This window comes from Notolepis coatsorum (assembly GCF_963971535.1).
Source record: "Notolepis coatsorum genome assembly, chromosome: 13".
Lineage (NCBI taxonomy): Eukaryota > Metazoa > Chordata > Actinopteri > Aulopiformes > Paralepididae > Notolepis > Notolepis coatsorum.
Genome location: NC_140177.1, coordinates 62,311,754 through 62,455,932, shown reverse-complemented (window position 1 = coordinate 62,455,932; position 144,179 = coordinate 62,311,754). Strand labels below are relative to the sequence as shown.

The following is a 144,179-nucleotide window of genomic DNA, read 5'->3' as shown; positions in this document are numbered from 1 at the left end:
TTTGGTTGTTTTCAGCGTTTTATGTGCATAATCTGTTATTTAGTTTGAAATGTTCGTTGAAATAAGTAGATTTTTCGTTTTTGTTTATTTATTAAGTTAATATAAAACCATATAGTCACATTTTAGAATACAATATAATAGAATTTTAGAATACAACTAGAAACACTGTCCTGGCCTGCTTCTAAGTTCAGTGGCATGACAAAAAAAATTAAAATTAAAAAATTAAAAAATAAAAAATAAAAAAATAAAAAATAAAAAAAATATTTGAAATAAACATGAAATAAACACAAAAAAGTGCAACAAAAGTGCAACTATTGCTAAAAACCCAATGAAATAAAAGAATAATAAATAATATATGCTTCTTAGCAGATTTCTTAGCTTAAAATAACAGACCTAAATTTGGGGGAATTAATGGGATAACTGAGGTTGCAACAAAAGTGCAACTAGGGCTAAAACCCAATGAAATAAAATAATAATAAATAATATGCTTCTTAGCAGATTTCTTAGCTTAACATAACAGACCTAAGTTTGGGGGAACTAATGGGATAACTGGGATTGCAAGAAAAGTGCAACTAGGGCTAAAAACCCAATGAAATAAAATAATAATAAATAATATGCTTCTTAGCAGATTTCTTAGCTTAACATAACAGACCTACGTTTGGGGGAACTAATGGGATAACTGGGGTTGCAACAAAAGTGCAACTAAGGGCTAAAAACACAATGAAATAAAATAATAATAAATAATATATCCTTCTTAGCAGACTTCTTAGCTTAACATGCAGGGAACTAATGGGATAACTGGGGATGATGTTTGCTCCTGACAAGAGTCTCAAAGTCTGGGGTGATGGTAGACAAAGCAACTCTGAGGTCATGCTCAATGTCCAATCTGTTCCTCCGCTTTGTCTTCAGCTGGACCAGAGCTGAGAAGCCACTTTCACAAAGATAGGTAGTGAGAAAAAAAAAGTAAAAAAAAAAAAAAAAATCCTTTTTTTTTTTTTTTTTTTTTTACACACACTTCCGCGACCCACTCAAAATGGCCCCGCGACCCACTTTTGGGTCGCGACCCACCAGTTGAGAAACACTGCTCTAGACGGTATTTTCGTATGAATGTGTGAATGAAAAAGTAAAATGTTCCTACATCTTGAACGATAGATAATCGATGTTGAATGGGCCATAGTAATGTCAATTTAGCAATACAATTAAAAAAGTTATAGCCCTGCAAAGAAGGTGAACATCTCCATAGACTTACAGTGCTGGCAGAGATCAAACAGCGATGGATATAAGCGTGGCAGAGAATGGGTTAACGTTGCAATTTTGGGGACTGCTTCTAAATATTACATTTAAATTCTGAAGTATAAACAAACTACTGATGTGCAGATTTCAATAAAACAGACCATTTGATGTGTCTTTAGAATTATTATCTTACCCATGGTTACCTACTGCCAACCCCCCCCCCCCCCCCCCACCCCACCAACCACCTCCAATGTACAGTTCCCCCCACCCACCCCACCTACCCAACCTCCTCCAATGTACACAGTTTCTTCGTCAAATGTATATACTCTCTTTTTTAGACTATTTTTGTATCACAAACAGTACTGTATTTGTAAATATGGTATGTCATAAATGTATAGATGTAGCAGTATACTGTCTATCTGTATGTCATGTATGTCATATATATGTTATGATGAATTGAAAACGAACAATAAACACTATGCAACAACCATCAAATGCACACAGCACACACACCCACACGCACACACTCACTTTAAACAAACAACACACGGCAGCACCCACTCTCCACACTTTAGATCACCTAAACACACTTTATATTTATTGGTAAAGGATTTGCACTACAACTCGTACACCTTACTGTAAATTGTACCTAAATTGTACCTCATCCCATTTCTGCTTTGCACTATATAGTATTGTATATTAGTACATTGCATAGTATATTGTATATTGTATGGTAACTCAGTTACTTCTATTCTGCATCGAACATTGTACATATGTCTATACTGAACACTGTGACCTCTATTTTTACTTCTATTTTACATGCTATACTATTTTATTTCATACTTATCTTGTCTAGCACAGTCTCTGGAGCGTAACAGTAAGAAGCATTTTGTATAAAAGTATTCTGTACTTCTGTATGACAACTATTAAAGAAACTTGAACTTGAAACTTGAAATGGGGGACCCTGATGCAAACAAGACGGAAGTCTCTCTGGTCTGCATCCCCTTAACTCTTTCAGTGCCACGCCTGGTTTTCCATTTTACCGCTTGAATGCCACCATCCGCGCCAATGTTAACGTTAATATCGCCTAATCTATGTTTTAAATTATGGCTATGTGTCTAATCTGCCCATCGCATTATCAAAGACTATTTTCCAGACAGTGCTGTGAAGGCAGATTGTTTTTTTATCGCGTCGTTGCCGTTTCAGAGCAGTTAGAAAAGCCCCCGTTTTGATATAAAAAACAGCTCATTCTGGAGCATTCTATGAAAATCGTCTTTTAGTGGAATATTCCACAACGTTGATATTCGTCTGCCTTTTTATGAATCGTTTTCAAATAAACGCTAGATGATCAATATTATACGTGCACGCACGCACATTACGGCCGCGCGCGGATAATCGCCTCGTTGATTTCCTCTCGGAGTTTTACATTGAAACCAAAAGAAGACATTTCACAAAACAGCTTATAACTTCATCAAACTTACTCTGATTATCCTACCACTGATAACATAGAGTCCTTACCTGACATCAGATGGTATCCAACTGGTATATTCCAATTCCTGATCACCATTCGAAAAAATCGATACGTGTATGGATCCAACGCGACACAGTGGATCTCCATGATCCGCGGGGATCTGAGGCTCCAGAATGAACTCTAGTAACCCCTGCTGGATCAGTGAACTGGAAAATGTGGAGTACCGGATTTTTTTCCCCATTCATTTTCATTGAGTCCATTCCAAAATCACTTATGTCATCTGGGAGACGACAGGGGGCGCTTTTTTCCACAGTGATCACCGGCGCAGCTCGGCAATACTCGGGTAGGCTCGGGTGATGCAATAATTTTTCAGATCGCAAAAAAAAAAAAAAATTAAAAATTCCGAGAAATCTCGTGAGTGGCTAGCAACCACCTATAAAAAAACACGAGAAATCTTGTGAGTGGCACTGAAAGAGTTAACAATTGTGTGCATTGAGCTGTACTGTATTGTACCCATTCTGCAATCTGTTCATAAAAATGTCAATCAATCAATCAATCAATCAATCAATCAATCAAACTGGAAGAAATATTCTAAACATTCTGTGAAAAGTTGACAGTCGAGTTGGACAAACTACACCTCAAGTAAGAAATAGTTAATTTACTGATCATTTGAAAATGGCAACATTAGCAAAAAAAACGTGCCTTTGATAGAATAATATTAAAGTTCAAGTTTTGTTTTATTTATCACATATTAAGGTACATCATGTACATGTATATTACAGTGACATGCTTGGTTCTGTATGAGCCCCCTGAGATTGTGCGTCATACCGTAAAAACCTAACACTATACAAAATATACAATATACAAAATGTACAAAATGCAAACAATGCAAAAAAGTATATTACTGTATAATTTGTTTAGAAGTAGACTTGGTCCTCCACATTAATGGACATTAATGGGGAGCCTGGTCTGGGAGAGAAGGTGGTGTTTACAGCAGAAGACAGGGGTAGTAGTGGTCATTAGCTTACTTGTAGATGCAAGCTATAAGGACTGTTTGTGTGTGTGTGTGTGTGTGTGTGTGTGTGTGTGTGTGTGTGTGTGTGTGTGTGTGTGTGTGTGTGTGTGTGTGTGTGTGTGTGTGTGTGTGTGTGTGTGTGCCCGTCAAGAAGGTCACAAGGCTAAATGTATTTAATTTTCATTTAATTTCAAACCTTTATTTATACTCCAAAGGCAACTGAGGATTCCCTCATTTACGTTGATTTTACATACAGAGATAAGCAATTATTAATACAGCATATAAAATCACAACAATAAGACAACAAGACAAGGGTAGACAAAAGCAGGGATAACAAATCAATTAAAACACGTACTGTACAACTTGATTGACAATGATTCCAATGTACAGTTTCTTCCTCCAATGTACAGCAGTTTCTTCCTCTTCTGATGTATATATTTTTCTTATGATATTTTTTTCTTACACAGTACTGTATGTTTGTATGTCATAAATGTCCTGAGGAATTGAAAATGGAGGACCCTGATGTAAACAAGACGAAAGTCTTTTTCTGGTCTGCATCCTCGTAGCAGTTGTTTGTATTGAGCTGTAGTGTATTGTACCCATTCTGCAATCTGTTAATAAAGTTTTCAATCAATCAATCAAGGTCTTAAATTAAAATATAGTCTGGATTGCACCAACACACTATTAGTTGGGCTGCATAATAGTCATCTTTAAGGCAGGGGAGAGCCATTCCACCTTTATCTTTTGATAGTTTCAGTGTTTTGACTCTAATTCTAGTTATTTTCCCCTGCCATACAAATCTTGAAATAATTTTGTATTGTTTCTCTGTAACCTCTAAAAGGCAGTGTCTGGACGGGTAAAGTAACCTTGGTAATACATTTATTTTTATTGAGTCTATTCTATAGCTCAAGCCTAGGAAGGGCATCAGGTTCCATCTTGCTATGTCTGCTTTGATCCTTAGTATCAGAGGTTCATAGTTAATTTCGGATCCTTTTTTCAAATATTTTGGTATATCTACTTGTAGCTATAGTTGTAGCTAAATGTGAGAACCTGGGCTTTTTTAACATTCAATTTGTACCCTGATAATGAACCGTATATTCAGGCTCTAAATCGCGAAGGGGAGTGGACTTACCTGACAACCCTATCGCCAGCCCCTTTCTAATATGAATGATTTTGGTAGGTCTCCATTCATCTTTACCCTTGCTGATGGTTTGTCATATAACATTTGAATGGTCCTAATTATAATATTGTCAAATCCAAATCTTTGCAACACCTTGTATAGAAATGTCCATCTAACCGAGTCAAATGCTTTTTCGGCATCTATCCTTACCAGTATTGATAAAAATTTTCCCAGCTGTATCTTATAATATGCAATGTCCAGCTAACCCAATCCTACATCTGTCTTTGCGTTATGAACCCAGTCTGGTTCATGTTGATAATTCCTGGTACGATCTTTTCTATTCTCTTGGCTATAATAGATAAACAATAGGCTAATCCTGATTTAAAACACTGATTGGCCTGAAATTGGTACAGTCTAATTTATCTTTGCAGTCTTTCGGTATTATTAAAATTGTAGCCTCCCTCCATGATGCTGGAACCACACCCTTTTGTAACACTCAGTTTAAAGTGTCCAACAAAATCCGGATCCAATGATTCTCTATGATTTGTACCATTCTGAGGAGAACCCGTTAATGCGGGTTCATTGAAGGAATTCAAGAAATGTTTCCATCTGTGTGTAATTATATTTAATTTAATCTATATTTGGTTGTGAATAAAGGTTCTTATAGTATATCTCAAAACAGCTTTGGATATCCACCAATTTTCCCTGATTTAATTTAGGCTAGTCCTGGGATTTAAAATATTGGTTAGTGTTCTGCTTGTTGTTCTTTTAGTCTATAAAAGTTGGCTGACTTTCCACCCACTTCATAGTATCCCATAGTACCCACAAATCATGTTCAACCCAGATTCGGCTCAAACAAGGGACTAAACACGTTTTGCAATTATGCCACAACAATGTGGAATGCCCTACCCACAGCCGTAAAATAATGTGAATCCCTACCCACCTTCAGAACCGCTCTCAAAGAGCACCTATTCGAAACTGGCCCCTGTAAATGTCCAACCCCCCCCCCCCCCCCCCCTCCAATGTACAGTTTCTTCCCTCTCAAATGTATATATTCCCTTTTAGAATCTCTGTCTCTTAAACAGTACTGTATATTTGTATGTCGTGTATGTCATAAATGTCATGAATTTAAAATGGGGGACCCTGATGTAAACAAGACGAAAGTCTTTCTCTGGTCTGCATCCCTTAACAATTGTTTGTATTGAGCCGTACTGTATTGTACCCATTCTGCAATCTGTTAATAAAGTTTTCAATCAAGAAGTCACGTGACGCGGTGAAGAAGATGGCCGCTTGAGAGAGAGCTGCTCGCAGTGGCATCTTGATTTATATCCTAAAACAGTATCCTTAGTCGGCAAAAAGACACAACAAAGTCATCATAGAGGAGCGATCATCTTGGGAGTCTGAAAATGGCGAGCAAACAGAAAAACCCACCTCAGAGTACCACTAAAAAGGAAGGTTTACGCTCGGGGGGTCCCAACGTGGACCAAGATGGCGATGATGAATCTCCTACTACAGAAGAAAGTGCAAATTCGACGGGGGAGGACATAGCGAATATTTTTATAATCCTGAAGAAAATATCTAAAGAGATGCAAAGCTTGGGTGAAATTCGCAAAGCCACCATGTCGATGGAAGGGAAACTGACATCACTCGTGTCAAGGATCAGTGACGTGGAGGGGAGACTGGGCTTTCTGGAGGACGCCGACAAACAGCTACAGTCTGAACCACCCGCTACCAGAGCTGAGATGGAGGCTATTCGTGATAAAATGGACGACATGGAGGACAGAAGCAGACGCAATAACCTACGCTTCGTCGGGATACCGGAGGGCAGCGAGACAGGGGACGCAAATACCTTCCTCGAGAATCTCATACCAGAGCTGCTGGGCATCACTACCCCCGCTAAGGGGTGGTACATCGAGCGTGCTCACAGACTGACTCCCCGCTCCGCCCCAGAGGACCGAAGCAGAAGCCGCACGTTGATCGCAAGATTCTTTCGCTCGGGAGATAGAGACAAGATCCTAAGCGCCTCGCAGGAGAAGGGAGAGCTGAGATGGAATGGAAAACGAGTCATGATTTTCCCTGACTATTCCAGGGGCACACAGGCTAAGAGGGATGCCTTCAAAGACTGCAAGAAAGCCCTACATGAACGGCAGGTTAAATTTGCACTGCAGCGCCCGGCCACACTCAGAATTGACACCGGCGAGGGATCCAGGCGCTTTGACAACCCGAAGAAAGCCATGGATTTCATCCGAAGCACGCTGAGCAAGCTGGCTGGCTAGCTCGCTAGCTTATCTGAGGGCTGCTAACCTGTTCAAGGTCCAGCTGAGTGCAGCGGTATGAAAGGGAATCATCCTAGCCGGTAAGGTGTAGTATATTGACTGTGAGCCAACTGGGGACTAGCCTACAAGACTATTGAACAATGCAGTGACTTGGTTACTTGCTACTTATCCCCCACGTATGACATTTGCGGTATGACTTGTTCTATATTCGCTCGTTATGGATGAGCGGGGTTGATATTTTTATTTTTTATTTTGATTTCTTCTCATTTCCTTTTACTAGCCTACCGGCTGTCCTTCAATATCCCGTTAGCGTTCCTTTAGCGTTAAACGAGCTGGACTCTCGCTAATTCATTGAGAATGAATGATGTCACTTTATGACAAACGTGCGCAAACTTTTGCCAAAACAATGCCGCGGGTGGGCGGCGCTCAGAGCGAACCACTCTACCGACGGATCATGGACCAGAATCGTATCTGTCTGTGTTTTTGTTTTAGTTTTTTTTTTGTGTTTTTTTCATCACGCTATGTTTTGTTTACAGCGTGTCATGTTTTTTTTTATTGTTTTTTGTCAAGAGCCCTGCGTTTGTCGACATGGTTAAAAATACTTCACTTAGTTGTCAGTATATCATCGGTCATTATTACTATTCTACACGCCCATGTCTGCTCAGAATAATAATAAACTGTGCCTCGCCACATGGAATGTAAATGGTGGGTCACGTGTTCTGCAGTGCCGGTACCAGTCAAAGTAGGGGAGTCATTATACTAGTGAACAAACAGCTGCAATTTAAATGTCTGAGAGAACTCAAAGATGAAGAAGGGAGGATTGTCATTATTTTAGCTGAGATTCAGGGGAAAGTATTTATCCTAGCCAATACATATGCTCCTAATGGGGATGTCCCAATGTTTTTTACTGACCTGGAATGTAAATTAAATGACATGGGTGACTATCCAATCATATGGGCAGGGGACTTGAATATTACTATGGATGCTGTTCTGGATAGAAGTACACCAACCACTGCTAGACCCCCCAGATCAACCTCCACAGTGGGAGGAATGTGTTCTGCCCTGGGGCTGGTAGATGCTTGGCGTACTCTAAATCCTAAGGGGAGGGACTATACTTTTTTTTCTTCGGTTCACGGTGTATTCTCAAGGCTTGATTATTTTTTTATCTCTAAAGATCTGCTCCCATCTACATTGGCCTGTTCAATTGGCAACATTATAGTGTCAGATCATGCAAGGGTGACCCTTGAGCTGCTCCCCATTGACCGTGCAAAGAGGTCCTCTAGATGGAGATTTAACTCATCTCTACTGCAGGATATAGACTTTAAAGCCATGCTGAAAAATCAGATTGATATGTATATAGAGACAAATGTTCCTTCCGCGCCATCAGCAGGGGTTGCTTGGGAAGCTCTGAAGGCTTTTGTGAGGGGTCACGTAATTCAATATGCATCATATAAGAAAAAGCAGAACGCCAAAAAAATGGGCGATTTAGAAAAAATGCTGCTGGTTGCGGAGGGTCAGCTCAAACAAAAAATATCACCAAATAACTTAAGGCTTGTAACTCAATTAAAATATGAGTATAACTGTATCCTTTCACAGAAGGTCGAGTTTGGATTGTTTAGGGCCAGGCAGAATTACTTTGAATCGGGGGACAAAGCCGGGAAGTTGCTGGCCAGGTATATTAAACACAAGGAGTCATCATCCACTATTTCGGCTATTCAGGTACAGGGGGGAGCCGTTGTGACTAAGGCTAGCGATATTAACAATACTTTCAAAGAATACTACATGGGTCTTTACACTTCCTCTTCCAAGGCGACACAGCAGGAAATTCCTTTATTTTTTAGCGGGCTGGATCTCCCTACATTAGACACGGCTCAACGTGAGTATTTAGACGCCCCAATAACAGAAGATGAAATAGCAGAGGTTATTAGGAAATTGCCGTCCGGTAAAGCGCCGGGGCCTGATGGTCTTACAGCTGAGTTCTTTAAATGCTTCTCAACAGAGTTGACACCTCTACTGCAGAGTATGTATATTGAAGCTTTGGATAGAGGCTATTTACCCCCCACCCTATCACAGGCCTTGATATCTTTAATATTGAAAAAAGATAAGGAACCCTCCGAGTGCAAGAATTATCGTCCAATTTCCCTGATTTCCCAGGATGTAAAAGTGCTTTCCAAAATATTGGCAAACCGTTTGGATGGAGTAATATCCTCCCTGGTGCATCCTGACCAAGTTGGGTTTATTCGCAAAAGAAATTCGTCTGATAACGTCAGACGCCTTATCAATGTAATGTGGGCAGTCAGTAGCGATAATGAACCAACGGCCGCCATCTCACTGGACGCGGAAAAGGCGTTTGACAGCGTAGAATGGGAGTACTTATTTTCAACCCTGGAGGCGTTTGGTCTCGGTCAGACCTTTATAAAATGGGTGAAGTTGTTGTATAACCAACCGGAGGCAGCGGTGCAAACAAATGGGATAATCTCCTCATATTTCAAACTAGGCCGCGGGACACGCCAAGGGTCACCCCTTTCTCCTTTGCTCTTCTGTTTAGCGCTTGAGCCCCTGGCAGCAGCTATACGTAAGGACCCAAGTTTCCCTGGAGTTACAGTGGGGGGCACGGCCCAAAAACGTATGCTTTATGCAGATGACATTTTGCTTTTTGTTACAGACCCAGGCAATGCTGTACCCGCACTACTCAAGACAATAGATACGTTCTCAAGATTTTCAGGGTATAAGGTTAATTGGTCGAAGTCGGAGGCTCTTCCCCTAACGTCCTACTGCCCCAAATCACTATTTAAAGATGGCTCCTTTCAGTGGCCTGAAAAGGGTATTCGGTATCTAGGGATTCTTTTCCCCAAGCAAGTAAACAACATTGTTAGTGACAACTTTGACCCACTACTAGGCAAAATCTCAGTGGATGTGGAGAGATGGGCTCCCCTTTTCTTGTCACTATGGGGCAAGGTTAATGTTCTTAAGATGAACTGCATTCCCAGAGTAAACTACCTCCTCCAGTCACTGCCGATAGCAATACCTAGCAAGTATTTTAAACAATTTGATAGAATATGCAACACATTCCTGTGGAACGGTAAAAGACCCAGGATGCGTATTGGTAAACTACAACAGCCTGTGGACAGAGGTGGCCTGGGTCTCCCCAAATTATTACTATATCATTATGCTTACAGTTTCAGACATATGACACAGTGGGCCCTGCCCCCTGAGAGAGCGCCTCCATGGTACATAATGGAGCAGTCGGTATACACACGGCTGCCCCCACTGTCGTATATTACAGCTAAATTACCACCAACTGCCCGAACTCACCCTATTATCTCTCACATACAGGCCGTATGGAAGAAGGTGTCTCGCATCTTTCATATCAACCCCCATTTAAGCCTGTCAGCAGGCTTATGGGCCAACCCAAAATTGTGTATATGCAGATCCCCCTTTATGTGGAAGGAATGGATAGACAAAGGCATCCTCACCCTGGGGGACCTCTATGAAGACGATGCATTAAAATCTCTTGAAAAACTGATTCAACAATATCAGCTGGCCAACAATCAATTTTGGAGATATTTACAATTGAGGCATCTTCTCATAGGCACATTTGGCTCGCCACAGACCCTCCCCCAGGGTACAGACCTGCTGAAAAAGATTTTGGCTATTTCTGGGTTGGGACATGAGGCCTCGGTCTACTATTCCATGTTTATCGACAGGGAGGGCAGTGGGATATCCTCTGCTCTCAAAATAGTCTGGGAAAAGGATCTAGGGGTCACATTTGAGCAAGAGGTCTGGGATATAATCTCGGGGATCCCCAAACAGGTGTCCAGGGATATTAGAACAAGGCTAATACAATTCAAGATCTTCCACCGCATTTATTGGACCCCCTCTAAAATGTATAGACTGGGCCTGAAAGAGAACCCAGATTGCTGGAAATGTCACACAGGGGAGGGGGACCTAGTCCATGCACTCTGGTCATGTCCGAAAATCAGAGACTTCTGGAGTAACATACATGACTACATCACAGAGGTCACAGGGACGGAGTATGATTTCTGTTCTGGTTTATATATCCTGGGGGATCCCTGCAGTCTTAGCCATATCGCAAAGCCCCTAGCTGATTGGATACAGACTAGTATAATGATAGGCAAACAGATCATAATGAGGCTGGAAGGCACCAGAAGGCCCGTCATTCCGAGAGTGGAGTGGAGAACTGGGTAGGGTAGCTGCCTATGAGAAAATATCTTTTAGTTTAGGAGAGAAAGGAGACAAATATATTAGCAAATGGGGGAAATATTTGCAATTTCACTTACTATAAAAGGAGGAGGGGCACACTTGTCCAAGACAGCGACGATGCACATGAGTATAGAATACCTGACAAATGCACCATGTTTATGTAGACAAGAATGGCTCTATGTTTTAATGTAGATTTATTTTTTCGTTTGGTGTTTCCTTTCTGTTTTGGTACTACTTCCCATTATATTCTCGGCTTAGTCTAATTTATCTTTCTATTTTTTTATTTTTTATTTATTTTTTGTTATGGTAGAATTTTTCGTTTGTTTAGGTTTACTTATTCTAATGTCTTTATTTTTTATTTTTATTTTTTTTCTGTCTTCCCCCCCATATGGGGGGTATCAGTGTAACCTAGACGTTAGGGGTCCAGGTGTCTATGTTGTCCTTCAGGACTGACCCATGCTGATACAAAATATGTCATTCATTGTATTGTCCTGAAGTACTGTGTGCAAAAAGAAAAAATATGCAATAAAGTATAAGTCATAAAAAAAATATATATATATTTCAATCAATCACTCAATCAATCTTTGATTAAGGAATACAAATTTTCCTTTTATGTTTTGACTTTAGTCGTTTATATTCTCTTTCCAGATTATTGAGTCCCTCCTGTTTTGCCTTCTTGATAAATGCTGATTTAGCTATAATTGTTCCTTTCATTACTGCCTTCCATTACAATGTACAATTTTGTTTGTTTGTACAGTGTCTCCCCCCCCCTCAATGTACAGTTTTACTTGTTTATACAGTGTGCCCCCCCCCCAACCACCTCCAATGTAAATTACCCAGTATGGTTGTCAATATCCCAATGTACCCAACCCCCCCCACCCAAGTACCCAACCTCCTCCAATGTACAGTTTCTACGTCAAATGTATATACTCCCTTTTCTTGACTCCTTCTGTATCACAAACAGTACTGTATTTGCAAATCTGGTATGTCATAAATGTATAGATGTAGCAGTACTGACTATCTGTATGTCATGTATGTCATATATGTCCTGATGAATTGAAAATGGGGGACCCTGATGTAAACAAGACGAAAGTCTTTCTCTGGTCTGCATCCCCTTAACAATTGTGTGTATTGAGCTGTACTGTATTGTACCCATTCTGCAATCTGTTAATAAAGTTTTCAATCAATCAATCAATCAATCAATCAAAACTCCCATAGCACAGTAATTTTTTTTATTATTATTATCTTTTTCCTCCTTTTTTTTGGTTTTTCTCCCCTCCCAATGTTAGGCTGCGGTTACACCTTAGTTTCGTTTTCAGATGAGTTTCGCTTTTCCAGGTCGCAACGTAGCGGTAGCCGAGTGAGACATACGTTTTGCAACCTGAGTACAGTGATGTAGTACACTGCCAAAGCAGTAGGTGGCAGTAGGTGGCGAACATGAAGGCAATTTTCAACCAATCAGAACTTGAATGTGCCAATACACTTCCTGCAAAGAAAATGTCAACAAGGCATCGCCATCTTTAAATGCCTATTTACCCAATGCAGCACTTATTTTTCAACAAAGTGTAATAAAAGTGCAATAAACAAAACGGATACATTCACTGTGTGTTCTGCCTCTCATTTGTTGATGAAACAAAACTAACATCAACACAAGTGACCACCAAGAGCGGATAGTTTAGTCTCAAAAAGGATCGGCAATGTTGTTAGCTACATTGTTAGCTACATGCTAACGCGAATGGAATATGCCAGTATAACAGTATAGCATTGTGGCTAGAAGCGAACGCTAGCTCACGTTAACCAGCCAGCACCAAACTGATGATATCGGGAGCTATCAGTAGCTAGATAACATTAGAGACAACGCTGTGTGTATTAAACAAAGGTGAATAGATGACTGGGCCATTTTGTTTAATGCTTGTTAAGATTGAAAGAGGACTTGACCAATGTCTCCATTCCTCCAGTGCATTCCTCCAGCATTCCTTGATTGCCAACAACTCCCGATTACCCACGTCGTAGTTGCGCTCGGCCGAAGACAGCCGGCGCGGGGAAAAAAGCGCAAGGATGCACTTTCCCGTCCTTTAAGCATCTCTGAGAGATCACCCCCCCCCCCCCCCCCCCCCACCGCGATATCAGAGGCATCCACTTCCACTATAAACGGAGCTTCCGAATCATGGCGGATCAGTACAGGTAAACCGACGTTTGAGGTCGCAAAAGGCTGACTCTGCCCGAGGCGACCATTCAAAGCCAGGGAGAGAGGCCTTAGTGAGAGCTGTCAGAGGATTGGCTAAGGCGCTAAAATTGCGAGTAAAACGGCTGTAGAAATTTGCAAAGCCCAAAAAACACTGTAACTCCTTGAGCGACGAAGGGCGTGGCCAGTCCAAGACTGCACTCACCTTGGCTGGATCCATGCGAAGATCACCCTTCGTCAACACAAAGACCAGGAAGGAAACGGTGTCGGTGTGAATCACACACTTCTCTGCCTTAACAAATAGCTGATGCTTGAGGAGATGCTGTAACACCTGACGAACATGCTGTTGGTGTTGCACCATATCGTGGGGGAAAATTAGGATATCGTCTAAGTTCACAAAGACTGACACCCCAATTAAATCCCGCACCACGTATTTAACAAGGGCTTGGAAAACTGCCGGAGCATTAGCTAAACCAAAGGGCATAACTAAGTACTCATAATGCCCGTTGGGCGTGTTAAATGCAGTCTTCCACTCGTCTCCCTCTCTAATCCTGACCAGGTTGTATGCATTACGTAAGTCAAGTTTAGAGAAGACCTGCGCCCCTGTAAGCACTCAAAGGTGTGACGTACTCCAGAATGGCGGTAGGGTTTCCAGTCCTGGGAGAGGACAGAAACCCAGAACGTTACACACACACACACACACACACACACACACACACACACACACACACACACACACACACACACACACACACACACACACACACACCTACACACACCTACACACACCTACACACACACACACACACACACACACACACACACACACACACACACACACACTGCTCCGGTCATGCATCCACTCAATTCATGGAAAATACAGCATCAGGCTATTGTTCTAAAAGTATCTCTACTAATAAAATGGAGTATTGAACCGTTTTTAACAGCTGGGTATTGATTGATTGATTGATTGAAAACTTTATTAACAGATTGCAGAATGGGTACAATACAGTACAGCTCAATACACACAATTGTTAAGGGGATGCAGACCAGAGAAAGACTTTTGTCTTGTTTACATCAGGGTCCCCCATTTTCAATTCATCAGGACATATATGACATACATGACATACAGATAGACAGTACTGCTACATCTATACATTTATGACATACCAGATTTGCAAATACAGTACTGTTTGTGATACAAAAAGAGTCCAGAAAAGATAGTATACATTTGACGTAGAAACTGTACATTGGAGGAGGTTGGGTAGGTGGAGTGGGGTTGGGTGGGTGGGTGGGGGGGGGGCTGTACATTGGAGGTGGTTGGGTGGGTGGGGTGGGTTGGGTAAGAGGGGTGGGTGGGGAACACTGTACAACTGTACAAGCAAAACTGTACATTGGAATATTGACAAAACCATACTTGGTCATTTACTGTACATTGGAGGGGGTTGGGTTAGGACATTTACAGGGGCCAGTTTCGAATTGCAGTCCCCCGTAGGTGTTCTTTGAGAGTGGTTTTGAAAGTGGGTAGTGATTCACATTCCTTTACAGCTTTGGGTAGGGCGTTCCACATTGATGTGGCATAATTGCGAAACGTGTTTAGTCCCTTGTTTGAGCCGAATCTGGGTTTAACATGATTTGTGGAGCTCCCTCTGGTGTTGTGATCGTGGTATTCACTGACCTTTGGGAAGTATTTTGTGGGCAGGGGTGAGGTGGGTTCTAGGAGTAAGGTCAAGCAGTAGTCTGACCAGTTTGTTTTGAGATGTTTGTAATTTTGTTTTTAGCGCCTTTGAGGTGCTTTGGTACCATGAGGTGCAAGCATAGTCATAGTACCCTTGAATGAGTGCTCCTGCCATAGTCTTCAGGGTATTCTTGTTTACCAGAGAGGAGATCCGGTAAAAGAATCGAGTTTGTTGGTTGACTTTTTTTTATTACATTGGATGCCATTTTGTCACAGGAAAGATTAGCCTCTAGGATGGAACCCAGGTAGGTAATTTCATCTTTCCTTGTGACAATATTGTCACCCACTGTAACTGAGAAGCCGTCGGTCTTGCTGAGTCTGTTATTTGAACCGAAGAGAATGGACTCTGTTTTGCCCATGTGTAATGATAGTTTGTTATCAGCGAGCCATATGCAGATTCTGCCTAGTTCCGAGCTGAGGGTTTTTTCAACCTGTAACTTGTTCATGTCAGAGACCAGCAGGGCTGAGTCGTCCGCGAACAAGAACAAGTTGCAGTCACAAGCTGACGACATGTCATTTGCATAAATTAGGAACAGTAGCGGTCCTAGTATGCTTCCTTGTGGAACACCGCAGCTCACTGTGGGATAGATAGAGTACCGTTTACCTCCACCATCTGTTCTCTTCCCTCCAGGTAGGATTGCATCCAGCTCACTGATAAACTATCAAAACCAATTGCAATTGGTATTGGGTGGGACATTCTGATTTAAGAACTTTCTAAATAAAATAGAAAGTCCCAAAATAGTTCATTTATCTGACTGCTTGTATTAATTGATAAAAAAGTAGCAATGTGCAGTAATATAGTTATATACAAGAATAATAAAGCAATGTCGATTATGTTCTTAATAAAAAAAAGAAAATCTTGCAAAATAATCAAAAAGAACCGATAATCGATAAAGTACTGAATCGATAAGAGTAGTGTATCGATAAAATCCTAACGATCCTAACCCATCCCTAATGAACACTGTTAATACACTGTTATACAATGAAAGAAGAAATGTTTGGAGGTGTGGTAATACTTCAGTTGGTTCATTATAAAAGATACTGTGAAGTGTCACAGCCAACTAGTGACACTGGTTATTATGACATCCTGTTCTTATGTTTATTATATATGATTATGAGGAATGTCTGTATATTCTTCCTCCCACTTGTGTAAAACTGTGAGAACTATGGACTGTGGACTCTGGAACAGTAACTTGTGTACACTACAATATCTTGCGTGATCCTGGAGAATGGAATAGGCCTATGATATGACGGATGTCTTTTTGTATTCTTATATAACCTGTATATTCTTTATACACTTTAAAACTATGTTACAGTTAATATGCAGTCAGAATGGAAACAGAAATCTTTTTGATAATGCAGTCTCTGTTCTGGGTAGGAATGTGCTCCCTCTATATGTGGCCTTCTGACCAGCTCAAGCTAAGAGCAGGGTGGCACAGAGATGAGATGAGAACAGAGGAGAGAATCACTGTCTTAGTTAAACTACAAAATACATATATGATGTGTGATCAATCAGTGTTATTGTGTATGGGTATTGAATAGTACAGGTATATATATATGTATGAATATATCTGTATATATATATATATATATATATATATATATATATACTATATTAGGCTATTCATGCTAGAAGGACCATGTACTGTATATTACAGCAGTCTTCCTCGTCTTCTTATCTTACTATTAGTGGAGCTAGGAATGTGGCCTGGGAGACTGCTCTGAGCAGAGGAGTGAATCTCTGCCTACAAGAGTTAACCCTTTATACATTATAATACAAAAATATACATACATATTATACTTTAAACTACAAAATACATATATGATGTGTGATCAATCAGTGTTATTGTATATGAGTGTTGAGTTGTATATATAAGCGTGTTAGACTATTCATGCAAGAAGGGCAATTGCTATTCATGCAACACAGGGCAATTGCTTCCATACTGCTTGGCCCCTTAAGAATGTGAGACGACCTTGGGGCCTCTGGTAGCCTGCTAGTAACAGATAGGGATTTTCCAACACAAGGTAATCTGTTGCTCCTCCAGTTACTGTGACGAATACAGGGGGAGGAGAATTCATCTGTATGTGTTATACGTTGATTGGCTAGTGGAATGACATAGCTATGACATCACTGTATTTGGACCAATAAGCGAAGAGATCTGGGGCCCTTTATAAAGGCCAACTTGCCGGGGAGCTCCAGTAGCTCACCGCGTACCTCGGACGCTATTTCGGCGTCGGGGACAACCGTGCGCGTCACGGATCTGGGGTACACAAGTTCGACTCCCGGACTCGCCGTATTTTCTCAGAGTGTCTTTCCCCCGATCTATACCCCATTCAACCTGTTTCTGTCGGTCATGCTTGACCAGAAAAAGCGATAAACGCTAAAAGAACCAGCTGACTGGTCAAAGTTTAAAAAAAAAGGCCAACTTGCCAGATCACAGTTAGATTTTCAGATTTTGCTTGCAGACACTTTCTTCTAGCGGCCGATACCGTAAGGAACGGAATCGGTCTATTTTTCAAAGTGGAGTTGTTATGGTTTGTAACCGACCCCAATCGCACAACACAAGACAGGTATGATGGTTTGCCAAGAAACAGATATTTATTGAGAGACAGGGAAAAAAGGGCACTGTCCCTTTAAGGGAGAACACAAATACAGGAATATAACAAGAGGGGAAAAACTAGGTGCCTTTAAGAGGCGGGCAGGAAAAGGGAACACTAAGGGAAGGTTAATGAACGCTAGGGGAAACATTAAAGGAAACGCTAGGGGAAGGTTAAAGGAACAGAGGAACTAGAGACTAGGAGATGTCGGGACAAGGAGAGCTAGGGAACAGGAGAACTGGGGACTAGGAGAACTAGGGACAAGGAACTAGGTGGAACTAGAAGGGGAGAACTTGGGACCAGGAACTAGGTGGAACTAGAAAGGGGAGAACTAGGGACAGAGGGGACTGAGGCCCGCGGAGGCGGGCTGGGGACAGGGAGGAACTGGGGACTGGTGGGAAAACATCTGGGCCGCTCTGCAGAACAGAGGAGAGGGTTAATATTCAAAAGGGAACAAACAGAGCAGATGCAGAACAGTCCAAATAAACAAAGTAACAAAGTAATAATATCTTCGTGTGACAAACACACAGGGGGAGATGTAATGTCCAAAAATACTATCTAAGTGAGAACAAAAACAGAGTGGGAGATGAAATGTCCAAACTACTAACTAAGTGAGAACAAAAAAGGAGGCATTACGCTGGGTGAGTGACTTAACAATCAAAACTCACCCAAGCGTATGCGTAATGGTACAGGAACAGCAGCGGGACGAGGGCAAGAGGCATTACGCTGGGTGAGTGACATCACAATCAAAACTCACCCAGGCGTATGCGTAATGGTACAGGAAACGCAGCGGGACGAGGGCAAGAGGCATTACGCTGGGTGAGTGACATCACAATCAAAACTCACCCAGGCGTATGCGTAATGGTACAGGAAACGCAGCGGGACGGGGGCAAGAGGCATTACGCTGGGTGAGTGACATCACAATCAAAACTCACCCAGGCGTATGCGTAATGGTACAGGAAACGCAGCGGGACGGGGGCAAGAGGCATTACGCTGGGTGAGTGACATCACAATCAAAACTCACCCAGGCGTATGCGTAATGGTACAGGAAACGCAGCGGGACGGGGGCAAGAGGCATTACGCTGGGTGAGTGACATCACAATCAAAACTCACCCAGGCGTATGCGTAATGGTGCAGGAACAGCAGCGGCGGCGAGGGTGTCGCCACCGGGTAGCTGGCTGTCCGAGCCGAGGAACAGAGTGCTGGAACAGCGGCGGTGGCGAGGGTGTCGTCAACCGGGTAGCCGCTGTCGGAGCCGAGGAACAGAGTGCTGGAACAGCGGCGGTGGCGAGGGTGTCGTCCACCGGGTAGCCGCTGTCGGAGCCGAGGAACAGGGTGCTGGAACAGCGGCGGTGGCGAGGGTGTCGTCCACCGGGTAGCCGCTGTCGGAGCCGAGAAACAGAGTGGCGCGCCACACCTTGGTGTGCACGTCGGAACCGAGAGACGCCTCGGGGTGCGTCTGCGAGGAGGAGTGTGCCAAGCACGAGGATCCTTGGAAGATGCGCGTTGCGCGCTGGAGACTGGAGAGCGTGCCAAGCCCTTGAAGATGCGCGTTGCGCGCTGGTGACTGGAGAGCGTGTCAAGCCCTTGCAGATGCGCGTTGCGCGCTGGTGACTGGAGAGCGTGCCAAGCACGAGGATCCTTGGAAGATGCGCGTTGCGCGCTGGAGACTGGAGAGCATGCCAAGCCCTTGAAGATGCGCGTTGCGCGCTGGTGACTGGAGAGCGTGCCAAGCCCTTGCAGATGCGCGTTGCGCGCTGGTGACTGGAGAGCGTGCCAAGCACGAGGATCCTTGGAAGATGCGCATTGCGCGCTGGAGACTGGAGAGCGTGCCAAGCACGAGGATCCTTGGAAGATGCGCGTTGCGCGCTGGAGACTGGAGAGCGTGCCAAGCCCTTGAAGATGCGCGCTGGTGACTGGAGAGCGTGCCAAGCCCTTGCAGATGCGCGTTGCGCGCTGGTGACTGGAGAGCGTGCCAAGCCCGAGGATCCTTGGAAGATGCGCGTTGCGCGCTGGAGACTGGAGAGCGTGCCAAGCCCTTGAAGATGCGCGTTGCGCGCTGGTGACTGGAGAGCGTGCCAAGCCCTTGCAGATGCGCGTTGCGCGCTGGTGACTGGAGAGCGTGCCAAGCCCGAGGGTCCGGGAGATGCGCGTTGGTCTAGATGTGCGTCAGGACGAACAGCTGCTGGGGTCTGCAGTGGAGCGCTGGGGTGCCTCCCGTGGAAGTACAGGGAGCGCAGAACAGTCTCCTCCACAGGCTACGGCGACAGCAGACGAAGGCTGGAGCAAAACATCTCAAGGCTGGAGAAATCCATATACAGCATTGGTAGACCAGAGGATCTCCCGAAAGAGTCTAGATGTTAGAGAATATGACTCAGCATGAATACAACACGACCCCACGCTGAAACGAGGGGAAGAGCCCTGGTATTTAAAGCCCACAGGGGAACTAATTAGCCTGCCACCACAGGTGCGAGAGGTAATTGATAATAGTCCAGGTGTGGCCACTGAGAGTAAACGAGAGTAAAGAACGAGAGGGTGGGGGCTAGAGAGAGTGAGTGAGAAGGGAATTTCTAACAGTAGGCTTAAAGAAAACAGAGAAAGTTGGTGAGCAGCGGACAAAACCTCACAGTACCCCCCCCTCAACGGGAGCCACCCGGCGACCCAAAACAAATACAGACAGAGTGGCAGGGGGCAAAACAAGACAAAAACAAAAGGTACTGGCCAAGCCAGCAGGGGAAGCCACCACAAGAGTGGGGCTAGCAAAAGAGACAGGGTCGCCGAGGGGTAACCAGGGTAGCAGAGGGGCAACAGGAGGAGCTGAGGGGTAACCAGAGGAGCTGAGGGGTAACCAGAGGAGAAGAGGGGCAAGCAGGGTAGCTAAGGGGCAACCAGAGGAGCCGAGGGGCAACTAGAGGAGCTGAGGGGTAACCAAGAGGAGCACCGGGAAAAGGGCTAGCAGAGGGAAGGTTAGCTGCCAGGGCACTGATAGCTACAGGGCCTATGCTAGCTGTACTGCTACATCAACATAGAGGCTGCGCAAGCTGCCGGAGCCAGGCTAGCAGAGGGAAAGGGTAGCTGCCAGGGCACTGATAGCTACAGGGCCTATGCTAGCTGTACTGTTACACTAACATAGAGGCTGCGCTAGCTGCCGGAGCTAGGCTGGCAGACAGGGCTGGACCAGCATGAGAGAACAAGCTAGCTGGAAGGACAGTCCTAGCTGTGTGAGAGAAACTGAACATGCTAGCTGAAGGGGCAGTCCTAGCAGTGGGAATACTGACCTTGCTAGCTGAAGGGCAGTCCTAGCAGCGTGAGATAAACTGACCTTGCTAGCTGAAAAGGCAGTCCTAGCAGTGGGAGATAAGCTGACCTTGCTAGCTGAAAGGGCAGTCCTAGCAGTGGGGAGAGAAACTGACCTTGCTAGCTGAAAGGGCAGTCCTAGCAGTGGGGATGGTACACAAAAAAGTGGAGGCCATGCAGAGGGACCGGGTTAGCTGCTTGGGCCTGGCTAGCTACAGGGCCTATGTCAGCTGCAAGGCTGCATTAACATAGAGGCTGTGCTAACAGCCGGGGCCAAGCTAGCAGACTGGGACCATGCAGAGGGAAACTGGGTTAGCTGCCAGGGCATGGCTAGCTACAGGGCCCATGCCAGCAGCAAGGGCTGCATAAACATAGAGGCTGTGCTAGCAGCCGGGGCAAAGCTAGCAGACAGGGGCTCTGCTGAGGGACTGGGTTAGCCGCCAGGGCATGGCTAGCTACAGGGCCTATGCCAGCAGCAAGGGCTGCATCAACATAGAGGCTCGGGGCTAAGCTAGCAGACAGGGGCTCTGCTGAGGGACTGGGTTAGCTGCCAGGGCATGGCTAGCTACAGGGGGGTCAAACAGGGCTAAACGGGAAGCAAACAGGGGAGCTAACCGGGGAGACTAACAAGCTAAACAAGGGAGCTAAACAGGACTAACAAGGAAGCTAGGGGGAACAAGAAAAAAAAAAGGCAAACTCAACATACACCGTCTGTGCTGGCTGGGGTCGTCGATTTGGTGGGGTCGTACTGTTATGGTTTGTAACCGACCCCAATCGCACAACACAAGACAGGTATGATGGTTTGCCAAGAAACAGATATTTATTGAGAGACAGGGAAAAAAGGGCACTGTCCCTTTAAGGGAGAACACAAATACAGGAATATAACAAGAGGGGAAAAACTAGGTGCCTTTAAGAGGCGGGCAGGAAAAGGGAACACTAAGGGAAGGTTAATGAACGCTAGGGGAAACATTAAAGGAAACGCTAGGGGAAGGTTAAAGGAACAGAGGAACTAGAGACTAGGAGATGTCGGGACAAGGAGAGCTAGGGAACAGGAGAACTGGGGACTAGGAGAACTAGGGACAAGGAACTAGGTGGAACTAGAAGGGGAGAACTTGGGACCAGGAACTAGGTGGAACTAGAAAGGGGAGAACTAGGGACAGAGGGGACTGAGGCCCGCGGAGGCGGGCTGGGGACAGGGAGGAACTGGGGACTGGTGGGAAAACATCTGGGCCGCTCTGCAGAACAGAGGAGAGGGTTAATATTCAAAAGGGAACAAACAGAGCAGATGCAGAACAGTCCAAATAAACAAAGTAACAAAGTAATAATATCTTCGTGTGACAAACACACAGGGGGAGATGTAATGTCCAAAAATACTATCTAAGTGAGAACAAAAACAGAGTGGGAGATGAAATGTCCAAACTACTAACTAAGTGAGAACAAAAAAGGAGGCATTACGCTGGGTGAGTGACTTAACAATCAAAACTCACCCAAGCGTATGCGTAATGGTACAGGAACAGCAGCGGGACGAGGGCAAGAGGCATTACGCTGGGTGAGTGACATCACAATCAAAACTCACCCAGGCGTATGCGTAATGGTACAGGAAACGCAGCGGGACGAGGGCAAGAGGCATTACGCTGGGTGAGTGACATCACAATCAAAACTCACCCAGGCGTATGCGTAATGGTACAGGAAACGCAGCGGGACGGGGGCAAGAGGCATTACGCTGGGTGAGTGACATCACAATCAAAACTCACCCAGGCGTATGCGTAATGGTACAGGAAACGCAGCGGGACGGGGGCAAGAGGCATTACGCTGGGTGAGTGACATCACAATCAAAACTCACCCAGGCGTATGCGTAATGGTACAGGAAACGCAGCGGGACGGGGGCAAGAGGCATTACGCTGGGTGAGTGACATCACAATCAAAACTCACCCAGGCGTATGCGTAATGGTGCAGGAACAGCAGCGGCGGCGAGGGTGTCGCCACCGGGTAGCTGGCTGTCCGAGCCGAGGAACAGAGTGCTGGAACAGCGGCGGTGGCGAGGGTGTCGTCAACCGGGTAGCCGCTGTCGGAGCCGAGGAACAGAGTGCTGGAACAGCGGCGGTGGCGAGGGTGTCGTCCACCGGGTAGCCGCTGTCGGAGCCGAGGAACAGGGTGCTGGAACAGCGGCGGTGGCGAGGGTGTCGTCCACCGGGTAGCCGCTGTCGGAGCCGAGGAACAGAGTGGCGCGCCACACCTTGGTGTGCACGTCGGAACCGAGAGACGCCTCGGGGTGCGTCTGCGAGGAGGAGTGTGCCAAGCACGAGGATCCTTGGAAGATGCGCGTTGCGCGCTGGAGACTGGAGAGCGTGCCAAGCCCTTGAAGATGCGCGTTGCGCGCTGGTGACTGGAGAGCGTGTCAAGCCCTTGCAGATGCGCGTTGCGCGCTGGTGACTGGAGAGCGTGCCAAGCACGAGGATCCTTGGAAGATGCGCGTTGCGCGCTGGAGACTGGAGAGCATGCCAAGCCCTTGAAGATGCGCGTTGCGCGCTGGTGACTGGAGAGCGTGCCAAGCCCTTGCAGATGCGCGTTGCGCGCTGGTGACTGGAGAGCGTGCCAAGCACGAGGATCCTTGGAAGATGCGCATTGCGCGCTGGAGACTGGAGAGCGTGCCAAGCACGAGGATCCTTGGAAGATGCGCGTTGCGCGCTGGAGACTGGAGAGCGTGCCAAGCCCTTGAAGATGCGCGCTGGTGACTGGAGAGCGTGCCAAGCCCTTGCAGATGCGCGTTGCGCGCTGGTGACTGGAGAGCGTGCCAAGCCCGAGGATCCTTGGAAGATGCGCGTTGCGCGCTGGAGACTGGAGAGCGTGCCAAGCCCTTGAAGATGCGCGTTGCGCGCTGGTGACTGGAGAGCGTGCCAAGCCCTTGCAGATGCGCGTTGCGCGCTGGTGACTGGAGAGCGTGCCAAGCCCGAGGGTCCGGGAGATGCGCGTTGGTCTAGATGTGCGTCAGGACGAACAGCTGCTGGGGTCTGCAGTGGAGCGCTGGGGTGCCTCCCGTGGAAGTACAGGGAGCGCAGAACAGTCTCCTCCACAGGCTACGGCGACAGCAGACGAAGGCTGGAGCAAAACATCTCAAGGCTGGAGAAATCCATATACAGCATTGGTAGACCAGAGGATCTCCCGAAAGAGTCTAGATGTTAGAGAATATGACTCAGCATGAATACAACACGACCCCACGCCGAAACGAGGGGAAGAGCCCTGGTATTTAAAGCCCACAGGGGAACTAATTAGCCTGCCACCACAGGTGCGAGAGGTAATTGATAATAGTCCAGGTGTGGCCACTGAGAGTAAACGAGAGTAAAGAACGAGAGGGTGGGGGCTAGAGAGAGTGAGTGAGAAGGGAATTTCTAACAGTAGGCTTAAAGAAAACAGAGAAAGTTGGTGAGCAGCGGACAAAACCTCACAGGAGTCCCCCGGACAAAGCTTTGTTATTTAGCTCATTTGCTCTTTTGCTCAAAATGACAAAGAGAGTTTTTTGCTATGAGACAGATTTTGATTTAGATTTAGATTTTACAGAGTTTTTGAAATGCAGGATTTTGCTTGCAGACACCAGCCGTGTCAGGCTTTTGCGATCTTAGAGATGAGATGTTTTGTATTATATAATCTTTTAAACTGTAAGGGACATATCCAATACAGTCCTTTTTTGTAACTTCATTGAAATAAAGATTACTTTTTTCTAATTATCCATTGAATTCTTGGACTGATTTCTGCCAGCAATGTGCCACGATGCCGGCCGCCGCCCTGATTTCCTATTGAAGGTGACTATAATGTACTGGCAGCATGTAATACAGATTGAATCAATTGACTGGTTAATGCTTTTCAGCTAAAAGTTATATATTATATATATATATATATGCTATGTACTGTATAAATACTATACATGGCAATGTTAATAATAATATTATTGTTATTATAGGCAATGAGAGTTCTCCTAGACATACATTCGGTTTATTACAAACAAGAAGAGGTTAACAATATATAACTAGACCAGTGACTATGAAGTAAACTTGACAGAAATAGTAATTGACTCGAGAACTTGGCGAGTTTAGCACCTCGCTGGGGGATATCGAGCGGCCACAGGCTTCTATCTCGAGTAGGTGATTGAGATAGATAGAGACTGCCTGTAGCTCTTAACAGATACAAACCTGAAAACAAAAGCACTTAAATGTTAAATAAAAGGACCACAGTAATGAGGCAGGAGGAACATATTTTTTTGCACTATAATGGTCAAATTGTTATTTAAAAAAGTGCCCCTAAAAAAAGATTCTGTGCCCCTAAATTTTTCATTTAGGGGCACCTGTGCCCCTACTGAAAAAGCTTAGCGTACAGCCCTGGCATGCACACCGGCTCTTGTCTTCCTGAAGTCCACAATGAGCTCCTTAGTTTTCTTGGTGTTGAGGGCCAGGTTGTTGCCAGGTGCTGGACTTTCTTCCTATAGGCAGACTCATCGTTGTTTTTTATGAGGCCCACCACCGTTGTGTCATCTGCAAACTTTATAATGGTGTTGGTGCCATGTATAGGAATGCAGTCGTGGGTGAAGAGGGAGTAGAGAAGGGGGCTCAGTACACAGCCTTGCGCGATGCCGGTGTTCAGGGTGAGGGTGGAGGAGGTGAGATTGTATATCCTACCAAACTGGGGTCTGTCTGGGGAAGTCGAAAGTCGAGTATCCAGTTGCAGACAGAGGGGTTAATGTCGGTCCTTGGTTTCTATGAGGTCACCAAGTTTGGAGTTGAGTTTGGAGGGGATGATGGTGTTGAATACTGAGCTGAAGTCGGTACTGCAGCTCAGTCACCCTGTCTAATTTTCCTCTAATCAAACTGTTGTGAAGGATCAGATTAAACCGAATATATATGTTTATTTATATATATATATTTAAATGGTATTTGTATATCGTTTGATATCCCCTGTATATTCCTTGTACAATATGCACTGAATATCCCTTTAGTCTACTAAACAGCCCATAATAGTTTCATTCTACCATTGGACGAGAACCTGGCGCCACCAGCCATACCCCTAGGTTCAAGTTCAATCGTGCCGCCCAACATGTCGTGGCAAGCCCCGGTTCCGCGTAGGAATACGTCTGGCGAAATACGAATGGTACTATTTGTTCATAGCGCATATATATATGGCGCAAGTAAAGTAGAACTTTCTTTTAGTCCAGTTCTTTACCCTCCAACAGAGTAACAGACGCGAAGCCTCACCCACGACGCACGTGTGGTGTAGTAAGGCCTACTTGGCCTCAGAATAGGCATTGAGATATCGTGTGGATTAATAGTTGAATAGTCATAGTTTGGCACTATACCGTCGAGTTGGACGTATTCTATTAAGCTAATAATAGTCTATTTATGTATGGTGCATCGTTCGGTTAGAGTTATAAAGTTATCAGTACCCCCATCGTTCCTGACGTTATCTGGACGCTTAACGAGGCTGGGCAGACCACTAGTGGTGCTTGCATCCGAGGAGCTCCGGGCCAGGGCGACTGGACCTGTATATTGGATTACTCTACCCGGACGACGGCGAGCCTTCCACGGCTTGGATTATGCTTTGGGTGCTTTGATTATTCCATGGATAACGGCCAACACTGCGGAGTGTTGGAACTACCCCCCGGAGAGGACTCCAGGTGAGACGGCGCTCTACCCCAGTGAGGTCGCCTCACGTCTCTCCGTTGTGGACCGGCAGCTACCGTCCACCAGAGGGTCCAGCTGTATTCGTCTGCGGACCGAGGTTCTGTGGGCACCGTGTTCAAGACTTTGAATTCTCCCAAGAAATCGTCGGCCAGATGGGATACCGCCAGCGGCTTCTCTAACCCCCCCCTCCTACTGTCTTACAACCAGCGGGACCCCCCCCCCCCTTAGTGTATCCAGCTATAATCATTTAAGTACCATCGCTATAGTTTCCTAAAGAAACAGGTTGTATACTTACTCCCTGCGTAACCAGAGATTGGACATTCAATGTTGATTTACCTACGAATACTCATTTGCCATACAAGTGCATTTCAAATCATAAGTGTAAACAAGTGAACGTTGTATATACCTTTTGCTATATTAAATATTCGATTTGTACATTTGTGTGGACTTCGTTTCATCAGGTGGGAAAGTGTTCATCATATTTATATCATGTACTGGATGGCCAGAAGTTAAAGTACAAGAGGTAGTGGTATTAAATACCATATCTAACAATACAGTCAGGGAATTGTACCCCTCAGTTACAATTGGTCCTTCGAGCCGGAGGGTAACTAGTGTAATATTAATATAGTGTTATTAATATTGAAATGGCCTATGATGAACACTCCACGAAACGGTCCTCCTAACCTAGAACGCCCGCGGCGCAGACGACAGCCACCTCAGTACTTAGAGGATTACACTGTCAGTCAACTACCTAGCCTTCGACAAACGGTAAACGCGGTAAAAGTAGAAAGTAAAATTATGTCTGACCTTAACGACCAGGTTTCCCCGACCACAGAGGCCCTAGTAGGTCCTAATGTAACTGACCAAGCTCACGGTGGGGACCAGGAGGGAGCTGACATGCCTTTACCCCCCGCCACTACCGAAGAAGTAGTCCCCGACCAGCCCCGGGAGGAAGACAACCCTACAGAGAGAGAACTCTGCACGGAAGAAGAGGAGGAGAGCGCCGAGGAAATAGAGCTCCAGGACTCCCCAACGAGTACCCCCAGGAGCGGCTCACGCAGGAGCGGCTCACCTCCACAACCGCCTTCCCCCAGCGAAGCGGAGAGGATGCTACAACAGGCGTTCCTCGTCAGCCTGACAGCCTCTACCGAACGCGATCGACTTCAGGGTGAACGCGATCGTCTCCAAGCACAGGCGCTTAGCGAGCGCGAACAACTCCAAGCACAGGCGCTTAGCGAGCGCGAACAACTCCAAGCGCAACAACGGAGCGAAGAAGAGCGCACACGCCTGGAGATGAGACGCCTTCAGACAAAAGAGAATATGGCAAGAGACCGGGCCGACGCCCAGCGCGCCGCTGCCGGTGCCCAAAGAGAAGCAGATCTCACCAAGCGCGAAGTCGAGCGCGACAAGTTACAAGCGCAGCTAATGGAGCAGCTGATCCGCAAGGCAACACCCTCTCCCTCCGCCAGGGGTTCAAGGAACTCGTCGAGACAACAGTCAAGGGCAGCGTCTCCTCAACGAGCAAGCGACCCTGAACTTGACCAACAGACCGAGCCTATACCCCCCGCAGACCCCCTTCCCAGACCGGTCCAAGCGAGACCCAGCTACAAGGAAGGAGCGGCATACACTGCGGAGAAGCTAAATAAACGATTACAGGATCTGGAAGATCTGATAGAGGAAGAAGAGGGAGAGGAGGAGAACCAAGCCCGACGACAGCACAGTACTCCACCGGACCAGGAGGTCCAGTACAGTCCAGGCTATACCCCCGCGGCGCTGCGCTACAGACCCCCGACTCTATTCACGGGTGAGCACGACGCACGACCAGCCCCGAGGAATAGCACCTGGACCAGCGGGCCATGGTACCCTGTCAGTACCAGCCCACAGCGAGGCGCAAGAGGGGACTCGCCCAGGAGGTCTCTCCCCCAACGCTCGCCGATGTATCAGCCATCCACGGCGTCATACATTGCCACGCCGTCATTTCCAGACTTCGCCTATGAGAGTCGAGCACAGTACACGGAGCTCCGGATGTGCTTAGAGACAATGATGGTGGATGTCGCTGATGAACGCCACAAGTATGCAATATTACTGAAGCACCTGAAAGTACTGCGAGCGCACAATATAGCGCTAGCCTATGCCACCTCTTCGACACCATACACAGCGGCCCTAGCGGCGCTGGACCAGAGATATGGACGTATATGGGATTACGTAATCCAAGAGATAAGGCATATTGATCGCCTACCCCCAGCCACAGACAATCGCTCACTAGACGACCTGTCAATCAAAGTGCAGTCCCTGGTAGGGATGCTGGGAGCGCAACGGGAAAAGGGCATGCATGAGCTATACGCCAACTCTAACGTCGAGAGGATTTTGGAGAAGCTGCCACCCGCAAGACAAGAGCGTTTTAGGCGGCAGAGAGACTACCGGGATCCCAACGGCCCCGAACCATCCCTCCTTGATCTAGCCGACTTCCTGGCGAGAGAAGTCAGCAGCTTACGACTGGATACATTCGGGCGGAGCACGCCAAGCTCCAGAGAGGGACCCAGGAGAATAAATGATGGAAGAAGATCGGTGACTGTCATGCACCAATCAGAGTCAGTACCGAGCAGTAGGAGTCACAGCACCCCCTCGAGAAAAGAGAAGTGGAAGATAGCGTGTCCCTACTGTGAGAAAGAACACTGGCTGTCACAATGTGACCTATTCACAAAGATGAATGCAGAAGAAGTGAGTCAATGGATAAAGTCCAACAGGCGCTGTTACCGATGTGCGCGGCCACACATGGCAGCCGAATGCCGCCTAAAGAAAAGGTGCAGTCGGTGCGACGGAGCCCATCTAGATATACTACACGAAAGTAACAGAAGACGGCCTCCACCTGCACCATCGAGCGGCACCAAGGCAAGTGTCATGTACATCGACCCCGCCAGCAGCAGCGGCGCCCAAGTGCTCTTAAAGGTAGTCCGTGTGACATTGAGCTACCAAGATAAAGTCATGGACACTTACGCCGTCCTTGATGACGGGTCAGAGAAGACCCTTCTGCTCGCGTCCGCTGCGGCCCAGCTGGGACTGCGGGGGAGCAAGAACGAAATGACGATTCGGACAATAAGAAGAGATTTAAAGACGATAAAGGGCGAGAATGTCTCCTTCACTATCGCAGCAAACGGGCAGCCAGAGCGACGGTATAAGATTACAAATGCTTTCACCAGCCAAGAAATAGGACTATCGCAGTACACCTACCCCATTGCCAAATTGATGGATAAATATGTGCACCTGCGTCAATTACCTATCCCGCTCATAGACGGCGCTACCCCGACCCTGCTGATAGGCTCCGACCATGCAGAACTCATAGTCCCGATTGACCGGGTCCATACAGGACCCCGAGGCTGTCCTGCAGCAGTCGAGACCCGCCTAGGGTGGACCCTACAAGGCCCCCTCGCTAAATCTCTCAACCGAACAGCAGCCACTAGCTGCCTCCACTCCAGAACGACAGAAGAAGACACCACTCTCCTGCAGCATGTCGAGAGGCTATGGACACTAGAGACAATGCCCTTTAAGAACGAGAAGAAAGATATTCGTTCTAAAGAAGACATTTACGCCATCAACCTACTCGAGCAGGGGACAAAGAGAGTCACAGTCGGCGGAGTGATGAGATACGCAACTCCACTCCTGAGGCGAGAGGGAATGCCCACCTTTCACGCAAAGAAAGACGCCACGGAGCGCTATCTATTGAACACGGAGCGGCGCCTAGCCAAAGACCCCGCTCAAGAGAGTGTGTACCGCGCTGAGATTGAGAAGCTAATCACAGCGGGACACGTAACAAAGATTGACATTAAAGAGGCCGATCAGACGACCGAATCATGGTACGTGCCGCATCACAAGGTCCATCACAACGGCAAGGATCGCATTGTGTTTAACTGCAGCTACCAGATCGGATCCCAAAATCTGAATAAAGAGCTCTTGCCCGGCCCCACACTCGGCCCCTCCCTACTAGGCGTGCTACTGCGCTTCCGCCAGGACAAGGTGGCTATCAGCGGGGATATCAAAGGGATGTTCTTGCAGGTGAGACTAGTAGAGGAGGACAAGCCCCTGCTGCGGTTCCTATGGAGAGAGAGGATCGGAGATGAGAACCCAGCCATCTACCAGTGGGAAGTACTCCCCTTCGGAACCACATGCAGCCCGTGCTGTGCTACATTTGCACTACAGAAACACGTCGCAGAGGACCCAGCAGCAGATGAAGAGGTCCAACACAGTGTGAAGAACAGTTTCTACGTGGACAACTGTTTACAAAGCGTTTCGACTCAAGAAGAAGCCGAGGCTCTCCTAATCAAGTTACGCGCCTCCCTGATCAAAGGCGGCTTTGATCTCAGGCAGTGGGCCAGCAGTGACCCGCACGTATTGCGCAGCCTCTCCCCCGCGGACAAGGCTGCCAGCAGCGAGACCTGGATGGCGACCATCCCAGGAGAAGCCCAAGAAATGACACTAGGACTAGTCTGGCGCTTCAAAACAGACTCGCTCCACTATAGACACAAACCCCTGACAGACCAGGGAAGGTCGACGGCTACACCGACCACCAGACGGAGTGTGTACAGAACACTCGCCAGACAATATGACCCGTTGGGATGTATTCTACCTTACACCACCAGGGCAAAGATGATTGTACGAGCACTATGGGACAAGGACCAGGGCTGGGACGACCCAATACCCGCACACCTTGCCTCAACATGGAGAGAGTGGGAGACGGAACTCCGCTCACTCCCAGGTGTCAATATACGCCGCAGCTACTTCCCATCCACAGTGAGGCCAGAGACATGCGAGATTGATCTACACGTCTTCAGCGACGCCTCCGAAGTAGCCTATGGATCGGTGGCCTACTTGCGTGCCCAAGAGAAGGGAGGAAAGATACACACTGCTTTCATCCTGGCCCGCTCAAGAATAGCCCCACGTAAGCAACAATCTATCCCACGTCTAGAGCTCTGCGCAGCCCTAGCAGGAGCGCATCTAGCCACGTTAATCCAACGTGAACTCACCATTCCGGTGCACAGAACAATCTTGTGGTCAGATTCCACGACAGTACTCACATGGATCAAGTCTGATTCATGCAGATACAAAGTCTTCGTGGGAGTCAGAGTCACCGAGATTCAAGAGTTAACAGAAGCAGCGAGCTGGCGGTATGTGGACACCAAACACAACCCAGCTGACGTCATCACCCGGGGAATGTCTCTGGATGACCTTACCCGTCGCAACATCTACAGTGACGGACCAGAATTCCTCAAGCTCCCGGAAGGAGAGTGGCCTACGCCCACCCCACGGGAAGCAAGTAACGAGGAGGCCGAGAACAAGAAACCTATGTTCTGTGGACTGAGCACAGTCGCCTCCACAGACCCCAACATAGATGACTGCATTACCCTAGAGAGTGCGCAGCAGAGGACATTCCTGTGGCACCACCCAGAGATTCAGTCCACCACTGACATGTCAGCAGCTGACTACGAAGAAGCAGAACTTCTTCTACTACAACGAGCCCAGAGAGACTCGTTCCCCGATGAGCTAGACTGTCTACAGGGAGGAAACCCCGTCCCATCAGACAGCAGACTGCTCCACCTGGCACCCGAGAGTGACGCCCATAATCTCATCAGAGTGGGTGGTCGCCTGCGGAGAGCCCCCGATCTACCGGATGACATTAAGTACCCGATAGTCTTGAACAGCCGACACAAGGTCACAGAGCTGATCATAAAGAAATACGACAAGGATGTACACCACGCAGGAGCAGAGAGAGTCTTCGCGGAGATCAGACGTCGTTATTGGATACTGCAAGGGAGAGAAGCAGTGCGGCACTTCCAGCGAACCTGTCTAGACTGCCGTAAGTGGCGCGCGCAGCCCAGCATACCACGGATGGCTGACATACCTCCCTGTCGCCTCCGACTTGGCGACAAGCCATTCCACTCCACAGGCATGGACTGCTTTGGCCCGTTGTATATAAAGAGAGGAAGAGGAACCGAGAAGCGGTGGGGTATTGTATTCAAATGCATGACCACCAGAGCGATACATATCGAGCTCCTTCCGACCATGAGCACAGACTCATTCCTTATGGCCTTCCGAAGATTCACATCACGGAAAGGAAAACCGTCTACATTGTTGTCTGATCACGGGACAAACTTCAAAGGCGGAGAAAGAGAGCTGAGAGAGAGCTTCCAAGCTATGGGCCCAGAACTTAAGACCCACCTCGCTCCATCCCAGATTGACTTCCAGTTTAATCCCCCGAACGCACCCCACTTCGGTGGAACCTGGGAACGAGAAGTACGTTCTATAAAGACAGCCCTGTATGCCGTGCTTGGGGCCCAGACTGTGGCGGAGGAAGTCCTAATGACAGTCCTCACGGAGATCGAGGGAGTATTGAACTCAAAGCCCCTCGGTTACGTCTCCAGTGATGTAGCAGATGTCGACCCAGTCACCCCCAACACACTCTTAATGGGGCGGCTGGACCCCGCGCTACCCCAGACAATGTACAGGCCTGAAGAAGCGAACGGCCGAAGAATGTGGAGGTACAGTCAAGTACTAGCTGACAAGTTTTGGAGCAGCTTCCTACTCCACTACCTACCGTCTCTACAGACCCGCCAGAAGTGGGTAAAAGAGAGAGACAATTTGACAGAAGGAACAGTCGTCATGATTATCGACCAGTCACTACCCAGAGCTATGTGGCCGGCTGGCCGCGTAAGCAAAGTGATCACCGGTGCCGATGGCAAGGTCCGAGCAGCTGAAGTACTCGTCCAAGGGCGCACTTACACACGACCTGTGGCGAGGCTAATAGAACTGCCCCGACTCCCAGACACTATCGATGATGACCATGACCCCATGACTTTGTGAGTTGACTGACCCTTACAGCGGACCTTGAGTGGTAGACAGTGCGGTTAATCTGTCTCTGCTTAGCTAATTAGGTGGGACTAATTAGGGGGCGGCTGTTGTGAAGGATCAGATTAAACCGAATATATATGTTTATTTATATATATATATTTAAATGGTATTTGTATATCGTTTGATATCCCCTGTATATTCCTTGTACAATATGCACTGAATATCCCTTTAGTCTACTAAACAGCCCATAATAGTTTCATTCTACCATTGGACGAGAACCTGGCGCCACCAGCCATACCCCTAGGTTCAAGTTCAATCGTGCCGCCCAACATGTCGTGGCAAGCCCCGGTTCCGCGTAGGAATACGTCTGGCGAAATACGAATGGTACTATTTGTTCATAGCGCATATATATATGGCGCAAGTAAAGTAGAACTTTCTTTTAGTCCAGTTCTTTACCCTCCAACAGAGTAACAGACGCGAAGCCTCACCCACGACGCACGTGTGGTGTAGTAAGGCCTACTTGGCCTCAGAATAGGCATTGAGATATCGTGTGGATTAATAGTTGAATAGTCATAGTTTGGCACTATACCGTCGAGTTGGACGTATTCTATTAAGCTAATAATAGTCTATTTATGTATGGTGCATCGTTCGGTTAGAGTTATAAAGTTATCAGTACCCCCATCGTTCCTGACGTTATCTGGACGCTTAACCAGGCTGGGCAGACCACTAGTGGTGCTTGCATCCGAGGAGCTCCGGGCCAGGGCGACTGGACCTGTATATTGGATTACTCTACCCGGACGACGGCGAGCCTTCCACGGCTTGGATTATGCTTTGGGTGCTTTGATTATTCCATGGATAACGGCCAACACTGCGGAGTGTTGGAACTACCCCCCGGAGAGGACTCCAGGTGAGACGGCGCTCTACCCCAGTGAGGTCGCCTCACGTCTCTCCGTTGTGGACCGGCAGCTACCGTCCACCAGAGGGTCCAGCTGTATTCGTCTGCGGACCGAGGTTCTGTGGGCACCGTGTTCAAGACTTTGAATTCTCCCAAGAAATCGTCGGCCAGATGGGATACCGCCAGCGGCTTCTCTAACCCCCCCCTCCTACTGTCTTACAACCAGCGGGACCCCCCCCCCCCCCCCCCCCCTTAGTGTATCCAGCTATAATCATTTAAGTACCATCGCTATAGTTTCCTAAAGAAACAGGTTGTATACTTACTCCCTGCGTAACCAGAGATTGGACATTCAATGTTGATTTACCTACGAATACTCATTTGCCATACAAGTGCATTTCAAATCATAAGTGTAAACAAGTGAACGTTGTATATACCTTTTGCTATATTAAATATTCGATTTGTACATTTGTGTGGACTTCGTTTCATCAGGTGGGAAAGTGTTCATCATATTTATATCATGTACTGGATGGCCAGAAGTTAAAGTACAAGAGGTAGTGGTATTAAATACCATATCTAACAATACAGTCAGGGAATTGTACCCCTCAGTTACACAAACTGTAACCTTCCTTTTTTATCCATAATTTCTGCTGTGTTCATAATTGACCCTGCCTGAGATTAATGTCACCACCCCCCTCCTATGTCATGTCTTATGGGAAGACGAAAATACGTGTCTATGTCCCATTTTTTTCACTTACTATGTTCCAATTATGTGAGATGTGTCTTTTGTAACAGTCCTATATCTACCATATCTTGTTTATGTAACAGAGGTACCGCGAGTATATCCACAGTCACGATGTACTTCAAGTGTTGTGAAGTGACTGTGGCACGTAGTGGTACTGCAAGTAAAACTCACTCCCCCTTAAAAGGCATACAGAAACAGAAAGTGAATTCACCTCTTGGTATAGCGGTCTGTAATCGCGCCCGCGGTGTGGCCGACCGGGGTTCAACTCCCACTCAGGGCATGTCAAATAAGACCGGTGACATTTACAACAAGGTATGCACAAGGTACACATTGGAAATTAATTGAATGCAGCATTGTTGCTTGACTTGGCTGTTTTGAGTGAGAACGGCTTAGTTGAAAAAGTTTCAACTTTAGCCACGGAGTGCACCAATGTCACCTTCAATGGATCAATCAAATAAACCGAGGGAATGGATTACAAATCTGAGGTATCTGAAGAGAAATCAACAGCAAAACAAACCAAACGATAATGGAGGAGAAACTCATTTTGGCAGTTTCCGACAAATCTTGTTTGTATGACCTGTCTAACCACGTATGACCTGTCTAACAGGTCTTACCACGACTGAGATATAAACAGCAATGCCTGGAGGGCTGTGAGCAGCATGGTGCAGATTCCCGGTGAGTAACATACTGTTAATAATATGCGCCCGTGCGCTTTTGATTTTCTATGTACACCGCTGCACCTTGCGTTTGAGCGCAAGAAAAAGGCTGATCTGATCACAGCTGTAATCACCCCATTTACATTAACCTCCATCTGCTCCAAATTAAAGAAAATAGTGGCGTTAAAGGAATTGTGCTTTAACTTTGACAGCCTTTTTATGATCTCTTTTTCTTAAACAGTTCTGTATATTTGTATGTCATAAATGTCTTGATGAATTGAAAATGGAGGACCCTTATTTTTAAGTAAAGTATTGATGATGTTTGTGTAACGGAGGTCCGTGAGTATATCCACAGTCACAGAAACAGGTGTGTTGAGAAGTCACTGTGGCAGTAAGCGGGCTGCGAGTTTAACTCACTTCCTCATAACAGGGTTAATAGACGCATAGGTACGGTACCCAGAGGTGAATTCACTTCTTAGTGCAGCAGTCTATGTCGTCGCCCGCAGAGCGGGAGACCCCAGTTCGACTCTCCCTCGGGACATCAGCATTTAATACACAACGCAGAGGAGTCCGATACGATCTGTCACATTTGCATGTAACTGCATGGACGCCAGCGACAGGAGAAGTACCACAGGGTATTGTGTGAGTATGGTTAAAGACAGCTCACTGGAAAACAAAGAAACAGCCCACAGTGGCACTATCAACTTGTGAAGCCGAATATATGGCTCTAGCTTTGACAATTCAGGAATGTATTTATCTGGAGCAACTGCTCGAAGGTATAGATAGATACTCATATATATATAAGAAAACTGTTGTTTATGAAGACAACCAGGGGACTATTGCACTTGCCAGGAACCCTGTGTGCAGACAGAGGTGTAAATATGTGGATATAAAATACCACTTCATTAGATCTATCATACAAGAACAAGAACAAGTTGCAGGTTGAAAAAACCCTCAGCTCGGAACTAGGCAAAATCTGCATATGGCTCGCTGATAACAAACTATCATTACACATGGGCAAAACAGAGTCCATTCTCTTCGGTTCAAATAACAAACTCAGCTAGACCGACGGCTTCTCAGTTACAGTGGGTGACAATATTGTCACAAGGAAAGACGAAATTACCTACCTGGGTTCCATCCTAGAGGCAAATCTTTCCTGTGACTAAATGGCATCCAATGTAATAAAAAAAGTCAACCAACGAACTAGATTCTTGTACCGGATCTCCTCTCTGGTAAACAAGAATACCCTGAAGACTCTGGCAGGAGCACTCATTCAAGGGTACTACGACTATGCGTGCACCTCATGGTACCAAAGCACCTCAAAGGCGCTTAAAACAAGATTACAAACATCACAAAACAAACTGGTCAGACTACTACTTGACCTTACCCCCAGAACCCACCTCACCCCTGCCCACTTTGACAACCTAGGATGGCTTAGAGTAGACAACAGAGTACAGCAACTTGCAATGGGCCTGGTCTACAAGATACACTATACGACTAAGGTACCCATGTACATGTCAAAATACTTCCCAAAGGTCAGTGAATACCACAACCACTACACCAGAGGAAGCTCAACAAATCATGTTAAACCCAGATTCGGCTCAAACAAGGGACTAAACACATTTAGCAATTATGCCACATCAATGTGGAACGCCCTACCCAAAGCTGTAAAGGAATGTGAATCCCTACCCACATTCAAAACCGCACCTACGGGAGGCTGCAATTCGAAACTGGCCACCGTAAATGCCCAAAACCCCCACCACCTCCTAATAGACAGTCTCCTCCCCACCGCATGTATATATTCCCTCCCCGCCGTATGTATATTTCTTTCCTATATGTCCCTATGCCATAAATGTCATGTATGTTGTGTATGTCATAAATGTCTATATGAATTGAAAATGGGGGACCCTGATGTAAACAAGACAAACGTCTTTCTCAGGTCTGCATCCCCTTAACAATTGTGTGTATTGAGCCGTACTGTATTGTACCCATTCTGCAATCTGTTAAATAAAGTTTTCATTCATTCATTCATTCATTCAGAGAAGAGAAGAGAAAATGACACTCGTTTACTGTCCTACAGATGACATGGTTGCAGATACTATGACCAAGCCTGTCTCCAAACTGAAATTAAAGAAATTTGCAGGGGTCATGTTTGGTGTGTAAAAATATTGACTGCTATGTAATATATTGACTGCCATGTTCTTTTGTTGTTTAAAAGGATTTTGGAAAAGTTGTACATACACGTCATTCATAAGTGTGAGTGTTAAGTAAAGTATTGATGTATGTTTGCATGTATGTTTGTTTGCACGATACTTATCCACAGCGAGAGGGTGCTGCCGCGCTGAGACGCGGTCTAATGACTGACATAATGTCCTTGATCAAATGGAATGTTCCCCCCCCTTCTATCGCTCTGCACTCTAGCTCTCTCTCTCTCTCTCTCTCTGTGGTACAATGTGAAATAAACCATGCCATTTAGGCTAAAGATGAATACCTCGTCATGACAACGTTTTTTTTTATCCACTTTTTCTCCCATTTTCTATATTTTCTCCCATCCCAATTTCGTATCATCCAATTCAACCCTCCCCTGTCACGAACGCTGTTTCTTGCCTCCCACAAGCCGGCTGCAATGTGGACTAAGTCATACATAGCACAAGTCCCCTCCGGTACTTGAGGTAACAGCAGTCGCATCTTTTCACCTGCGCAGCTCGATCTCTCAGTGGCGAGGAGTAACGCGTGGGAGGCTCACGCTGCCCCCGACACTTCCTGATTCTACTGCGCAGGCGCACCAACCGACCTGTAGGAGTCGCTGTCCACAACGCCCGATCCCCACCCATCAGTTTCCCACCCCCTAATACGGCCAATGTGTATTAGTATGAACGACCAGCTAAACTGAAAGCAATGTGGAGCGCTGGCCCAGCGTCTCCGCATTCGTGGCGAGCGCCTTGCCCACTACGCCACGTAGCCGCCCACCTCGTCATGACAAAGTTATTGCTGCTTAATGTGACTCTGACAACACTTTTTCTATTTTTCTCCCATCCCAATTCTGCTGTGCCAATTCTCCCCTCCCCTGTCTTGAACGTTGCTCGCATATGCCCCCCACTGGCCGGTTGTAGGGAGGATAGAGGCCTTGCATCACGTGTCCCCTCCTATACACGAGGAGGCAGCCTGTCACATCTTTTCACCTGCCAGCGCGGACTCTCATTGGCGAGGTGTAACGTGTGGGAGGCTCACACTACCCCCGCCATTTCCTGTCTCTGCTGTGCAGGCGTTGTATAGGAGCCCTTTAAAGCACTCATGAGTTATACCTTATTTCTATTGGCTTAGTTGCCTACACTGTTAAAGTCTACATTTCAGAATACAATGGGGCTTAGCTGTATATTTAGGTTATTGTATTATATGAATGTTTATTTTTATAACCTTACATTGAAACGGCATTAGGAATATTTGATTGGATTTAGATAAAGTCATTGAACCGTCTTATTTGTCATAATAGAACATTCTAGAACATTTGTGATGTCACAGTATGATGTCATACTCACACATTCTCGATCATTTGGGATGTCACAGTATGATGTCATAATCAAACATTCTAGAACATTTGTGTATAATATAATATTATTCAACAATTCTCTCAGAAGAGCTCATTGTGCATCTTGAAACAGTGCTGAGCAGTACTGAACAGATAGACTAAACAACATAGATTGAAGCCTGCATTTCTAGACCAGGGTGCCTTGCCTACCGTTTTGCTGTGGAAAGAGCCGGCAAGTTGAGTTTTACGGCTTTCAGGTGTGGAGGAATTTTTTCATTTGTCGAGTCGGCGGTGATTTTGGAGACTGGGAAAATACAGTTTTCTTACCTTGTAGTAGTGACGTGAATATTTCGTGGCAGTAAACAGCCAAACAAGTTTTAGTTTAGGAAAATAGCTTTAGGATCACTTCTGTAAAGAAAGACTTCGCTGTGGAAGAGAAATAAACCATTTGGATATCTTTGTTTTACACCGGAGCAGCTGTGGACATTATTTTTCCTTATCAATGAACGTACTACTCACGAGTAAGCAACTTTAACCAGTAGAGTGGACCGTCGGCCCTCATAGGCGTCCCCAACCGACCTGTAGGAGTCGCTGTCCACAACGTCCAGATTACCACCCATCGACTTCCACCCGCTAACTCTTCCAATTTAGTTAGTATGACGACTGGCCCAAACAGGCACCTGTTGGCTCTGACAACACTTATGTGGGCTGTCCCCGACTAAGGATTTGGATGGTCGACTATGATAGGCCAAAATTTGCCGTTAGTCGACTATTGGTTGACTAAAAAAATAAAATAAAATAATATATATATATATTTTTTTATCATTCCATTTGGGCTGTGGGGGGTGCTTAATGTCTGAAGGAGTCGACTGAAGGCTTCTTGTCCTCTGCAAAAGCATGCAATTGGTCCACTGATGGATACATCTTGATATTTGTCTAGTCTGTGTGTTCATTAGATGGGTGAAATCCTCTCAGTGCCTCTGTGCCTGTTTTCGTAGGCAGTTAGCCTCTGGTATGCGTGACATTAGCGTTAGCCACGCTTCTAGGCCTCTTTTCTTTTGGAAAGAATGATATAAAAAAATAAAAATTATTAAAATTTATTTTTTATTTATTTATTTTATTCAACTAAGAGGTTGGCAGTCGACTACGGCTCCTTTCGACCGATTAGTCGACTAATCGACTAATATGGGTCAGCCCTAAACACGACTACATCTTTTTCTGGTCTGCATCCTCTTAGCAGTTGTTTGTATTGAGCCGTACTGTATTTTTTTTATCTACTTTTTTCTCCCATTTTCTATTTTTCTCCCATCCCAATTTCGTATCGTCCAATTCTACCCTCCCCTGTCTCGAACGCTGTTAGGCCATGCCTCCCACAAGCCAGCTGCAATGTGGACGAAGCCTTACATCACGTGTCCCCTCCGGTACTCGAGGAAGCAGCCGTCGCATCTTTTCACCTGCACAGCGCGATCTCACAGCATCGGGGGTCTGCGTGGGACCGTGGGAGGGACACGCCGCCCCGGCGCTTCCTGATTCTGCTGCGCAGGCGCACCAACCGACCTATAGGAGTCGCTGTCCACAACGTCCGATCCCCACCCATCAGCTTCCCACCCCCTAACACTGCCAATTGTGTTAGTATGAACGACCAGCTAAACTGAAAGCAATGTGGAGCGCTGGCCCAACGTCTCCGCATTCGTGGCGAGCGCCTTGCCCACTACGCCACGTAGCCGCCCACCTCGTCATGACAAAGTTATTGCTGCTTAATGTGACTCTGACAACACTTTTTCTATTTTTCTCCCATCCCAATTCTGCTGTGCCAATTCTCCCCTCCCCTGTCTTGAACGTTGCTCGCATATGCCCCCCACTGGCCGGTTGTAGGGAGGATAGAGGCCTTGCATCACGTGTCCCCTCCTATACACGAGGAGGCAGCCTGTCACATCTTTTCACCTGCCAGCGCGGACTCTCATTGGCGAGGTGTAACGTGTGGGAGGCTCACACTACCCCCGCCATTTCCTGATAGCAATGCGGAGAGCTGGGCTCGACCTTGCCCACTACACCACCTAGCCGCCCCTGAGCCGTACTGTATTGTACGGTACCTATTCTGCAATCTTTTAATAAAGTTTTCAATCAATCAAGCCAATTTGCGGTCTAATCTTGGAGGCAAGGTTGTCCACATGGAATTTAAATGTACATTTCTCATTGAGCCACACACCAAGATATTTATATTCAGTGACACTCTCAATGCTAGAACTACTTACTATAATGTGTACACTGTCATAATCAATATTTCTGGCTCTAGAAAACAACATCAATTTAGTTTGACTATAACCAATTATTTAAGTTTAATTTTAATTTAAGAGACCTCCTGGAGGGCAATAAAGGAAAGTTACAAGTTCTCAATGGCCAACTGTACAGAGTCACACAACTGTATCATCCGCATACAGACGGGCTTGACAGCCATTCAATGAAGACTATCATGTGCCTATCTATTATCCTGTCCAAATGCATGGCTTTGAAATGTAAAAAAAACTAACAGAACAACCGCTCGTATGTTACATCTGAATCTGTGTGAAGGTGCAGGCATATCTTGTGATATAAAATGTAAGAATAATGTGAGACTAAAGACAGTTATAACAACAAGTTTAATATTGTTAAATGAAAATGTACTGGTCAGCAAATCTTCCCTTGGCAATTGGCATACGGGGGTTTATCTCGTGTCACGTGACTCGCACTCAGCCATCTTGTGGAAAACGGAGAGAGGGAGTCGCACAACTCGAATACAAACCCTGTGCTGTCAGTAAAAAGCAGAGGTAAGACAGTGAAAGTTTCGTACACTGCTTATCTTTGAAGTTACGTTTAACTGTCGAATAAAGCAAAGTAGTATGCCATAGAGTCCCGTTCTAGCGAATCGGGAGTGTTTAGGGCTGTTGTTATAACCACCATGTTTACTTGGCCTTGCAGCTCCGACCTCAAGTATGCCTGGCTCCGCGTCGGACCGGTGTGAAGTGGGGAATGTTGGCGACGAGGAAATCTGTTGCTCGGACGGGCTCGCAGAAAGCCGCATGCAGCTAGCCTGTTAGCAAGTTACTTTAGCCTGCTAGCTACAAGTGTTGCTTATGTATTTACTCGTGTCAGCGCGGTGTAACATATGTGTCCCAATTTTATGACACGAGTTGTTCCCTTACGGAAATGCATTGATTGTTAAATGACATGTTATTATTATTATCGTTAAAGATGCACATACCGATGTATACCGATATGCGTTAGCGAGCCAGCTATGTTAGCTGGCTAGTTTGGTCAACTGATTCTTTAGCTAACACGTTAGCATTATGTTAGCATTGCCAGTGTTGGACACTTTAATGCTGGCTGGCGACAGTGCTATACTGTACCGCCCAGTCGACCAACAGCTGGTGGCTAGTTCACGTTAGCTTGCTAGCTGGGTTGGAACGGTCCAAGCTTTCCGTTTAAAAACGACGAGCTAACGTTAACTAACCTAAGTTGGTGTTATCCGCTTGATATCTGGCCACCGATAACCGTCCACGTTTAACGTTAGAGGATCGTGAATGTCAATCGGTGATGACATTATCAAAGTTAACTTGGCGATAGCTCATAGACTTTACATAATTAATTGCAGGCCGTATGAGTTTGGCGAACGTGTCGGCGAGCTGTGTAGGACTGTTAGCTAACGTGGACGTTACTCACTAACTTGGCTGGAGTTGTGATCAACGTTAGCGGTCGATTAACGTTATATTGAGTTAGTTAGTGAGGGTTAGCGTTACCAAATTGTCTTGCCTGAAGTCATGTCTCTTGCTATTTTGCCTTATCAAAAACCGAAGTTCAAACAGATCAAAGTTGCGTTGGTTGTGACTTCTTGGCACAGTTAGTGATGATGACACGTCAGTCCATGTCCCCTGTGTGTATAGTTGACTCTAGTGGTCTTATGTAATAGTTTGGCCTCTGCAATTGTTTTATTGTAGCACTGTTTTTTCGGTTTACCTTTAGGAGATTGTCCCACTATTTCATCTGCTTAATTTATTGCTTGGCTACACGTGGCCTTATACTAACTAACTTCGCGGTGGACCGGACAGTGCATGCATGCCTTTCATACGTTTTCCAGGAATATGCTCCTCCTGTCGTTTTTCTTTTGTGTCTGACATTGGAGGGAGGCCTGTGGAAATCTAATCTTTGCTTTCGCGTCTGTGTGGGGGAAACATTGTATTAAAAAGGACACCCCTGTAACCAAACAACGAATCTGTCTGCTACAACCCCAATCCAGTTTCTTTACTGAAGTTGTAGAGAACCCTGTTGTCAATTTCAGGTGTCTGAAAGAACCCTCCTCCCAAACTGGGAGACTTCCTAAAATAGCTTAAGCAGATTGTAACTTTATCTGGTTGTGTGAGTGGGATGGGCTGTGATGCCAACAGCCACATCTGTGAAGTTGCTAAATCAAATTGCATAACATATACACAATTATACATAATACCTATATTTTTACTCTTGTATTAATACCAAACAGTCTGTATTCATTCCAAAACTAGGCAGTACCACAGAAATAATTTAAATTAGACAAGAATCATGAAGGAACCCCTTGAGTTATTTTAATTGCAGTAATTAAATCAAACGGAGCCTTTTTTTCCTTTTCCCCAGAAGACATTCAAAGTACTTTAAAAAGAGAAATTACTGTGATATGGCCTAGAATGTCATGTTGCCTAGTCATCATAGCCCACCAACATCTTAAAACCCATGTCAAGAAATCAAAGTCTGGAAAAAGTGTGCAGTTCTGAAGAGGGGAAAATGTGAAATGTGTCATGTAAAACTACAACATGTGGTGCAGTAGTATGTATTTAGCTGACACTCAGCTGCTACATGACAGAACAGAGAACACATAGACTATCTAGCCTAGTTACAAATAAATGTGAAAATAAGGATACATACATTTTCTTTGTGACATTTTTCCTCATAGAAGCACCACATTACTATACCAATAAAGGCATACTATGTAGTATGTGACATTCATTATTACGTAATAACCTTTTTCCTTTTGATCCCTGTAGATTTTCAAGGAAGAATGGCCGAAACCCAGACGCTCAACTTTGGACCAGAATGGTTGGTGACAATTCTTATGAGTATACATTGTCGGTTTAAAATGATTCCATCTGTATGAATTGGATAACTCTTATATATGGGTTGTTGAGCTGGTTTTCTAATGGATCCTAATACAGCTTTTCTGCACATGTTGAAACATGCAAATTGCCATCTCAGCTATACAATCCCCCTCCTTCTCTCTACCTTTCTCCCTCTTCTGTCCCTTCCCCCTTCTCTACCTTTTCTTTCTCTCCAGGCTCCGGGCCCTGTCTGGGGGTGGAGGTGGTGGCAGTGGTGGTGGCGGCGGAGGAGGCGGTGGTGGTGGCGCCAGCGGTGGGAGCAACAATATTGTTGCCTCCCAATCCCCACCCCTCTCACCTGTATTGCCAACGTATAAACTTGCAGACTTCCGTTACGGGAGAGAAGAAATGCTAGCACTTTATGTAAAGGACAACAAGGTGAGTGTAACATGGAACATTGTGAAACATGTTGCAGCTTTACAAACTACATGAATTGCACACTAATAAAGTTATTGCCAAATTTAGATCTATATTATTTATATTGGGTTTAAAGAGATGTATTCTTTCAAGGTTTTTTGCATTTTCTTGTTAAGGGTGTGATTGTTTTTCTTCTCCCTAGATCCCTACAGACCTACATGATAAGGAGTTTTTGCCCATCTTACAAGAGGAGCCTTTGCTACCACTGGCACTAGTGTCTTTTACAGAGGAAGAACAGGTAGGATTGCTTTTATAAAATACTTTATTAGGAAGGCATTTATGAATCCTTGGCCACTAGGGGTGTAACGGTACGCGTATTCGTCCCACGAATTTACGGTACGTGCGTCACGGTGCGCTACGCGCAGCCATATGAAGAATACGTCTCATAACACTAGGTGAAACTAGGGTTGCACATTTTACAAATCTATGCTCAATATCTTTACTTTACACTGGCTTACATTGATCTTTAACGTTGAATATTAAGCTTGTATTGCCAAATGTAGATGATTAATAAAACGTTGAAGCTTAGGCACGATGACAATGCATGCTGACACTCGGCTCTCCCCGCCTCCCCTCCCGTTTACTACAGCCTTTAATGTCCCTAAAACAAAACCATGAATGAATTATATGTTTGTAATTGTAACACAGCAGGGTCATTACAATTTTACAGTTTTCTTTAGTTTTCTTGTTCGCCCAATAATGGTAACCAATGGAAAGACACACACGAGAACACACACACTAACTTTCTCCTGCAGACTTTCTCACAGCTTATCGGAGAAGGGAAAAAAAGCACTACATACTTTTCGGACTGATCATCTGAGCTCCTCTCCAGTTGAGCTGCTATGGTGTTTAATCCAAAATATTGATAAATCCCCTGCCATTGTTGTGTAACATGTCATCTGTTCTCTAGTCTTCTTCAGTCTGCTTCACCTGAAGTTAAATCCTCTACAAGTGAAACTGAAACTAAGTTGTTGCATAAATTGTTAAGGGGACAGTAGGCAATTAATTTACTCAGTGGATGCCTGAACACAGAATGACACCAGTATCACTGACTACCACGGCAAGCCTATAGAATATTATTCTATTTAATAATAATTATTATAATAATTATTATAAATATATAATAATAATAAAAAATATTTTTTGCCTGTTGTACCGAACTCGTACTGAACCGTGACCCCAATACCGAGGTACGTACCGAACCGTGGCTTCTGTGTATTGTTACACCCCTATTGGCCACTGGTTTTCCCTTTCACAATATGCCTAAACACATGTATTCTCTCTGGGAACACACTACTTTTTGTTTATTACCCCCAATACAGCGAATGGATACAAACTAAAATATGTGGTTGTTTGGTTCCCCTGTTCCCCCTGCCCTCCTGTTTATTTGCAGAGAAATTTTTCCATGTCTGTAAACAGTGCAGCTGTGCTTCGGCTGATGGGAAGAGGAGGTGGCCCAGTGGTAGGGGCACCGAGAGGCCGAAGTACCTCAAGGGGTCGAGGTAAGAGCCTTATTAGAAAAATCCATCTAACTAGGCCTACTCTTTGCCCTTTCCAATCTCATTTCTAAGATAAACAGCTGCCAGTGGAATTTCCATTATGGTGGATTTATAGTTTAATCTGCAGATGTATGCAGATGACATCTATGTACACGCTAAGTCCAAACATGAAGCTGCATCCTTACTTACGGTAGCAATGGAAAAAATATTGTACTTTCTTGCCTGACGTTGATGTATCCACTGGTAGTATGTTTTTCTCTCAGACGTAAAACTGACTCCTTGTCACAACTTGGTCTCAGGCAAGTAATACAGCAATGCAACCAATCCATGATCTATATAAACAAACACTAAAGGTAACTGATAAAACACAAGATACCAGATCTTCCACTGCCTTGTCCCACCGCCACTCAAACAGTTTGTAACAACTTGCAATACTGGCACAAGGTCAACAAGAGCCTCCACTAGAGTGGACTGTTTGGCTGAACTTTGTGTACCGACTGCCTTTTCAATTAGGGCAGCTGTGCTATGGAACACCTTGCAGTACGTTAACACTTTCAGTGCCGGCCATAACGTTGATTAATGTCCTTGAGTGCCATCATCCACTTCAATGATAGCGTTAAAAACGCATAATCTATGTTTTAAATTATGGCTATGTGTCTAATCTGCCCATCGCTTATCAATGACTTGTTTGCAGTCAACATTGTCGAAATGGATTGTTTTTTAATCGGTTCATATCCTTTTTATAGCATTTCGAAAAGCTATCGTTTTCTCAAATTTCCGGAAAATAGAAAGATTCCCTCATAAACGGCATTTATTGGAATATTCTCGAATACACTAGACATGTTGTCATTTCGGCCTATTTATGAATAGTTTTCAAATAAACGCTAGATTATTGATAGTATATGTGTACTTATGCACGCTATAGAAGCGAGCTGAGAAATCGATTACCTCATTTCCTCAACATCACACACACACACACACACATACACATACGGGACACGCTGTTATCTCAGTGAATACAGCTCTGATTATCCTAAAACTGGTAACATAGACTCCTTACCTTAGATCAGATGTTCTCCAAAAAGATTATTCCAATTCCTGATGCCATTCCAAATATCGATCGCGTTTATTGATTGATTATTGGCTGCTGTAAATATATATTCCAGGCTGCTTTCTAACTCGCGATCACTTCCATGTTCATCAGATCCCTCGCCAGCTTAATGGAGCCAGTTGGCTCCCCCCACAGATCCACCAGTCTAATCGAATGGCCTGCAGTTACACAGGGATAGACGATAGGGGGCGGTATTTTCCCATCTGAGCTCCTAGAGGGGCTGCTGTACCAACGGGAGACTCGGTTGATGAAATATTAATTCAGATCGCTAATAAAAAAATCAAACGACAATTCGCGTCGTCGGCACTCAACGGGGGGCATGAAAAGACGACAACACGTCGCTGGCACTCAAAGTGTTAATGTTTACAAAAAGTTAATGTCAAGCCCTGAGTGTTCCATTCTAAATTAACTATTGTGGCGTTGCAGAGAAGCCCTGGCCTACAAACCATTTCCCAGAGTTAACATTTTTGTTTGCTACTGGCTCTCACAAAAATCATTTTAATACTTTTTTCAATGAAAAGGAAATTTAGGAAACACAAAATATAATTTATAATATCATAATCTATCATAATTGCAATATGACCCTCTCCCCAAAAATATTTCAGCCCTAATATGACATACTATCACCTATGAAGTTCTTCTGTCAATACAGTTAATGGAAGAGAGAGAGCTGCTGCTACTATAGACAGCTGAGATGCCTATAGAATCTGAACCATCTCCTGGCAGCTGAAGGGAAGGGGTGTAACATTAGCACTGTGTTGTGTCAGTATAGTGTTAAGTTGGCAGATGCTTCCTCAAACCATGTGTCCAGGCCATGCTACCCCAAATTATTTTAACTTCAGATGCTGTATGTATACAGTATATATATTTATATATTCCACTGCCATTGGCTGTGGAAGTGGGTAGATTCCAAGGTACACCTGAGGAGGAGCGGTTGTGTGTTCTCTGTGATCTGGGAGTGGTGGAGGATGTTTTGTTTTTCACTGCCCCTTGTACACCGACTTGAGGAGGGTTTTATTTGAGAAAGTTACATTTGTAAATCCGGATTTGTTTTGGCAGTCTGCGAGTTGTATGTTGAGTTGGTTTTTTGTGGAGGAGATTTTCAGTTTTGCAGGATTTTTGGAGAAAGCATGGCACTTGAGACAAATCACATTATATCCTATATAATTGTATATGAATTCCTCTTGTTTCTTTGAAGTACATTGTTTACAGCTTGTTATGTTTTCTTTTGTTCTTTTTTTGTGGCCATCTTGGTCTATATACTTATTGTTAAGTATACTATACTTATTGTTTGTGTCTTGTAAGCCCATATGGGCTGGGCATACATCTGTATGTAAGACACAAAAATAAAAAATATTTATATATATATATATATATATATATATATATATATATATAATTTTTTCTTTCTTATAGCTTTGTATGTGTTGAACTGTTTTTCAGGTCGGGGTAGAGGAGACGGAGGGTTTTACCAAAGAAGTTTTGATGAGGTGGAAGGAGGCTTTGGCCGTGGAGGGAGGGAAATGCACCGTTCTCAGAGCTGGGAGGAGAGGTACTAAAATACCTGTTAATGTTGCATCAATGACCTTGTCTTTGAAATCACAAATAGGAAAATGACTTTGCCCAAAAAAATTTATGAAATTGAGCTACCTCAAACCTCACCCCTTCTTTATTCTCCAATCACAACTGTTGCAGAGGAAAACAACAGTTGTGATTGGAGGATCAAAAAAAGAGGGCGTGGTTTGAGGTAGGTAAATTAGAACAAATTGTTCTAGATGACATCTAATATTAGTCTCCTTGCGTGGCTTTATTGTTGTGCTTTTGGCATGTTCTTAACGATATGTATGTTTTGTTTTTTAGTCATTTAATGGAATTTCTGCCCTCCAGGGGGGATAGAAGGTTTGAAAAGCCTGGTCGAAAAGACCCAGGTTGGTGCTGAAATTGGCTGCTCAAATAATCAATACATAATGTACTCATTGGCAAATAGACTGTCTTACATGCTTTCTCTCTCGTCTCTTTTTAGTTCTGTCGGATGTTGCTGCAGCCCATTTCCAGTTGAATCACAGTAAGTCTGCCCTTCATTTATTTTGTTACTTGCCTAGAGGGAGTAAGGTATAAATTTGTTTTTTTGATAGACTTTTGAGCCAGTAGAGGCAATGCTGCTTGTACTGGGAGCATCTCGCCTGTCTTAATAATAATGGAATCTGCTTCGCCTCTTCTCCACCCTTTTGTTCTATTCAGTCCGACCTAACTATGAAGAGGTTGTAACAGGTGTGCCGAGGAAGCATGACTTCACACGCTCAGAGAGTGAGAACTGGCGCACCTCTCGCGACGATCAGGGCGTTCTGGCCGGTGAGTATTATGAGCGGGCTGGCGCCTGGTGGGCTCAAAGCGAGATGGTGACCGGTGGTGCCCCCCAAGTTCAGGTGTGCTCTGTATTGATCCCACTGTGACCACATTGTCTTGTGCACAGTGTTTTTAGAGAGAGATAGAGAGAACTTTCTCCTGATAAGTATCTTATCAAAAGCACCACTGTCGCTAAACGCAAAGTGGAGTTCAGGAACAAAATTAGCCATTATTTGTAATCCATGTCACAATCCAGCTCATGTCACAATAACAACACAGCCTGACGACAACATAGATAATGTGTAGGGTTGGGACGATACAAGTAATTCACGTAACGATACTGTGACAAATTTGGCCCTCGATAATGATACACCACGTTATCTATGTAACTGAAGAAGAAACAATACCCATAAAAAGGCAAAAAGAAGGAATTATGTTTTTTTTGTTTTTTTTTTATCTACTTTTTCTCCCATTTTTCTATATTTTCTCCCATCCCAATTTCGTATCATCCAATTCAACCCTCCCCTGTCACGAACGCTGTTTCTTGCCTCCCACAAGCCGGCTGCAATGTGGACTAAGTCATACATAGCACAAGTCCCCTCCGGTACTTGAGGTAACAGCAGTCGCATCTTTTCACCTGCGCAGCTCGATCTCTCAGTGGCGAGGAGTAACGCGTGGGAGGCTCACGCTGCCCCCGACACTTCCTGATTCTACTGCGCAGGCGCACCAACCGACCTGTAGGAGTCGCTGTCCACAACCCCCTGATCGCCACCCATCAGTTTCCCACCCCCTAATACGGCCAATGTGTATTAGTATGAACGACCAGCTAAACTGAAAGCAATGTGGAGCGCTGGGGCTGGGCTTGAACAGGCGAGCCCAGCGTCTCCGCATTCATGCCGAGCGCCTTGCCCACTACGCCACGTAGCCGCCCAAGAAGGAATTATGTTTATTCACACAATTCACATGAATGCTTCAGAAATCAGATTCTTTAGTGTGCATCACAAACTGGCCAATTGTACATGAAACAATGTACAACAAATTGCATAGTGCCTTTTTTTTTTAAACTTCATTTTTTAGCGTTTATCGCTTTTTCTGGTCAAGCATGACCGACAGAAACAGGTTGAATGGGATATAGATCAGGGGAAGACACTGAGAAAATACGGCGAGTCCGGTAGTCGAACTCGTGTACCCCAGATCCGTGACGAGCACGGTTGTCCCCGACGCTGAAATAGCGCCGAGATACGCGGTGAGCTACGGGAGCTCCCCCGCATAGTGCCTCTTTAACACACTGACTTGATTATTATAAATTATGTCTCCAATAGATAACTTTGTTACCAGCAATAAAAAAAATATATACATCTTGTTTTATCTAATCGGATAACGTTTTCAGTTTTTGTTGCAGTAAAATGGGATTGTCAAACAAACGTTCTTAACACATTGGACGCCAGACCCGAGATAAGTCGGGTTAACTCGCCATTGCTTGAGCCCCAAACCCGAGAAAAGTCGGGTTTTGGTCGTTATTTCTTTTATTCGCTATTTCCATTCATAATCCATGGAGGCAGCCTGATATTATCATTGGGAATGGGTCTGAGATCGCAAACGTCCAATACCGCCACCTAATGCCTTGCAGCCGGTATTGCACATCCTTGGAATCTCTGGCTCAGCTTGTACGTCAATCTAAAAAGTCCGGTCCAGGTTTTCCTAGTCGGGCAGTAGTAATGTTTATAATTGGGGAGAATCAACCACCGTCGATTTCATGTACTTTGGTGGATTATGTTGGCAACACGATCTACATCAATAGTTGGAATGGCGATCAGATAATTGGAATGTTCTTTTTGCAGTACATCCTAGTCAAGGCAAGTGCTATATGGATCTTGCGTTGATCTGAGCATGCCTTCGTTGTGATCCTGTAGTGTTATGTAACGTTACTCCACAACGTATGCCGTTGGTGACTATCGAAGCATAGAAACTCCCCACCTAGGGCTGGGCAATTAATCGAAAAAAAATCGCAATCTCGATTCATAGACCTATGCAATCTCATTTCTAAGTTATGACGATTTTCTTTTTATTAAAAAAAAAATCTGTATTAAAACTTATTATAATAATTTTTTTTACTTTACTTTTTAAAAGATTTTATTGAAAAAATAAGAATCGTGAGAGAATCGTGATATCAATTCTTAGAGAGAAAAATCGTGACACATTTTAGCAAGAATCGCCCTACCCCCACCCCACCCTTTCACGCATGCATGATGAAACATAATACAGATAATATAGTGTTGATTTCAGATTTATTTTTAAAAAAAATGTTTTTTGTAGATTTTTATTTGTTTGTACTACCGGGCAGTCCGGTAGAGCGAGAGAGAGGAAGAACGGGAGACAGAGCGGGGGGGAAGACATTTCAGATTGATTGTTGATCCAAGCGAGGAATGGCACGGTTTCTAGTGACATGCACTAAACGCTGTTTAGCGGCGTTTCCTGGGATTACACAGAATTACTCTAAAACTATACTCATATTCACCACGGTATAAAACGCGAATGTATGGATGAAAATTATCTGTTTTTTGTAGTGATGCACCGATGTGAAAATTGTGGCCGATACCGATAACCGATATTAATATTGCTGTTCTGGCCGATACCGATATTTACCGATGTCGATATCTCTGTATAGAAAACACCTTTTTATGATAATCAAATAAAGAGCTATTTTCCAAAACGCATTTTTTATTTATTTTTCTTTTTACTTTTGTAACTTATTTTCAGAAATGACTGATATTTTGAAACTTTAAGGCCAAAACAAAACAAAAAGAAATGATTTTTTTAATTTTTAATTTTATATCAGCCCATATCGGCCCTATCTTGATATCGGACCAATACAGATGTGTAAAAAAACTGCCATATCGCTATAAGCTATTCTCCCTCTCATGTGTGCAGATCTTTATGCAGTTTTAAAGCACATTGGCTTTGTTCTGAATGCACTTTGTTGTAGTTATTCTACAGAGAAAAGAAAATGCACTTTACTTGGAATTAATGTACTGTATGCATTCAGAAGTGCTGAATAAATGTTTTATGGACCCATAATAGTGATTATTTATTATTTAAGTTAAGTTTTGCCATAATCATATTTTTCCATAATCGGGTAGCTGAACAACATTGGTAAAAAAAAATCTATTCTATGAATCATTTTCGGCATTCGGTTTTCGTCCAACTGTTTCCTATTTTCGGTATCTGTTTCGGCCAAGAATTTCCTATTCGGTGCATCCCTAACGAGAACCATAAAACCTGAGCGCGGTGTGGCTCCAGCCCCTCGAGAGAGATAGAGATTCTCAGCCCTCCCTTCCCTCACTATGCCTCTGAGCGTCCCCAGTGATTGGCGTTAGCATTAGTTAGCGTTAGCAGGTTAGCTTAGTTGGAGTACTCAGTTAGCAGATAACATTACAGTAGTTATTGTTTTTTAGAGCGATGTGGGTATACAGGACTGGCGAGGATGCAAAGCATGTTGGAACCTAGGGCTGGGCGATAAAACGATAACGATAACTATCGCGATAAATTATTTCCTCGAAATAAACATGAAACGTGGTCGCAAAGTTTCGATATATCGATTTTCCAAGCTTGGATATGAGCACACGCACTAACAACCAATCAGTGAAGGAGATGGCCGAGAGCGAAGGAGACCCGCGCTGCACCTCTGGGTAGAGAGGTAGTAAACAAGGCTGGCTAGGATAATTAGCTTGCACGGCGCTATTTTATAGTTTACGTGCCGAGTTGGTGTGGCGTGAATTCTGATGCCACGGTTATAGTAGTGTGGGGTATACAGTGGACGTCGTTGCAATGTATTGGGGCGGAACAGAGTATTTTAGGGATATTTAGTACATTGGAAACATGGCTGGCTAGGATAATTAGCTTGCACGGCGCTATTTTATAGTTTCGCTGGCTAGGATAATTAGCTTGCACTGCGCTATTTTATAGTTTACGTGCCGAGTTGGTGTGTGGTGTGAATTCTGATGCCACGGTTATAGTACTGTGTGGTATACGGTGGACGTCGTTGCAATGTATTGGGGCGGAACAGAGTATTTTAGGGATATTTAGTACATTGTCATGGGATACACTGCTTGCTCTGGCTAACTGCTAACGTGTGCGGACTGATGACGACATCAACTCGAGACATTCGCAGCATTATATCGACGATAATTATCGATATCGAGTTATATGAAAATAATTTTATCGCGATAACGTTTTTGGCCATATCGCCCAGCCCTATTGGAACCGCTGCTTGTGGAGTTTTTGTTGCACATAGAAGCAGACTCGAGATGAGTTGTTACAGAGCTGATCCACGCTGCTCCGTCTCTATTATGAAATGACAATTGCGCAGTTGTTGATACGCCCACTATGCAAGACGATTTACTTGCACACTGTGCTCCTAAATTATTTTTCCGGTTCGCACAAATATATTTTTAGAGGCAAATGCGAGTGAAATGCTCGCAGTGTATAGCCCTGATATAATACTCGTAATATGCTCATATGACTCCCAATTATTTTACATGCCAGAGTGGCTGAGTAGCCTCTGTAATTTACCAGCCAAAGAGGAAATCTACACGGCATTGGCGTTTGGCGGGTGCTTATTTTGTTCCCTGGATCCATAGCTATAATATTTAATATAGTTTTGGCACTGCAAACACCGGCATGTATCCCCATTCATTAAAGCGCTGGCACACACAGCCATACGGCCCACAGCCACCTCTGGCGCTGAATGTGTTAAGCCCGGAGCCCTATTTTCTGAAAATCCGCTAAGTAAATGGAATATTGCTCCACTTCTACAAGGGCCATTTGCATGTTCTTTGTAATATTCTTGAAATATTATTATAGAATATAGAATAGCAGGCTTATAAATGACCTTATTATAGCCAATTCGCACATTTATGGATTGTGCCAAATCTTATCTTTCAAATGCCCCAGTTCAATTTGGATTTAGTATCACCAGACGTGCATAAGAACAGATAATGAAATCTACTGTATGTACAGTAGCTTTCTTATTTTTGCCAGACTACCGCCATTTTGAAACTGATTTTAAATCTGATTGTTACTACCGTACTTTTCGCACTATAAGCCGCACCTTACTATAAGCCGCAGCAGCTAAATTGAATGATGTGTACATATATAAGCCGCACTGGACTATAAGCCGCAGGTGTTTTAATGTTTAATTACCATATGTAATTAGCATTGGGACACAATACTGTCTGACAAATAACAAGAATTACCGTAATTCCTCTAATAGTAACCGGTATTCAATTAAAAACCGGTCTCTATTAATGACCGGGTGCGCTGTTGAGCTAAGCAATTATAAGCCGGCCTCCTAATACAAGCCGGGTATATTTTGTTATTGTTGTTATATGCTGGCCTGGCTGTGCAGTAAATACCATATAATGGTATGGTGTTAATGTTTACCAAGAGAGTAGTAAGCCTACCTCAGAATTGTATAAAACGAAGTTATTATTATTATTATTATTATTATTATTATTATTATTATTATTATTATTATTATTATTATTATTATTATTATTATTATTATTATTATACCAGTATTGTGATTGCACTATTTTACTTTATTTCACTTTTTTTGACCACCTGTAATTGCACTGTTTACTACCGTATTTCATACAGTACTTGGTTTCAATAAATTAACCCAGTACATTTTACTGGGTTCAAACTGACACAAAATGTTGATTTATTCATTATGATCGGTTTGAAAATTATAAATATAGGCCTCTCTCTTATACATGCCTCCTCCTAATACAAGCCTGGTATCCGCTACAGTTGAAACAAATACAAGCCGGGGTTACTATTAGAGGAATTACGGTAACTCATTTACAAGTTGTATTAAGTTTAGCAAATAAGGGAACCGATAAATAACATTTCAATGCAGTCAAAAAAGCAATATTTAGATTTTTACATTTTCGGGTTTGGTCACGTCAAGTCACATATAAGCCGCACCGTTATATAAGCCGCAGGGTCGAAAAATGGGGGGAAAAGCCTCGGCTTATAGTACGAAAAGTACGGTAGATGCAAAAAATAGTGGAGACAAACTAACTGCGCTCCAATATATGCCAATAATGGTCAGTTTTGTGGTATATTATCCCGAGTAATGAGAGATATATAAAAAAATGCATACAGAACTCATTTGCTTTTTTTGACCTAGAGACCTCTGGGAAGTGTATTTCTGAAAAGTTCCAACGCTCATTGAAAGCTCTGGTTGTCCTCGTCAAAATGGTGTCAAAAGAAACTACAATTACTGATGTAAATTTTTCATAATGGCGGACTTTCACGATCAAAACAATAGAAAAACTAATACTAAAATCGCACTAATAACACTTTAACCTATTGGTAAACTAACGTATTGATATATGATATACATTATAACTGCTGTTGTGACATGGTTATGTTTATACTTTAATAAGTTTGACAAAAAAAAAAGAATTGTCAGACAGTCTGGAGAGATTGATTTATGACGTGATCTCATTTGCGGTCCGGCCCCGCAAAAGAGGTTAAGCCCTAGCCATATTTTCAGAAAATGTGCTTAAAAATACATACCTAAGTAAATGGAAGATTGCTCCACTTCTCCAAGGTCCATTTGCATGTTCTTGGTATCTAGCGACATCTATGGATCTCAGGAAATGTATTCCCAGTGTCAGGAATATTGTCTGTTACTAGGCTTGAATAATTTTCTTCTTTTTTTCATCTTTGATCATCTGGATTTAGTACCACCAGGTGCCCCTGACAGGGCAGCAAAAACCGTGAATGAAATCTACTGTAAGTACAGTTACTTTTTTATAATGTAAATTGCTCTCCCACACTGTAGCACCCACTCCACACACTTTATAGCACACACCCACTTTAAACAAACACACTGTAGCACCCACTCCCCACACTTTATATTTATTGATGAAGGATTGCACTACAACTCGTACACCTTACTGTAAATTGTACCTAAATTGTACCTCATCCCATTTCTGCTTTGCACTATATAGTACTGTACATTAGTACACTGCATAGTATTGTATATTATATGGTAACTCAGTTACGTCTATTCTGCATCGAACATTGTACATATGTCTATACTGAACACTGTGACCTCATTTTCTACTTCTAAATTACATGCTATACTATGTTATTTGATACTATCTTGTCTAGCACAGTCTCTGGAGCGTAACAGTAAGAAGCATTTTGTATGAAAGTATTCTGTACTTCTGTATGACAACTATTAAAGAAACTTGAAACTTTTATCAGATTGCAACATGTTTTTTTTGCTAGACGTTCACAAAAAGGTAGAGAAACTAACTGCGTTCTATTTTATGGCAATAACGTTCAGGTTTGTTCCACCCGTGAAATATGATCCTGAAAATAAAGAGCGGACAAAGGTTCACGCTAGAAGTCAGATGATTGACAGGGGCTGGTGTGAGCTGGGAAGTGTAGTTTCTTGAAATTTGAAAGCCCTGGGTCTCTTCTTTCAAAAGACTACACTCAAGTTAGGTTGTGCCAAGTCCTCGCGCCGCCTTTTTCCGACTCGAGATTTCTATAAACTCATATTTCACTAATAACACTTAAAATCATTGGTAACAAACGTAGTGCTGAAAATATACACTTTGACTGTTGACAGGGTTATGGTCTTTACTCTTTGCTACATTTGAAAAAGAAATGCAACATTAATCAATATGTTCTGTATTGATGGATTTATGACGTGATATCAATCTCTTACCGAACCGCTTGGGCTTAAGAGGTTAAATATCGATACATGGCGCCAGTGTAACGATAATGTGTCGCAAGAGGAAGTTCGACGATATATCGCTGTATCGTTTTTTTTGCCCCACCCCTAATAATAATGTAACAACCTGAAGACTACTTACATAATGCTATGTCTTATATGAGTTGGAGTTCCTTTCTCTATAACACAGGGATTAAAGCGCTCCGTCTTGAGACGGGTTTCCATCAATTTGATTCGGAGTCGTGACGGATTTTCCGTCAATTCGCTACCTGGTATACAGGGAACAAAATAAGCACCCGGTGCCAATGGCGTCTACATTTACTCTTTGGCAGATAAATTACGGAGGCTACTCGCCACCCTGGCGTGTAAAAAAAAAATTGGGAGCCAACTTTCTGAATGTTCATAAAATAAATCGCTTCTGTTGTCTGCAGTCACTTCTATACGCGACGTGTGTCCGCGCGCGTGTCCATGTCCATTCGTACTGTAGCATGAGATGTGCGCACCGCTTACTTCACTTAACGTTACTTACTTAAATGAGGATACTCTTCCGTAATGCACACACAATAGCGAAGAAATCAAGACCCTACAGGACTTTGCTTGGATGTGCGAGTACGTTTATTATGTTCTTGTTATAACGTTAGTTCCGCATGTTTATATAGGTGTCGGCTTTCACTTTCAGTAAGTTATGCTTGTAAAGCCTGGATGCTAACTGTAACTGAGGGGTTACAAAACCCTGACTGTATTAAAGATTGTGATATATTAAACCACTACTAGTTATGTACTTTAATTACTGGCCATACAGTACATGAATATATATGGTGAACACCCACACAAGAATACGGCATTGACACATAAATTATATTGGAGGGTTATTTATTATTATTAAGCAACGTTAGGTTACAGATTGAGAATTAGTCTCGCGCTTGTATGGCGAAGAACATACGTAAAGTCAGTCAAGAGCATAAGTCAATGAGAATAGTAGGAATACTATGATGGGTCTAAGCTGACGCCACCTGTGGTATAGCAATTATATAGGGTGGTCGGTACCAACTGGAGACAATGGGTTCCCTCCGGGGGTGTAAAGCCTGGAGGGTAGAGGAATGCTCGGATACTCAGTCTGATTCAATGAGGAATAAAGGGGGTTCACGTGCAGAAGCCAGTCCTTGTAAATCCAATCGATCAGCAGCAAAAGCAATAGTTGTAATCCAAGATGCTCGACAGCATTGATGACAGCTAACCAGCCCCTTCCAAGAGGCAGGTCCGAGTGGTAATCCTCACGAGGTTAAATCCCAAATGATAGTGGAAATCAACGGTGCTCTTCTCCGGTGGTCACGGTCCCGAAGCAATATAATCCAACCAGGAATGGTTCTGCAATCGCCGACGCCGATTCTCCTGTGCACTATACTTCACATTAAACTAGGTCGAACTTGACGTTACTTCACTAAACTCTGACACTTTAACTTTCTATTCGCACGCGGTTCTCAATGCTCTATTTAGATGCAAGGTTGCTCACTTCACTGCACGTTGACTCATGGTGAAGGTATTACTAGTAATGAACGAAAAATGCTGCTTTACACCTGCGCCGTATTTATACGTAAGTGAATATCTAGTCCCAACCTGGTCACTTTGGTCCTGAATCACTACACTGCCAAAGGCATGTTCTGACATGCCCCAAACTCGCCCACTGCACCTGTCTGAGTGCGAGACTGCCTGGAGCCTGGGGGCACTGTCCAATAGGAGAGCGAATATTACTCTGGTCTGTACGCAGGTAAAGGGATATTCCGTGTATATATATAAATAATATACAAGGTATATCAAACGATACATATATATATTCAGTTTAATCTGGCACTAACGTTAGCTAAAGTTAGCCAGCCAAATTGTTTGCAGAACAATGCTGCTAAGATACAGCCATCACTATTTAGACCATAAGTTGAGGAGCCTTCTCTCGCTCTCCTCTCGCTCTCGCTCTCTCTCTCGCTCTCTGCTGGTATAATATGATTTGTAGATGCATACAGATTGCAACTAAATTGAGCCAATCAGGGGCTTCAAATATGATGAAAAGGGGAATCTTTTTCTACCGTGGCCGCGCCAAGCAGAGTCATTGGTGTGGGGTGCGCGGACTGATATTGACGAACAATAATGGACACAGCGACTCGAGAGACAGGATTACGCTAATAGTTCGTCGTTGGACATATATAATAACCGCAAGATACATTCAGACAGTGTTGGATCTAACTAAATGAATTTATGGACACATTTATGCCTGGACCACAAAGCTAATCGAAGGGTTAGCGCAACGGGTGAGACTCAGCCTGTTATGATATAACGGAACGTAGACCAATCGCAGCCACTCTTATTGTCTGGGACCAAATACGGCCACGCCCCATTCCCAGTAAAAAGTGGGAATCTCTAGAATGTCTTTTGGCCGACGGCGTTTACGGAAGTGCCTCTCAAGGTGACGCTACACAACACTTTCTGTTGTCGGTAGATGGCAGCATTAGTTTAAAATTAAAAGGTGAACATGTTGAAAACTACAACAATACATTTCCCAAGAGCGTTAGCACAGGTCACAGGTCACTGGGACGTGTCTATTCTTTGATGCCATCTGAACAGCGGTAAACTATTAATGCGACGTCAGTACAGTGACCACGAATGGTAAACTAATTATCTTAACAAAAGTGCAAAAGTCATTAGCATTATGTTTGTTGTCTAAAACGGGAACATAATGGTACAATTTAAGATTTGAATGTTATCCGCATATAAAGGACAAACACAACTTTGTTAATTTGTAAGAAACCCCAATGAAAACGGCGCAGGGTAAGTAATATTCGCTATTGTTATGAAAATGTGATAGAATCCTATAAAAATGTGGACGCACTTGGTCACCGTGACGTTATATATATATTTTTTCATCAACTTTTTCTCCTTTTTCTGTGATTTTTCTCCCCATCCCAATTTACCTCTCGTGCCAATTCTCCCTCCCCTCCCCTGATCGTTGCTCGCATGTGCCCCCCACTGGCCGGTCGTAGGGAGGATAGAAGCCCATCACATGTCCCCTCCGATACATGTGGAGGCAGCCAGTCACATCTTTTCACCTGCCAGCGCCGACTCGCATTGGTGAGGAGTAACGTGTAGGAGGCTCACACTGCCCCCGCCATTTTCCTGTCTTTGCTGTGCAGGCGCCCTGACAGACCTGTAGAAGTCGCTGTTTACAACGACCAGACTACCACCCATCGACTCTCCTCCCGCTGACTCTGCCAATTGAGTCAGTATGACGGCCGGCCCAAGCCGGAGGTAACGCTGACAGCCGGGTTCGATACCGGTGTCTCTTGCGTTGGTGACGAGCCCAATGTCCGCTGCGCCACCCAGCCGCCCCTGTTATGATATTTTTTATATTAAATTGTAATTGTAGTGCTGTCAGACCCTGATACGGGTTGTCTTTTTCCCCCCCCTTTAATCCCTGTCTAACAACTAGGGATGCCCCCCGGACCCCGGTTTTAAACGGGAACCGGTTCTATATTAGAAAATACCGGAGTATTTATAAGCTCTGACGTCCTCGGTACTGCTATCGATACTCTAGAGAAATTATTATTATTATTATTATTATTATTTAAAAGTTGCGAACGATCCTCTCTCTGTCTCTGCACGAGAAGCGAGCCGCAGCCAGCGAGTCTCCTCGCGAGTCGCTCGCTAGTGCTACACATAGACATACGGGTCCTACATACGGGTACTCCTTAATGAAAGTGTCCCCGACGCCCCGTGCTATAGCGCTCTGCACACAGACAGCAGCTCTGCATGCACTGAGTCGTGATCATGGCGGATAGAGCGAAGCGTTCTAAAGTATGGATATACTTTACAAGGGTCAATGCCGACAATGCACGTTGCCACAAGTGCAACAAAACATTTGCCAGTAAGGGTGGCAATACGAGCAAATCAATTTATCAAAACATCTGTTGGCAAAACATGATATTAGTGTGCAGAAATGCGCGTATTCGACTGCCTTGCGCGCAGTGTTCCATCTGCATCCACTGCAGCCGTAACCGTAAGCCAAGATACGGAGTTGCCTAGGCTAATAACGAATTATTACAAATAGGCTAATAAACAAAACAATTGTTTAGCTACAAATACTACAATCTAAACTTTTTATAGATCGTCAAGCTGAGGCGTCAGCCACTATGTCCCAGGCCAGTGAGCCCAGGGCCACCACACATCCTCCTCCTCTACCTCCCTCCACCACCCAAAGTCCTTTCTCCCTAGCAGCTGCTAGAGGAAGGATGACAGAGGATAGGGTGAACGAGTGTCACAGTTCTGTTAGCCTTTTGCATTTGTTGTTTATTATAAAAAGTCTATAATTCAGAGTCAGACACATTTAAAACATTGTTGCTGCTGTTGCTGAAGAAATTATATTAATTTATTATATTTATTTATAAAGTTATATAAAAGAACATTGCTGTTGCTGAAGAAATTATATTTATTTATAATACTTATTTATAAAGTTGTATTTATAAATAATAAAGCAATGTTGATTCTGTTCTTAATTAATTGTCTTTTTTTCTTGCAAAAAAAGAACCAAAAAGAACCGATAAGAGTATCGATAAAGTACCGAACCGTTAAGCAGTATCGATAAGAGTAGTAGTATCGATAAAATCCTAACGATACCCATCCCTACTAACAACACAGCCTGAAGACAACATCGATAAGGTGTGCTATACCTTATGAGTTTATTAAGTGCTCTCCTCCCCCACAGATACACCACGCTCGGCAGGGTGGCGGGAACAACCGGACCAGCGTCGCCGCTTCCCTTTCGACGCCAGAGAGGATGAGCGTGGCTACCGGCGGCCGCGGTCAGGCAGTGGTAGCCTAGAGGACGACTCCAGGGACAGCTTGCCAGAGTGGTGTCTGGACGACGCAGAGCAGGAGACGGGGACCTTCGACTCATCGGGGGCCTTCCTCTCACTCAAGGTGATGATGAGGGCATATGTGATGAATTATGTATCGGCCACATTATCAGCTTGCTGCTATGACAACTAGTGCTGAGATACAACCAGGGCAGGGAATAAACTTAACAGTAGCTGGTAGATACCAGAAATCAGGATTTCACCATGTCATCTGTCCAATACAGTATAGAGCGGCACGGTGGTGTAGTGGTTAACACTGTCGCCTCACAGCAAGAAGGTCCAGGGTTCGATTCCAGCTTGGGGACCAGGTTTCCATGATGCCAGTTACCCAGGTGGGGTATCTCCCAGGCCTTTCTGTGTGGAGTTTGCATGTTCTCCCCGTGCTCGCAAGGGTTTCCCCCCCGATAAGATAAACCCAATGGAAAAACATGCACAACAATAGATCGCTAACGCTGTGGCGTCCTTGACGAAGACGGACAGGAGCACTTGGATTGGTCCCCTGGCGCGGCTCACGTTGACGCCTGTCTGCTCCCGGCTGCCCTTGGGGGGGAAGGACGACGGGATGGGTTAATCGCAGATACGAATCGCATGTGTGCCGATTGATGACCTCTGAGCAGGTCCTAAATTATTATTATTATTATACATATCTTAAATATGAGGGTTATTTACTTGACAAAGTGGCTTGTAGAAAAGACAAATGTACCGGCCACAACCAAAGTTTACCAGCATTTGGCTGTAGGTGTTCAATTCCAGGTCCAGTTGAACTAATAAACATGTCAAAATATATGTGTGACAGTAACTAACTAATTGCTGTACCCTTCCTCCTGCTTTCAGAAATCCTCCAAGGAGCCCATCATGGAGGAGGCAGAGCTGGACTTCAGACCCTTAGAGGAGTGTGAGGAGGGCCTGGAGGAGGAGGAGACCAAAGAGACAGAACCAGAGATGGACAGAGAGGAGGGTGAGGCACATGGGACTATTTCCATACTATTTTTCGGACTATGAAGGAAATATTGTGATTCATGGGAAAAGGTTTATCTTTTGGCCGGTGATGAGGAATTGCACGCGTTATGGTTTTAACTAGAGGTGGGCATAGATACTTTTTTTTAATCTAGATTAATCTATCTGCAATCCTGGATTTAATCTAGATTAAAATGGCTAAAAAAAACATTCAAAATATGTGTGTTCTACCCAAATAATGACCAGAAGTAAGTCCTTACTTTTTCTTTCCTCCTTATGTTTCTCAGGCCAGGTGGCCCATTACACCATGAGCCCATCTCCCGTTTCCAAAATGCATTACAGACTGTTTGAAAAAGCTGTTTTGCTATGATAATTGGTAATGAAATATCAAAATAATGTTCAATAAGATGTACTTGTGTTTAATAAGTTGTTTTAACACAAATAAATAATATTACCAGTACAGTACAGTATCTAGCACACTCTCAGGAGCAAAACAGAAAGAATCATTTCAAACTTGAACTATGTGACATGGCTTGAATCAACTGCTCCAGTGGAGTTGCTCAGTGGCCAATGGTGTCAACTGTGGTTGTACTGGGCAGCTCCCAGGTGTGAATGGAACTGTGTGAATGTGAAGCAGGGCGTTCCTGAAAAAGAGCATCTGTGCTCAGCGAACCTACCCTGGGTAAATATATATATATATTTTTTTTAGATTAATGCGTTAATTATATTATCGCGCGATACTAGTATCGCGTTAACGCAGCACGTTAACGGCCCAGCTCTAGTTTTAACATAGGCCCTTGAGGCAGACGATCAGTGTTGCATATCTTCTTCCCAATCAAACAATTGTTTTGGATTTCCAGAGCTGGCTAGAGTGGAGGACGAAGCTCCTCCTGCTCTCTCCCCAGCCCCAGAGCCCCAGCCCTCTGCCCAGACACTGCCTCCCAGCAGAGCAGAAGAGCCAGAGAGACTAGTGGAAAGGACTGAGAGACGACCTCCCCCAGAGCCACGACCAGAGCCCAGCAAAGCCCCCCTGCATGTCCCCCTATCCACCAGCATGCTGGATTCCCTACCCAAAACCCACATCACCACCACTCTCACAGGTGGGCTATGAGATATACTGTATTTATGTATTCGTGTATTTTTTTTAATCTCCTCAACGACTGTGTGGCTCAGCGGAGTAGCAACACAATCATCAAATTTGCTGACGACACAGTAGTGGTGGGCCTGATCTCTGCAAACGACAAGAGGGCCTACCTGGAAGAGGTCAAGGTCCTGGCGGGATGGTGCCAGGAAAACAGCCTCTCCCTGAACGTCCGCAAAACAAAGGAGATGATTGTGGACTTCAGGAGGTCGGGGGTCAAGGACTACAGCCCCCTCAGCATCGACGGGGCACCGGTTGAGAGAGTGAACAGCTTTAAGTACCTCGGAGCCCACATATCCGAGGACTTGACATGGACCACACACATTGACAGTGTTGTGAAGAAGGCACGACAACGCCTCTACTTCCTCAGGCGCCTAAGGAAGTTCCAAGTCAGTCAGAAGATCCTTAAGAACTTCTACTCATGTACAATAGAGAGCATCCTGACTGGCAACATCACCTCCTGGTTTGGGAATAGCACTGCACAAGACCGAAGCAGACTACAAAGAGTGACACGTTCAGCCGAACGCACAATTGGAGGGGGGCTCCCCACCCTCCAGAACATTTACAACAAGCGGTGCAGGGGCAAGGCTAAGAGAATCATTAAGGACTCCAGCCACCAGAACAACTGCCTCTTTGAACTGCTGCGGTCAGGCAAGCGATACCGGAGTCTCAAGGCGAGCACAGAAAGACTCAGAAGAAGCTTCTATCCCCAGGCCATCAGGCTGCTCAACGAACAATGAAAGCTCAACGAACAATGAACACTACACAACAACCATCAAACGCACATAGCACACACATCCACATGCACACACTCACTTTAAACAAACACACTGTAGCACCCACTCCCCACACTTTATATTTATTGATAAAGGATTTGCACTACAACCCGTACACCTTACTGTAAATTGTACCTAAATTGTACCTCATCCCATTTCTGCTTTGCACTATATAGTATTGTATATTAGTACACTGCATAGTATATTGTATATTATATGGTAACTCAGTTACGTCTATTCTGCATCGAACATTGTACATATGTCTATACTGAACATTGTGACCTCATTTTCTACTTCTAATTTACATGCTATACTATGTTATTTGATACTTATCTTGTCTAGCACAGTCTCTGGAGCGTAACAGTAAGAAGCATTTTGTATAAAAGTATTCTGTACTTCTGTATGACAACTATTAAAGAAACTTGAAACCTCTGCCTTCTGGTTCTCGAGTGTCTACTTTTCATCCGGCTATACTCTGCAAATGTGCAGGGAGTAAATAAAGCCCATGAAAACGAGATTCAGACCCATGCGATTTTCATATTTGTTGCTGAGATTTTGGTCTGTATGACCTTCATCAAAGCTACAAAGAAGAAAATTGATGGCAGAGGCATGTACCTCTGCGTAATTGTCCCGTCTCATTGTCCCGTCCCATGCAGAAGTCGCTGCCCCGTCGCCAACCATTCAGCTCCAGCAGAAGAAACCCCTGGAAGTGCACGGGGCGATGCCCAACCCTTTGCCCTTCCCCAGCCCTTGCATGATGGCTCCCATCGGCAGGCCCACCATCATGCCACACCACACGGATGAAGATGAGGGACTCAAACACTTCGAGCAGGTCAGTTAGAATACAGTGGCTTTGTGTCAAAGTCAGTTTCCCTGTTTCAGTGACATCTATTGCATGCTACTGGCTTTTTAAAATGTGAACATGGTTGTACACCGTAAAACATTAGCAACACCCTTTTCATGACAAAAGCAAAGGTTGAATGCTTGTTATTCTGTTCTTCCTTACAATGTAAATGTAAAACTACTGTGTTACTGTATAAACATTTGTACTTTTCATGTAAAATGCAGTGACTAGGTGAAAATGACAATCTGGGTGGTTTAAGAATATCTTTGGAGTTATTCTTCATTAAAAAGTGGTATGATATTTTCGTGGAGCTTCAATGCAAATGACTGCAGACGGGTGGTTCTGATTAGTGGGCGTCCCCTCCTGTCAAGTGAGTGGGGCGCCCAATGATGCCTATGGTGGGTGAAACACTGACTAGGAATATGTTGCTAATGTTTTGTACACAGAGTATGATGAGTTCAGTGAATTACGCGATGACTTACTCATCGATCCGCTCACTCCTGGAACCCTTCACTGTACAGGAAGCAGAGAAGATGGTAGCATATCTGCAGGATGGTGCAGTGGATGACGAAAGGCTGGCAGCTAATAGCTCGGAGAAACCCAAGGCTGCGGGCCTGCCTCTTACCCACGAGGCTGCTCTCAAGTGGTTTTACAAGGATCCCCAGGGGGAAATACAAGGTATGGCTTGGAGGAAGTGAGAATCTCTACACACCATGGTTGGGCTCGGCTCACTTTCCAGTCAATGAATTCAGGAAGAGGGTTTTTCTATATTGATGCGCTTGGCTTGGGGTTATCCAAACTGTTAAATAATTGAGAATGAATGTTCTTTTACTAAATAGCAATTTCTCTTTCATATTTTGAATTGACAAAAGTCATAGTAAATGGACCGGCACTAACCCTGATGTAATGACTAGAAAACGGTTGCCAAAATTATTACGTAACATTATATGGCATGAACACATGGAAAACCTCCCGGTCCAATGCAACTCCCTCATCCCCATGTCTACCCTTCATTCTCCCTCAGGTCCATTTAGTAACCAGGAGATGACAGAGTGGTTCCAGGCTGGTTACTTCACTATGACCCTGCTGGTCAAGAGGGGCTGTGACGAGGTCTTTCAGCCCCTGGGAGACATCATCAAGATTTGGGGGAGGGTCCCCTTCACCCCTGGTCCTGCACCCCCACCTCTACAGGTGCCATTTCCAGACCAAGGCTTTTTAGATATGAAATGCACCTCATAGTCCAGCAATGTCACTCACTCACTCACTCCTTCAGTCACAGCCACTTTGCCCCTAGTGGCTGCTCATTGGTATGGCTTTTTGTGTAAGACCAGTTAACACCATGTGACAGTGCTTTGCATCTATGACATTGCTGTGTCCTTGTTTTTATACAGTTCTTAGAAATAGGAGTGTTGTTGCTGCTCAATTGCCTTTTACTAGTTCTCCTGAATGGACTCATTCACCATGAAGGCAAATGGGGATTCTAGATCTTAAGTCAATATACCAGTTGTGATCTCCAGGTGGCAACGTCACTCCATTCTACCAGTAACGTGTGTGTGTGTCTGTCATCTCGCAACTACGTCAGACTAGGTTGAATTTATCTCAAACCCTTCCCTCTTTTCTTGTTGATCCTCAAATCACAAGTGTTGCTTCCCTCGGACAGAGTTTTTATATGTCCGATTGTGACTCTTGTCTCCATGTGTAGGCGGATGGTGATCAAGAGAGGCTGAAGAGGCAGCAGGAGCTGACTGCCCTCAACCTCTACCAGTTACAGCAGCTTCAGTACCAGTACCTCCTTAGGTATGTCAGCCCCTTCCATCCCCGTCAGCCATAGTCCACGTCTACTACAATACCAACTTCCTTATCTCTTGTTTGTCCATAATGGAAAGTAACATTGTGTTTTAACAGGGGGTTTGGGGCTTTCATATCTCCTGTTTATCCATAATGGCACAGTTTGTGCTCCAAGAGTTTAATAGGCTGGGATAAAACATGGTTTGAAGTGATGATGGACTGATTGTAAATCTGTGTAGTTTTTTTTAACCTCTTAAGCCCGATCGGTACCGGGCCGAGATTTATTTCATGTCACAAATGGATCAATACAGTCCGTAATTAAGTGATGTTGTTTCTTTTTCAAATGTAGCCAAGAGTAAAGACCCTAACCCCTATCAAAACAGCAGTGTATATTTTCAGCACTACGTTTGTTTAGCAATGTTTTTAAGTGTTAACCTCTTAACACATTCGGGGCCAGACCCGAGATATCCCGGGTTAACTCGCCATGCGTTGGGCGCCAAACCCGAGAAAAGTCGGGTTTTCTATCGTTATTTCTTTTATTAGATATTCCCATTCATAATCTATCGAGGGAGCCTGTGTTATCATTGGGAATGAGTCTGAGATCGCAAACGTCCAATACCGCCGCCTTGCGGCCGGTATTGCATATCCTTTGAAACCCTCTGGCTTGGGCTGTGTCGATCTAAGAAGTCCGGTCCGGGTTTTCCTAGTAGGGCATGGCGAGCGGTTATAACACATGGATTGAGGATAATCAAGCACTCCCGGTTCATGTTCTTTGGTGGATTATGTTGGCAACACGATCGACATCAATACTTGGAATGGCGATTAGATAATTGGAATATTCTTTTTGCAGTACATCCTAGTCAAGGTAAGGGCTATATGGTATCAATCTTGCATTGATCGAAGAATCCCTTCCCCACGATCCTTATCTGTGTGTGTAATGTATTCCATTGGTGACGATCGAAGCAACATAATACCGATACTATAGCGTTGATTTCAGATTGATCGTTGATACAGGCGAGGAACGCCGCGGTTTCTAGTGAAATGCACTAAACGCTGCATAGCGGCGTTTCCTGGGATTAGACAGAATTACTCTAAAACTATACTCATATATTCACCACGGTATAAAACGGGAATGTATGGATGAATTTTCTTTTTCTTTTTCACAAATTGAACAATGGATACTCGATGTCAAATGGGCAATAGTTTTATATCCATAGCTATGATATTTAATATAGTTTTAGCCCTGCAAACACCGCCATGTATCCCTATTCTTTAAAGCGCTGTCATTCTTACCACACAGCCCACAGCGACCTCTGGCGCTGAAAGTGTTAAGCCCGGAGCCCTATTTTCTGAAAATCCGCCTAACATACATGCCTAAGTAAATGGAATATTGCTCCACTTCTACAATGTCAATTAGCATGTTCTTGGTATCTAGGGACATCTATGGACCTCAGTGAATGTATTCCCAGTGTCAGAAATATTGTGTCTATTACTAGGCTTGCTTAAATTGTGATGAAACGAGAATATGAATTATGATTTTTCTTTGCATCTTTGACAGTGAATAACACCATGCTAAAAATGACCAGACATGAAGAACTGCCACTAAGCTCGTTCAGTACCTTCTTGAGATCACGTGTACAAAAGATCTAAGGAAATTAATAAAGGGAAGATGATTAAACGAAGGTTTTGTAGATGCAGTACTGAATTCTCCCATCTGGACCAATGCAATTTGAAATATTATTATAGAATAGCAGGCCTATAAATGACGTTATTATAGCCAATTCGCACATTTATGGATTGTGCCAAATCTTCTCTTTCAAATGACAGAGTTCAATTTGGATTTAGTATCACCAGGCGTGCATGAAGAACGGATAATGAAATCTACTGTATTTTTGTATTTCTTTTTTATTCTTGCAAGAGCTCCGCCATTTTGAAACTGTTTTCAAATCGGATGGTTGCTAAATGCTCAAAATAGGGGAGACAAACTAACTGCCCTCCAATATATGCCAATAACGTTCAGTTTGTTGGTATATAATCCAGAGTAATAAGAAAAAATAATAATAATAATCACAAAGTCATTTGCTTGCAGAAAGCTAGAAGCCTTTGGGAAGTGTTTTTTTTTTTTTTTTTTTTTTTTTTTTTTTTAGATCTTTTTCCCCCTCCTTTTTCCTCCGATTTTCTCCCATCCCAATGTTAGTCGTTATGCCAATTCCCAATCCCCTTCCTGGTCGCTGCGCACTTACCCCCCACAGTCGGTCTGGGAGAGTGGAGGCTACCACGTGCTTCCTCCGACCAGGGTTTCCGTTAGAATTTTTTTTTGCAGGTCTGAGTGTCCGGTAGATTGAAATCTACCGGACACTCAGACCTGCAAAAAAAAATTCTAACGGAAACCCTGGTCGGAGGAAGCACGTGGTAGCCTCCACTCTCCCAGACCGACTGTGGGGGGTAAGTGCGCAGCGACCAGGAAGGGGATTGGGAATTGGCATAACGACTAACATTGGGATGGGAGAAAAATGGGATAAATTCCGGTCAGAGTTTATTGAGCTTAAAAACAATTGATAGGCCTATATAAAGAATGACATCCTCAAAGCATTTATAATATTTTAACTTAAAACTAGGCTACTTTTGCGTATATACAGTCATTAATATATTCCAAATAAAATAAGTCCCTCGAGACTTCGTGCTGCTGCCGACTTGAGGTGTCGGTGGGCAGTCTGCCCGACATTAATAAACGGCAGTCTGTTATAATCACATTTTTATGAGCTAACGAATTCCGTTATATTGGACATTTGTATTAATTATATCAAGCGAAGAACTGAGAAATTTGGCAGAGAGAGACGGCAACATTATCGTGGGTTTGCGTGATGACTCCATCTCCCAACGACTTTGTGCTGGTCATAATGTCCTATGAAAATAATTCCCTCTAAGCACAATTTGATTATTTGAATTGTATTAAAATAGGCTAAAATTAAATAGCCTATGCGATGAACGAAACAATCATTACATTTGTTTCATCGTTGCTTCACCAAGCAGCCGGTCTAATAATGACATCGCTGTTGTCAGCGCGAGCTGGCTGCTGCTAGATTTACGTGAAGCATGGAGCTGCAGACCCACAGAGCAGCGGTGTTTTTAGGTCCGGTCTGGGGACCGCTCACCAGCGCCCCCCACCCAACAGCTGAATTGCCAATGGCTGAATTGGAGTACTGCACCTTGCCGGCAAAGCTGGTGGGTTCTGTGGGTCTGCAGATGGATGCTTCTCGCAAATCTAGCAGCAGCCAGCTCGCGCTGACAACAGCGATGTCATTATTAGACCGGCTGCTTGGTGAAGCAACGATGAAACAAATGTAATGATTGTTTCGTTCATCGCATAGGCTATTTAATTTTAGCCTATTTTAATACAATTCAAATAATCTAATTGTGCTTAGAGGGATTTATTTTCACCGGACATTATGACCGGAGAGATTAAATATGTCAGACTTCAACAGATTTTGCCGGTCAAATACCGGTAATTACCGGCTAACTGAAACGCTGCCTCCGACACACGTCCAGCCAATCAACCGCTTCTTTTCACCTGGCAGCGCGGATTCTCACTGAGAGGGCGTAGCGTGTGGAAGGATCACACTATCCCACTTAGATCCTATCCGCGCTTAGCAGGCGCCCCGACCGAACTGTAGGAGTCGCTGTTTACAACGACCCGGACCCACCCCGCCAGCTTCTCCCACCCTCTAATACTGCCAATTGTATTAGTGTGAACGGCCAGCCAAGCTGGTGACAATCCCGGAGCTGTGAGCTGGATTCGAACAGGCGAATCCAGCCGCTCCGGGGTTGGTGACGAACGCAATCTCCGTTACGCCACCTGACCGCCTGTGGGAAGTGTAGTTTTAAAAAATTCCAACGCTCATTGAAAGCTCTGGATGTCCTCTTGACTCAAAATGACTACATTACGACGGCCGTTAATTCAAAATGGCCGATTTCCGCAATAACAAAACATTTAAAAAAACTAAATTTGCTCTGGGCACCAGGGTGGCGCACCACGTACAGAGATGCGGTGCAACGCGGCCGTCCCGGGTTCCAATAAAATATCTACCAAAAACATAATAAATAAATAAAATCTCACTAATAACATTAACCTATTGGTAAACAAACATATTGATGAAAATATACATTATAACTGCTGTTGTGACATGGTTATGATTGTTTATTCTTGAATACGTTTGGAGAAAAAAACCCGATAATTATGTCAAACAGTCTGGTGAGCTTGATTTATGACATGATGTCATTTGTGGTCCGGCACTCTTCCTCCTCATCGATTGCCTGTAGCTGCATTTGCACAACTGCGTCCATCCCTGCTGCTAACGTTAGCTAATGTTAAAACGAACCTAAACTAACGTTACAACTAACCCAAACTAACAAACGTAACAAACAAACTAAATATAACTATTACACTATATATACAAGAACACGAGCAAAAACAAACATAAACACGGCTATTATATGGGTTGTTATCAATGGGTTGGTTGAGAAGGGAAATCAGCTATGTTTCATCTAGGGAACCTAGCTACATACGGGGTACAATGTTGCTTAGGCTACGCGTAGCTGTTGCAGAAATATAGTCAAAGCTGCAGCCGTTTGACGTGGAGAAAAAAATATTGATGTGATTTTCGTGTTAATATCTCACGGGTCGAACAAACCTGAATGTTATTGCCATACAACACAACATATATTGTTTCTTTACCTTTCTGTGAACGTCTAGCAAAAAAACTTGTCTCAATCCGGTAAAAAATGGTGGAGCTATGGACATTATACAAAAGTAACTAGGGATGCCCCGATCGATCGGCCAGCGATCGGTATCGGCCGATATTCAGTATAAATATGAGATTGGTGAATTCCGATAATGCTTTATTTTCGCTGATCGTGAAAACCGATCGAAAAACATGATCCAATTCTTAGCGGAGATCTCACTTGCTGACTCTCTCAGGCACACAGAGCTGCAGCAGCGCACTGCCCCTCCTCCTCCCCTGCCCCTCCCGCACCCGTGTCAACAAGCTCCAGCAATAGTCTGCTCTAGTGCATGCGACCTCTGTGAGCTAACGTTAGCTACCTAGCTATCGTTACTGTTTTTTTAATAAAACCAAAATCGATCGGTATCGGCCAGTGCATGTGAGCGGATCGGAGCGTGAGCGGCGCGGGGCGCGGAGCGGCCGGTTTTGACGTGAGCGAGGAGTGGGTTTTAAAATGAGTCGGCGCGACGTCCGGAGCGAGAGTTCTCCTCCGCTCCAATCCACTCCAGGCCGCTCACAGTGGTTTAACACTGATGTAATATTATACATGCAGTACAATGCCAAAGCAACAGATGGCGATGTACAAACATGAAGGCCATTTTCAACCAATGAGAAGGGTGAACCTGTGATAGGCTGTTCGTTCAGGCTTTGTCACTGTAGAGACGCCCACACTCACTCCAGTTGAAAAAGTATCGACGCCATTGTTGTTGACGTTAGCTTACATGCTAACGTTAATGGCAGCGACCATAGCATTGTGGCTCGGCTAGCCTATCATCGCTTAATAGAGATAGTGAATGGATAAACAACGTTATTTAACATTGCAGAATGGCTACAATTACAATGCGGCTCAATACAAACAATTGTTAAGGGGCCCAGGGGGTGTAGACTGTTGTAGTTTGAGCTCATTTACACCATGCTCCAAAAAAAGAAGAAAAAAAAACTGCCGAGCGATCTGGCGCGGGGAGCGGGGAGCGCTCGATTCAAGGTGAGCGGGGAGCGAGCGGAGAGCGACTTGGGGGCGGGGTCAACATGAGTGATTAGCGGAGCGGACCAAGCTTTAAAGAGCGAAGAGCGGATTTCTCGGCCGCGCCGATCCGCTCACGTGGTCTGGTATCGGCCGATATCGCTCATAGACGATCGGTGATCGGTATCGGTGGCAAAAAACGTGATCGGGGCATCCCTAAAAGTAACTGTACTTGCAGTAGATTTCATTCACGGACTTTGCTTCCCTATATCGGGCGCCTGGTGATACTAAATCCAGATTTAACTCTGCCATTGGAAAGAGGAGATTTGGGCCGATCCATAAATGTATGACGTGTCCATAATAAGGTAATTTATACGCCTGATATTCTATATTTTAACTGGTTAACTGTAGTCTTTTCTCCTGTCACTCCCATGGTTTGTCTTCCTCCCCCAGGCAGCAGTATGCCCAGGCCTTGGCCCAGCAGAAAGCTGCTGCCCTCAGCTCGGCTCCTCTTCAGCAACAGCAGCAACAACAGCAGCAGATTAACCTTCTCCTACAGCAATACCAGACCCTCAAGATGAGGTCAGTTGTACATTCTCTCACTCTCACACACACACACACACACACACACACACACACACACACACACACACACACACACACACACACACATATATGTAGCACATATACAATTTGCCTCTTCACCAGTGGTGGTTTATGCTGCACCGTGATCAGAAATGTTTGGCCATATTCAGGCTGCAGTTGAGAATTTTACTGAGTCTGAGAGGAATCTTGCGGTTTTCTGTAACGTTGCTTTTGAATATAGTTTGAACAACAATTTGGAATAGGCCTAATGTTACAACCCCAGTAAGTCGAGGGGAAGGGGTAATGAACATAAAAGATGATTGTGATGTAACCTGGATGTAATCAACCAATGGAAGAACAAACTAATGCCAAACAACAAATGAGGTGCAAGAAAGTTAAGTTATATTGTGAAATTAATATTTGCAGACCATAAGAACATTAATTTCACTGACTAAATACACAATTAACAAGGACAGGTGATTCCGGAGACGCACAGCCAAGGGGGAGGGGGAAGGAAAAGGGAGCTTGAATAATGCCAAAGATCTGAACTGAGTAAGACGAAACCAACTCTGTAGGGAATAGATTATCTAAATATACAAGAGGGAGAGAGGGAACAACAGCCACATGCTAGAATGTAACGCCTAATATGAAGTGTGTGTGTGCAGCCTCAACTGAAGGAGGATGAGTAAGGGGTTGTTTTCATGCTTATCTTATTTTAAGACTACACACTATAGGCTGGATGCAGGTACAAAATAAAAAGCTAAACATTACAATTGTATTAAAAAAAAGAAAAAGCCCTGTGGTATGCCTATTATTACTGCGTTATTGCAGTTATTTCTACAGCCCTAGTTGATTGTGTTCTCTTGTTTTCTAGAGCATCTGAGAGCCCCTTACCTCCTGTTACCCGGTCCCTGTCTGTACCAGACTCGGCTTCTGTGTGGGAAATGCAGAACCCGTCCTCTCAGGCCTCCTGTACACCAAACCTTCAACAAGCCGCTCCCAGCTGTAAGATTCCACCCAGATCAATAGTTACTTGTCATTGTATGAACCTTGTAAAAGCATTATACAATGATTTAGAAATAACCAGTCTCAAAGGTAGCATAACAACACCACAATAAAAATTATTTATTCGATTTCCAGTACTGTTATACACCCAGGTATCACAATGAACTTAAAAACAATATAGTTTTGGGGGGGTGGAATCGAATACTTGGATGTAGGTAAATACAGTGCATATAAATCTCCATTCATCTCTACAGCATGGGATGGCAGCAGTGTATGGGACCTACCCATAGAGTCCATGGCGCAGGCTCCGACCATCGAGCAGATGCAGCAGCTAGAGAAGGCAAAGGGCGCTAAGGTAACCAGACTTTCACCAGCCTGCCGTCCTGTCCGTCGCTATAATAGTACATTTCACATCTAGAGCTTAATGACTGGCTTCTTCTAGAGCTGTCCCTGAAGCCTGTTTTTGGGCTTCGAACTTCATCAGGGTTTTTCAAACGGACGTTCGAACCTTCGTTTTTAATAAAATAAAAAATTTCAATTTTTTTGTATATACCGGTAAATATCCTCAAACTAAATAAAGTGATTCATCTGATTAAATTATTTTATTTTTATTTTTATCAACTTTCTTTAATGAATATAACTCATCAGTTTTAATACTATAATATTAGTGTAGCCTAATCTTTATCTGCAACTGTGAAGATAACCCCTATTGGTTTAAACAGAATGAATAGACGCATACAAAAAAAAAACTAACAAATTTGAACGTTTTTAGAATTCCAATGCCAACGTAACGAACGAAGGTCAGAATGTTTGGGCTCAGCCCTAGCTTCTTCACACCTTTTCCCTTAACCATTGCAACTCTGTGGACTTTGAGAGAATTGAGGTTCAATCGTAGTCCAGATGTAGCATACACATACTGCATTCCACGCAGACCATAATGATGCGATGGCGGACCTCAGCACATGTCCGCATGCGCATCAAGGAACGTGGAAAAGGATTGCTGACTGTCCGCCCATAGTGTCTGCGCCCTGTACTTCTAGACCGTGTGAGAGCCTTTTTCTCTTCCCCTACTTGTAACAGCTGGAGCTGGAGAGGCGTGAGGCAGAGATTAGGGCCAAGAGGGAAGAGGACGATAGGAAGCGGCTAGAAGAGGCCCTGCGAGCCAGACAGGAGGAGGAACGCAAGCGGGTGGAAGAGGAGGAGCTGGCACGGCACAAACAGGTATAGAGGAAACCGTGTCCTAGAACTCCCCAGGACATGGGATGATGGCTCTTCATATTCTCTCCGCTGTTGTTGACACTGATTTTAAAAATGACAAAACATTATCATCCCCAGGGGGGAGTTTTGTCGCTGTCAACTACAGCAATACAGTGGTTGGAAGAGAAGGTACAAAGACTAATAAGAACATAAACAATTATAGAAAATTATTTAATAAAAGAAAGGGATAAGGGCTAGAAATACTGACATATCTACAGGATTCCTATTTACATAAGACATATCTACATGATTCTTATTTACATACCGACATATATACAGCATTCCTATTTACATACCGACATATCTACAGGATTCCTATTTACATACGAACATATCTACAGCATTCCTATTTACATACCGACATCTACAGGATTCCTATTTACATATGAACATATCTACATGATTCCTATTTACATACTGACATATCTACAGGATTCATATTTACATACCGACATATCTACAGCATTCATATTTACATACCAACATATCTACAGGATTCCTATTTACATATCTACAGGATTCCTATTTACATACTACTGACATATCTACACGCTTCCTATTTACATACCAACATATCTACAGGATTCCTATTTACATACTGACATCTACGTGATTCCTATTTACATACTGACATATCTAGTATTTGAATTTAATTGTACAGAGATAAAAGTGTGGTACTAATACTTCATACAGAAATATACTAAATATTTAGTGTATATGCTATGACTAAAACTATATATATATACTGGACTAGTCACAGCAGATTAGAATCCAATCTGATTGAGGCTATATGACTATTGTCAAAGTCAACTAGTCAGTTTTCCATTTGTGCAAGACACACAGACTGCAACACGAGGCACTGTAGAGACGGATGACTGATGGCAAAAAGGGACACTTGAAATATTTCCATGGCACATTAAGGAGGGATGAGCCTGTAGTGAAAGGTGCTGATGATCCATTGTTTTATTTTGTCTTCAGGAGGAGGCATTGAGGAGACAACGGGAGCAGGAAGTGTTGCAGCTCAGACAGAAGGAGGAGGAGGAGAGACGGGCCCAAGAAGACGTTCTCCGCAGACTGGAGGAGAGGCGGAGGGAAGAGGAGGAGAGGAAGCAAAGAGAAGAGTTCCTCCGCAAACAGGTGCGCCCCTAAACACTCGATTGAGATGGTTAGGAAGGTCATAGGTCAGTGGAATTTGGGACTGGTTTGTAATGCAATTAATAATCTACTCGCCCCACTGTGTACCATTACCAGTACTTAACCCCTTAAATCCAACGGTCCCGTTACCGGGCCGAGATTTATTTCACTTCATGAATTGATTAATACAGTCCATATTAATTAATGTAGCATTTTTTCTTCTTCAAATGTAGCCAAGAGTGAAGACCCTAACCCTATCAAAACAGCAGTCAAAGTGTATATTTTCAGCACTACGTTGGTTTACCAATGATTTTAAGTGTTATTAGCTAAATATGAGTATAGAAATCTCTGCGCATTGAGTCAGAAAACGGCGGATATTGCCACGAGGAAATGACGCGGTCATACATGTTTGTAGTCCTATGAAAGTCCCAGGGCTTTCAACTGGCTTTTGAATTTCATAAAACTACCCTACCCAGCTCACGCCAGACTGCTCCAAGTTTGACAGGGGCTGGCATGATTTCGTGATGTCTCACGGGGTCGAACAGACCTGAACGTTATGTCCATAAAATAGGACTTAGTTCGTTTCTTTTACCTTTCTGTGAACGTCTAGGGAAAACGCGTCTCAATCTGATGAAAAATGGCGGAGCATTTTTCATTACAAGAAATTGACTACGTTAATTCACGATCTTAGCTGCCCTGTTACGGGCGCCTGGTGGGTCTAAATCCAGATTGAACTCTGCCATTTGAAAGAGGAGATTTGGCCCGATCCATAGATGTATGACTTGGCCATAATAAGGTCATTTTATAGGCCTGATATTCTATATTCATTCATTTAAAATAGCATGTGTACGGATGGCAAAATGCAGTACGATATCTACAAAAAAACCTGTAAAACATGTGCCCTTTATTAATTTGCTTAGGTTCTTTGTACTAGCGATGCCCCGATCACGTTTTTTGCCACCGATCGGCGTGAGCCATATCGGTAGATACCGATCCGATACCGATCGTTTTTGAGTAAAAAAAAATTAAAAATTATTTTATATATATATTTTCTTTTATAAAATATATATATTATATAATTAGACTTGTACTTGTATTATCTGCGAGACATCGCCACCACGCAACAAGCTCCACTGTCTGTGTACTCGAGTAGCCTCCAGCTACGGCCAGGATTTTCCGGAGCTGCAGCTGGACCCTATTGATCATATTCAACAACATGCCCTCAGCTCGAATACGCATCGAATGAGTGTTATAAAACATTGATATCGGGAGCTATCTGTGGCTACTGCTGGCCGGCTATATAACGTTGATACAGGGCCTCTGTGAACTATTTAGTTCAGTGGGACTTTTCGTTTTGAACAGTGAGCTGGCGTCAGCTAACGTGAGCTAGCTGAGGTATCATACACGTCTCTACTAGACTTTCTGGAGCGTTTGTTGATGTCAGGAGCTATCGGTAGCTGGCCGGCTAGATACCGTTCGGTTAGACAATGCCTCATCATGTATTGGACTGGAAGTGAATGGTTGACTGGGTCATTTTGTAACGGTAGCTAACGTTAGCTCAGGGAGACGCCGTCCTCCCGTCCCACTAGACTAGACCCGTGTTTACATGCGCGCGGGAGGGGCTGGAGGGAGGAGCAGACGCCGCACCACTGTGTGGGAGTGAGTGCAGCTCCCGGTGTCTGAGACAGAACTCAGCGAGTGAGATCGGTTTTGACTATCGGCGAAAATAAAGCATTATCACAGATCACCGATCGCATATTTATACTGATTATCGGCCGATAACGATCGGTGGCCGATCGATCGGGGCATCCCTACTTTGTACACTTGATCTAAAGAATGTGCTAAATGAGCTCAGTGGCAATTATTCACGTCTGGTAATAATAATAATTTATATTCTCCTTTGGTTAATTACAATTTACTCGAGCATAGTAACGGACACAATGTCTTGACAATCGGAATACATTCCCTGAGGTCCATAGTAGGGATGCACCGATCAGACTTTCAGTCCCAAGAATTGTAAAGGATCACAAGTGTGTTTTTGATTGGTTGTAAACAAAGACAAAAATAAAAATAAACTTCATTCAATTAATAAACTGTATGCCTCACTGTCACAGTGTGGAAGAGACTGGGATCATTATTTTGTGCAAGGCAACATCAGGCTTGACTTAAAACATTACTTTCCTAACTTAGTGAAACTAAATGTAACAAATTAACACATAGATATAAATGTACTGAATGGTTATTTCTTATTTTATTTATTATTAAATTATTTTTTTATCCGATATATATATATATATTTCTTTTACCGATACCCGATCCAGCTATTTTACTGATATCGGCGGCCGATACCAATATCGGATCGGTGCATCCCTAGTCCATAGATGTCCCTAGATACCAAGAACATGCAAATGGACCTTGTAGAAGTGGAGCAATAGTGTACTTTTAGGCACATTTTCTGAAAATATGGCTAGGGCTTAAAGGAACACGCCAACCTTTTTGGAAATTAGCTTATTTGCCATCTACCCTGGAGTTAGACGAGCAGATACATACTGTTGGATTCTTGGCAATCAGCCAATCTCATCTCATCATCTCCTCTCTGTTGTGCGTTGTGTTTTTCTTGCAACCCCTATTAGTACATCCATAATCAGAAGAAACGACACTGCACGTGATCTCTTTCCTCAGATCATCATGTTTATTTTCATAAACATAGCCTCATCATCAGATGTAAACCAGTTCTGTATTGTCCTTGGAAAGTATTTGGAAGAAACTAAATTCATTATTCTAATGGATTTCTCCTTTCACCCCGCTCGGTGGTCGGCCTAGCTGTTATCCAAAAGCCTTCCCTGTTGTCGTGCCAAGTCCTCCCCTCCCTTTCCCTGCGAGGGGGGGGGGGGAATCGTTTCAAAGTCTGATCAACGCTCCCTCTCCTTCCTGTGTGTCGTATCTGAATCTAACTTACACCCGGAAGAACTCTCTATATTATTCTCGCCATAGCAACGACAGGCCCGCCCCTAGTAACCGCTACTCCATGACACGCCCTGGCTCTTTGACCCACATCACTATAGCAACGGCACCTCTGTGGTTACACTGGTATGTGACGACTGCCCAGCGCTGCTGTAGAAAATAACCTTGATGCTGTGGCTATCAGCTGTTGATGTTAAACAGCACAGCCTCATCTGTGGTGTTAGTCTGCTCCTAACACACACTCTCTCTGTTATCCTCCTCCTCTGAGATGACTATGAGTAGATGCTGTCATCCACCAATATTTTACATTATATACACCTTGAAAAACATAGACATCCTTCAATACCCTTTTCTTCTCTGTGCATGCATTAGGCCTAGGGAACAGCCGCACCGTTAGCCTAGCTTGGCATCATTCACTCGAAGTAGGTGTTCCAGTGTAGCCTAGTTCCCAACAATCACGAAATACACTCCAAATACAACTCCAAAACTTTCCTGTAAACATGTTGTGACCTGTGTATTTAACCCTTTCTCTGCCACGCTTATATCCATCCACCGTCCTCTGCCAGCTCTATTTGTCTATGGAGATGTTCCCCTTCTTTGCAGGGCTATAACTTTTTAAATTGTATTGCTAAATTGACATTACTATGGCCCATTCAACGTCAAGTATCTATGGTTTAGGATGTAGCAACGTTCTACTTTTTCATTCACATATTCATACTAAAATACGGTCTAAAGTAAAAATGTTTTTATCGTTTTCTGCAGCATTCTGCAGAACGTGAGTTATAGCCCTAAATACATATTTATTAGATCATCAAATGTAGTTTGATACCGATTGACGTCAGATAAAAAATTTCAATTGTACAAGGTCCTACACGTCATGCCTCATCATCTGCTGGTGACTGGGGGGGGGTTTATAAGTCTGTGGCCGACGTTAAATCATTTATTTAGTATGGGTGATATGTTGATCGGAGCAGTGTATGTTTAATAATAATCAAACACGCTGAAACTCACAGCAGCTTCCTCGTAGCATTGGGAGCAGAAAGTTCGCTATTATGGGATGTTTATATATGCGATCCATGTCCAGGTTGTATAATACTATATACGTCCAAATCATGTTGTTTATAGAGTTATTGGCAACGGATCGCTATTCAGTGTATCAAGCTGGAGTCCCGCTAGCGATAGCGAGTGGCCGGACGAAATATGGGTGAGCACCACTTCCGGCGCGTCACTTCCGGTTTTGGCGATTCGCCGATCGGCCACCAGATGGCAGTCTTGAACCGTTGGAGAGTTGAGAGGAGATCAACAGCAAGTCTCCGTGGGTGAAATATGATTGCCATGACAGATTTTTTTACAGCAAAGATGCTGTAAGACGTCATTGGCAGATTACGCATGGCCTTGGCGATTAAAGGGTTAATAGACATTTTCGTTTTCTAAGCGGATATATACTCTGATTATTTTTTTTTGCCGAACCACTGCTGCCTGGGCGCAGTGATTTCATCACCTCAAAAGCCCTGTTGCTTTTTGAAAAACGGGGCTTTTGAGGTGATATCACTTGCGCCTAGGCCGCAGTGGTTCGGCAAAAAGAAATTCAGAGTTTATATCTGCTTAGAAAACTTAAAAATATGTATCTGCTTGTCTAACTCCAGGGTAGATGGCAAATAAGCGAATTTCCCCAAAAGTTCCCCTTTTAAGAGGTTAAGCTCATCGGCAGCCTAAAAATCATTCTTCAAAAATACTGTCCGCTACTTCACCAGGAGGAAGAGCGGCGGAAGCAGGAGGAGCTGGAGGCTCTGAGGAGGCACGAGGAGGAGCAGCGAGCGGAGCAGGTGGCTGCAGCGGCGGCAGCTGCGGCTGCCCTGGCCCAGCAACAGCAGGAGGAGCAGAAGAGGAGAGAACAGGAGGCGCAGAGGCAGCAGGAACTACAAAGACAGAGGCAGCAACAGCAAGAGGCCCTCAGGCGACTCCAGCAGCAACAGCAGCAGCAGCAGCTTGCACAGATGAAGGTAAGGCCAAGAAGAACACGTGATAGGAAGCCGGGCACCGTTGTGGTCTGATTTGACCTACATAATTTAGCACCTTATAACTAGTTGGAATACATGGTTTATTTCAAGAGTATTGTTTATTTCAGGTTTCAACTACAGACTTATTGTGCTTTTTTCCTGTTGTCTTTCTTTTTCATAGCTCCCATCTTCCTCAAAGTGGGGGCAGCAGTCGGCCAACACAGCAGCCATAAGTCAGACTCAGAATGCTTTGTCGCTCTCTGAGATCCAGAAACTGGAGGAGGAGGGGGAACGAGAGGCGCTGGAGGAGGTAACGGCTGCCAAAAGCAGGCTTCCTATTCTTCTACTTCCACAACAATGTTGTAGTGCCTGTGGTAAACAACAATACACAACAATCTATACAAACTATACAATACAAGGTAGAAAAAATTGATAAATACAAACATCTACAGTGAAGTAGCAGCAGTCTGTGCGTTTTAACACATTGGGTGCTAACGATGAATGACGAATTATCGCTTGATTGCCACCACTCTAATCAATGAGATGACGAGCACATTTGCGAACGCTTAAACTATATCTTAAATTATGGCTATGGGTCTAATACACCCGTCGCTTATCAATGACTTGCTTGCAGTCAACATGTACGAAACGGATTGTTTTTTTCATCAGTACATTTCCATTTTATACCATTTTGAATAAGAGTATAGTTTTGGAAATTTCTAGAAAGAAAAAAACATTCTGCAGTAATAGCCATTTACTGGAATACACACAACACCAGTGTTAATTTTGTCAACTAAAATGATGACGAAAGATGTTCGTCAACGAAGGTTTTTTTCAAACGACAACGAGATGTGACGTCACGTTATCGAAGACCATGTGACGCTAACGAGACTAAATAGTTTATTAAATATCGTTGACCACAACTGAGGACACAAAAATGTAATTTACAAAAACCAGGACGAAATTTCTCTTCATGTATGTTGATATTGTTGACTAAAATAATTATAACTTTTCTTAATGCCATCGTCCCGACATAGTGTGACGGGGAGCTCCGTTATTAGCATTAGCTGAAGAGCTATTTGAAAAGCTAGTTTTAGCTTAACGTTACCTTGGATAAAGTTGGGACTATTCATAATCCAGCTGCAGACCTGCAATCAAAGTACAGCAAGTTGGCAAAGGAGTATTCCAAGGTAAATCACTTTCATCAGTAACGTTACATTGTTTGTATTTCCATCTAGCTCGCGTTAACTAGTGGCTAACCTAGCTCACGTTAATGTGGCTAACTGATCGACCTCTCGCACACAATTAATGGCATGTTGCGGACAGCCATACCGGTGACGATGTTTAGCTTTTAGTGCCAAATGATAAGAGTCTGAGGCTCAAAAGAGAATGTTGAATATTTATTGTGCATTAAAAATCACAACAGAGCCTCTGCTACTAGCTAACCTAAAAGGAGCCTTCTGGAAGCAAGTGCAACAACGTATAATGTCTGTGTGGAACCAATGTGCCAACAACCTTCTTCTTCTTGTATATTTCCGGCGGACTACGCGTCTAGGCGTATTGCCGCCCTCCACAGGACAGAGGGAGCACTAAGATTTCCAGCCCTCCCTATATTCTGCTATACAGCCCCGCAGCGAGCAGGAACTGCACAACAGCACTAGCTCTCTCTTGGTGGTTCTCACCCAGGCCTAGAAATGAAGGCAAAGAGAAATAATTAACTCCCTGAGAAGAAAGAACTCTAAAGAAGGATTTTTGTTCTCTGTACTTATGCCGCGTTCACGTTACGTGGGAAGAAGCGGAAGAACCAGCTTCCGACTGGGAAAAACCATTCACGTCAGCCTCCTAGTGGTAATTCCTACTAGGACATATGGGATTTTTTTATAGACCCTGATATCTCCCACTTCGCTTCACGAATTGCGGAAGTATGGATGTGGGCGTTTCATCGAGTCAAAGCGTGAAGGCTTCCTAGTTGTAGCAACGAGATGTCCTCTGGTTCTTCCGCTTCTTCCCACGTAATGTGAACGCGGCATTAATACAGTCCATCAGGACATGCTGCACTGACTCCACCCCCCCACACTCGCACAACCCAGAAGGATGTTTCCCTACTGTACACAACGTCTGATTAAGCCCACAGTGCCCCAACTGTAATCTACAGATTATAACAGTCTCTTCTCGCCCCCCCAAAAGGGGCCCCCATCCTCCTGACAGAGGGCTGGATAGAATAAGGGGCCTTTCTCACTCAGGTATTCGGTTCCATTCCGTTTCGTTCTAGCCCGTTCCGAGATCTGATGCGAACTCCCCCCCCCCTCTCCCCCCTCTAGTTTGCGTACACACTGCAGTCTTGTTTCGTTCCGGGTTCTGTTTACGGTTTGCCTTTTGAGCGTTTACGCTTGCCGTAGGCGATGATGTCACGTTCGAAAATGTAAACACAGGAAGTGTTAACTTGGCGCTGGAGACTGGATGCTGATATAAAATGAATAAATAAGCAATAAATATGAAGTTATATTTGAACCTCTGTTGTCAAGCCTTGTCAATATAACCCACCCCATTTTATCACGAATGGATGGTGTTGTAGAGTTCGCTTTTGAGCGTTTCCCAGGGCTAACGCTAAGCTAACGGCTAACGCTAGTTAGCTTAGCCTAGTCTAGTATAGCCTGTAGCACTTTTTCTTTTCAGCAAAGAACGTGCAATAAACAAAACGGATACATTCACTGTGTGTTCTGCCTCTTTTCTCACGAATGGAACTCTGTTGTAGAGTCCGCTTTTGAGCGTTTTGCAGGGTTAACGTTAACGCTAAGCTAACGGCTAACGCTAGTTATCTTAGCCTTTTACTAGTAACATTGCTGCATCGATTATATTGAATGTCATTGATCTACTGGTCGACCACGGCCGACTGGTTGGGCACCACTGGTCTAATAGAAATAAATGCATTTGAACAAGAAAGTATAGTATACAGCAATGGCTAACGCTAAGCTAACGGCTAACGCTAGTTAGCTTAGCCTGTCCAGCAGCTAACATTATCCCATCACTCGTGGCAATTATATTACATGTCATTGATCTACTGGTCGACCACGGCCGACTGGTTGGGCACCACTGGTCTAATAGAAATAAATGCATTCAAACAAGAAACTAATGTATAGAAAATAGCATGGCAAACAAAAATTGCTAGGCCTAATGCGAGCCAGGGAAGTGCTGTGCGTTTGTAACATGGCTTCATGTTTTCATCCACTTGTTTTTGGTTGAGGTCTGAACTCTCAAATTGCCCATAAATATCGTTTTTGTGGGTATTCTCCAGTTGTTGCTGTGTGGTGTTATCTGCCCAAAATTCAAGCAAGCATGACAGTAACGACGTTGTGTGTGTCACGCCCACGGCCGATTCCGAGACCACCTAATCCAACTGGCCCAGTTCAGCGGGGGATAAAACGAATCGGCGGCGTTTCGCTCCCAAAAGGGGTGAGTGAGAACACTCCCCCCCGTGCTCCGGGGCGGTGATTAGATCCCAAAACCTGAGTGAGAAAGGCCCCTAAAAGTGCTTCCCCTTGGTCTCCGAGTCCCACCTACACTGCCACTCCCTCAAAACCCGCCAACAACCTTTCCGTGGGTGAAGCATAGTTGAGCATAGTTGTCATTTAATGATACTAATACTAATCTATACAATCACCTGTTGTTGAATAAATACCATTACTTTCTAGTTATTACAAAAAAAAACAGTATATATAAAACAGTAGCTGTAAAAAAGAAAAGAGAAAAAGTTTTATAATTTATATAATATAATTTTTTTAGTACATTAACTAAAAATAGACATGTCATCCGTTTTCGTCGACTAAATCTAGACTAAAACAAAAAAGACAATTTTCGACAAACTGACTAAGACTAAAATGCTCAGACATTTAGTTGACTAAAACTGACTAAATGAAAAATAAATGAAGATGATAAACGAAAAAGGAGCACTTGACATGACTAAGCCTAAAACTAAAATGAAAATAGCTGCCAAAATTAACACTGCACAACACGTTGTCATTTTCCGGCTGATTTATGAATAGTTTTCAAATAAACGCTAGATTATCGATAGTATATGTGTACAGTGTACTTATGCACGCTAGAGAAGCTGGCTGAAAAATCGATTATCTATGCCGTGCCTGGCACTAACGTTACGCACACACTGTACACACACAAGAGACACGTTGTGAACGCTGTGAAAAAAAACTCTGATTAACCCAATACTGGTAAGATAAAGTCCTTACCTCAGATCAGATGTTCTGCAATTTTTTTATCCAATTCCTGATCGCCATTCCAAATATCGATCGCGTTTATTGATCCAACGTTATACCTCGAAACACATAATCGACGCTTCTTCCAGTGCCCTCAGTGGATGCAATAGTCTCAGGTTACATGCCGCAGAAGTAAAATGTGGAGCCTGGAGTTTTTTTTCTGATGCATTCCCATCGACTCCATTCCAATGGGTGCAATACCATCCGGGAGACGATAGGGGGCGGTATTTGCCCTTTTCGAGCTCGGAGCCATTCCCAATGATAACGTGAGGCTGGATGGATGAAAAATTAATGGATATCGCTAATAAAAGAAATAACTATTAAATAACGAGTTTTCTCGTTATTGGCACACAACGCATAACAATATAACAGTACTGTAATGCAGTAAAACGGTGAAAGTAGCCTTAAACTATAGTAGTGTACTGTAGACCTAGTATAGTGTAGACTAGGCATGTGTATGACATTTTGAGGGTACGATAACCTTGGGCAAAAATACCACGGTATTCGGTACATAAAAAAATCCCCCATTGAACAAAACGTCTTTTATTACAGTGCACAATAAGCTTTTCTGTAAGTGTTATTTATGAATGTGTGACTACTGTCTGTATTACACACAGAGGGAACTGTCTGACCACTTTCAAACTAGGGCTGGGCGATATGGCCAAAAACTTTATCGCGATTAAAAAAAAAAAAAAAATGTTGGTCCACTTTTTCTCCCATTTTCTATATTTTCTCTCATCCCAATTTCGTATCATCCAATTCAACCCTCCCCTGTCACGGACGCTGTTTCTTGCCTCCCACAAGCCGGCTGCAATGTGGACTAAGTCATACATAGCACAAGTCCCCTCCTGTACTTGAGGTAACAGCAGTCGCATCTTTTCACCTGCGCAGCTTGATCTCTCAGTGGCGAGGAGTAACGTGTGGGAGGCTCACGCTGCCCCCGACACTTCCTGATTCTACTGCGCAGGCCCACCAACCGACCTGTAGGAGTCGCTGTCCACAACGCCCGATCCCCACCCTTCAGTTTTCCCTCCCCGTAATACGGCAAATGTGTATTACTGTGGACGACCAGCTAAACTGAAAGCAAATGTGGAGCGCTGGGCTCGAACTGACGAGCCCAGCGTCTCCAGCATTTCGTGGCGAGTGCCTTGCCCACTACGCCACGTAGCCGCCCATCGCGATAAAATTATAATTATTTTCATATAACTATCAATAATTATCGTCAATATAATTTCTGTCAAGTTTAATTAACTTCTTATGCCCGGCGCCGATGGACGGGCTATTAATAGACTTGTTTTGCTGCTGCGAATGTCTCGAGTTGATGTCGTCATCAGTCCGCGCACGTTCTTCTACCCCAGTGCATAGATTATTATATTCCACCAGGGGGCAACCTACCGCCACTGGATCATATGCATTATAAGAATGGAACACAGTTAGCCAGAGCAAGCGGTGTATCCCACGACAATGTACTAAAATCACCCTAAAATACTCCGTTCCGCCCCAATACATTGCAACGACGTCCACCGCATACCCCAGACTACCCTAACCGTGGCCTCATAATTCACGCCACACACCCACTCGCCACGTAAACTATAAAATAGCGGCGTGCAAGCTAATTATCCTAGCCAGCTTTGTTTCCAATGTACTAACTATTACCCTAAAATACTCCGTTCCGCCCCAATACATTGCAACGACCCACACCCACTCGACACGTAAACTATAAAATAGCGGCGTGCAAGCTAATGATCCTACCCAGCCTTGTTTACTACTAGAGTCCTACCTCTCTACCCAGAGGTGCACCGCGGGTCTCCTTCGCTGTCGGCCATCTCCTTCACTGATTGGTTGTTAGTGCGTGTGCTCATATCCAAGCTTGGAAAATCGATATATCTAAACTTTGCGACCACGTTTCATGTTTATTTCGAGGAAATAATTTATCGCGATAGTTATCGTTATCGTTTTATCGCCCAGCCCTATTTCAAACTAAGTACAGAATATACAATACTTCCATTTGACATTAGCTATTTATGGGTGGAATATTCAGACTCTAGCTCACTAGATCAGTCACATTAAACTTTATTTTTGTATAGCTTATAGGGGTGGGCTTGAGTAATCGATTGATCGATTACTCACGGCTATGATGAGAGAACTCTGATCTTTCAGCCAACAGCCAGCTAATGAATAAACTTTATTTAACAGATTGCAGAATGGGTACAATACAGTACGGCTCAATACACACAATTGTTAACACGTTCCCTGCCACGCTTACCGGTATATCCATCAATGTTTGATCACTGCCACCAGTCTAAGCCTATGGAGATGTTTACCTTCTTTGCAGGGCTATAACTTTTTAAATTGTATTGCTAAATTGACATTACTATGGCCCATTCAACATCGATTATCTATCGTTCAGCATGTAGGAACGTTTTACTTTTTCATTCACAGGTTCATACGAAAATACCGTCTAGAATATAAATATGTTTTTATCGTTTTCTGCAGTAATTCCTAGAACGTGAGATATAGGCATAAACGCATATATAGATTATCAAATGCCGTTTGTTGGCGTTACACGCTATATTATACGTTATGACTGATCATGCGCGGGTGAACGGGGGGGGGGGGTCGTTTATAATTCCGTGATCGTCTGTAAATGCTTTATGTAGTATGGGTGAAGCGTATTGAAGCGTTGCAGAGTTGTGCCGGCTCACACAGCATCAGACCAGGCTCCGTGAGGGAAATATGAATACCATGGTGAAAAAATTAAATATGATCAAAATAACGTTGTACGCTGTGGAATGGCAGAATCAGCATGAACTTGAATCACGTTTTTGGCGCAGGATGTGTTAAGGGGATGCAGACCAGAGAAAGACGCTTGTCTTGTTTACATCAGGGTCCCCCATTTTCAATTCATAGTGACATTTATGACATACACAACATACATGACATTTATGACATGGGGACATACAGGTATATAGTACCGTTACATTTGTGACATATACGATATGCAAATATACAGTACTGTTACCCAGAAATCATAACATAAAATATATACATATGATGGGGAGGAGACTGTAGATTAGGAGGGGAGAAACCCCTCTTTATCATCAATATACATAGATACACACACTACTGCACTATGAACTGCCAGCCAGCTAGCTGGCTACCCTAATCCACAACAGCCAGGCAGCCAACCGTACAAAATACAGTCTCAGCCAATCGCATCGATTTGTACAGTTAGTTAGCTCCACTCCATTGCGAATTAATAGGTAGTCAGTATTAGCTAGCTACAGTTGCTAGGTAGCTAACGTTAGCTAGCTAGCCAGCCAACAGCTGCAAAAACGAATGCCTATGATGGTATCAGCCGTTGACACGAGCGACTATCAGTAGCTAGCCAGCTACATAACGTTAGACAACGCCTTGTGCATTAAACTAAAGTGAATAATTTACTGGATCATTTTGTTAAGTGATGTTGAAAGAGGAGCTGCACTCTTGCTCTCTTCAGAGCGAATGAGAGATGTTGACTAGACGGGTCTGTGAGGGCGAGGGGCATGGGCAATGCGAGCACTGGGAGCAGCGTGTGTGAACGTGTGTGCGTCAACTTGCTGTAGGATGAGAGAAGACAGCGAGGCTTGAAGGCTAATCTTAACCAATCTAAAATCAGCATTCAATGTAAGAACGTCAAGCTCACGTTTGATTGGTTAGAATGGTCACTCAACTCACAAGGCACATACTGAGTGACAAACTAGCGAATGGACATAGAGGGGGGTGGGGGCGGGGGGAGGTCGCGCCAGAACAATTATTTTCACTCGCACGAATGCTCCCAATTATATTTTGAGGTTGCACCGATACAATTTCGGTCGCAATTTCAAGCCCTGTTCTGATATATATTTTTCATGTGAAATAAAAAAATGCTAAATTAGAAATAAAATGGAAAAAAAGCTGCGATTCGAACCCATTAATTAAGATTTGAGTCCCAACTTAACGAACGAAGGTCCAAACCTTCAAACGTTTGGGCTCAGCCCTAGTATATTTACCACCAAGCTTTGCTGTTTTCATATCACAGCTGTATATTTACCACCAAGCTTTGCTGTCTTCATATCACAGCTGTATATTTACCACTACGCTTTTTTGTTTTCATATCACAGCTGTATATGTACCACTACGCTTTGTTGTTTTCATATTGCAGCTGTATATGTACCACTACACTTTGTTGTTTTCATATCACAGCTGTATATTTACCACTATGCTTTGTTGTCTTCATATCACAGCTGTATATTTTCCACTATGCTTTGTTGTCTTCATATCACAGCTGGGCAAATAAACATAGAGCGAAATTAACTTTACATCTCCCGGGCAACTCTTATGTAATTTTATTAAATTTTTTGTATCCCCCCCCCCACCCTTTTTCCGATTTTTCTCCCATCCCACTGTTAGTCGTTATGCCAATTCCCAACCCCCTTCCTGGTTGTTGCGCACTCCCCCCTACTGTTGGTCCGGGAAGCCGGGGACTGTCGCATGCTTTCCTCCGACGCATGTGCAGCCAGCCGGCAGCCAGCCTGGCAGCGCAGATTCTCACCGGGAGAGTGTAACGTGTGGAAGGTCACACTACCTCCCTCCAGATCCTACCCTCGCTGTGCAGGCGCCCCGACCGAACTGTAGGGGTCGCTGTCCACAACGCCCAGGACGCGTGAATATTAAAGGCAACCAACTTGTGTTCAGCTTTTCGTTCAGCGTTTCTCTGATTGGCCACACGGCCAATCAATCAATCCACTAGCACACGCCCTTGCGGCAAGAGAGACGCGGCAGGAGCGCTGGTCGAACCAGCGGTGTTCTGTTGTGTGACTGTACTACAGCGGTGTTCTGTTGTGTGACTGTACTAAACTCTTCCACCACATGACCGACATTTGACATACAGTACACCTCCTATCTATGTTGGGATTATGTTTGGTCATGACAAAACAATAAAAATCGCTACTGTTAGTAATGCTGCCACCACCCACTTCAATGACAGAGCTCTCATATTTGCGAATGCATAAACTATATCTTAAATTATGGCGATGTGTCTAATATGGCTGTCGCGAAGTCATTGATAAGCGACAGCCATATTAGACACATAGCCATAATTTAAGATATAGTTTATGCATTCGCAAAATATGAGCGCGCCGCTGTCATTGAAGGGCTTCCTACAACAGAGCACCGCCGCTGCTGCTGCTGAAGCTGTATCAAGCCGGCGGCGGCGCACGAAAGCCGGGGATAAACCACCGCGTCGCCCCGCTGGCGCTTCAGGCTCAGCAGCCTCCACGGGCGAAATAACATATAACGTTACAGTTCCACACTGATGTACAGTGAGTGTCTAATATGGCTGTCGCGAAGTCATTGATAAGCGACAGCCATATTAGACACATAGCCATAATTTAAGATATAGTTTATGCATTCGCAAAATATGAGAGCGTGCCGCTGTCATTGAAGGGCTTCCTACAAGAGAGCACCGCCGCTGCTGCTGCTGAAGCTGTATCAAGCCGGCGGCGGCGCACGAAAGCCGGGGATAAACCACCGCGTGGCCCCGCTGGCGCTTCAGGCTCAGCAGCCTCCACGGGGCGAAATAACATAACGTTACAGTTCCACACTGATGTACAGTGAGTGTCTAATATGGCTGTCGCGAAGTCATGCCTCTCCCTCTGACAATATCATAATGATGTGTTTTCTATATTATATCCACAATCATTCATCTAAAAAATTGTATGGGCTTTGATTAAACATGTAACCTACACCTACTGTAACTTACTGTACCTCTGCTTCCTACAGCACAGCAGGTAATGGCGTTAATCAATGGAACGCGAAACATAATAACGTTACGCTTTCTAGTTCAGCGCATTTCATAACTGTATGGGCTTTGTTTATACACGAGTGAAACAGCAGCCCAACACAAGTGCGTTGGAACAGCAGCCCATGGTACACAAGTTGGTTGCCCGCGCTGCCGCTCGCTTGCGCTCCTTGGATTTCATTTGGGACGTGGGACGACTGCGCTTGGGGGCGGGGGGGCGCGGCCAATCAGAGAAAAGCCGAACACAAGTTGGTTGCCTTTAATATTCACGCGCCCAGGACCCACCCATCAGCTTTCCCACCCCTAACACTGCCAATTGTGTTAGTGTGAATGACCAGCCAAGCTGATAGCAACGCCGAGAGCTGGATTCGAACCCAGCGTCTCCAGCATTGATGGCGAGCGCCTTGCCCACTACACCACCTAGCCGCCCATTTTATTTTACTTAATCAGAAGCATTTAATATTATCTAAACATAAAATCTGGGCCACTTATTTATCACACTTACCCCGAAGTTGTTGAAATTGTCCCAACTTCTCAACATTTCAACGGCAAGTCTTTTTGTTTACTGGGCACTGCCATGATGAATCAAATATGATTTGGAGTGAAAATAACACATTTTATTTGATCAAATGTCAGACCCCAAACAGACTCTGCATTGAAATTGTTTGCAGTTGGACCATTTCATTGGTAGGTCTTGGACAAATAAGTAGGGTTGGGCATCGTTTGGATTTGAACGATTCCGGTTCCGATTCCGATTCTCCATATCGATTCCTGTTCTAAACGATTCTCGATTCCGATTCTTTGAGGTGCAGGTCAAAACGGGTCACAACTTATTTCGAAGGAGATTTTTTTATTTTTTTATTATTTCAAAGAAAATCATACTATTCACATTTTCAGTTGACTTGATAGTTTAATTTGGTTGCTGTACTGTAACTAGGGTATTAATTAACAAAGTAAAAAAAAAAAAAAAAATCGAAATTTAGAATCGAAATTCAAATATGTTACTTCCGGTTCCAGAACCGGAAGTTAGGAACCGGTTCCTATTAGAACCGGTTTTCGGTGCCCAACCCTACAAATAAGTGGCCCAGATTTTATCTTTAGTTAATATAAAATGCTTCTGATAGAATTACTTGACATCCTGTCGCCCGGGAGATCAAAAGTTAATTTCAGTCCATGTTGATTTGCCCGGCTGTGATATGAAGCGAGCAAAGCGTGGCAGTACAGCCGGGAACCAGCAATAAATATACCAATACACCCACAATTTTGTACAGAATAAAGTAGCTGTCAAAAATATTCAAAATCAAGCAAATGACTCATTTCGGTACTCTGTATCAGCAAGTTCTTGCGGTACTCAGAAGTACCCGTACTTGGTCAACAAGAAGTGACATCGGGGATGGTGCACCTGTAATCATCTCCCCTGTCCTCCTCCGCCCTATTCTCCTCCACCTGGCCTCCTCCACCTGTCCTCCACCTGTCTTCCACCTGTCTTCCTCTGTCCTTTCCGTCCTACAGCAACGGCGTCAGCAGCAGGAGCTCCTTAAGCTCCAGCAGCAGCAGGCCCTGCAGCAGGCTCAGCAGGCCCAGACCAAGTTGTCTGGCTGGGGCAGCATGGCCAAGCAGCCAGCTGCCACCAAGTCTCTGTTGGAGATCCAGAGGGAGGAGGCCCAGCAGATGAAGCAAAGGAAGGATCAACAGCCGCAGCAGCCTCATCCCACTGTCACACAGCAGAACCGTGCCCACAATAAAGCCGTATGTGCCCTTTGTTACTTTGTATTTTGTGCAGCTATTTTACAGTCTTAGGACAGTGATGCTGTCTATGTTCTTTTGGCTCTCTGTACTACAGCACATTGTATTTAAAATAGAACAATGACTATGAGGTTAAAGGGCAGATATTCAGCTTTAGTTCAAGTTTGTTTATTAACACATTGACCGCCAGCAGCAGGGGGCGTTGATCCCCCTTCATCGCCAGGTCTTTATTCAATGGATATAGTTTTAGACTGCGACATTTGCGAGTGCTTAAAATATATCTTATATTATATCTATGGGTCTAATAACGCTGTCGAGTGAGTCAGTGAGTTGCTTCCAGTCAACATGCCCAAAACAGATTGTTTTTTCATCCGTACATTTCCGTTTTATACCGTTTTGAATAGAGTATGGTTTGGGTGCTTTTGAGTAATTCCAGGAAAAAGACGACAAAAGGGCATTTTTACTGTAATCCAGTCATCACGTAATTTTTTTTTTACTGTTCGATGCCATCGTTGTATAGACCTAGCTCGCCTGCATATTTAAACCCTGCCCGCCTGGCTCAGATCGGCTCCTAAAACACACCAGCCCATTTACAATGGGATGCAATAGCTCTGCATGGCAGTAGAGGGCGGTGTTGACAGTCTGCCAGCTCAGACAGGTTCTGAGGGGTATACCAGAGGCTGCAGCTATGAATTATCAATAGATATAGCGAATAAATCAAATAACGATCCCAAAAACGAGTTAACTCGTTTCTGGCGCTGAACGCATGGCGGCAATAGCGAGTATACTCGTTTTTGGCGCAGAACCAGTTAAATATCACAATAAAATACACATACTTTACGGTGAAATGCTTGGTTCTGTATGATCCTATGAGAGTGGGCTTCATGCAGTAAAAAAATAAAAAGTTAGTAAAATAAGTTAAAAAAATCATCCGTTTACATCCATATCTGTTAGGCTGTTGAAACATGTAGGATTGTCATACATAGTCCTCCCATTTTTTGTAATTGTACAAATTAACATGAACTTAAAATATTAAATATTCAAATTTATCAAATTCAAATTTATCTTGTTTTCCTCTCCTCTCAGACCAGCCTGAGTTCCTCTGTGTGGGGTTCAGTCAGCGCTGGTTCTACTAACTGGGGCTCAGACTCCAGTAGTATCTGGGGCGATGACTCTAATATGGGCTTCTGGGACGAGCCTGTGAAGGAGGCCGCCCCTCCCCCACCCCAGCCCAAGAAGGCCGCTGCTCAGAAGAACAACAAGGGCAATGCCAACCTCAGGTAAGGGAGGTCCTGCCTTGTTTCACTGTTGCGTAGGGCACTGGATCCTAGTTGTGTCATTTCCCCTACGCCGGATGATACTGTTTTATATCATCTCTTATCAGCACTTCAAATTAAAATGTATATCACAATCTAAATTTGAGGGAAACGCTCTATTTGAAGCTGGACTGTAATAAACGTGTCCCGGCGACAAACGAAACGGGTTGTCTTAATGGTGTTTTGTATTTTCTTTTGTCCTGTGCATTTGTACACTCTTTCCTCCAGTAACTCTGTGAGCACGAAGGTCAACAAGAAGGTGGAGGAAGAGGAAAAGCTGATGAAGCTGTTCCAAGGCGTCAATAAGAGTCCGCAGGACGGCTTCATGCAGTGGTGTGAGCAGACCCTGCACACGCTCAACACCGCAAACAACCTGGACGGTGAGGCTGAACGCACACAGGAACAAAACTGACGAGGGGCCGTCTGATAGGGGTGGGACTCACTGACGAGGGGCTGTCTGATAGGGGTGGGACTCACTGACGAGGGGCCGTCTGATAGGGGTGGGACTCACTGACGAGGGGCCGTCTGATAGGGGTGGGACTCACTGACGAGGGGCCGTCTGATAGGGGTGGGACTCACTGACGAGGGGCTGTCTGATAGGGGTGGGACTCACTGACGAGGGCCCGTCTGATAGGGGTGGGACTCACTGACGAGGGCCCGTCTGATAGGGGTGGGACTCACTGACGAGGGGCCGTCTGATAGGGGTGGGACTCACTGACGAGGGGCCGTCTGATAGGGGTGTGACTCATGATACCATGCTGTGATGGATTTGGCCCTCGATAACTATATCACGATTCATGATGTCTGCGTTAATTGATTTATTGCAAGATATTTCGTCTACGATACACCACAATATTTGTGTAACTCAAGAAGAAAAAATACCTAATAAAAAGGTAAAAAGCTGGAATTATGTATTTATTCACAAAATGTACATGAAACTTAGATTCTTCGGTGTGCATCACAAACTGACATATTGTACATGAAACGATGTTCAACAAGTGCCTCTTTAACACATGACCCTGACTTCATTATTAACTATAAATTATGTCCCCAACAGATAACTTTCTTACCATCTGCAATAGAAATATATATATCCATCTGTTTTATCTAATAAGATAACGTTTTCACTCTGTTCACCTCATTCCAATAATTGTTATTGCAAAAAAAATGGGATTGTCAAGCAAAACAATACATTTTTTACATTTTAATATCCATACTTGGTGCAAGTGTATCGATAACGTGTCGCAAGAAGAAGTACATCGATATATTGCAGCAAATAAATTCTTTTTGTCCCACCCCTACTGTCTAATATCCCTTTACACAGACGACAACCCTGGATAACACGGGTGATCCACCCACGTCCGTCCATCCTTTCCCTTCCCTGGTCCATATCTAGCCTAGGTTGTAGTTACCAGTTGGTCAACAAAGGGACACTTGTTTATAACAACACCGGTTTTTCTTGGGTAACTGCATTGACTGTTATTTCCCCTCTCTCTCTGTTCTGAACTCTGAAGAAATGAATGTGTGTAGATACGGGGCAAGGCAACTTTTGTGAGGTTGACCATTAACACTTTCAGTGCCCATGACGTCGTAACACGTTTTATCAGCCCAATGCCTGAATGCCCACAACGTTTATTAGCGTTTTATTTTTTTTATTAGCGATCTAAATTCATATTTCATCAACCGAGTCTCCCGTTGGTACAGCAGCCCTGTAGGAGCTCTGATGTGAAAAAACGCCCCCCCCCCCCCCCCCCCCATCGTCTCCCAGATGGTAATGCACCCTTTTTGAATGGACTCAATGAAAATGGATGAGAAAAGAAAAATCCGGAATCCACATTTTACTTCTCAGGCATGTAACCCGAGCCGATTGGATTCATTGTGGACCCTCAGAACAGCGTGGAATACATATGTACAGTATGTAGCGTTGGATCAATAAAAGCGATCGATATTTGGAATGGCGATCAGGAATTTGAATAATCTTTTTGGATAACATCTGATCTCAGGTAAGGAATCTATTTGACCAGTCTTAGGATAATCAGACCTGTTTTCACGGAGATATAAGCTTTTCCCCTGTGTGTGTGGCTGTGCGAGCGATCAGGAAATAAGAGAATCGATTTTTCAGATCGCCTATATAGCGTGCATACGTACACATATACTATCGATAATCTAGCGTTTATTTGAAAACGATTCATAAATAGGCCGAAATGACAACGTTTTTGTGTATTCTAGAATATTCCAGTAAAGGGCGATTATCACGGAATATTTATATTTTCCTTAAACGAGGGCTTTTCAAAATGCTATAAAACGAAAATGAACCGATAAAAAAACAATCCGTTTTGACAATGTTGACTGCAAACAAGTCATTGATAAGCGACGGGCAGATTAGACACATAGCCATAATTTAAAACATAGATTAGGCGTTTTAACGCTATCATTGAAGTGGGTGGTAGCACTTAAGCACTAAATCATGCGCCCCTGCTGGCACTGAAAGTGTTAACACTTTGAGTGTCAACGACGAGATTAGTCGTCCTAACTCGCCATGCGTAGAGTGCCAATGACCAGCTTTCTCGTTATTTAATCGTTATTTCTTTTATTAGCGATATCCATTCATTTTTCATCCATCCAGCCTGACGTTATCATTGTGAATGGGTCTGAGCTCGAAAAAGGCAAATACCGCCGCCTATCGTCTCCCGGATGGTAATGCACATAATTGGATTGGATTGGGTGGCCATGCGCATCAGAAAAAAAGTCCGGTCCGGAGTTTTCCCATCTCTGGCAAGCAGTATCGTTTGACCAGATTGACTGAAGACCCTCAGAGCAGCGTTGATTATGTGTTTCGGACTATAATGTTGGATCAATAAACGCGATCAATATTTGGAATGGTGATCAGGAATTGGATTAATCTTTTTGCAGAACATCTGATGTGAGGTAAGGACTCTATTTTACCAGTATTGGGTTAATCAGATTTTTTTCCATAGCGATCACAACGCCGTCTGTGTATATGGCGTTAGCGCTGACCAGGTCATGGATAATAGATTTTTCAGCCCGCTTCTCTAGCATGCATAAGTACACATATACTATCGACAATCTAGCGTTTATTTGAAAACTATTCATGAATCAGCCGGAAAATTACAACGTGTTTTGTGTATTCCACTAGAGAGCTATTATCGCAGATTTCTCTGGAATCACTAGAAATCTTCAAAACTATACTCGTATTAAAAACGGTATAAAACGGAAATGTACCATGAAAAAAACAATCCGTTTCGTACATGTTGACTGCAAGTCATTGATAAGCGACGTGTGTATTAGACCCATAGCCATAATTTAAGATATAGTTTAAGCGTTCGCAAATATCCCCGACCTCCCATTGACTAAAGCGCTGGCACGGAAGCGGTTATCTGGGCATAGGGGCGTGGCTCTCAATGTGTTAAAGTGACCATCGTCTCCTTTCCAGTTCCGACGTTTGCATCCTTCCTGAAGGAGGTGGACTCTCCGTATGAGGTGCACGATTATGTCAGGGCCTACCTGGGGGACACTCCTGAGGCCAAGGACTTTGCCAAGCAGTTCCTGGAGCGCCGCGCCAAACAGAATGCCAACCAACAGAAACCAGCCCCGCAGAACCAGCAACAAGTCCTCAAACAGCAGCAGCAGCAGGTAAGCGGCGCACCTGGCACTGCAGAGAAGGACTGACTGCCTTTTGTCATGTTGTAGGTCAGTATTAAAAGAGAGATTTCACTTTAGTAGAATGGGTCTCTGCGGTGGTAGGCGAGTGTTTGGATCACTACACTACCCAGCTGTCCCAGTGGAATTTTATAAGTCCCTTTACAGCATGCAAAGTCCTAGCTGAGCTGAGCACAAGTTCAAGTTTCAAGTTTGTTTTTATTTGTCACATAACATACATGTACTCTACAGTGAAATGCTTGGTTCTGTATGAGCCCCTGAGAATGTGCTTCATACCGTAAAAAAGTAGTAAAAGAGGAATAACACTATAGAATACAATATACAAGCTAAAGTACAGTGAGTAAAAATGCAGACAATGAGGTACAAATGCAGACAATGAGGTACAAAAACTTTAAGGCAAGGTGCAAATGAGGTATGAATGTAGTTCAAATCTCTTTAATAAATAGATATATAATGTAGTGTTAAAGTGTCTAAAGCAGGGGTCTCAAACTCAATTGACCTGGGGGCCGCTAGAGGTAGAGTCTGGGTGAGGCTGGGCCGCATCAAATATTCCACAAAAAAAGTGTTTCAAGTATTCAAAAAAAAAGTACAACTGATCCAATCTTTAGCAATAACATTTCAGAACATGAACAGTTCTTCAGAACATGAACGGTTCTTCAGAACATAGCCTTCTCAGTGGCATTTTTTTTATTCTATCACAAAGCTGTTTAATCAAATCACCACCCAGTATTTCAGTTATTCTGGTTGCTGTGCGATCTGAGGGGGATTTGCTTTTGTTTGCCTTCAAACATGGTCTCCATCACTTCAGTCATACATTATTTTCAAATTGCCACCATTCACAAGAGCTACAGTTTCTTGGCATATAGTCACATTGGTTTGGTGCTGGGATTTGATTCGCAGACTGTGGGTGAGGGGGAAAAACGCTGACGGGACGCTGAATGTGATTGGACCAGACCCGTACACAGACACAGACAGACAGTGGCAGTGCAGCCGGACATGCAGAGCACTGCTCGCAGTCAGAGGAGATGGCGAGGATGAATTTGCCTTCCACTTTACTTGGTATCACTCCGGAATCACGTTTCAACCAAGTCACTAACGTAACGTTGCTGTCATGAGCCTGCGCTATGGTAGCCTACAAGTGATAAAATAAATAAAACGTCCAACTCTCGCGCAACGACTCGGCAAACAGTTAGCGCGCGGGCCGCATTAACACTAAACTTTGTCAAGTAGGGGGCCGCAAAATATCATCCCACGGGCCGCAATTGGCCCGCGGGCCGTGAGTTTGAGACCCCTGGTCTAAAGTGAGTGTTTGTTTAAAGTGAGTGTGTGGATGTGTGTGCAATAGGGCTGAGCTCGAACGTTCGGACCTTCCTTCGTTAAGTTGGCGTTCAAATCTTAATTAACACATTCTGTGCTGTTTGGTTAAAGGAAAACTCCAACATTTTGGGAAATTAGCTTATTTAACATCTTCCCTGGAGTTAGACAAGAAGATGCATACCTTTTTTGTCTCTGTGCGTGCATTTAGCTTAGGGAACAGTCGCTCCGCTAGCATAGCTTAGCTTCATCACTGGAAGTGGGGGGGTTTTAGAGCCTGACGTTCCCTACAGTGCCCTACAGTCACCAAATACACTCTAAATAAAACTCAAATGTTCCTGTAAACATGTTGTGACCTGTGTATTTACCACGTGGAGAAATAAAAAATAATTGAATTTGACAATTACGTTTTCTAAGCAGATATACTCGGAACTATTTTTTGCCAAACGACTCCTCTCTGAGCGCAGTCAGTGATTTCTACGTGGAAGCCGTGTTTGTTTACATTCTCATTCATTCAAAGGATCCGAACCGAAATCACTGACTGCGCTCGGAGAGGAGTCGTTCGGCAAAAAAAATTTCAGAGTATATCTGCTTAGAAAACGTAATTGTCTAATTCAATAATTTTTTATTTCTCCACGTGGTAAATACACGGGTCACAACATGTTTACAGGAACGTTTTGGAGTTGTATTTGGAGTGTATTTGGTGACTGTAGGGTAACGGAACGACTGTTCCCTAAGCTAAATGCACGCACAGAGATAAAAAAGGTATGTATCTTCTTGTCTAACTCCAGGGAATATGTTAAATAAGCTAATTTCCCTAAATGTTGGCGTTTTCCTTTAGAATGCCGGTCTTTCTAGTCGTTTCCTTGGTCGTTGCACTATGTTTTGCGAAGCTGTGTTTGTGTTCTGTATTATAGCTGTAGAGACACGGTGTGGCCCATTTCGACAAACATTACTTGTAGTCCAGCATGGGAATAATAGTTTGTTTCCACACTCTGTAGTTTGTAGTTTATTACACGCTAAACATCGCATTTCCAAGATAATAGTATTTTTTCATAGATCGCGAAATAAAACACGTTATGTGCAATAAGCCCAAACCGTGTTTTAACTCAAAACTATGATCGCGTTTGCCGAGCATGTTTTTTTGTCCGTTGAAACACAGAACTGTGATCGTTAGACAAACACGTTTCAGATTAGGTAAAATAGACATAAAATGTACCTTACCTTTTACGCTCGGTTTGGTGCAAACAGTGGCACTGCTAGCCCAACGGCTAGTGACGTCACTGGTGCGCCGGCTGATGTAGAGGGGGGGGGGCATCCGCGGGGGGGCGGGGACGCTCTCTCATTGACGGTACACAGTGTGAGAAGAGCATTTATGCAGGTGAACACCAGGAAGGCTGCTGGCCCAGATGGAATAACAGGACGCATACTTAAGTCCTGTGCCAACCAGCTAGCCCCTGTGTTCACCGCCATATTTAATCAATCCCTGGCGGAGTCGGTGGTCCCTGCCTGCTTCAAGATGTCTACCATCATCCCTGTACCGAAGAAACCCTCCCCAACATGTCCAAATGACTACAGACCGGTGGCACTCACCTCTGTGGTCATGAAATGTTTTGAGAGGCTGGTCAAGGACCACATTTGTGCCTCCCTCCCCAGTGATATGGACCCTATGCAATTTGCATACAGGACAAACAGGTCCACTGACGACGCGGTCTCCCAGGTACTGCACAGCACCCTCTCCCACCTTGACCGTCAGAAGGGGGGCTATGTGAGACTGTTGTTCATTGACTACAGCTCAGCGTTCAACACCATAGTCCCCACCAGACTGGTGGACAAGCTGATCGAGCTGGGTCTGAGCTCCGCCCTGAGCGCCTGGGTACTGGACTTTCTGAGTGAAAGACCCCAGGCGGTCAGGGTGGGGGGTCAGACCTCCAACACCATCACCCTGAGCATCGGGTCCCCCCAGGGCTGTGTTCTAAGCCCCCTGCTGTACTCACTCTACACACACGACTGTGTGGCCAAGTTCAGCTCCAACTCCATAGTGAAGTTCGCAGACGACACAGTGGTGGTGGGGCTGATCTCGGACAACGACGAGAAGGCCTACCGGGAGGAGGTTGAGGTACTGGAACGCTGGTGCCAGGACAACAGCCTGCTCCTGAACATTGGTAAAACCAAGGAGCTGATCGTGGATTATAGGAGAGGACAGCAGGAGACACACACACACCACTGATGATTAACGGGGCTACCGTGGACAGGGTGAGCAGCTTTAAGTACCTGGGGGTCCACATCTCAGAGGATCTGACATGGTCAACACACATAGACACAGTAGTAAAGAAGGCGAAACAGCGCCTCTACCACCTGAGACAGTTAAGGAAGTTCAGAGTATCGGGGAAGATACTCCAGTCCTTCTACTCAGGAGCTGTAGAGAGCATCTTGACCGGAAACATCACTGCCTGGTATGGAAACAGCACGGCACAAGACAAGAAGGCCCTACAGAGAGTGGTGCACTCAGCCGAGCGTACCACGGGTATTGCACTACCTCCCCTGCAGGTTCTATACAACAAGAGGTGCAAATCCAGAGCCTGCAGGATAATGAAAGACCCTCACCACCCCAATAACAAACAGCCTGTTCCAGCTGCTGAGGTCAGGCAGACGCCTGCGAACCCCAGCTACTAGGACAGAGCGGCTTAGGCTCAGCTTCTTCCCCCAGGCCATCAGAGTCCTGAACAATGAACATTGAGTACCACAGTAACACTTTAGCATGAGCGGGCAGTGCGGGCACACACTCAGGCCGCACGCACCCTCACTTATTGCCAAAAGGAAAGGCCACTTTAAATTAGTATTAGCAACAGTAACAGTGTATTGCACTACTATTACTACTACTGTTAACTGTCAACTGTTACCCGTCATTGCACAAATTTATTGTTACCTGCTACCTGTTATTGCACAATTTTATTGCACACATTTTTTGTATTGGATTCTATTATATGTTATATGTTGTACCAATTGCACATTGTTGCGGGCAAGACCACCCGCATTTCATTGTATATCCGTATGCCGTGACAAATAAAACTCTTGACTTGACTTGACCTTAGCCAGAAGGTATTCCAAAAGAATAATTCCAAGTGATCGCATCGCGATTACCAGTGTATGTCTATACTCGTTTCGATGGTCAAATACGCGTAGGCAACGGAATCCCGAGGTGAGGACTGTGCATTTCTGTCCCGGGAGAAGGAGTGGCCACTCGCGAGGAGAAACTGAAAGTGAATCTGGCTACCAGCCCAGAGCCCCATGCAGTTCAGACACGGGACAATACTGCCACCTGGTGATGGTCGATCAGAATGCAGTTCCAAATTGTCTGGACGTGCTTAAATGATGCAGATCGCTCTGGGCAACTGTGTAGAGCGGGGATCAAAGTAAAAAGATCAAACTATCCAAAAACGTATTTATATGTTCATGGCACTCAACGATTGGCGCCCAGAAACTTAAAAACACGTGAATGGCACACAATGTGTTAACACATTGGGTGCTAAACACGTGTTAATACGTTTTTGGATAGTTTTTCTATTTTCCCCCCGATATTTTTATTCATTATCCATCCAGGGAGCCTGGCGTTACCATAGGGAATGAGTCTGAGGTCGCCAATTGTGTTAGTATGAACGACCAGCCAAGCTGGTAGCAATGCCGAGAGCTGGGCTCGAATCCAGCATCTCCTGCATTAGTGGCGAGCGCCTTGCCCACTGCGCCACTTAGCCGCCTGAAACCTTGTATCTTGGCCTATGCGTCAATCTAATGTCTCCGGGTCATTTTTATTTTTCGGGCAAGGGGGGTGGTTATAATGGTCGGATTGAGAAGAATCAAATGCTCCCGATGCATGATGTGTGTTGGATTATGTTGGCGACACGATGGACATCAATACTTGGAATCGCGATCAGATCATTTGAATATTCTTTTTGGGGTACATCCTAGTCAAGGTAAGGGCTATATGATATCAATCTTGCGTTGATCCAAGCATGTCTTCACCTCGATCCAAACGTGTGTGTGTGTGTAAAGTTAGTCCACAACGTATGCCGTTGGTGACGATCAAAGCATCAAAAAACGATATTATTGATTTGAGAATAATAGCGGGTCCAGGCAAGAAACGGCAACGGTTATAGTATAATACAATACACGCATAAGGCTATTCCTCAGCATTTCGCGAATTAACCCCAGACCGATCTAAAAACATACTTATATTCACCACGGTATAACGCGCGAATGTATGCATAGAGAAATTATCTTATTTTTGCATCTTGACCGGAAGAAAGTCACTGTCAAATCACTAGGGCTGTCTTAAATACTTCGAAGCTTCGTTCGATGGCACAAGCTTCGAACATAAAAAAAAAGAATTTACTCAAATCTTGCGCCTCCATTCCAATGAAAGGAAAGTAAGCGGCGCCTCTACTCCACCTCTACAACAAGCAGGTGGAGATTATCTCTGTTGAAAACAACAAGGACATGTGCAGCAGACATGTCGACGAAGAGGTCATGAGACGTGTGGTTACACTTTAAAATATGCAAAGACAATGCCCAAAAAGCACAACAACTTTGTCAAATCACCTAAGTATCGTTGTACACGACGGCGACGCCACACAACATTAATAAGGCTATGCCTATGCTGCTATGACTAATGTGTTACAAAGTTGGCTAATTTAATTGTAATCATCTGCTTTTGTAGTTGCATTGTCTGATATAATTATAAATGATAAATGATGAATTAAATATAATATAATTGTTTGCTTGATAGACGAAGGTTGCAACATAATTATGTAATGTCATGTCATTGGCTGTGAGAGCAGCCCCACTGCACCCAGGCAGGGCAGCCGAGTGAAACCTTGTTGGCTGCGTCACAGTCACGAAAGGGGCTACTTAATTAATTAATCCAATCCACTTTATTTATAGAGTACATTTAAAAACAAAGTATCGTTGTACACGACGGCGACGCCACACAACATTAATAAGGCTATGCCTATGCTGCTATGACTAATGTGTTACAAAGTTGGCTAATTTAATTGTAATCATCTGCTTTTGTAGTTGCATTGTCTGATATAATTATAAATGATAAATGATGAATTAAATATAATATAATTGTTTGCTTGATGGACAAAGGTTGCAACATAATTATGTAATGTCATGTCATTGGCTGTGAGAGCAGCCCCACTGCACCCAGGCAGGGCAGCCGAGTGAAACCTTGTTGGCTGCGTCACAGTCACGAAAGGGGCTACTTAATTAATTAATCCAATCCACTTTATTTATAGAGTACATTTAAAAACAAAGTTTACCAAAGTCCTGTACAAGTCCCACAACATAAGATAAAAAAATAGCTATGGATACTTTGTCCCAAATAATGCACGTCATAGTTATACGGATACGGCGCTCGCGAGTCACGACACACACTATGTGGTTATTTTAATAACTTGAGTATTGCAAATGTGAATCCCACAGGGATATTTTTAATGAATGAAATGAATGAAACCTATCTGGCGTTTGGCTCTGATTAGTTTCATATTCTCCGCTGTGGATGTATTTGCTTAACGGAGCGCCCGGATTGTGTTTCATTCAAGCATAAATTGAAGCGTCTTTATGCGTGGATTGTGGATGTGAATTACGACGAATCTGAATCTGAGGATTGTTGAATTGTATCACTGTCACTCACACGTTATTGTGATATTGTAACTGGGATTAAAATGTCTGAGGAGATGCGCTGTTTGACGGATTTGATGACGTGGACGTGACTTGAAGAAAATGAATGAGCAATTGCAAGCCTTTGACGTTTTGATGAATGAATTTGAGAAAATGCATTTATCTGTTCAAGCACTGTTATCTGATGATGAACAAGAGGGTGATGAACATGACTGGTGTCACTGGTATAAACCAAAGGTTAATCAATTCAATGCATGTATGGATGATGTCCGAAACAGATTAAAACCTGATTAATAGTGAAACTGTATAGCCTCCAAGCCTCGTTATTTCGGGGGTCGCACCTTGAAAACTTTGGGAACCATGTATTTATATAGTACATGATACCTAAGCACATACCTAAGCAGATATCCTCATAAGTATCTATTAATTCATATCAATTAGATACTCTTTGGGCTTGTTTTTTTATCTACTTATTCTGAAAGAGTTGAACTAATTATTTTCGCTAGCAAGATTTCATTCAATTATTCATTCCATTAAGACTACTGCCAGCAGGCACATTTAGTAATCTGATTGATTGGGGTAATGAGGGACTTAAAATTTGCCTATAGATTATGCATTTAACTTGTCGGCAAGGCTATTGAGCCGTACTGTATTGTACCCATTCTGCAATCTGTTAATAAAGTTATCAATCAATCAATGCCGTTAGAAAATCAGGATTTCTGCGATCGACACCTGCTGTCTTTTCAGGTGAGGCGGCCGCGCACAACTATCCTGAGTATCGAGTCTGGTTCGAATTAACGAGACTGAATCAGCGTTCGAGGAATTCAAACATCTGGTTTTAAACATCTGGTTAATTGAATCTGGCTAATGGGACTTTTGATCGACTTAGTTGAACCAGGTACGGGGCATAGGGCCCTGTACGTAGTCACTACTCTTAACGCAGCAATGTGCGCATAATGCGCTACGTTATGTGTAAATGTGCGCTAAAACTCGAATTAACGAGACTGAATCAGCGTTTGAGGAACAGGGAAAGCCTGGATTCAAACATCTGGTTAATTGAATCTGGCTAATGGGACTTTTGATCGACTTAGTTGAACCAGGTACGGGGAATAGGGCCCTGTACGTAGTCACTACTCTTAACGCAGCAATGTGCGCATAATGTGCTACGTTATGTGTAAATGTGCGCTAAAACTCACAGGGATTAAAGCACTCCGTTTTGAGATGGATTTTCCGTCAATTGGCTACCTGGTAGGGCTGCACGATTTTGGGAAATAATCTAATTGCGATTTTTCTGACGGATATTGCGATTGCGATAAAATTTGCGATAATTTATTTTTTAAGCAGCCCCACAGAGTTTTATTGTAAAATGCGGCTTGCATCTGGACTACGCATGGGTCTGTTCGGGACACAGAGCCTGAAAATGTTTCTTTTTACCTGGGAATTGATACCGATACCCAACGGTACCTTTTTTCTTGTACTTTACTCTCCCTCTCTGAAGTCTAAACTTCACAACACACAATCTAAAACCCCTTACCTCCCTCTCCCAAACCGATCTTGTATCTCAATGGGACTTCCTGGTTAAAAAAAATAAATTGGGATTATTAATTTTTTTGCAATTTGATAATTGCATCATTCCAAATCGCGATTTCGATTTAAAATCGATTAATCATGCAGCCCTACTACCTGGTATAATATGATTTGTAGATGCATACAGATTGCAACTAAATTGAGCCAATATGGGCTTCAAATATGATAAAAGGTTTTTTTTTTTCTACCGTGGCCACGCCAAGCAGAGTCATTGGTGTGGGCTGCACGGACTGATATTGACGAACAATAATGGACACAGCGACTCAAGAGACAGGATTACGCTAATAGTTCGTCGTCGGCAATGTATAATAATCGCAAGATACATTCAGACGGTGTTGGATCTAACAAAATGGATTTATGGACATTTATGCCCGGACCACAAAGCTTATCGAAGAGTTAGCGCGACGGGTGAGACTCAGCCTGTTATGATATGGAAATGTAATTGTAGTGCTGTCAGACCCTGATACGGGTTGTCTTTTCCTTTTAGCTAACGCTATTAAATAAAAATATACAGTGGAGGTTAAAATAAAAAATATGACTTTGCCTGAAAAAATTGGTTCAGTCAGGAGATGTGTTTTATGACTCACCCCCGCGGGATTGACTACCATAAATCATAGGCTGATATACGCTACATTCTCTTTAAACGTATGTAACGGTTGTCACATCGTCACCTTATACTTCAATGCCCAGAGGGAGTTTCGAACCCGGGTCTCCCACACCACAGGGAACAACACAGGCCGCTATACCAAGAAGTGAACTTGCTGCTTTGTAACGTCTGTCTTTTGAGGATGAGAGTGAGTTTAACCCATAGCACTTCTACTCACCCCAGCCCTTCGTGACTGCGCTTCATGATACCATCCGTTACACATATACATGTTACGGGACAAAAGCATTAAGGCCTACTTTAGCGGACAAAACCCAAACAAAACTTATTTCTCACACGTTGATCTACCTCTGATACTCATCGGAGCCCGTATGAGCGTGGAAACTTGATTTCCGTTTAGCTAGCATGGGCGCGCGCATACTTAAAGAAGGCTCCAATGTGAGGTAGATAAAAGCGTGAGAAATAAATGGAGATGGGCTTGGCTCTACAAAACGGGGTATGGTAACAAGCCTTTTAGTTCATGGTGCCAAAAAAAACCTAAGAGCCAGGTGTGTGTTTTTGCAACATATACCACAGGAAATTACAGTATGGCAGTAATGGGAAAAGGGTGCTAGCTCGCCATCAATCAGAAGCTAGCCACAAGACTTGCATTCGCGCTCTCCAGCACACAGCCTCCCTGCCTGGCGCGACAACCAGAACAGTAGGGTCTAGGCTACAACACAGTGGTCTATAGTCAGTCAGGACAGTAGGCTACAACACAGTGGTATATAGTCACAGTCAGGACAGTAGGCTCTACAACACAGTGGTCTATAGTCACAGTCAGGACAGTAGGCTCTACAACACAGTGGTCTATAGTCAGTCAGGACAGTAGGCTCTACAACACAGTGGTCTATAGTCAGTCAGGACAGTAGGCTCTACAACACAGTAGTCTATAGTCAGTCAGGACAGTAGGCTCTACAACACAGTGGTCTATAGTCACAGTCAGGACAGTAGGCTCTACAACACTGTGGTCTATAGTCAGTCAGGACAGTAGGCTACAACACAGTGGTCTATAGTCAGTCAGGACAGTAGGCTCTACAACACAGTGGTCTATAGTCAGTCAGCACAGTACGCTCTACAATACAGTGGTATATAGTCAGTCAGGACAGTCTAGGCTCTACAACATAGTGGTCTATAGTCAGTTAGGACAGTAGGCTCTATAGTCACAGTCAGGACAGTAGGCTCTACAACACAGTGGTCTATAGTCACAGTCAGCACAGTAGGCTCTACAACACAGTGGTATATAGTCAGTCAGGACAGTCTAGGCTCTACAACATAGTGGTCTAATAGTCAGTTAGGACAGTAGGCTCTAGAGATGTTCCGATACCATTTTTACCTTTCCGATACTTATCCGATACCAGTACATACATAATAAAAAATAAAAATAAAGAACCATATTATATAAATTATATATTTTTTTTATTTTTATTTTATTTTTTACAGATACTGTTTTATATATACTGTTTTTTAGTAATAACTAGAAAGTAATGGTATTTATTCAACAGGTGATTGTATAGATTTGTATTAGTATCATTAATCAATGAGTATGGGGCTGCAGCACTGCAGATATACCCTACTCCAATGTTCCACACGGACATTAGACGGTGTTGCACTCGCTACCCAGTCTGTAAACTAGTAGCAGATAGAACGTGCATGTTGTGATTTTTGATGCAAAATAAATATTCAACATTCTCTTTTGAGACTCCGCTTCAGACTCTTATCATTTGGCACTAAAAGCTAAACATTGTCGCCGATATGGCTGTCCGCAACATGTCATTAATTGTGTACCCGAGGTTGGCGATCAATGACGACGTTAACGTGAGCTAGGTTAGCTAGCATGAGCTACCGGTAGAAAGACTAACGTTACTGGTGAATTTAACTTGGAATACTCATTTGCCAACTTGCTGTACTTTGCTTGCATGTCTGCAGCCATTATTGCTGGATTATGAATAGCCCCAACTTTAGCCAAGGTAACGGTACAGCTAAAACTTTAACGTTAGTTAACGATAGCTTTCGGTTAGCTGTTCAATGCTAATAACATCACCAAGTGAACCCATCAGAGCTCCCCGTCAACAGCGCTCTGTCGGGACGATGGCAAAGTATCCGCTGTTAAAATGACAAATGGCATTGACACTTTAATTCACGGTCGGTTAAAACACGTTTGTTTTATAATGCTCACATTGATAAATTACGTCATATGGTATCGGAGCGCAGAAATCGAGGGTTTCCGCCGATACCGATACCAGCATTTTAGGCAGTATCGGCGGCATTTCCGATACTTGTATCGGTATCGGAACAACTCTAGTAGGCTCTATAGTCAGTCAGGACAGTAGACGCTACAACACAGTGGTCTATAGTCCAAAGACTAGAGGAACCTCTGGATGCAGAAGACTTGTGGATTAAGTACAAGACGCATACATTTGAAATCTATTTTTTATGTTATGTGTGCATAAAACCCAAAATTAGGCGTTTTCTGTATGTAAGCTGCACTTTTTTTGTTTGTAAAGTTGCATTATGTATTATTAAAGCACTGTTTCTCTTGTTTAGTTCCTTGTTCAAGTCATAAGCTTGTTCAGTTGTCACAATGTAAATAAAAACGTGCACTGAAAAGTTACAGCATCAGTTTTATTTAATGAATTGAAAACAGCTTGATATTACGTAAAAGCAAACTGGCAATAGAAAATATGTTCAAAATAATCTAGTTCCGGGGGCGGCTACGTGGCGTAGTGGGCAAGGCGCTCGCCACGAATGCGATCCACATTGCTTTCAGTTTAGCTGGTCTTTCATACTAATACACATTGGCCGTATTAGGGGGTGGGAAACTGATGAGTGGGGATCGGGCTTTGTGGACAGCGACTCCTACAGGTCGGTTGGTGCGCCTGCGCAGTAGAATCGGGAAGTGTCGGGGTCAGCGTGAGCCTCCCATGCGTTACTCCTCGCCACAGAGATCGAGCTGCGCAGGTGAAAAGATGCGACTGCTGTTACCCAGGGCTGTACAGTGCGACATATATATCGCACGTGCTACAGCAACAGCGGTCTGTGCGATTAATGGATTTACTTAAGTAGCACTGGTGCGATAGGCATTCGGTTCATATTGATACTCTTATTTTGAAAATCCTGTCACAGGTCTCATTTCCGCCTAAGCGCAGCTCCAGTCATAATATCTGGGCTCCGGCAGCTAGCAACGGTCAGGTTCATATGATACTCTTATTTTGAAAAAACCCATAGCAACTCCGCAATGTCATATCCGCCCCAGACCGTGCTTCTGCCTTCTGCTCTCAGCCGAGCGGGGCACAGCAGTGCGGATATTTTGCGATCCGAAATAAGTCCGTGGTGTTTTTTTTTTTTCACAACGGGGTAAAAATGCATCTAACACGCTTTGCATCGTCGCCATTCCTTTATGCCCACATCGCCCGAAATGAACGTTACATTGGCATAAGCTAACAAGCTAATCCTGATCAGAGGCAGAGCCATAGAGAACAGGGGACTGGGGAAAGGTTGTGTGTGTGTCGAGAGGAGTGGAAGTTTGAAGACAGACTAGACTACAATATGATGCGGAGGTGGTGAGTTGAAGCAGTGTGAATGAATGAAAACTTTATTTAACAGATTGCAGAATGGGTACAATACAGTACGGCTCAATACACACAATTGTTAAGGGGATGCAGACCAGAGAGACTTTCGTCTTGTTTACATCAGGGTCCCCCATTGTGTGTGTCCCAACCGACCCCACTTCTATGTTTCAATAAATTATTTGCATTTAAAACTTAACGCTGACTCATTCCTTCAGTCCACTCAAAATTATGCTAATATTCCGTATGTTTATGATATTAATTGAAAATAGCATATGAGAGTATTATAGTAATAATAACACATGGCGATATACTAAAAAGCAATTTATAATTTTTGGCTGGTAAAAAATCTGCCTTTTTTTTTTTTTAAGTCAAAAAATTACGTTTGTTCCCTGACTGCAACTAAATAACACAAATACAATAGGCACATTTGTGACTGTTACAAATATAACACGTTTTATACTTGTGCTACAAGATTTTGGCCAGTGCTACAAAACGATCAACCTCTGTAGCACCAGTGCTATGTGCAAAAAAAGTACAGCCCTGTGTTACCTCAAGTAACGGAGGGGACTTGTGCTATGTATGACTTAGTCCACATTGCAGCCGGCTTGTGGGAGGCAAGAAACCGCGTTCGTGACAGGGGAGGGTTGAATTGGATGATACGAAAATTGGGATGGGAGAAAATATAGAAAAGTGGATAAAAAAAAACAAATCTAGTTCCCTTAACACTTTAGTTGCCAAAGGACGAGTTTAGGCGTCCTTCCCCGCCATGCTCAAGTTGCCGAAGACGCCGTAACTCGTCTTTGATATCAATATTTCAAAAATCTGTGATCGGAATCATATTTCCTTTCCGGGGCCCTGAGACACAAGTGTGATCTCCTCTCAATCCTCTAGCGGTTCAAGACCGCCATCTGGTGGCCGATCGGCAGATCGAAAAAAACGGATGTTACCTTTAACCCGGCAGGACTCACTCCATATGTGGTCCGGGCACTCGCTAATGTTAGAGAGACTCAGTCTTCACACAGTGAACATCGATCGCTGCAAATAACTCGAAAAAACAACATGATTTGGACGTATATATTATTATACAACCTGGAAATGGACCGGGTATTTCAACATCCCATAATGGAAAACTGTCTACCCCACGCTGATTGCCCAACGGCCCGCGGAGACTGGGGTGAGTTTTAGCGTGTAATATTACCGTGTTCGACACTAACTGCTATGATGAACATTTGACCCACATTAGATGAATGGTAAAACGTTGCCCACGGAATTATAAACGATCCCCCGCCCATCCGGTCAATATCAGATGATACGTAGAAACTTCTAGAAGTACGTCCAATTGAAATTTTTGATCTCGCACAGATTCCTACCAAACTGTATTTCATCATCAATATAATGTATTTGGGGCTATAAATCACGTTCTGGAGAAAGCTGCAGAAAGAGATGAAAACATACTTATACTTTAGATCATATTTTAGTATGAATATGTGAATGAAAAAGTTTAACGTTGCTACACCATGAACAATACATATAGGACCTTGAATGGGCCCTAATAATGGCAATCTAGCAATAGAATTTAAAAAGTTATAGCCCTGCAAAGAAGGGGAACTTCTCCATGTTAAATAGAGCTGGCAACGGATGGTATATCATGAATTTAACCTTAGGCAATCAAAGTGTTAAAACGCTAACGCTATTAGAAAAATATATTCAGTGGAGGTTAAAATAAGAATATGACTTGGCCTGACTTGCTTTAATCCCTGAGGAGGTGATGTTACCAGTCAGTATGCTCTCTATTGTGCATGAGTAGAAGTTCTTAAGGATCTTCTGACTCACTTTGAACGTCCTTAGGCTCTGCCGTGCCTTCTTTACTACACTGTCAATGTGTGTGCTCCATGTCAAGTCCTCGGATATGTGGACTCTTGAGGTACTACTTGTAAAACATGTCACTCTCTCGACCGGTGCCCAGTCGATGCTGAGGGGGCTGTAGTCCCTGGCCCCCGACCTCCTAAAATCCACAATAATCTCTTTCGTTTGACTGACGTTCAGGGAGAGGCTGTTCTCCCGGCACCACAGCGCCAGGTTCTCTACCTCTCCCAGATAGGCCCTCTCGTCGTTTGCAGAGATCAAGCCCAGAACAAATCAGTTGAAATGTTTTAAATCGGTCAAAATCGGCTACAGCATCCTCATACAAAACATCCTTTTTTGTATGGGTTTTCTATAGGGATGTGAACAACACCGTTTTTTGCTCGTCGATGTGTAGGAGGCATCTACAAACAAGTTTTTTATGATTCTGGTGTAGACCTATTGTCTATTGGCTTAAAAGATGTGGCTTAATGCACTACAAAATCTATCTCAATGTAAGGTTATTTTCCCAGATAGGCCTTTTGAACATTTTCAATAGGCTATTTTGGCTAACAGTAAAGTTTGTATAGGTCATTAAAAAAGAAAAAGACAAAAAAAAAGTCTTTAGTAGGGGTGCAACGGTATGTACACCGTTCGGCACGACCTCCCCGGTTCGGGGCGTGTGTGTATTGTTCGGTTCACGGGATGAGCACAAATTAAAATCTTCATTTGGCACGGAACCGGGAGAGGTGACGTGCCGGCATGCTCAGCTGGCAGCAGGTGCTAGTCAGTTTGTGGAAATGGCAAGCGCAATATATTATAAATCAATCTTCATTACGACTTTAAAAACATAGCCATTAACATTACATAGGCCTACACACATCATAACGTTAACGTTAGCACGGTTTGTACAACAACACAACGCACGTTTTAACTATGGTAGCTCGCCAGCTCTAATACAGCCAACCTGAAATGTTACCGTAGCTACTAGCTAGCAGAGGAGAAAATGGGAGTCTGAGAGGCGGGGTGTTTAAAGACAATGATAGGCGTTTATTCAACGTCCAAGAAGGCTAACGTACAACTGTGTTTACTAACTCCGACTATTGCCGCTTTTCCACTGCATGTTATCAACTAGATTCAACTCCGGTAACATTATAGTCGAGAAGGTCTGTGACGCTAAACTGTCCGTGCGGACACCACAACCCATATAGTTCCAACTCAACAAATTACGTTAATCCACCACAGTTTCACAATAATTACTGTGTTGCACTCAATATTTAAATAATGTTAGTCTCTAAATAAATGTAGACGGACAATGTACGTATTTTAAAAATAGAATGAACAGAGCAGTGTTGTTTTGAAACGGTACAGTGTGTGTTGTGTTAGTTTGATGTATGCTGCATGTTATATTGATGGCCTTCTAATTTGTTTGTTTATTTATTTATTTTCAATAACCGTGACACTTTTCCTTTTGATAAGAAATCCAGCCATATTCCTTTCATTGTATTTCAAATACTGCACTTTAATTTCAAGCGGAAAACTAATCTTTCCATTAACACTTTGAGTGCCAGCAGGGGGGCGCGCGATTGAGTGCCACCGCTTAAGTCAATGAGACGGCGAGCACATTTGCGAACGCATAAACTATATCTTAAATTATGGCTATGTGTCTAATACGCCCGTCTCTTATCAATGACTTGCTTGCAAACTGATTGTTTTTTCATCGGTACATTTCCGTTTTATACTGTTTTGAATACGAGTATAGTTTTGGAGATTTCTAGTAATTCCAGAGAAAGACGCGATAATAGCCCTTTAGTGTAATACACAAAACACGTTGTCATTCTGGGCGGTCAGGTGGCGTAGCGGAGATTGCGTTCATCACCAACACCGGAGACGCTGGATTCGCCTGTTCGAATCCAGCTCACAGCGCCGCCGTTGTCACCAGCTTGGCTGACAGTTCACACTAATACAATTGGCTGTATTAGAGGGTGGGAAAGCTGGCACGGTGGGTCCGGGTCATTGTAAACAGCGACTCCTACAGTTCGGTCGGGGCGCCTGCTCAGCCCGGATAGGATCTAAGGGGGGTAGTGTCATCCTTCCACACGTTACACCCTCTCAGTGAGAGTCCGCGCTGCCAGGTGAAAAGAAGCGGTTGATTTGCTAGACGTGTGTCGGGGGAAGTACGTGATAGCCTCCACTCTCCCAGACCGACTGGGGGGTAAGTGCGCAGCGACCAGGAAGGCGATTGGGAATTGGCATAACGACTAACATTTGGGATGGGAGAAAATCTGAGAAAAAAAGGAGGGGGGGAAAAGATCAAAAAAAAAAAACACGTTGTCATTTTTCGTCTGATTTATGAATCGTTTTCAAATAAACGCTAGATTATCGATAGTATGTGTCCTTATGCACGATACAGAAGCAGGCTGAAAAATCGCTTGCTTGGCACCAAACGGCACGCGCACACACACGTTGTGATTGCTGTGAAAAAAACATCTGATTAACCCAAGACTGGTAACAGAGTCCTTACCTCACATCAGATGTTTTGCAAAAAGCGTAATCCAATTCCTGATCGCCATTCCAAATATTGATCGTGTTTATTGATCCAACGTTATAGTCCAAAACACATAATCCACGCTGCCCTGAGTGTCCCCAGTCCATCTGTTGTAACGATACTGCATGGCCGAGAAGGAAAACCTGGACCGGAGTAATTTTTTTTTGATGCACATCCCCAGTCAATCCAATCCAATGATGTGCAATACCATCCGGGAGACGATAGGCGGCGGTATTTGCCCTTTTGCGAGCTCGGACCCATTCTCAACAGTAACATCAGGTTGGATGGATGAAAATGAATGGATATCGCTAATAAAAGAAATAACGATTAAAACCCGACTATACTCGTGATTGGCACTCAAGCGATGGCGAGTTAACCCGACTATACTCGGGGTCGGCGCTGAATGTCTTAAGAGGTTAAGAGATAGAAACACAAAATATGCTGTAAGAACTGTCAAGACATCTGGCATACATTTTTCTTTTGCATGGTAGACACTTTTTTTTATATATATATATTTGTATTTCTTTGTATACACAAAACGAGACAAATACAATAACAAGACCTCACAATACCACAATAATAACAACAATGACATTAGCAATAACAAAAATAATAAACGCAGAACATGATGATTGGTATTGTTAGTATGAGTAGAATTTTAATAACATTACATTGATCCAATGTAAATCTGATATTTAGCATGTCAAATAATTATTATGATGGTAACTTATTTCTGCGTTTTCTTTTCTTTTGTTTTCTTTTATTAAAAATAAATAAATAGCCACGTGTCTTTATAGTTCTCACAGCAAATTATGTGTTTCTACCTCTTAACAGAAAACGTTCTGTGGGGCTTTTTACTTAGCATACTAAATCTAGTCATTAATCATTAATGAGTTAAGCAGTTGTGTCAAGTAATGCTTTGACTCAAACTGTCCAGCGCAGCAGCTCCAACGTGATACTGAGATTATGCCACTCAACCATCATCTTCTCCGTCTTTATTTCCCCAGGATTCTGTTTGGGGTGGGACAGGATCTTCATCACTCTACCAGTCCAACCACATGAGCCTCCAGCAGCCACGCTTTGAGACCGTCACCTCAGGGAAGAAGAAGAAAAAACAGAAGATGGTCCGTGCAGACCCCAGCCTACTAGGTGAGTGAAATCATCCTCGCTATTCAACTTAACATTCTAATGAAGATGTCACACTGGCTAATGGCCATTGCACCCTATAGAGTTAGGGGGGAAAAACCTCACACCTGAAAGGGTTAAATTCTAGGGGTGTTTCGATACATTGTGACACGATACATTGCGATACTAAAATGGGATGATATGGACCATGGAATGTGACGATAGTATTGTTCGATACTTTTATTTTATTGTCCATGGCAAACCGGGAAGCGACGTTTCTGCTGGCTGATGGCTTTACTAGACAGATGTTATATTTTAGCAGTATTTTGTACGTTTGCCATGTTGTTTAAAGCATTAGTGATAGAATGAATGCTTTTGTTCCCGGAAATAACGTTTGCCTGCTCCGACTCCCAGCTAGCTGTTAGCAATGACAGCAGCCAGTTAACGTCCTTGTTTGATTATCTCATGTTTTCTATTAAGTAAAAACAAAATCATATGTTAACGTGGAAGCTCAGTAGTCTATTAATAGTTGAATAGTTCCCAGTGACTATCGAATAGCAATTTTGTGAGTTTTGCCCATCCCTAGTTTGAAGCATTGGTTAGCTAGTAGCTACAAGACGCTCGCTGGCTGAGCTCTCGTGAGTAGTACAGAAGATGTCAACGCACTGGATTTAGTTGTTAATCTGTCACGAAACGTTTTCGGCTATCCAGCCTTCAGCCAGACGAGTTTTTTTTTTGGGGCGCTCTACAGTGAAACATCATGAGGTTGGGTGAGTGGAAGAAGATTTATTTGTCCCGAACCGCCGTGGTGCAAGTAACGTTAGTTAGTAGTAGTAGTATTCGGTTGGAGCTGTTCACGTGTCGGGTTGATCAGTGTAGGAGATAATTTTTTACTTTGTTGCCCAGAGGCTTATGACTGGATTATATGTCATTTGTGCCCATCTACATTTTGCGATGTGGACGATTCTGCATCAATGCAGTGACAGAACATAATCAATTTATTATAGCCTACTAACGTTGATGTGTTAAAAACTTAAAAATAATTCCGGTTTGCTATTTTAGTCGCTCACTGTGGAGCCTTGACTTTAGGCACATAGCGCGCATATAACATAGAACATTTGCGCAAAAATTGCTGCGGTGAAAAATGGTTATGAAAAGTTAGACGTACGTAGTACCTACTTACTGGTCACAGGAGTCTTCAATAACGTTTGGATGGTAATCCATTTTGTGAATCCATTTGTTTGAACAACATATTTGTTGGCAGACGGCTCCTGCTATCTTAACGTTAGCAAGCTAAGCATGCATAGCATGACCTGTGTAATGTTAAGTAACTTGTGTTCCGCTGGGAAAGACTGTTCATCACTGCATATAACTTGGTTTAATCCAAACGTCCATTCAGAAACTTTGTATTATGAAATAAGACATTCTGCAATATCTGTGACTTCCTATGCCTTGGTCTGTGTTCAGCTGACACTGTTGACACGCCCACTACGCAAAGCTAGTGCTCCGGTCATGCATCCACTCAACTCATAGAAAATACAGCATCAGGCACAATTTATTGAACCGTTTTTAACAGCTGGGTATCGAGATACCTTTCTAGTATCTGTATCATGCAACACTAGTAAAGACATTTATTTTGACATTCTGATTTAAGAACTTTCTAAAGAAAAGTTAATTTATCTGACTGCTTGTATTAATTGATGAAGACGGATAATAAAATTGAGGGTGTAATATATTATTGAGATGCATCAAGAATAAGATGCATCATAGAATCGAATAGAGTTGAATCGTGGACAGCTGAATCGTAATCTAATCGTGAGGCCAGTGAAGATTCACAGCTCTAATCTACACTAGGCTTGTGGGTTAATGTAGGCTTACAGGTGTGTATTTTCTTGTGCGCACTGGCTTCTAGGTTGTCTTTGCGTGTTTTGTTATCCATTAGTCATTTTCTGACTTAAAAATTATAATTGATATATAATTATTATAAATCTTTTTTGTACGATTTGAATTAATTGAGTTCTATAAAACAGGCTTCTTCACATGTTGTTGGCTCCTGTGTTGAATGCTGTATTGTTCCTGAGTAGCACCGCTGTGCTCAGCGCACTCACTAATGCTTGTTTCTTGTCCTGTGATTCCACAGGTTTTTCTGTGAATGCGTCATCTGAGAGATTGAATATGGGTGAGATTGAGACTGTGGATGACTAAGGGACCGCTGCCAACCAACCTCACTGACTGTATCCGTTCAGATCAGCTGCCATGTCCCCCAGCCCCCCCGCCCCCACCCCCACATCCTTATCCTTAATTTTTTCTTTTAATCTACATCCTTTTGTTTAAGCTAATTCCAAACGCCATGCAATGACTGGAAGCAGGGGGTCTTCCACATTGTTAATGGCCTCTCCAATCAAATGAAACCTTGTTGAGATAAAGGGGCAGACAAAAAACGACCAATGAAACACTCAACCAGCCACCGAAGCAATCGGCAAGTTTCCAGTCCCCAAGAAGAAAGCTACAGAAGGGTTGTTGACATCAGTCGGCCACTGGCTGCTCAGCCCCTGCTTGTGTCATGCAGTTGAAATTTGCAATAATGACCAATTCCGAAATCTATCTTTGTCCCATGGAATGTTTAAAGTTTGGATATATTGGGGGGGAGGTGGGCGGGTTAATGGGAAAGTTAGAGATTTTATTCTTATGTTATTATTTTTTTTTTCTTTTTATTTATTGAAAGTTTTCCCACACTTGAATTCCCCCCTTCCCCCCCCCTCCCTGTTCTCAGCTGTTTGTTCATGGATGATGACATAGGACCCAAGGATTCATGCCCACTTATGTCCTGTTTTAAGGACATGTTTGAAAGTTCCAAGTAGTTATCTATTTCTTGTAAAATACTAGACTGTTTAAAGAATAAACTTTCAATTCTGCATCTGTATTATAATATATGGAAATGATGAACTGCTGGAGTCATACTTTTTTATTGCAGTATGAAATAAAACGGTCTCTTGTGTGGGCTGTTCACACCTCTCGTGTCTCAATGACTAGCAACGCCCCTGTGTAGCGCTCACTGGAAGCATAGTCGGATACATTACTACACTGCCGTTTCTTTGTTCCATACAACTGCAATGTATATTTTGGCATCCCAATTATTTTGTGAAAGGCTTTTGTTGGGAGGCTGTAGGTCTTTTGACTAAAATATGTGTCCCATTAAAGATGCTGTAAGTGGAATTATTTTGTTGAGAAGCTCTACATTCCGACAGTATAGAGTGTTTGGTCAGTAACATACATTTTCTTAAATTAAATTGGGAGAGGGGACTTGTAGATATTTATTATTATTTCAGTTCATCCTAAACCAAATGTTCTTACTGTACTGGCAGGTAATTGTACTTGTTTCAAGCACATTATTTGCTTAAAAATATATTAATTTCGTTTTTTTCCAGTCAGATTTCTCTCCCGATTGGAACTGGGAGACCCACGTTACTGGCCTATATCAGTGATTGCTGTCGGAATGCAGAGCTATTATTTTAACACTTGTTAAAAAAAAAACCTTTAAGCAATCTCGAACCTCGCCACCTACGGTTGTGATTGGAGGATCAAGAAAAGAGGACAGGGTTTGAGATGGGTCAATAGTCGATGTAACCACTGTGTCCTAACCCTTTGTCAAAAGTATTCATCGTTTTCAGAAAGTGTCTTCTCATCCATTACACCTAACATGGATTTCAAAAGTAAGGGTTTGAATTCCGTTTTGACTAGTCATCAGGCATTGATGATCAGGGCAGGGTTCAGTTCACTTTCAACCAATTCACGGCAAAGATTAAAGTTTTAATATAGAAGCTACTTGGCCACGTGAAGGTTGCCATATCCAAATGGATGAGAAATAATTGAAAACGAATGCTCTGATTATAAGCAAGTGAGTTGCGATTTTCCGTTTGCATCTCGAGTGGAAAGTGAATTGATCACAACCTTGCCGGTAATGGTTTTAAATCCAGCATGAGATGTTACACCCTTTGATCACTAATGTGGAGGAGCCAGTAGCAGAGTCTTTACCCCTAGGCCCATGTGACGGCCCCGCTTTTCTTTTTTTCCCTTTACGATGACCACTTTTGACTATTTGTGATATACTTACATACAATACTCTGGCATAATTTATTTCTGAAATATCTCATTACAAAAATGTTCCCCAATAATAATTATGACTAAATCTATAAAGAAGACTGGTAAGACTGCATCGTTCTTCAAATATTTGAGTACCGGGAAAAAAGAACGATGAGTTATTTAATTATACCTGAGCTTTGTCCTGGAGGAGCACGATCAACAAGACGGGGGGGGGGGGGGGGGTTGTCACTGTCCTGTAAAAAGAATCCATCCACAGCACAAACCAAAAGGTGAATATCAAACATATTCTCATCTTGGTCTTCTCTCTGTACCCTGATTTCATACTCTTGTGCACACAATCAGACTTTTCTTCTCCCTCTCAGGTCTCCCAAATACGTCATGAGATGGATGCAAACCGAGAAGGAACGGTACGGTGAACAAGAGCAGTGTGTATAGATCAGGCCGAGGTCAGCTACAGAGGGTTTGCACCCCCGCCATGTCGGTGGTCAGAGTGGAGTATGGAGTGGGTGGGCGCGCCGGTGATGAGCTGACACAGTCTACACACTGTCAGACAGTCCTCTACACACCCGCCCAGCCCCTCCTCTCACCCTACCAACTGCCCACCTTTCTCTCCCCTTTTTCCGCTTTTTCTACTGCTTCTCCCTGAGCCCACACCTTATTAGCCCATGCTTGAGGAGCTCTGGAGACGCTGTGCTCTCTCACTCTCATCCACCCCAGGCACCACGATGGTTCCCAGCAGCAGTATGTGCAGATTCCTCCTCTTGGCTCTCCTAGGCTTCCTGGTGGCCACCGTACATACAGGTAAGTTGGGGCTTCTCGTCATCTCTCTCACAGACCGCTTGGCTCTGATTCGTACAACACAACGACAAGTACAGAAGATTCTATGTATGTAGGAGTTGGCGTTGATGGAGTGGAAATGGAAGACAATGTTTTTTTTTTCCCATGTCACTTTTTTAAAGGTAAACCGTTTGGATTGCGGTTGTTTGGTATGATTATGATGTGAAGAAAATAGCTTCAGCTTTTGATTAATTGAGATTTTTCTCTTAAGGAATGAGGTAGTGACATCACACGGGTAAAATTAGGAAGAAATTGTAATACCATTTATGCACCTTCTGTTTATTTTGTAGGAAAACAATCGAATGTAAACATATAATATCCATATTTTTGATAGCTGGACTTGAGTTGACACTGAAATGTTGTTGGTAACTCGCTACACTTGTACTTTATGTTTTTTTACATTATTATGCTACTCTGTTGATATTTAGTCCTTTACCAGTCAAAGCTTGAGGCCTGTATACGTGTCATTTCCCCCCCTCTATTGACCCAGAGGCCTGGATGTGAGAACCCTCTCCCCCCGGGTCTAAATGATGCAGTTGTTGAAGCCAGTGCAGGTTCTGAGAGTCCTGAAAGCTGCTCTTTGACAAACAAGATGACTCCGCTGCTTTCATAATGCCCCATGTTTATAACTCGTCTGAAATGGAATATTCACTGCGGTCTGACTTAAGTAAATGATTGAGCGTAGCTGAAGTGTTTCTATATACTATTCATTTTGGATTGAAGTGACTGGGGGTAGAATTCCAAAAGCTTCTTTCAGTCTTATAGTTAGATTACGGAAGTGACAGTTAAAAGCAGAACTTAAAATCACAGATGAAATAGTGTAGTAGGCTAGAGCAGTAAGGCTTTGCTCTAGTGTTGAAATGGGTGTGAAAAAAAACATTAAGTGTCGATAGTGGTGTCTTATCGGACTCCACTTTATCTACAGTTAGATGCAAAGGTATTGGGACAGTCATGTCGTATTGATTGTTTTTCCTCTGCACTGACCAAATCTGTACCTCAAATCAAACATACTATGAGGTTTAATTTAAAAATGTCTGCTTTTATTTCATATATTATTATTTTTTTAATAGCCTCTATGTTGAAGTACATTGTGTCATAACAACACAAGTATTGATTTGTCAGGCAGAATTACACCTATTTTAAAAATAGATCATTGTTCAAAACCTTTTAATACATTCTATCTACAGATGTGTTGATGTCCAAGTGGCACATGTAAATATTCATAACAATGTAGAACACATGAGCCATTTGAAATACCTGACCAGTCTGTCTTGATATTGGGAAACTTGATTCATTGGATGGTGTTGTTCTAATGTTCTAATAAAAGAAAAAGGCCATTTGAAATGAAAGCAGACATTCTGAACCCTCATCGTTGTTTGATTTGAAATGCACGTTTGATCAGCACGGGGGGAAACGAGCTATTTGACATCACTGTTTACATCAAACTATAGAGTTGCCTGATAAGTCTCTGGTTAAGACACCACTATCAACACACTTTTTACACCATTCTTTCTCTTTCATTTGTTCATTATTTTCTTCCACTTTCTCTTGTTCCTTCCTTCTTTTCTTTCTGTGCTTCGTTCACTCTTGTCACTCACAACTCTATGATACGCCTGAGGAGGAGAGGCATGGGAAGGACAGGATTGAAAGAGTTCTATTATATATCCAGGGGACTCCACACAGCTGGGACTTGTTAGGGCCGTGGAAAGGTCGGGGAGACCCCAGCACACATAGTACAGCAGCTCTCAGGCCCAAAGGTCATTCAGGGCAGAGGTGAGGAGGACAGAAGGAATGCAGAATGGTGATGATGATGATGATGATGGTGGTGGCCTTCCTCTGACAAGAAGGAACACAGTAGCTGGGAGCTGGCACCTTGACGGGGCATACTAGGTTATTGTCATAGCAACAAGCTTTTCAATTCAACTATGACTGATCAGCTTTTCACAAAATGTCTTGACTGTCTCACTTCTTTAGAGTGGATTGTCGATCGAGAATTGACCTATTCTCAAACTGCCCTCTTTTCATTGATCCTCCAATCGCAACTGTTGCTTTCAGAAGCTTGTCCGTAGATAGTAGAGTAACAGTTGTGATGAGTTTGAGATAGGTCAACTGACTAGTTTATATTATCTCAAACCTACGCTGCTGACCTATAGATAGAAGATAGCAAATTATACATTTGTTTAACCATGTACACAAAAATGTAAATTTAACAAATTATTTAATTCTGTGATAACTGCTAAGTGATCAAATCATTTATTTAATTTTTTCTTTAATACATTTTTTTGTATGTGCTTATAACAAGTACAAATGTCTTGGAATAATGCATATCACACCTGTTCCAAGATTGTCACTTTGAAAAAACCATTGAACCAAGCTGAATTATATTGCAATTTGCAACAAGTGAAATTATCTCACGTCACTGATATAATATTTCACTTATTTCAAGAATATTATGGTAGGGTACAGTATAATACAGGAGTAAATCATTTGTTAAGATAGATAAATATACTATTTCACCATAGCCACAAAATAGTAATTTCAGTGTTCGTTGGTAAGCTGTGGTTAGGGTTAAGGGTTTCTTTGTAAGCATCGTTGCATCCTTCACTTTGTCTGTTGAACTGCTGCTTGTATGTAAAGCATGTACTGTACATGACACAATCTACACTGCCTACATGTTACTCCTCAGGGTTGGCAGGTGTGTTATCTACTCAGGTGACAGGACAGTGACATGGGTGAAGTCAATGTGTTGTCTCACACTGCTGGCACTTAAACTCACACTGCTGGCAACTTAAACTCAAAGATTCAGCATGAAAAACAACCGCCATGATTGAATCATCGGGAGAATGGGTTGCTCTGTGAGATTTCTCACAGCGTGACTAATGTCTAGTGTCTGATCTTCCTCAAAACAGCTCATAGGGAGAGAATGTGAGGCTATATATCTTTCACCAGTCGTACGTCTAGTATGCCTTTCTCTAGACTGTTGTGCAATTCTGTACTAAATCATCGAACAACAAATATCCTCTCAGATTTATTTGTTAATTTATGGATCCCCATTAGTCTACACCCATGGGTGAAAGACTATTCTTCCTGGGGTCCTACACAACCTACAACATTACAGTACATTACAGTAACAAAAAAAAACAATAAACACCTTAGCCTAAGCACATTCTCAACATCTTCAAAATCTCACAAAAAAACACAAAGGCTCTAACCACAAATACAATACTAACTAAACTAACAATACTAACTAAATAAATCGGTAACTCAACTGTATTTCACCATTCATAACAGCGTCTTCAACTTTTTCTTAAAAAGTTAATTTGTTGCTGATCATCATTATCTTCACAGGTACACAATTCCAGTATGCAGCAGCTCTATACATTACGGTTCTCTTAAGTGCATTTGTTCTTGGTAGAGGTAGAGTAAAATGAAGACCCACGGCATGTCTGGTGACATAGCCATGTCTAGTATTGGTGGGTTGTAGTTCTGACCACAAAGACTTAGGTTTACCAATTTTATAAATATTAAACAAAAATGTTACAAGGCTGCATGCCAGCCTCTGATCCCCTCTAAGCCAAGACAGAGCGGCATGCGTTCCCCGAACACTGCTCCTCACAGAGCAGCGGAGGGCGAGACGTGCCGCTCTGTTCTGAGCGAGCTGAAGTTTCTCCAGATCCCGCTTTGAAGTGCTCTACCAAATTGTTGTCGCAAGATGTGTGTCCTTGCGACATATCTGCTCAAATGGAGGGACCTGGTGTGTATTGGTTTTGGGATACTTACAAGTAGGGCTGCAACGATTAGTCGACATAATCGACGACGAGGAATTGTTGCGTCAATTAGTCGTTTTTACACTACCTATCTTTGTGAAAGTGGCTTCTCGGCTCTGGTCCAGCTGAAGACTTCTTAGCTTAACATAACAGACCGACAGTAAGTTTGGGGGAACTAATGGGATAACTGGGGATGTTGTTTGGTCCTGACTCCTGACAAGAGTCTCAAAGTCTGGGGTGATGGTAGACAAGCAACTCTGAGGTCATGCTCAATGTCCAATCTGTTACTCTGCTCTGTCTTCAGCTGGACCAGAGCTGATAAGCCACTTTCACAAAGATAGGTAGTGCAAAAAAATTATAAAAAATAAAGTCGACAGATTAGTCGACTAATCGGAAAAAATAATCGACAGATTATTCGACTACCAAAATAGTCATTAGTTGCAGCCCTACTTACAAGGTCCTTCCTAATGGTCCCACCTAAACGTGGAGGTTTGAGGACCATAGCTTTACAGTATGAGCTCATCACCAATGCAGGAACTGGAAATGGAGCTCTGTAATGGAAACCCTCTTTACAACTGACTTCCCCCTACTTCACTGTATTGGTCTACACCAGCTTACAAACTATGGCAGTCTCAAAAACACTGGGCATTTGTAAAGTCCCATGGTCTGTTCCAGAGTGGAAAGGAAAGGAGACCCCCACCTGAAGGGGGGGGGGGGTCAGGCAAGGACACAAGCACCACCGGGAGGTTGGGGGTTACTGCTCCTTCAGTGGCAGGGTGGCGTTCACATACACCTGTTTGCACATTTTGTCATCTCTCTGGCTGGTGTGAAATCCTGACTGCAGAGGCCAAAGCCACAAACAAATGTGTGCCTGTGTTTTTAGTGTCTGAAATAAGCCTTTCCTACCCGCCGCCATGTATTTACGTCTGGAACTGTGTTCGGTGGAAGACGAGGCGGGTCGGACAATTGATTGACAGGTCAGCTTGTGTCTTCGGAAGGAGCACCTAGTGGCTTGGTCTCGCCTAATTAGAAGTGGGTCAGAGCGAGGGATGACGAACATTCTTCTAGAAGTTTTAGTCACCTGTAAGACCAGAGTCTTCATTACTGGAAACACCATGGTCATTTTTCTCTTCTTCATTAAATGGAGCTGTACAGAAGGCACAACCTTTCCACACACAGACCGCTTAATAAACAAGTTTGTTTGACGTCCAGTGCCCCAGCCGCTGCCTGGTTTGGGCCTGGCCAGCCGTTACTGGTTGCAGCCTGCTGCCCTCCATGACCGCACAAGCGGCCTTTTGTGCCCTGGGCTGAAGGCCTCATTGATGGCTGTTCTGGCCTGGGGCCCAGGCCTCCGCTACCTTCAGCCAGCTCCAACACAGGAAGCTGCGCACACTACTCCAAATCAACAAGGCAGCATCAAAAATACCCACAGCCTATTAGACATTAGAACTGCTTATCATAAAGATCAGGGCTGTAGTTTGTGGGGTTTTGTTGTGTGTTGCTGTGTTTCAGTAGATTTTCTTTTTGAGGCTCTGCTTTCAGTTGAAGTCCACAGCTGACGTTAAGATGATTGATTTCCTGAAATCACATGATGTTAATTTCCTCTTTCGTCACCTTTGATGTTTTATACCACATTATAGACACTTTTCAAATGGCAGGACTTTGACAAAGATGTAACATGACTAGTGAGGACAGGTTGCAAAGTGTCAGAATGCAGCAGGGTGAGGGAGTTTAGAGTGGGCGTCAGAAGCTGCAAAGTAAATATGTAGGTTGCACATTAAATAAACTGGGTGTAAATATGTTTGGTGTATGGTTTTGTTGGTATGCGAGGCGTGAGGGTAGGACGAGCGAGTCAGTGAGCATGTGAAAGGGTGGGCTTGTGCGTGTGGACAGTTTGTTTTTCTGGGAGCATTGGGACCGAAATTTCCCCTTGTTCCGTTTGAATTTCAAAAGCCAGGTCGTACACAGCTCTGCACTTGAGAAAAAGCTGCTACCACACTACACAGACGCCATTTAGCCTCCCGACTGAGCATCTCCAAAAGCCAGTCGTAACCTATGGTCTTGATGGATGTCGCAGGAAAGCTAAAAGAGAAGGCAGAAAAGAGAGAAGTAGGTCATGGCTTCCATGGAGGTGTGAAAAGTCTCACTGCTGCTTCATGCTTTAACCAGAGGGATGAGACTGAAGAGATGCACAAGGAGGGGTGTCACACACGGAGGATAGATTGTCAGAGGACAAGAATTGAAGGAGGTAGAGAATATTTTATATATAGATATTTTATTTTGATCATAGACCTAGAATAACAAATACATTTTTATTTGTCTGTTTTGACCTTTTTTAGTGCGTTTTTTCTTTTCTCCATTTTCATCATGTCACTGAGCTGTATTTAACTCTGGAATCTGACCGAATTTATTTATTAGACTCGACAGATCAACAATATAAGGATCCTGTTCAAACAGTGTCATGTCTCTTGTGCTTTAATAGTGTCATGTATGTCTCTTGTCCCCTGTTTTGTCTTGGATGTGTAAGTGCAGATGTTTGCCGTATTCATGCATTAAAGGGGAACTATTTTACTATTTCTTTCACTATTTGGGCACCTTTACACAATTCCTGTGAGTCTATGGAACACCTCTAAGTTTTTTTTCCAAAAAAATTCATTGTTTTGTATTTCTATAATCAAGTACTCAAAAACAGCATTTTTCTACCTCAAGATCTTAAGCCGTTTTGAGGTTGGGCTCCAACCACTGTGTGGCCTGGTGCCAACTGCCACATCAACTGCCACATTATTATGCAGCTGAGAAATCTCTGACATCACAGATATGCACATTTTCAGATGACTCAGTTCAGTGAGGGTGAATATTGTGAGAGGAGAATTGGAAGAATGCGCCAATATGAGAATTAGAGACATAGATCCTATTAATATAAGTCGACATAGCTAGGAAACAATGCTAAACACTGAAAAAGGCAATTTATAAGATAGTTCCCCTTTAAATTGCCCCTTGCAGGACTAATCAAGTTTTTTTAATTGAATTGAATAGAATTGAATGTGCAGAGATAATTTGCTGGACAATTCAAACCTATTAATCATTAACTGCTTAAACAAATTTATTTGTGCCATTCTCAAATTCCATAGCTTTTAATGGCCAGTTGCCATTGTTACATCATCATTAGAACATTCAGTTTATTCTTAAAATGCTAGCTCAAATTTGAGATTGTACACCTCAAAGTAGGGCTGGGCGATATGACTATATTATATAAATATCGGGTACAGTTCATTAACGATACACTTTTTAAATGTATCGTGGATATCGTGATGTTTTGCCCAAGAGGATTGTGTCGCGTCAATCTGGTCCACACGTTCAAACTTTTGAACAACGCCGCCCCCACACACACACTACTGCATCAAAGTTACTACTTATGATTAACAAAGGCATTCGTTTTGTGGCATTAACGTTATATAGTTACACGTTCAATAACATCAGCGTATTTACCCGAACATAGCAACGTCCGAGGTCGACCTAGATAGATGGCAAGCATTACTCGTTCATATCTCAGCCCATGCTGAGTTGTGCCCATTCTGCGGTCTGTTAATAAAGTTTTCAATCAGACAGATGTATGGAAAGGCTTTTATTATAACATTCGTTGCAGTAAAATCATTATGCCTCGTTTAGTCATCCTGCGGAGCTAAACGTCGGCCGCGGGGAGCTACCGTTGTCGTTGAGCTCTCGTCAAAATCAATGGCGGATATAGCGGAAGTAAACAATTAATACGCACTTGCCGATTGGTGCTAAGAACAGCAGGGCGGGTGCAAGCGGTGTGACGTAATTGGCAGACTCGACTGTCAATCAAAATTATTCTGTTTGCTGTCTGAATGAATGAAAACTTTATTAACAGATTGCAGAATGGGTACAATACAGTACAGCTCAATACAACAACAGTGGACTGGAGGATGAAGACCAGAAAAAGACTTTCGGCTTTTTTACATAAGGGTCCTCCATTTTCAATTCATCAAAACATTTAGAGACATACAAATATACAGTAGTTTCATAAAAATTCTAAAATGCTATTTATTGATTGATTGATTGATTGATTTAAAACGTTATTAACATATTGCAGAATGGGTACAGTACAGCTCGATACATACAATTGTTAAGGGGATGCAGACCAGAGAAAGACTTTCATCTTGTTTACATCAGGCTCCCCCATTTTCAATTAATCATATTTCATATTTAAATCATATAATATCTCATTGCTAAATATATGCAATATATAATCTAATAATCCAATAATCTAAATCTAATATATAATATAAAAATGCTAAATGCATGGGTATTTTATTTTGTCTTTAATGTTAGCTTGCAAACTCAAATACTGTCTTGGTAAGCCTCATAATGAATTGTTTGGGGAAAAAAAGAAAAACATCGTGATGTGTATCGTGTATCGCCGAAAGGTCAGAAAATATCGTGATATCATATTTAGGCCATATCGCCCAGCCCTACCTCAAAGGGTTAAGCACATAGGCGGGGAGTTACCTGTAGCGCATATGGACAGAATGTTCATCTTCTACAAAGACATCTTTATACCCTGGCCTAAACCGTTGGCCTGGGGAGACAGAGCCAGGCTGTTAGACTCATCAAAGACAGGGGCCATGTATGTAGCCCTGCATCCCAAGGCCTCCTGTCCAGAGAGTAGCCAAACAGGGCTATTAACTAAGCCACATACCAACCTCATCAGCGAAACTACTGCCTTACAGAGTAGCCAAACAGGACTATTGGCTAAGCCGTGTACCTACCTCATCACTGAAACTACTGCTTTACAGAGTAGTCAAACAGGACCATTAGCTAAACTGCACCACAGCAGTGTTAATTTAGTCAACGGAAATTATGACTAAATATGGTCATCGTAGATTTTTCCCCTGACGACAACGAGACATTACGCTAACACATTAACTGCCACGCTTCTATCCATCAATGTATGATCACTGCCACCAGTCTAAGCCTATGGAGATGTTCACCTTCTTTGCAGGGCTATAACTTTTTTAATTGTATTGCTAAATTGACATTACTATGGCCCATTCAACATCGATTATCTATCGTTCAGGATGTAGGAATGTTATACTTTTTCATTCATATATTCATACGAAAATACCGTCTAGAATATAAGTATGTTTTTATCGTTTTCTGCAGTAATTCCTAGAACGCTAGTTATAGGCCTAAACGCATAATATAGATTATCGATTGCAGTTTATTCGCGATACACGCTATATTAAAAAATCCAACTGAATATGATCCTAAACGTTATGACTCATCATGCGCGGATGAAAGGGGGGGGGGGGGTTATAATTCCGTGATCGTCAGTAAATGCTTTATGTAGTATGGGTGATATATTGATCAGAGCGGTTTGCATTGAAAAGAATAAACAATCAAGCTGAAAGTAACGTTACTGTCCTCTTACCGTTCGCCGATGAGACTGGAAGAAAAAGATCCCGCTTATTTGACATCGATCGACTAGATCCATTTCCGGTTTGTATGGCGCATTTGTATGGCGCAATAAACGCCCAAATCATATCGATTATTGAGTTATGGCAGCGATCCATATACACGGATGTGTGTCTAGAGTCCCGCAACAATATGTGACTGCCGGACGGATTTCCCAGATGCACCGAGATCACCAGAGATCCATTTCCGGTTGTAACTCGCCCGATCATCCACCAGGCGGCGGTATTGAAGCGTTGCACGGTTGTGCTGAGTCCCACTGTCTCAGCCGAGGCTGGGTGGCGGAATTATGAATACCATGGCGAAAAAATGAAATATGATCTTTATGCCGGTGGATGTGTTAATGGAGATCATGTGACACTAACGTGACTAAATGATTCATGCAATGTCGCTGACTAAAAACAATGACACAAAATGTCGTTTACAAAATAAAATCTTGCCGAAATATCTTCATTTTAAGACTAGACAAAATAATTATAACTTATAATAATTAATGTTATTATTAGTGCAGCATTTCCGTTTCCTATGTGTGCAGCACAAGCGCTTTAATTAATTTCCTCACCCGTATTATTTGTTCTTAGCCAGCATTCTAGATAGCAGTAACTGCACACGGTTTAATGGAACAATGGCAGGGCAACTGGGTCTCGATGTAACCAATGTAACCGAGGAATAGGAGTCATAGGCGGTGTGTCGAAAGACAACGCTAAACGTTTATCAACTTCAACGTCAACACTCTGTTTACTTGCTAGCTAACAGGAACTTGTTTGCAGACAGGAAATTAACAAACAAATTATTGTCCGTGCAGAACCCTTATCCCCAACACATAGTTCCGTGGGTGAATTATGTTGATCCACCACAATAGAACACATTAAATAGCTTACATAAGTCTAACCAGCTAGCACAAATGTTAGTTTGTTTTTGTTTAGAAAAAGCTCACGCCAACTTATAAGGCTGTAACTGAGTAACTGGCGAGACTAAACAAAAAAGACTAAATCGAGACTAAACAAAAAAGACTAAAACTAAAATGCTCAGACCTGTAGTAGTTGACAAAAACTTGTCTAAACAAAAAATAGATAAAGGTGACTAAATATGATGAAAACAAAAAAGAGCATTTGAGACATGACTAAAACTAAAATAAAAAATTGCTGACGAAATTAACACTGCCGCATACTGACCTCGTCAGCTAAACTACAGCCTTACAGAGAGTAGCCAAACGGGGCTATTAGCGAAGCCGCGTACCGACCTCATCAGTGAAACTACTGCCTTACGTAATCATACCAGCAAGTTGGAGTCTTCTTTTGTCTTTGCACTACGTTTTTCTGTTTTGAAGGCAATCAAGTACAATTATTCATAGTATTCCTTGTAGACATATTGGCAAGCAAACACCAGGTGATTGTAATCAAATAATGGGTGACATTAGATGACAACCAATGAGCTGTGGCTCTGCTCCACATTAGGACGGCATGATACGTTATGAGAATACAATGAATAAGTGTGTGTGTGTGTTTTTCTACCATTGTAGAGGTCAAATAATTACTTAATTTGACGATTCATACTAGAGTTACTGTTTTGAAGAGGAAAGGCGTGGTTAAAAACACACCGTTTTGTGTTTGATTCCCAGAGACCATTGGAGACCCTGTCCCGACTCTGCAGGGGGATAATCAGGACACGCTATCTGGAGGAGGAGCCTATGATGTCACCACCAAAGACCCCTTCCAAGACATGACTGAGCGCTCTTTCACCTACGACTACGATGACACCACACACTCTCAAGCCATGGAGGAGGAGGAAGGTAAGAACGATGGCAACATGTCATGGAATGTGTTTCAATACCTCTCAATTTAAAGGTCCCATATTGTAGTCCTTTTCAAAGTTAAATAGGTCTTTTAACATGTCTTATGAAAACCACGGCTGGGTGCAAAATCTGACTGGCTTGTCTTATCAAAAGTCAAAGTTATGTTTATTGTAATTTTTCCATTTACATGGAAGCACGAGATACAGCACTCAGGTCTCGGTTATTATAGCCATTTGATGGATAAACTAGAATAAATACTCAAATAAATACTGATCCTCATGACAGACATACAAACTGATTGAATAAAAATCCAGTAAAAACGAATCATTCAATAAAAACAACAAATTGATTCAATAGAAAACTAATCCATTCAATTTCACAGTTTTGAGTGTTAGTAGGCTCATCAGAGACCCAAATGTATGTGGACAAACTGTTTTTCACAATATGGGACCTTTAAGAATTCATATACAGGTATATTGTTCCTATGGGCAAGGACAGTCCAATCAATCAATATTTATGAACATGAACAAATCTAGAAACATAATAGGCTGTCCAAGACTGTAAGAAAAATATTGCTTAGCAGAATTACTTGATTTCCTGCTTGTCTCCTGCATATGACCCCAACCGAAACGATGTACAAAACATATCCTTTTAATTGGTCTCCAGAAGGGTTTAAATATTTGGGAATAAACATTACACCGCAACTAGAGAACTTGTACAGGGAAAACTATTGTCCTCTTATAGAAAAGATAAAAACTGATTTGTGTAAATGGTCCACGCTCCCATTATCTCTGCTGGGAAGAATAAATGTAATAAGAATGAACGTCCTTCCAAGACTAAATTTCCTTTTTCAAATGTTACCATGTTACTTATCTACAGAATTTTTCAAATCTATGAATAGACCCATCTCAAAATGTATTTGGTGCAACAAAATGCCTAGGATAAAGTTATTGACACTTATGAAACCAGAATCCATGGGAGGTCTCGGTCTCCCCAACCTCCAACATTATTTTTGGTCAGCCCAATTAAGAAATGTACTGTCATGGTCGTTGGGAAGACGGGACTCACAGTGGTTTCAGTTAGAAGCTAAATTTGTTGACCCGTTACCATTGGACTCTCATATTTATAAAACAATTTAAAAAGATAAGAAACGTAGGTAATTGCTTCACTGTTTTTAACACACTATGTGCTTGGAAGGACTGCTCAAAAAAACTGGGTATCACCAATTGTACCTCCATATACTCTCCTATCTATCACAATCCTGATCTAGATAAACATCTAAGATCAATTAATATACTCAAATGGGCTCAGTTGGGGATAAGTCAATTCAAAGACCTGTTTCATACAAATATGCAGTTAAAATCATTTATGGATTTAAGAACAGAATATGCCATCCCAAATACTGATTTCTTTAAATATTTACAAATGAGAAACATTATACACATACTGAGAAGAGAAAATAAACTAAGACTAGAATTACATGAAATAGAAGAAATACTAATGTCATCGACCACAATTAAAGGTAAAATTAGTGAATTTTATGACATCTTCTTCAAAGAATGTCACTCATCTTTTTTGCCTTTGTTGAGGATCTGGGAGACAGACCTAACCATGAAATTTGCAGAAAATACATGGCTAAATATTTGTGATAGAATACACTTTCCATTTACAAGTAACAAAATCAAAGAAGCAAATTTTAAATTTATCCATAAATTGTATTTAACTCCAATAAAAATGCATAAAATGTCTAGAGATAATTCAATAAACTGTCCTAGATGTAAAACTAACGAAGGAACATTTCTACACATGTTTTGGCACTGTGATAAACTAAAACGATTCTTGAATTGTATTCATTTATTTACAAAATCTGTATTAGAAACGGAATTTGACTTGTCCCCATGTGCCTATTTACTTAATGAATTACCAGAGATCCAGATGGATCCAAAAAAATATAGACTGCTTATTGTTATAACATACTTTGCCAAGAAATGTATTCTCCTGTTTTGGAAAAATGACTCTTCGCCCACTTTTGAGATGTTTCAAGATCAGATATCCCAGCTTCTTCCATTGGAGAGATTGACCTTGGAGGAGCGCGGCCGGGGGTGGATGTTCCGGGACCTTTGGTCTCCGCTGTTTTCTCGATTGAGCAGAGGGGCTGTTGATTGATACGGCTAGTGGCGGTATGTGAATATATCCGCATGCTGTCGCTGGCCGTGTCGATTGGTGGTTTTGCTGTTTGGTTGGGGGAGGGGTGGGGGCCGGGGGTCTTGGGATGTCTATCCCCGGTTGTGTATTTTTTGGAGGTGGGTTTCCCTAGTGGAAGAAGTTGTACAACAGACGCGTAAGAGGCCTGTCTGTTGTATAACAATGATGTTGTTGTTGTCATTGTTATTATTTATTATTGTTTATTTAAAAATACGTATGAGAAAAAATGAACGGTGTAAACAATATCATTAACACTGAATATAAAAATATGAGAAAAGCAAACAAGACGCGGTCTCGGATTGGTGGGGGCTCCTGATTCGAGGTCTTGGTGAGTCGGAGTGTTAAAGAGGCATGATGCTCTGGCTCGCTGGGGCGCCGGATTTGGGGTCCTCACGGGGTATGAACCTTGGTTGTCGATACTGGAGATGACGGGTGCTCAAGTAATCTCGCCTTATGGTACATACATGTGGGTATATGCATGTATATATGTATATATATGTATGTGTGTATGTATATATATATATATATTCTTATTAATTTATATATTTAATTTATACATGACTATTTTATTTTTCATTATTCTGATTTAACTGATGGTCTTGTCATTGTCGTTATTATTATTATTATTATTACTGTTATTGTCCTGTGATGTCTTGTTTATTAGTATTGTTATTGTATTGTATTGTCTTGTTTCATGTTGAAAAGGGAAAATAAAGAAACTGTGAAAAAAAAAAAAAAAAAATTGATTTCCTGCATTTCTGGCACATAGGAATATGTAAGATATCTCTAATTGAGAAAATTGGATTGTGTCTTACATATTTGTCTATTGACCCCAAACAAACAAAAAACAGTAAAGGTAATGGATCAGAGTGGTTTATGTTCCACTCCGTTCCACTCATGAAAGTTATTGGTGTGTGTGCAGGAGTCCTTGGGCCCGGGGCTATTACCGCCATCGTCATAGCAGTGTTCCTGGGAGCATCTGTCCTACTGGCCCTCATCGTCATCACACTCAGGAAGTTCACCGCCTCCTAGAGTCAATAGTTCCTGTCTGTCTCTCTCTCTCTCTCTCTCTCTCTGTCCCTTTGTCCCTTTATCCTTTATCTCTCACTCTGGATGCTGAAGAATGTGGCAGGTCCCTTTGTCCATGAATAGCAGCTAAAGATATCTGTTGTTCTTCAAAGTCTTTGGCTTCGGTTACACTTGTCATTTCAATGTGATTTAAGATCCTCATGCTGTATCCACACTTGGCTCATGTGTGTCGTGTCTCCTGTGGCTGGACTGTGTCTGCATTACTTCTTCCCCACACTTCCCCTCCACCTCTTTACGTCGCTCATGTGCGCGTTGTGGCTGGATTGCGTCCAGACTCCAGACTATGTCTGACTGATTTTGATCACAATCCAAGCCTCACCACCCGAGGACACGGTCTGGCCCGTTGTGTCACAATGCGACCAAAATCCGACGTGGGATAGTCCACCTGATGGTTAACGAGTCCCAGTGATGGGATGATAGAAGTGGCATTGAAACAACAAAGTGTAGCCGGTGTAACCAAGGCTTTTGTTCCAAACTGTATTTGTTGCCACACTTGTCCACTAGTGACTAAGGGTACAATGTGAGAAACTGGCTGGTTCTTCCAGTGCAAAGGCATATCAATGAAATAGTTATTATTTTCTTTGTTTGTTTGTTTCAGCTTTACTTAACTTGTGATTTTCTACAGTTAATCATTTTAAATGTCGGTCTAGCGTTCTGGTCTGTTTGCAGATGAAGCTAGGGTCTGTTTTCTTTATTGCAGTTTTGGGTCTTCTTGACGTGTTTGTTGTTTGTGATATATCCCGCTTGTATTTGCTTGTTTCTCTTAATGGAAAGGGTGTGAGGGTGTGAGAGTGTGAACATGTCAGCATGTCAGCCCGTCCTGGTTTTTGTGTACTTTTCACTCTGACCAAACATTCATGTATATTTCAGGTTCACGTATTTGCACAGAAAATAATCCTCATTTTACACAGTTAGTATTTGACGCTCAGAATGCTCTCCCAAATGTTCCATTGGAGCTTCCATTTACACGTTTGGAAGAAAACAAATACATGCGTTTGCTCTTTCTCTTCACTTATACAAACATTTGTCGAGACGAAATAAGAAAACATTTCAATAAGAAAATGCAGGCATCTTCAATGAATGTAAACAGAAAGGGTTGTTTGTTACACCTGCAGAGTAAACATTAAGTTAGTTAAGAATGAAGGATGTATCTGCCTGTGTATTTGCTTGAGAATTAATGTGTGTGTGTTGTGTGTGTGGTTGTGTCCCACGAGAGGGGGTTTGTGCATGTTTTTTTTTGTTTTTTTTTCATATGCACAATACTTTGATTGTTTTATGTCTTTTTAGAATAGTGCCATTCTCTGTATTCTTCAGTGGCCTCTTCAATCAATGAAGCATCATCATTTCCCCACAGTAATATCACTGCCTATTTAAACCGTTTGACATTTATGTGGAGTAATTCAATAAATCACTGCCAAATGTCTTTGATTTGTGTAGGACTTTTTTTTTTTTCAAAACACACTCACCTCCAAGGGCTTATGGAGAACAAAGTCTAAAAAAAATTCATAGAGGACAAAGTCATATTTATAGAGGACAAAGTCATATTTATAGAGGATAAAGTATTTGGTGTTATGTGGAGTGGAGATGCAGTATACTTATTTAAGGTTTACAGTACAGACCAGTGTTGTAGTCGAGTCACTAAATCTCGAGTCAGAGTCAAGTCCCCAGTGTTCGAGTCCGAGTCACCAAAGAAGAGCCTGAGTCGAGTCCGAGTCAAGTCCCCATTATCCTAGTCTTGAGTCCAAGTCATCAAGGTTGAGTCCACTCCACTCTATTAACATGTCTGAGTCCTCGTCTGCACCTTCCGAGTCTGAATACAGTCGATGCTCGAGTCCAAGTCCGAGTCATCAGTGTTCAAGTTCAAGTCGAGTCACGAGTCCTGAAAATCAGTCCAGGACTTGGACTCGAGTACTAGAACACTGGTACAGACAGGCATTGCAGTGTGATTGTCCACTGGAAGATGAGATGGTTTATAGACATTCTAAAATAACCCAAGTTTATTTCCTGTTGCAATTTTTGCTAATACAATAGTTGACCGGAAATACATTTGGGTCCTAACTGTTCCCTACGTAGCAACAGAATTCCAGTGAAACCATCTATAGACAAATATACAACATAAACATTATAAATGGGCCCAAGTTAATTTCCTGTTGAAACCCAAGCTGTTTCCCTAGTAATGGAATTCCACTGGAATTCCACTGACTATATAGGGAGTCCATATTATAACATCACCACAGTCATTTTAGTCGGCAAACAGGTCTGTCAGAGAGAAGCAACAGCTGTGATTGGAGGATCTTTAAAAGGGGCGTGGCTTGATATAGGTCAATTGCACCGTATTGGGAGGAAACACATGACACGTCATATGAATACTAGGCCCTGTTCAGACTCTCCGTCTAAGCGTAGCCTAAGGTACACCAGGCGACAGCCACACATTTCTTCTCTCTCTCTCTCTCTCTCTCTCTCTCTCTCTCTCTCACAGAGCAAACACACTTACAATATTTTACAAATGCAGACACCATCTATTACAATTAATTATAATTACCAGTATCCAAACACTCACACAACATACAAAAAGATCATCCACTGTCTATGGGAAACAAAAGAAGCCCAACTGTCATTATTACATCATCATCATTAGGTGGCTTCTTCGTTCCGAAGGTTGCCTATCACTCTCCAACCCATTCTGTCCCCACTTCTTCTCTCCAACTCCGTGACTCCGCCTCTCACTCCACTCCAATCACAGACGTCATCTACCCAGCCTCTTCTTGGTCTTCCACTTCCTCTCTTTCCATCCACCTTCCCCATCACCACCTTCTTGAACATCTCCCCGCTGGATCCTCTCAGAACATGCCCGCACAACTCCATCTTTCTCTTTTTCAACCTCTCCAGCAGCTGTCCTCCTTGCATATCCGCTCTTCTCAGTACCTCCTCATTCTTGATCTTATCCTTCCATGTTATCTTCAGCATCTTCCTCAGTGTCCACATTTCAAAAGAGTCTATCATCCTCTTTGCCTCTTCATTCAGCGTCCATGCTTCTGCTCCGTATGAAAAGACTGACATAACATACGTTTCCAAAATCCTGGTCTTCGTTTTCCAACTTATGTTTCTTCTCAATAATTCTTTATGGTTCCAGAATGCGCCCTTTGCAATTCCGGTTCTTCTCTTAATGTCCATGTTAGCTCTTCCACCTTCACTGATCCAGCTTCCAAGGTACATGTACTCCTTCACTTGTTCAAGTTTTTCTCCATCCACCTGTATTTTACAAACGGTTCCTGGTGTTTTTTCAATGATCATTACTTTAGTTTTCTTTGTGTTTAGCGACATTCCATAGTTTTTGCATTCGACATTCAGCTTATTCATCATGTCCTGTAGATCTTCTTGACAGTTACAGACTATAGCAGTGTCATCCGCGTATCTTATATTGGTGATGTTCTCTTCGCCAAGTTTTACTCCTTTCCCTCCTCTCAGACCTTTTTTCATCAGTGATTCACTGTACATATTAAAGAGTACAGGGGACAAGATGCATCCTTGTCTTACACCCTTCTCCACCGGGAAGTCTCTTGATTTCTCCTTTCCTATTCTAACATTAGCCTTCTGCCTCCAGTATAAGTTGGCAATTATTCTTATTACACTGTACACTATTACATTATTACACACTATTACATATTACACACTATTACACTATTACATACCATTGTTACCCCCCCCCCTTTCACCAAAACATTATAGTCAATATAATAAAAGGAAAATGTCACCCTTGCACAACATACACAACAGCATATAAACTTTACATTACACAGTATTACACATTACACACTATTGCACAGTATTACACATTACACGCTATTACACAATTACGCTATATTACACTGTAGTGGCCAAAATCCAAATAAGTCTGTCCTATAACTATATTTGAATGTTCCTCTCACACTAAGTACACATTACACACCATTGTAACTTTCCCCCTTGCACCAAAATAAAACAATAAAATGTGAATATTTATTATTGTACCGGTGACTGATATCTTTGATGAATAAAGTCACATCTTTCATCCATCTTCATTGCTTTATTATACAGTTGTTAGGATTCACACCCTCAGTGGTTGCTAGTCTTCCTGGGGCCCACAATAAAACCACTAGATACCAGTAATATTCACCCTAAGTAAAACAATTACCATAATTTGGATTATAAATAATCTCCATGGACCTGACATTGTTATTTTTTTGTTTTTTGTAGATGATTCCGTCAGTATGAGTCATTCTCCGCCTGATACCAGCCAGGAAACCCTAAACCACAATCACAGTCAAGTCTGTGAACCAGTAGTGCACACATCTTGTACATTACACAGAAACAAACCTGCTTCTGGCTGTGAATGATTAACACAAACAAAAATGAATCTTGGTGGCAGGATTAAATACAACTATACATATATATATAAATGTAAACACAATTCACTTTTAATCCATTCAGGTAATTTCTTTTCTTCTAAATTAAAATACACAATTCAATATAATTAAATTAAAACCCTGTTCCCATACTGAAATGATCAAGCACAATAAGTCATTGACAGTAATCACTCATTTATTTCACCTTTTTTAATTGATATATTTATCTTTCATGTTTTCACACCACATTCTATATTTTACAAGATATCCCATTAGTTCCCTGGGATGTTAAGCTAAGAAGTCTGCTAAGAAGGATATATTATTTATTATTATTATTTTATTTCATTGTGTTTTTACCCCTAGTTGCACTTTTGTTGCAACCCCAGTTATCCCATTAGTTCCCCCAAACTTACTGTAGGTCTGTTATGTTAAGCTAAGAAGTCTAAGAAGCATAATTATTTATTATTATTATTTTATTTCATTGGGTTTTTAGCCCTAGTTGCACTTTTGTTGCAACCCCAGTTATCCCATTAGTTCCCCCAAATTTAGGTCTGTTATGTTAAGCTAAGAAATCTGCTAAGAAGCATTTATTATTTTATTTCATTGGGTTTTAGGCCTTGTTGTCACATATGATACACACATCAAACACCTGCAGGACCTCTTTCTTTCACCTCCGAAACATCACTAAACTCCGCCCCTCACTCACCCTGGCAGATTCCGAGAAACTCGTCCACGCTTTTGTTTCTTCCAGGCTGGACTATTGCAATGCACTCCTCATCGGGATCCCTAGTAAAAGCATTAAAAAACTGCAAACCATCCAGAATGTCACTGCTAGGATACTGATGAGGGTGCGCAAATATGATCACATCACCCCCACCCTCGGATCCCTTCACTGGCTCCCCGTGGAACACAGAATTGAGTACAAGGTGTCCCTCCTCACTCACCAGTGCGTACACGGTGGTGCCCCTGCCTATCACAAGGAACTCCTCACCCCCCAGTCCTCCTCACGTTCCCTCCGCTCCGGCACAGCCTACCTCCTCAAAGCCCCCAGGACTAAGCTGCACTCCATGGGCGATCGCGCCTTCTGCTCTGCCGCACCCAGACTTTGGAATGCTCTCCCCATCCACCTGAGAGTACCACAATCCGTCGAGGTTTTTAAAAGGGGCCTAAAAACATTTCTGTTTAACGAGGCTTTTGCCTGAATTTTCTTTTACTTTTATTTTTACTTCTATTCATTTTACTATTCTTTTTATTTTATTTTACTCTTAGGTTCTTCCATTTCACTGGTTGTTAGTCTTTTTAATTGTTTTTATTCATTTTAAATTGTTTTATTCATTTAACTTTTGTCTATCTCCTGTAGCACTCTGAGATTCTCACGAATGGAGAGCGCGGTACAAATTGAATCCATTATTATTATTATTATTGTTGCACTTTTTGTGTTTATTTCATGTTTTTGACAGTGCATGAAAGATTGTGTATTACTGCACACAAAAAAAGAATTGAAAAAAATCATAGTGGTTAAAAAATTTGGGTCGCGACTTAATGACTAAGGGAAATGTTGGGTCCCGAGGCTAGACCAATTGAGAACCACTGATCTAGACCCTCCATCTTTATGATGTTGGTGGGAAAATATAGTTTCAGACCTGATTACTGATTATTCCATATAGATGCACACTGGGAAGCATGTATCGATAGAACACTCATCTGTTGTGATTACAGGTATTATTACCCAGAAGGCACTGCTGCCATCTGGGAAGAAATGATATATTCCCGCTTGGTTGGTGTATTGCTGAGGGCCCAGGGCCCGGGAGCGTCTATGCCAAACGCAACGCAGTTCGGTTTCCGGGTTCCTCTGATTGGCCGCGATGCCCACGTGACCCGCGCTAGCACGCCCCCTTATCCACGCTGCCGCTACAGCTCGCCTGTGTGTTGCAGCACGCGCGGCAGAGCGGCTTTGACGCTCGCTTCCTGAGTCAAGAAACGCGCCACTCTTGAGTCAAGAAACGCGCTGTTGGTAACACCACCCACTTCAATGACAGAGCTCTCTTGTTTAATAATATTGTCGCGCCGCCACTCTGAGTCAAGAAACGCAGTCATCTTAATATGCTGCTTATGCAGTTATCAGGCGTCTATGCCAAATACAGCTGATAACTGCATAAGCAGCATATTAAGATGACTGCGTTTCTTGACTCAGAGTGGCGGCGCGACAATAGCGTTTCTTGACTCAGGCGTCTATGCCAAATACAGCTGATGGGAGCATGTCTATGTTCCCCGGGTCCTATGTTCCCCGGGTTCTATGTTCCCCGCTTTGATTGATTGATAGATTGAAAATTTTAGACCACCAGCCCTCATTCCAAACTCTAACCTTAACCAGTTCGAACGAGGGCCTAAGCTTAACCGTTCGAAACAAGGCGGACATTAATAATTAATAAAATAAAAGAATTTTTTTTCAATCTATTAATCAATCAAAGCGGGGA

At 43.3% G+C, this 144,179-nt stretch overlaps 2 protein-coding genes across 10 annotated transcripts; both read left to right on the top strand.

Annotated features, from left to right (window-relative positions):
• The first annotated feature begins 42,227 nt into the window (after window positions 1-42,227).
• Window positions 42,228-120,942, top strand: gigyf2 (GRB10 interacting GYF protein 2). Of its 8 annotated transcripts, none has more exons than XM_084327446.1 (32): window positions 42,273-42,298; window positions 42,450-42,563; window positions 44,543-44,594; window positions 44,830-45,031; window positions 45,213-45,308; window positions 46,464-46,572; window positions 49,124-49,232; window positions 49,568-49,608; window positions 49,704-49,745; window positions 49,922-50,032; window positions 56,780-56,830; window positions 62,533-62,747; window positions 63,518-63,641; window positions 64,501-64,740; window positions 66,214-66,389; window positions 66,848-67,079; window positions 67,426-67,592; window positions 68,104-68,198; window positions 74,388-74,516; window positions 75,394-75,524; window positions 75,779-75,879; window positions 76,605-76,745; window positions 76,860-76,910; window positions 77,760-77,918; window positions 82,634-82,882; window positions 83,061-83,189; window positions 94,484-94,720; window positions 95,804-95,997; window positions 96,262-96,413; window positions 99,488-99,687; window positions 117,910-118,051; window positions 120,168-120,942. In XM_084327446.1, exons 2-32 carry the CDS (start codon window positions 42,464-42,466, stop codon window positions 120,230-120,232), a joined length of 4,242 nt encoding a protein of 1,413 aa, XP_084183572.1. In that variant the 5' UTR covers window positions 42,273-42,298; window positions 42,450-42,463; the 3' UTR covers window positions 120,233-120,942. The 8 variants fall into 8 exon arrangements, with proteins under 8 accessions (XP_084183576.1, XP_084183578.1, XP_084183572.1 ...); XM_084327445.1 differs by having other exon boundaries at window positions 49,541-49,608; XM_084327448.1 differs by having other exon boundaries at window positions 42,275-42,298; window positions 49,541-49,608; window positions 66,923-67,079.
• Window positions 120,943-122,519: 1,577 nt separating this feature from the next.
• On the top strand, window positions 122,520-138,740 carry snorc (secondary ossification center associated regulator of chondrocyte maturation). 2 transcript variants are annotated; one of them, XM_084327459.1, is made up of 4 exons: window positions 122,520-122,538; window positions 122,849-122,932; window positions 133,850-134,020; window positions 137,151-138,740. In XM_084327459.1, exons 2-4 carry the CDS (start codon window positions 122,857-122,859, stop codon window positions 137,258-137,260), a joined length of 357 nt encoding a protein of 118 aa, XP_084183585.1. In that variant the 5' UTR covers window positions 122,520-122,538; window positions 122,849-122,856; the 3' UTR covers window positions 137,261-138,740. The 2 variants fall into 2 exon arrangements, with proteins under 2 accessions (XP_084183585.1, XP_084183584.1); XM_084327458.1 differs by lacking the exon at window positions 122,520-122,538 and having other exon boundaries at window positions 122,775-122,932.
• The last annotated feature ends 5,439 nt before the right edge of the window (window positions 138,741-144,179 follow it).

Bases quoted from the DNA above. Each gene is read 5' to 3' on its own strand.
- gigyf2 (XM_084327445.1), top strand. From the start codon at position 42,464: ATGCCTGGCTCCGCGTCGGACCGGTGTGAAGTGGGGAATGTTGGCGAC. The intron at 76,911-77,759 runs GTACAAAGACTA...TTTTGTCTTCAG, and splicing joins TACAGTGGTTGGAAGAGAAG to GAGGAGGCATTGAGGAGACA. The intron at 118,052-120,167 runs GTGAGTGAAATC...GTGATTCCACAG, and splicing joins TGCAGACCCCAGCCTACTAG to GTTTTTCTGTGAATGCGTCA.
- snorc (XM_084327458.1), top strand. From the start codon at position 122,797: ATGCTTGAGGAGCTCTGGAGACGCTGTGCTCTCTCACTCTCATCCACC. The intron at 122,933-133,849 runs GTAAGTTGGGGC...TTTGATTCCCAG, and splicing joins GGTGGCCACCGTACATACAG to AGACCATTGGAGACCCTGTC. The intron at 134,021-137,150 runs GTAAGAACGATG...GTGTGTGTGCAG, and splicing joins AGCCATGGAGGAGGAGGAAG to GAGTCCTTGGGCCCGGGGCT.